The sequence below is a fragment of the Argopecten irradians genome, chromosome 15 (genome assembly GCF_041381155.1).
Source record: "Argopecten irradians isolate NY chromosome 15, Ai_NY, whole genome shotgun sequence".
Classification (NCBI taxonomy): Eukaryota; Metazoa; Mollusca; class Bivalvia; order Pectinida; family Pectinidae; genus Argopecten; species Argopecten irradians.
Window position 1 is genome coordinate 28,355,878 of NC_091148.1, and position 144,179 is coordinate 28,500,056.

At 35.5% G+C, this 144,179-nt stretch overlaps 4 protein-coding genes, 1 long non-coding RNA gene and 2 pseudogenes across 8 annotated transcripts in view; 3 read left to right on the plus strand and 4 right to left on the minus strand.

Annotated features, from left to right (window-relative positions):
• Nucleotides 1-1,791: 1,791 nt before the first annotated feature.
• LOC138309007 (uncharacterized) lies at nucleotides 1,792-111,283 on the minus strand. Of its 4 annotated transcripts, none has more exons than XR_011206180.1 (5): nucleotides 111,231-111,283; nucleotides 110,250-110,397; nucleotides 4,527-4,767; nucleotides 3,576-3,916; nucleotides 1,792-3,205 (listed from the first exon to the last, which is right to left on the minus strand). XR_011206180.1 is itself a non-coding variant. In XM_069250097.1 (4 exons), the coding sequence occupies exons 1-4, from the start codon at nucleotides 111,233-111,235 to the stop codon at nucleotides 3,825-3,827; spliced, it is 486 nt and encodes a 161-aa protein (XP_069106198.1). In that variant the 5' UTR covers nucleotides 111,236-111,283; the 3' UTR covers nucleotides 3,469-3,824. The 4 variants fall into 4 exon arrangements, 1 of the variants encoding a protein (XP_069106198.1); XR_011206182.1 differs by having other exon boundaries at nucleotides 110,250-110,352; nucleotides 111,231-111,250; XR_011206181.1 differs by lacking the exons at nucleotides 110,250-110,397; nucleotides 111,231-111,283 and adding exons at nucleotides 6,864-6,942; nucleotides 8,692-8,772.
• Nucleotides 13,940-21,476, minus strand: LOC138309569 (uncharacterized). Its single transcript, XM_069250799.1, has 6 exons — nucleotides 21,426-21,476; nucleotides 20,464-20,521; nucleotides 17,985-18,225; nucleotides 17,319-17,451; nucleotides 17,087-17,277; nucleotides 13,940-16,910 (listed from the first exon to the last, which is right to left on the minus strand). Exons 1-6 carry the CDS (start codon nucleotides 21,428-21,430, stop codon nucleotides 16,555-16,557), a joined length of 984 nt encoding a protein of 327 aa, XP_069106900.1. The 5' UTR covers nucleotides 21,431-21,476; the 3' UTR covers nucleotides 13,940-16,554.
• LOC138309795 (uncharacterized) lies at nucleotides 67,520-83,004 on the minus strand. The gene is made up of 8 exons (XM_069251007.1): nucleotides 82,824-83,004; nucleotides 81,879-82,111; nucleotides 79,794-79,903; nucleotides 77,938-77,994; nucleotides 75,907-76,017; nucleotides 73,825-73,850; nucleotides 73,389-73,536; nucleotides 67,520-67,682 (listed from the first exon to the last, which is right to left on the minus strand). The coding sequence occupies exons 2-8, from the start codon at nucleotides 82,078-82,080 to the stop codon at nucleotides 67,614-67,616; spliced, it is 723 nt and encodes a 240-aa protein (XP_069107108.1). The 5' UTR covers nucleotides 82,081-82,111; nucleotides 82,824-83,004; the 3' UTR covers nucleotides 67,520-67,613.
• Nucleotides 88,937-100,037, minus strand: LOC138309570 (uncharacterized; annotated as a pseudogene).
• Nucleotides 93,852-101,684, plus strand: LOC138309118 (uncharacterized). Its single transcript, XM_069250262.1, is given in 9 exon segments — nucleotides 93,852-94,392; nucleotides 94,749-94,845; nucleotides 95,227-95,407; nucleotides 96,091-96,176; nucleotides 96,978-97,768; nucleotides 98,021-98,160; nucleotides 98,456-98,661; nucleotides 98,926-99,489; nucleotides 99,492-101,684. Coding segments are annotated over 9 exon segments (2,676 nt in total). The 5' UTR covers nucleotides 93,852-94,026; the 3' UTR covers nucleotides 99,737-101,684.
• Nucleotides 111,284-130,386: 19,103 nt separating the features above from the next.
• LOC138308453 (cytochrome P450 2B1-like) lies at nucleotides 130,387-143,257 on the plus strand (annotated as a pseudogene).
• Nucleotides 143,258-143,314: 57 nt separating this feature from the next.
• LOC138308454 (uncharacterized) overlaps nucleotides 143,315-144,179 on the plus strand; it is a 3,917-nt gene continuing 3,052 nt past the window's right edge. The window contains exon 1 of the long non-coding RNA XR_011206133.1: nucleotides 143,315-143,785. This is a non-coding gene — a long non-coding RNA (uncharacterized lncRNA). The remainder of the gene's footprint in view (nucleotides 143,786-144,179) is intronic.

Here is a 144,179-nt window from a genome sequence, read left to right on the forward strand (position 1 = left end):
TAAACGACTTGTTGTGAATAACTAAGAGGCACATATGAATCTGATATTGGGACTGTAGAGTGATGGCTTAAACGACTACCGAGTTTGTTCAAATAAATGACCTTGGACTATCTTCATGGTCGCATGAGTCAAATAGACTAAAATCTTTAAACGACTTCTTGTGAATAACTAAGAGGACTAGAGACCTGATATTGTACATGTAGCATGTTTGGGTGGAGGGCAAATGTTCCTAAATCATCGTGCCCGATAGGCCAGGGTGACCTAAAGTGATCGTACTTCGGTGCGCTTTCGTTCATAAAATTTTCATTCAAACAACTTCTTCTCAATAATTGAAAGGCATTAAAACTTGATGTTATATATTTGTATTCTCAAATAAAGGGTTACACAGATGTTTGTCAAATGAATGACCTTGACGTTAATTGAAGGTCACAGGGCTCAAATTGGCAAACATAAACGACTTCTTGACAAAAACTAAGACGCCTTGCAGTATGCTGGAATAAAGGGCTTCAGACAGGTCAAATGTATGAAAAAGCTTTTCAATATGTGAAAGGCCTTAAGAAGTCAGATAGCGGGTCTGTAAAATTCCGCATGATTTGTTTACTTGACCTACTTTCATGGTAACCTTTTTTAACTATATCAGACACCAAGAGCGTCAATTGAAGAGTTCCTAGCGTGCAATATATTATTTGGTGCCCCAAAAAAGTTGAACAATTTCAGTCCACTGGATTCTTTTTCCATTACTGCATAGTTTGACCATGTTTTATTGTGTGAATAATAGTCAGACATCGGCTGTTTGACTTACGAAATAAATCCTAGTTATCCATGACATGTAATAGACATCAAAACAACAGTATATCCTTTTGAGAAATTTCTAAGGTCAACATATAAGTTACATCGAAATACATTTCGCTAAACGGAACATTTGCTTAGTAATAAAATAAATAAACCCATGAAACAGAAATAGGAAATACTTCTGACGATTGGTGTAGGAAATATAAGTCATATTGACCTTATTTTGCTTGATGATACAACATATTGTATAGTTCCATATATGACCCTAAAATTAACATTTTGTGATATATAGGCAAAACAAGTTTTTATTTAGATGTAGGTCAAATGTCAATATACATGTCAGTTTGACCGAACTTTGGTACACCAACTTACATGGGATACGTTTTATTCAACTATGTCGTCGCTAAAGCGGCTTTTGATACATGATAGAGCCGAGAGAAGGACAGCTTTCGTTTAACATTTTTAACTCTCAGTACTTTGATATTGGGTAAGAAATAAAGGGGGTAGACGTACAAAAGTGCCAAAAAGTCGGCATATCCAGTGATTCATCGGCACAATATTTTCATGAGTCAAGAAATGATATATGAAGATATTTTTGATTGCTAAAATTTTAGGGTACTCGGGGTTTGTCATTGTTATCTAAGGAATTAATTAAAAACTAATGAAATGAAATTGCTCTATTTTCATGAAAAATTAAGAGCAAAACTGGAATTTGCAAGAAAACCCCAACAGATCTGTTGAAGTATTGTATATCGTTAAAAAGATAATACGAAATGTTATGTTATTACACCAAAATAATTTATCTTTGGGTTTTGTATGCCTAAAATATGATACATTAAAGGCGCACAAGTAGGAATCGGACGTAAAACTTACAAAAGGTGGCGCTGTAGTCGCATGATTAATCTATTCATGGAATAAGTACTGTTCCGATACGTATTATGTGCCGATTGATGTATTCGCACAAAAAAAATCGATCGTGGGCGGCCATGCAACATCAAATTTCCATTAAGGGAGTATAATTTGTGATATGTTAATTTAACTGCTGTTTATGTCAGAGGCAGACAATTCACTTGGATATAACTTGTCGGATATATTCACAAGGTATGGAGGATTACCATGGAAACGTATTAATTTTGAATATACCGCTCTACGTTATGAAATGAAGCAATAACAACAGTTAAATAATATGATTGTTCCTTTTGAAAACCACAATATCAAGATTGAGTGAATTCTACAGGAAACTGCATTGGAATTAAGTGAAAACGGCAAAGTGATAAAAAGAAACCAAAGCTTAATTTTTCAAATTTGTTCAGTAGGCTTTTTGTGATTCTTGGATTAGATATCACACAATCAATCACCGAAAGTATTAATTCGGGAAACGTGGATTTATATGTCATGGGAATGTATTCAAAAAAAGAAGTAATTTAAAAACAGTGAAATTATTGGGACAAGAAATTTAATGAAAGCATTCAATCTTCAAAGAAAGAAAGTGCATGTTTCTACTAAAAATCAAAACATCATTTTAGGAATGTCTGTGCTGTCAAAATACATGTACTAAAGAGTTTGGATTTTCAACACAAGGAGTATTTTTTAGGTAGTGGTTGATATGATTGGATTTATGCCGATGTCCAGGAATCATTATATGAAACAGAATATATGTAATAATGTGTATTATTGAAGTTTTGTATTACATTTATATTTAATTTAATTTGATTTATTTGTTATTAATTTATCTCTCTTTTCACAATGCTGTGTGTAGTTTTGCTCTTTACCTTTCACTGTACATTAGTTTACCTGGACCTGTAGATTAGTTGAAACTAATCTACAGCTACCGGTAAACTAATGTACAGTGAAAGGTGTACTTATCTACAGACAGAACAAGTACTTGAACAATAGTCCAACTAAAGCACGGGTGACAACAAAAGATGACACCATAGCCATGTTTTAAAACAAAATAAATAAATCGAAATTGTTTGTCTTCGGGATATCTCGATAGTTCAATCTTTTGTTCAATGTTCTTGATAATGAACGAATCCACGTCAAGTACATTTGCCTAGTTGATTTAAATGCCTTTCGATCACGTTGCTTTCAGAATGTGTACCGTATCCGTATTTTAAATTCAATTGCCTTCTAAAGATATCTAAAGTAATATTTTGAGTTTGCAACTTTGGAATGCATTTGGAATATTGCCTTGACAAGTTCAATGTGTCGGAGATGTACATGCAGGTAATTATTTCTGATATTTGTTTCGAAACTTGATTCCTATAACTGCGTCTCAGGGGCGCATTTGGTACTGTCGGTAGTTCGATGTCCTCGATGAGACTCAGTGTATTATCTATGACATACCCTACCTTGTCTTCCCATTTGCGTATGAAATAATGACAGCGGGGAAATCGAGAATCACGGATCTTTTCTGAAAAAAAAACCCAACACAACTTGTATTTTTAACATTCTTATTACGTATCTCGTTATTTTCGGTACAAAGTAGTATGTTAAATCATACAAATTTAAATATTGCTTGACATTGAACGTGCTTTAATAATCAATAGAACTGTTGTAATTTTTTGTAAATGCAAAACGCGACCAAAATATGATGAACATAATACATGTATATAATATGTATACACTGAAGATACAGAACTCTTATCAAATACTATATAGTTTACGCTCGGAGCTGAATGTAAGATTAAAGGTAGTCATTGTTTGCATATAAATACTGGTCTAGCAAAAAACGTTTTTATCAGGTTTAATATAACTGAGTATTACCTATATTTGACACTCACGTTCAATATCAGATGGCGTTGACACAATAAATTCCTCCAGAAGATCTCTTTTGTCAGCGATCTCCATCTGTGTTTTGTGCCCAATATCATCATATTCCTGGACTTCTTTTAGATCGTCCCTTTTCTTACACGCTGCTAGCGTTATGATATCCGATCTAACTGTGTCAAGGTTGTATTTATCAACCAATTTCAGATATGTGACGACCCTAGCGGAATATAGCGAGTAGCTGGGCTGCTTGAACACAGGCTTTATGTAGTCTTTGAGGACATCTCTACTTTGAGATAGTAATGTTTCTGTTTGGATTCGTCAGCCAATGGTAGGACCGCCTCTGTTGTGTCTTCTGTACAAGAAACGTGTTATTTTTCGATTTAATCATGACTTTAACCACACAAATATGTTCTTTATTTGTGATCACATAAGCTTGTGATGAATAATTTACGTTATATTGTTAATGACGTCATTACAAGTTATTCTGTATTTGCATATTACAGAGTTATCTGCCCTTGCGGGTAGATAGTGATTGTGACGTCTTGTGTTTGCGAGCGAAATGTCGTAGTTTTCTGAGAAAACGACAACTGTGCTCACAGATTAATTACGTAACAATCAATACCTACCCGCAAGGGAGCTAACTCGGTAATATGCGGAATAACGTCAAAATAGTTTGATCACTCATTTGTGATGGGCCACACGGCATGGCTGAACTGGTATATTATGTGGTAAAAGCCATTGGCGTCGTATTAACATTAAAACACTGGTTGATTTAATTACTCTGACTAGTCGACCAGGAAGTTTCTGCGAAAAAAATAATGAATGATAGGTTTTTTTTTTTAATTTTCGATGTTAATATCCGTATCAATAAAACAGCTAGTTTAACGATTAGTTGGTAGTTTGGGAAAACGAAAAGGAGGCTCTGGCAAGGAAATAAAACTATGTAATAAATAGTGAAATACCTGAGACTTTGTCAGAGAAAAAAGGCAGCAGGCATCTTAAAAATTTTGTCATATCTTCCACTGACTTCCCCGGAAGCGACAACTCCACTTTCCCACTTTCTGTTTGTTGGTCACCCTGCCATTCCTTTTTAAGCATGGCCTCGAACACTGGTGACGCTGACACCAGTAAATCTCTGTTAACATAGAGTCTCTGGTCCTCCACTATCAGTATGACGTCGTTAGGCAGGAAGCCTGGATCTATCTGTATAATACAATACAATGATCAGATCTATAATAGCGACCATTACTAGGTGCCATTTAAGTGTCATGGTAACAAGGTGATTGTTTGGTCATAATTGCTATTTTTGTAGATGTTTTTACCGGGAATCAATACGCCAATTTCGAGAAACCAAAACGACGCGAGTGAAGTAAGATTGATCGTCGATTAGTCCTACCTTTCGGTAAATGTAACGTCATATTTTGTCGTGATGTTTTGTGACAACACAATCAACGAACGGTGACGATACATATACCAGCCCTCTCCTACTATAAAATTGTAACATCTCGGTTTTCATAAATCTCGCACCAAATTAAACATTATATTGTAAGATACTAAAGATATATTCTCTATATAAAATAATATTTATGTCTTATACGTGTAATAATATTAGATAAATAGTCAGTTACTAACCTTCTATAAAGGCATAAAGGGTCAATAAGATGTATAGGGGCAATAACGAGTTTATCGCATCTAGAATCATTGGCTGTTTCATTAGGTCATTGTTTCCAATTCATTTTGTCAAGAATCTGAAATCAAACTTGAATCATGCTGCCAAAGGATAATTAATTTCAAATGATTCAGAAATGAACCAGGTCTACATATTTATTTAAGTATTTCTTTCTGAAATCTGCAATATACTGTATAAGGAACCTGCAGAATAAGTACGAAATATTCTATAAACAAACAATAATTTTGCATTCCTATTGAAAACATCACAAACAACAGTGCCACAAACATCCATGCAACATTTAAAGCACAATCTCCTATATCATCTCTGCATTCTCGCTAAGATAATCACTTAAAGGTTATGCCAATAAATCAATTAAAGAGTGAGGATTAGTTACGAACCCCCACCATTTGTTTATAATCACAGTCGAGAAAACGCTTGAATTATTACGTTTGACTTTCATCGCGTCATCAACTTTAAAACTGGCGTAGGGGAAGCAACTTGCATTTTAAAAAACCCATTTAATTTAGTTTGAGGTATTAAAAATCACTAAAAACAATTAACAAGTAATATATAGTTTTACAGTAATGAAATGGTATATTAAGTTGAAGAGAATGTGTTTAAATTTTGAAGCAAGCGCGAGAGACGCCATATTGCTTCATACAATTTATAACCCCTATAAAATGTTAGGGGGTCACTACATATCGGCTCTTTTACAATCATTTGGTACATTTTTTGTCCGAGTTGCGATAATGATATGTTTGTACGATTCTAATTTGAGTGTGAAGGACAAAGCGTTATGTACATATTATTTACACCTGTAATTAGCGACAATGCCTGTGTATTTGTTAAGAGACCCGACAGACAACAGAATGATAGAGTGGTCTGGACTGGTCAATTACCTATGTATGTTATCCCAAATATGAGTACGTACTATCCATATAAGCAATGCTACCATGGACACTAAAAGTAGCAGAGCTAATAAATCAAAGAAGATTAAATTAAACTCTTTCCTATTTATGCAGGTTAAGTCATATATGTCTAGGCAGTGCTCATACGAATAGAAGAATGTCTTGCAATGTGATTTATTAATATATATATTAAACGTGTCAAAATGATCGTAGAACTCGCAAATTTGAACAAAATAATATTACTAGATTTTTGTTCTTATAAACCTTGAATGCTACTGATAGTTAAATAGTTATTCAAACTATATCTGGATTCATTGGTAAACATAGCGAGTAACCTTTTCCAATGTTATTTCAGTTATCAATGCTATATATGTAAATACAGCTGTATGTGATGTTGTCTTTGACGAGTTGTGTCCCTCGGTTAGATAGTGGGAATATTCAAAAATGTATATCTACAGTACGCGTCAGATTGATTTGTGCTAATCCACTCTCGGAGTTACGAGTGTCACACGAGTGTAGGGGATTAGAACAGCCAGTGTTTCAACACGGGTGTTTACACCGACCGCCACCCGGCGGGAGGCGATTAGTGTAGGGGGTTAAGCTAGTAAAATAGACCCCAACACTGTGGCGGTGTTTGGCTAACAAACCACCTCACGCGTACTGTATATACTTATTTTGGGCAACTCAATAAAGAAAGTAGAACATAAATGTGTCCTTACCTCAATATTGTCCACAACTTCATCATCATTTCCACTATCACTGTCTCCTGAGACTGCAAACGACCAATCTTCCTGTTCTCTATAGTAACGAACGGTAGATTATTGTCATTTTAGTCACTTTTATTCTAACCTTATCTCGCAAATACAGCAAACTGTGTCTTGTTCATCTCTATGTTTTTGTTTTTTGTTTTTTTTTCATTTCAGCAAATTTTATTAACATAATGTTTGCAGTCAAAAGGATTGAATAACAGGCAAAGCCTACACAAATTCTTTCCGTTCATGGATATTAGGTTACAATATTTTGAAATGAATAATTATGTAACAACAAGATATAGAAAAGTTAAGTAATTAGGATATATATACCTATTACATAAATACATACATTCACACGCACACCATTACACATACATAGATTACAAACTTAATATAGATGTTGTGGTTTTAAACGAAGGTATATAAAATAAATACATATTATGAAATATAACATTTTAATATGAATGAAAAACATTAACGTGGTTTGACCAAATGTCATTGTGCATTATTGATGCACAGGCCACAACCATCTTATCTGATAATGTCTGAGCTTAAATGTGTATAATTTTATCTTTATTTACTAATTACATGTTTAATTGAATATTGAGTAGTAAGCAATTATTATAATTAAGTTTAAAGAATCACAAACTAATTAAATGAAAATTGGTTTATTAACACACAAACACAGCATTATTGTTCAACTATGTTTCATCTAAATCAAGGATTATACTATATTCGTAGTAGTCATGACGGAAGAGTAGTCGTGATTGTGTCCATATTCTCCTTTAAGTCCAGATTTCCGAATATCTGGAGCTACTGACGAATACTTCAAGATGGTGTTGTGCTGTTCATGTGGAAATAATGTGTTTGCTGATATGCAAACAAACAATTTTTCCCGAATCACGACTACTGTTCCTTCACGTCTACTGGTAGGGTCCCAGTAAAGGTTTGATAATGAAGTACCTGCTCAATCTAAATTACTATTTTAAATAAACTGGTTATTGTTCGCACTAGATATCACGGCGCATTGGTATTCTGTCATTCGTTTCGCTTCAAATAGATTTATCATATTTATTTGGAATTTTCCATTTTTTTGCTCGTAACAGGCTCGCAAGAAATGTACAAAAATCAAACTTGTATCATAAATCTAATATGAAGGGCAACTCATGACAGATACTCTATTTATGTGCTATCTTCATTATCAAATTATTGTCTGTGCTGTGTGCTCTTGCATCTATGTAAACCACAGAGTCTATAAAATGGACAGTTTGATGCTTATATATCTTATTAACTCATTTTCACGTTTAGTTTCTATAGGGGAAGTGACTTGTGAGTTTAGATATAACATCAGTATGTGCCTATCCGGGCCAGTAGGAGCTAGCCATATTTGATTTCCAATCAACCGGAAATATTTGTATCGTGTATGAGTTGATGTTACTTTCGCTTTCGTTACTTAGATTCCCCGAATTTCGAAACCAAAACGTAAGTATTATTGATGGTTCAAAGATATGACATAATTCAGTAAGACCGTTTAGTTAATCTGATTACATAAGTGGACATCGCTCTGCGTTCTGTTCATAACAAATACGTTCTCATTTAGTCTTATAATACAACGGTCGCCAAAGTAAATATGCATTTGTACACAATATAGCCCCGTAATAGCCCATAATGTTGATGAAGTTGACCAAAAGGCCTGTTACATCTAGCTCACAACCGTGTATAGATATTAATGTATATTATTTTGTAATCTTTTGTAATTTGTATCTGTATGTATATATAAATACCGTATACTTACGCCATCTCATCACCTTTCGTTTTACTGAAACTGAGGTAGACATGCGCAGTGTGCATATGATGTACATACAGTACTTGTTGTATTAGCAACGATCACGTCATATGGTCTATTTTTAGTCTCCCATGAATACCCGAACTTGATATTATGAAATATTCGTTCGATTTAATATGCATAGATACATTGAAAGGAAATGTAAGCAAAGACATACATGTATTTCTGGAATCATTACGGGGACAGGGTTATGAGCAATACAAGGGAAGTAACTCCTGTGACGCTGTCGTAAATAACAGGTGTGATATTACGTTAATCTGATACACGTCTTTCTGAACAGGGTTATTATCATAATAGCATCCTGGCATTAACTTCTTATATCATAAGATGTATCTCTGTGAATTATTTGTATTTTGAATGAAAATCTCAAAACGAAATTGTTCAACTTGAGTGGTGATTTTTCGTTAGCTTTCTTTTTTTCGGATTTTGTGATACTGGAGACTCGGAAAGGAAAACCGTACTCTATAGTTATAAGGAAACCTGTATGTGTGTAATACTCTATAGTTAAATGAAAACAGTATGTGTTTAATACTCTATAGTTATAAGTAGACCTCTATATGTGTAATACTCTATAGTTATAAGGAAACCTGTATGTGTGTAATACTCTATAGTTATAAGGAAACCTGTATGTGTGTAATACTCTATAGAGATTGAACAGTGTTTTGATTGCGTTAAAGGTGGTATGAACGCAATGGGATACAGACATATTCAATGTAGCGCGTTAGCGCTACATGTAGAATATGTCTGTATCCCATTGCGTTCATACCACCTTTAACGCAATCAAAACACTGTTCAATCTATATATTTACATAAATAAATCTACTTTTACGTAAAAATTTAAAACGGTGATGGTTGCTAAGTTGGGTAACTACGGTAGTCAGGATGACCGAAGATATAGTTCCGATTGTTGAATGTTATAGCTGCAGTTTGGTTTGAAATACAATAATGACACTTTTCAATTATTTTCAACATATATTTTTTTTTTCAATTTGATGATATATCAATAATGTCCATTTCGAATAAAAATTGAGATAACCAAAGCGGAACGACTACCGGTATGTATCGTTGTCAGGGTAGGGATGCGGTCCGAAGTGGAGCGAGCCGCCATATTTGATTTTCAACCGAAGAAAGTGACTGTGATTTAGCCTTTTGATGGTATGACCGTTGAGCTGCTGAATGTTTGTCATGTATGTATCGGTCTAAGAACGCGATTTAGACTAAATTTTTCATAGTCATGACTTTTATTTTATTGTACGGAGGATAGACAAGTGTTTGCGTATGTGTAGGCCTATTTTGAATGCCAAGACGCCCCCATTAAGCTGATGATACTGTTTCGGATAGGCTACCTGTATAATGTTTTTTTTTCTGGAAACCTGTATATGATCTGTTAACCTATTGTTCGCTTAGACGCTCCCAGAATTGTTCACCGACAATAAGATGTTCTGTATATTTAGGTGAGATAAGTGACCGTACACACATGTACAACTGACGTAACTATGGGATTCCCCGAACATTCCCGAGGAAAGCCCCCGGTTGTAGCCCTGACCAGCGATTCATTTTGTAGTTTATTACCGTTACAATGCTTGAACACATGTTTTGTTTTGATGTCAAATACATATCTAATTGGATGTAATAAAAACTCTTTATTGTTATTTTAAAATCCGTCAACTTATGACGCAAAATCTTATCGAAGCGTGAACTAGAAATAGTCCGAACCTGCACTGCTTTTGTATTCATACGTCATTGCGTTTACGCTAATTTGAACGCAACTCCCCTCCCGTTGACTATATAGGGACATATGTAAATACTCTATAGTTATAAGTAGACCTCTATATGTGTAATACTCTATAGTTATAAGGAAACGTCTATATGTGTAATACTGCATAGTTACATGTATAAGGAAACCTGTATGTGTGTAATACTCTATAGTTATAAGGAAACCTATATTGGTGTAATACTCTATAGTTATAAGGAAACCTCTATATGAATTTTATAATACTCTTTAGTTATAAGGACATCTCTATATCTGTAATACTCTTTCACTTTAATGAAACCTCTATACATATTGTGTAATACTCTATAATAATAAATTAACGTCTATATGTGCAATACTCTATAGTTATAGGAAAACCTGTATGTATGTAATACTGCATAGTTATAAGGAAACCTGTATGTGTGTAATATTCTATAGTTATAAGGAAACCTCTATATGTGTAATACTCTATAGTTATAAGGAAACCTGTATGTGTGTAATATTCTATAGTTATAAGGAAACCTGTATGTGTGTGATATTCTATAGTTATAAGGAAACCTGTATGTGTGTAATACTCTATTGTTATAAGGAAACCTGTATGTGTGTAATACTCTATAGTTATAAGGAAACCTGTATGTGTGTAATACTCTATAGTTATAAGGAAACCTGTATGTGTGTAATACTCTATTGTTATAAGGAAACCTGTATGTGTGTAATACTCTATAGTTATAAGGAAACCTGTATGTGTGTAATACTCTATTGTTATAAGGAAACCTGTATGTGTGTAATACTCTATAGTTATAAGGAAACCTGTATGTGTGTAATACTCCATTGTTATAAGGAAACCTGTATGTGTGTGTAATATTCTATAGTTATAAGGAAACCTGTATGTGTGTAATATTCTATAGTTATAAGGAAACCTGTATGTGTAATATTCTATATATATAAGAAACCTATGTGTGTATATCTATGTTTAAGGAAACCTGTATGTGTGTAATACTATGTTATAAGGAAACCTGTATGTGTGTAATACTCTATAGTTATAAGGAAACCTGTATGTGTGTAATACTCTATTGTTATAAGGAAACCTGTATGTGTGTAATACTCTATTGTTATAAGGAAACCTGTATGTGTGTAATATTCTATAGTTATAAGGAAACCTGTATGTGTGTAATATTCTATTGTTATAAGGAAACCTGTATGTGTGTAATATTCTATAGTTATAAGGAAACCTGTATGTGTGTAATATTCTATAGTTATAAGGAAACTGTATGTGTGTAATACTCTATAGTTATAAGGAAACCTGTATGTGTGTACATTGTAATACTCTATAGTTATAAGGAAACCTGTATTGGTGTAATATTCTATAGTTATAAGGAAACCTGTATGTGTGTAATATTCTATAGTTATAAGGAAACCTGTATGTGTGTAATACTCTATAGTTATAAGGAACCTGTATGTGGTAATATTCTATAGTTATAAGGAAACCTGTATGTGTGTAATACTCTATTGTTATAAGGAAACCTGTATGTGTGTAATATTCTATAGTTATAAGGAAACCTGTATGTGTGTAATACTCTATTGTTATAAGGAAACCTGTATGTGTGTAATATTCTATAGTTATAAGGAAACCTGTATGTGTGTAATACTCTATTGTTATAAGGAAACCTGTATGTGTGTAATACTCTATAGTTATAAGGAAACCTGTATGTGTGTAATACTCTATTGTTATAAGGAAACCTGTATGTGTGTAATACTCTATAGTTATAAGGAAACCTGTATTGTGTAATACTCTATTGTTATAAGGAAACCTGTATGTGTGTAATACTCTATAGTTATAAGGAAACCTGTATGTGTGTAATACTAAAACCTATGTGTGAATTATAAGGAAACCTGTATGTGTGTAATACTCTATAGTTATAAGGAAACCTGTATGTGTGTAATACTCTATAGTTATAAGGAAACCTGTATGTGTGTAATACTCTATAGTTATAAGGAAACCTGTATGTGTGTAATACTCTATGTTATAAGGAAACCTGTATGTGTGTAATACTCTATTGTTATAAGGAAACCTGTATGTGTGTAATACTCTATTGTTATAAGGAAACCTGTATGTGTGTAATACTCTATTGTTATAAGGAAACCTGTATGTGTGTAATACTCTATAGTTATAAGGAAACCTGTATGTGTGTAATACTCTATTGTTATAAGGAAACCTGTATGTGTGTAATACTCTATAGTTGTTATAAGGAAACCTGTATGTGTGTAATACTCTATTGTTATAAGGAAACCTGTATGTGTGTAATACTCTATAGTTATAAGGAAACCTGTATGTGTGTAGATATTCTATCTTGTTTATAAGGATAAACCTGTATGTGTGTAATATTCTTTAGTTATAAGGTAAACCTGTATGTGTGTTCATTGTAATACTCTATAGTTATAAGGAAAACCTGTTATTGGGTGTAATACTCTATAGTTATAAAGGAAACATGTATGTGTGTAATACGTCTATAGTTATAAGGAAACCCTGTAGGTGTGTAATACTCTATAGTTATAAGAGAAACCCTGTATGTGTGTGTAATACTCTCTTCGCTATAATGAAACTACTATCTAATACTCTGTAGGTAATACTCCTATATGTAATACAAGTCTAAAGAAACGTCTATATGTGTAATACTCTAAAGTTATAAGGAAATCTGTCTATTGTGTGTATTTCTGCATAGTTACCATGAATATAAGGGAAACCTGTATAATGTGTAATACTCTATAGTTATAAGGAAACCTGCATGGTTTTATTACTGCATAGTTAACATATGTATATAAGGAAACCATCTATAGTGTGTGTATTACTCTATTGTTATAAGAAACCTGTATGTGTTTTATACTGCATAGTTTACATGTATAAGGAAACTGTATGTGTATTACTCCATTGTTATAAGGAAACCTGTATGTGTTTTATACTGCATATTTTACATGTATAAGGAAACCTGTATGTGTGTAATACTCTATTGTTATAGGAAACGTCTATATGTGTAATACTGCATAGTTACATGTATAAGGAAACCTGTATGTGTGTAATACTCTAATGTTTATAAGGAAACGTCTATATGTGTAATACTGCATAGGTTTACATGTATAAGGAAACCTGTATGTGTGTAATACTCCATTGTTATATAAGGAAACCTGTATGTGTGTATTACTCCATTGTTATTAGGAAACGTCTATATGTGTAATACTCTATAGTTATAAGGAAACGTCTATATGTGTAATACTCTATAGTTATAAGGAAAAACATACATGTGTAATTTGCTACAGATACAGTTGTATTTACATTTATTGGATATACAAAGATGTACAAAACCAATACGAAAATAAATATTAATTATGTTTATATGAGCCAAGCATATTATTATACATCAAAACGACAATAAACGAAATCATATATTCTTTTTATTTCCTCTAAAACTGAAGATTACATTAAAGAATAACATTTAACATGAAAGCAATAAACAAAACAGCAACAGATATTTGAAAAAATATGTATAAGTTCAATTCTTATAATTAGTAATTAGTTGAGATTAAATCGTAATAAAGGTAACCTGCTTTCAGTCTATACAAACAATTACATTGTTTAATCTGAACTCCTATAAATCACTATTTGAAAAAACAAAGGCTAATTCTTTACCAAACAAGATATTACTTATATCAAAATCTGTTAAATAATGAAGCGATTACATGAATTCTAATCCAAAATTGTTTACCAAAAACCACCAATACTCACGAATTTCACCACGAATCACGAATTTTATCACCATGCAAAATGATATGGGTAACATGATCATTAAAAAGCATTCCACAATATTGACATAATTCTATATTATATGATATTCGTGAGTCTACACACACATTCAAAATACAATGTACATGGCTATAATATTGTAGGAACTTAACACCGAGTTTTAACACTGATCTTTAATCAAATGTGTGTACATTTTTAAACAAGTTTTCGCCAATGTTTTTCAGCAGAAGTATCAGCTATAATCCAGTCAGTGGATGTATCATATAATGCGTGTTTTCGTACAAATATTCTAATGATGTCTGGTATAAAAGCTTGTTATTTTTCTGTATTCAAAACGTACGTTAAACTATAAGGAAACAAAAAATGGTTTATCACAAAACTACTAACCATGGCAATAATTCGTCTCACAAACGATAATTTTCTGTAGTCAATATACATGATTCAATGGTAACACAACCGAGGAACTGATACACAGGTGTCAGTCATGGTTCTTATTCAAAAGCCTTGAACAGATTTGACAATGAAATTCTGCGGTCGTTCTAAGATATTTATCTCTGAATTATTGAGGAGCCACAACTCGCATCCGAATAGAACAGATGGACAAACCTTAAAGGCTAATTTATCAATAGTTACAGGTTTAAGAGCATTAGGGTGAGCACCTGACCTTAGAAATGTCATAATATCATCTTTTAACTTGCAACATGTTATTAAGTTCTTTCGACACTATTTCTATTGTGATTTAACAATATACTTATGTGTTTTATTTCAGTAAATACTGGTAGGACACAATTGTAAAGTAAAAATATCAGACACATTAAAACGCATTAAACGCATTAAAACACCATACTATTACTTTTACGTGAAGAGAACGCCACCTCACATATGTTTACCATTTCTTGCAAACTGTGATGATTTGTACTTAAAAGACACAGGTCGTCCGCTTGAGTGGGTATATCAGCTTTTAAATCAACAATCCGCTGTGCCTTTGCCACATATTTCTATTTCATTTAATAATTCATTGATGAAAATCAGATACATTTTGGCAGAGAGTGACCCCCTTGTAAAATTCCTCTCTCCATTAAAACACGTTTGGACATCAAATTGTTATACGTAATACATTTTTTATCATTGCTATACATTTTAAGGATAACCCATAATTTGCCTATAAACCCAGTTCCATTACATTCATGTATATAAACTGATGTACCGAGAGTACATAAATTGTTTTGGTACGCGGACTTTTGTCTGATTGGAAAGGTATTCGAACATAAAAGTTTATTCTGTTTGAATCTATCACCATAAACAACTGGTCATGCATTACATTCCACAACGTAATACAAAGGTCTATAAACGTATATAACACATTTAGTACATATATATAAATTTGCAATAGCAGCCTCTAAATAACACAACAGTAAATTAACTATGTACAGTTTATCATTTATCAAAGTAAACACAACAAAAATCACCGTGGTCCACATTATGGGGTTCTTGCTTCTTGGAAGAAATACATATGTTTTAATATTCGTATTCGTGAAATCATTGTAAATTACCATATACATTTTTAAGCTTTATATTTATGAAGCACATAGCATATTTCAATATCGAGGAAAAGAAATCATGATATACATCAAGATGTAATTATAAGCACTGTGTGCCAGATGTGAACAGACATAAGCCTGTTGATTAATTGTAATCATAATATTGATGTTAATTCCGGCTCAATTGTATGGTATTTTCCTTTTTAAATATAGGTATATGTATGAAAACCTAATAATTCGGAAACATGCCTTTTCCGGCTTTCCGAGGGTTGTTTAGACAAGTCATTCTGTAATTCTTGATCACTTATTTCAAAATCGAGTCTCAGTAAAATAAATCAAAAATAAAATAAAATAAACACAAATACATCAACATCTGATAATCACCACTACTTGTTTGTTACAAATACAGATGTGATCACAACAGTCATCACCCGGATAAATATAAAACATAAATATGAACAAGTGCAATAAATTATGTTATCTAAGAAAATATGGTATCTGGTGTGTATTACAAAATGAGATATTTGGGATATACTATTGTTATTTATATTCTTGTTAATCTGACACTACTTAAGGGAGTTACATTTGTCCAGAGATGTGGAAATTATTTATTTAAAGAGATTACATACATCGTTTTAATTATTCAAACCAAAGAAGATGTAGTATAATGAACAACTCAATATTGAAAATATGTATAAAACTTTGATATAATTTATAGTTTACGACAACTTAAGTAAATGTTTATTGATGACTTCATTCTCAGCATTTCCACCGGTTCGGAAAAGTCTCTTCCAGCAGTTTCTGAATTGCTCATTAGTAACTTTATTGCTGGATAGTTTTGTTATGCATTTGTTATAAATTGTACTTATTTCTAAAGTATCGGAGAGAGAAAGACATAACAGAAGTTCTCCCATTGGTGTTGATGATGCATTATTATAAGAAACAGAATTCTCGAAATCCTTGATGTGATTCAATGTCTGTTCTAGAAGTAAATGTACACAATCTTTCCGTTTCCGCAGAAAATAGGCATCGACATGGTGTACGTTTCCAAATGGCCTTTCAGGATGTATTTTCTCTAGAAAACAAAAGAAAATTATTAAAATTGACGAAGAAAATATTAAACTCGAACTACTTTGTTGTATCTTCCATATGTTTTCAACATGTGTCATCAAAATAATCAACCACGAGCGTTTTTTCGGTTGGTAATGAAGATAGCAATTATTGTCCATAGAGAAGAAACAAAACACTTACGTTCAATATCAGATAGTGGGGACATAAATAAAGCCTCAAAAAGTTTGGAACTCTTGCTAGCAATACCCAGTCGCAAGGCTTCTCCAATGTCGTCGAACCCCTCTACTGCTTCAAGTGTCTCCATTTGTTCGCAGGCTGCTACACTAACAAGAACTGTTTTAATGACAGATTGTATGTGTCGATGTATTACACTGTTCGAACCATTGCAGATAATTGACAATTTGAGACACACTAACAAGAACTGTTTACAAGAACTGTTTTAATGACAGATTGTATGTGTCGATGTATCACATCAAAACATTCTGATAGCAAGGCCTCTGTTTGGTATTCATCTGCCAAAGGTAGGACGGTGTCAAGTGTTTCTACTGAAAACAACAATTGTTGGCATTGTAACACATCATGGGCAATATTTCTATCACAACAGTATGGATCTATTCCGTCTTTGCATATTACAGAGTTAGTCCCCTTGCGGGTATGTATCAATTGTGACGTCATTATTTTGTTAACTGAATTAAATTTCCTCCTTAAAACTACATCACTACGTCACAATCAATACCTACTCGCAAGGGCAGATAACTGTAATATGCAAATACAGAATATGAACATAGAAATTATAAAAAAAATATAAAAAAAAAATTATAAAAAAAACTTAACTATTATTTTCGATTTGAAATTATTGCATTCGTTTAATGGCTGAAAAGTGAAATGATTTGCTTTCTTTTATTAATGATTCAATAATACAAAACAGCTGTAATTATTCGCGAAAGATTTCATCTCTCATCTTCCAAAACAAAGGGGTTTGCAATGATCGAAATCAAAGTCAAAAGTTTCCATTCTTTGGAATTTGTGATACTCCCCGAATGTGCGAGCACACAGTCAATCTGAGTCTATAATGTACCTGATACTTTGTCAGAGAAAGAAGGTAGGAGACACCTCATGAATGTTGTCATTTCATTCATTGACTTCCCCGAGAACGATAACTCAACTTTCCCACTTTCTGTTTGTTGGTCACCCTGCCATTCCTTTTTAAGCCAGGCCTCGAACACTGGTGACAATGACACCAGTAATTCTCTGTTAACATAGAGCTCTTCGTCTTCCACTCTCAGTACCATGTCGGTACACAGAAAACCGGGATCTATCTGTAAGTGGTACACCATACAACAATTTGTCCTTAGGCATTATCTTTAACATTGGTATATATCTGTTATCGCAAGCTTAAAGGGACAAACTTATTGTAGGGTGTCTACATTTATGTATGTGGATGTAAGGCTGATTTTACATAGATCCGTTTTATTTTGGTCCTTAAGACAGGGACATAATTTATCAAGAGAAACATACCCTCGACATATACACACTCTGTATTTTAGATTTGGTAAATTAGGCCATAAACAAAGATAAACAAATAATGAACATATTCAGCATGTAAATAACCCATTGGCACGGGATAAAAAAGATTACGTCATTATGGAACCTCATTTTGATCTCCTGACGTTAATTAATATCAATACCTGTAAAATATCCATATTCAATTAGCTCCCGTGTTGTTCTAAGCATGCTTAAAACATAGTTTTGATTTCATCTATTGTTGTTTCTGTACTTTATCTCCCGAATTATTGGAACATTACTTGTAACTGTCCTAATTGTTACCTTTAACTATCTTATTAGTGACTCTAATATAAGACAATCATTTATAAGACAGTAAAAGGTAGCATATGTCAGAGTTACACAATACGGATGAGTATATGTCTCCGGGCATAATCCCATAATAATGTTAACACACAACACACAGCCTACATAACATAACACATAACATATAAATCAAATCAATTACAATTTATTCATTGTGATAACAAGTACTGTGATGAATAATCAATTCGAAATATAAATATAAAGAATAATTGGTATATATCAGACAGCGTATTAACCAGTGAACAACAGAAAATAACTCAATATTAAATTATTTCTTAAACACAAAAGGTGATTGTGTTTTTAAATAATATTCAATATTAACAATACAGGAGAGGTTACACGTGTGACGCTGTCGTACTAACTGAAAAAATACCACGTCACAGTCATTAATACAGCTGGTTGCAATTTAAATGGCGGAAAAAAATTCGCTTCAGGGAAATGTTTTGTCACTAATAAACCCAATCTAATTAACATAGTGAGAGTGCATCGTACCCCAGCTATTTCCATGTAACTGAAGAAAGTGCGTTTTATGTTATAAATCTCACCGTTTCTTCAATCACTCCAACACGATCTCAAAATAGTGCCTGATATCATCACGGTTTTTTGTAAACAGTTTGCATTGTGCAAATTTCCGAATGTAGCAGGTTGGATACTTGCTTCCTCTTTTTTGTAAAATGTGTTGCTTTGAGCCTGGAAATTGTAACTTATGACGTTCAGTATGGTCTGCTTACCCGATATTGTTGTAAATGCAATTGGTAGGTCAGACTTCCTGATGTCATATTTTTTAATTTTTTTTTTTTTTTTTTTTTTTTTTTGTGCATGCAAGTTTATTCTTACGTTATTATCTGGTACGAATAAATGAATATTGAGGATCTAATGTCGTTACAGTTGGTTGTGTATACATTTATATACTTGTGTAAATTGTCAGTCTATTGGATATAGACTGCTGAAATTTCTTAAGTTATTTTAATATAAACTGTATGTTGGATAAATTCATGAAATAATCCAGTACGTCATGTTTTTCATATGTGTTTTACCTAAAAAGCAGGTTTCTTTTTTTTACGTTATATGATCTTTACTGAGAAAATCAGAACAGTGTCAATTTATTACATAACAGGTTTTTTATGTCATATATTTTATCATATGAAGATGATGTTAAATCGTAATTCAATTTACAAAATTATTTCAGACAACAGCTGCCAACTATCTTCCTGTATATCTGATGAAGTCAAGTTGACTTGTCATCAACCTCTTGATACCGCCTATATTATTATCCATTAACTGCCACACATACTGACGGATAACATCTGCCAGATAAACTTGTGCTTTATCCGTCAATACCAAATGCTTTATCCGTCAATACCAAATGCTTTATCCGTCAATACGTTCACGTGAAATTGTTCCACATCCGGCAGTAGTTATCTGTCAGTATGTGCGGCTGTTTCAGGATAAATAAGGATATATCATTGAGATTAAACATTTTGTCAGAAATAAACACTTCTATATATAACTATATAGAATACAGTATATACTGTATATAGTTTCGGCATTTTATGGCACATCAAGAATATAAAGAACGGTCATCTTTTCACAAATAAGAAACCTTTACCTTTACTAAATACATGTCATTCAGTTTCCTTCCAACGTTCAGCCATTGTTATGGATAGACTTAACGATATCGTTCTTACCTTCACTTTTTTCGCTGCTGGGCCATTTTCATCAGAGGATTCGTCAGTTGATGGTTCTCTGTATAAGGTATGGACACAAAGGGAATGCAAATTTAATCTGGTCTTAGAAACATATGACAAAATAACATTTTGAGATTGATCACAAAATGAAAACAAAACGCAAAATACTTTTTTATGAGCACAAATATAATAAAAAAATAAATCTCGCATATGTTTATAGATTCAACATCTTATCATTACTATGAAACAGTTATGTAATAAACACTTGCTATTCTACAGGTGGATTTTGCTTGGCTGCACTCGTAGTTGAATAAGTGAATGTAAACTTGTAGTTGAATAAGTGAATGTAAACTTGTAGTTGAATAAGTGAATGTAAATGTATATCATAAATATATGCATATCCTAACCAGTAGGAGCTAACGTCGCTGTCCGTGTATTATGTGCACTCATCCGGAAATATTTTCGTGTAGGTATAAGGCTACTTTCACTTTTGTTACTTAGATTCCCAGAAGTCCGATATATGTATGTGTCTTATTGTTACATGGAAATGACGTGAATAAGTAAGGATCTTTCTGGAATGTATGGATCCATGTAAAACAAAAGTTGTCCAAGAAATACAATTAATATTCTTTTAATCTGACATTTTTCCTCACTAAAGTGAATAATTTATTTCACCTTATTACAAAAGTAGCTCACGATCGCTGTAGGTTATATTCATACAATATAATGCACCCCAGGATTAGGTGTATACATTTGTACAGAGTATAACACCTTACTAGTCCATATATTTAATGGCGATTATGTATAATAGCAGCGAACTTCTTTAAATGACGGACGATAGCCTTATCATAGTATATACATATATCTACATATATAAGAAATAAAAACAATAACGACTGACTAGTGAGCGCTTTCGCCCCATTCAAGGGAGCTCTTCAGACTGTTTATATATATATACTTACGCCATAGCTTATCGACGTTCGTCTTCCTCGGGTAAAAACGTAGATTAACTAGACATGCGTAGTGTGCACATTATGTACCTTAGTTTGTTGTATTAGCAACGGCCATGACAAAATAATTATATATAAGGTATATTAGCAACGGTCACTTGCTCTGTAGGGCGTAGGAATTGTACCTACTGCCTCAATTACATGATCGTAAAAGGCGACTAAATTTAGAATCTATTTTTTTATCGTCTTCCTAACTACCTTATTTTGTTCTTCCTAACGTCTCCCTTGACATCGCCTCACTTTTGACCTCCTGTTGAGCGCTCGTCCATGTCAGGTCGCATCATAACAAAGTCCCAGGCGTATAACGGCATATCCCTGTCACCTCTTAATATATAACGACATAATCATCCGGCCAAAATAATCACGATCAATTATCCGTGATAATTTAGTCGACTTGCAATAATGAAGGTGACTTTTCTTGATGTTGTAAGTCAACATTTGATAACTAATATAAGATAGCTAGATATAAAACTGTGAGGGAAATAAAAATGTAAACAAAGAAATATTATTGTGAATACTATGGATTCAGACAGGGTTCATGTACAACACTAAAAGTGATTGTGTTTTAAAATAATATTCAATATTAACAATACAGGAGAGGTTACACGTGTGACGCTGTCGTACTAACTGAAAAAATACCACGTCACAGTCATTAATACAGGTTGCAATTTAAATGGCGGGAAATAATTCGCTTCAGGAAAATGCTTTGTCACCAATAAACCTAATCTAATTAACGCAGTGAGAGTGCATCGTACCCCAGCTCTTTCCATGTAACTAAAGAAAGTGCGTGTTATGTTATAAATCTCACCGTTTCTTCACTCCAACACGATCTCAAAATAGTGCCTGATATCATCACGGTTTTTGGTAAACAGTTCGCATTGCCCAAATTTCCGAATGTATCATGTTGGATTCTTTTATAAAAGGGATCCTTTCACACTTAAAACTGTAAGAGATGTCGTCAATACTTTTATCGACGTTTAACTGATCGAATATGTCAACACCAAGAAGGGGCCTATTACATATAATACTGTAAGCTTACCATTCCAGCCCTGTACTTTATTTCGCAAAACTCGTACAATTCAGGGAAAGCCCCATAGCTAGGTAATCAATTGTCAAAATATGATGTCCTGTTCTTCTTGAACCCTAACAAATGATGATATACTCATGTAACGGTTATATCCAATAATTCCTGTGGTCAGATAATTTAGCTATAAACATGCATGTTTGTAAACATGTTGATTATAAGTAGGTATCCAGAATGATCTAAATGTATTTCCAGAAAGTTGTGTGTGTTTATTTGTTTATTGTTTTAGTTAGATATTTCTAGAAGTAGAAGGTTTTCCAATATTCTTGATTTAGGGTTTAGTTTTATATGCTCCAGTAGTGTAAGGCTAACCAGAACTATAAAGAGACCTGTAATTAGAGCTCTGAAGAACTAGTTTATGTATTATCAAGAACTGCACAGAGCCATATTACATGGAACTTTACAACACTATCTGTAGACATTCATAGTCCTTGTAGATTTGTGAACATTATTAATCCGGAACCTGGAAGGATAAAGTAATATACAAGGACATTCCCGTACATATACATTGTAAGTAACACTTTAAATTCCAGTATTACTCTTGTAACACCACCAATGATTTTAGATATTGTAAACTTTATCTGTATAATATTGTATATATCATTAAATTGTGTATAGCTGCTGGTTTCTTCTTTCTGTTATTTTTGGTCGTAACAATTCTCTTTGTAATGTTTTTCTTTCACAATATATACGGAAACCTCTGAACCCTTGTACTAAATATCGTGTTTTCTTAAAGATTGACCAGGAGTTGTGTCCCCTTCAATAGTGCTTGCAATGTTAATTCTATTCTATCAATATTATCACATATTGTTGTAACCCAATGATTGATGATCAGAACCATCATCCCATTTACCCATCCCAATTAACCTGACAGATCCACATTAACATTATCACATGCACCAGATAAATCTGATTTAATTTGGATATGTAGAGGAGCGTGATCTGAGATTTCTGTGAAACTAGACAATAAAATTATCAATAATAAGAATTAGCTGGGGATGCACGATAAGAAATTCAATTACACTCATACCGCTTCTAAAATGGAATGTACAATCACTGGAAAAAAAGGAAATGTATTAATTCCGTCCATTATTGTTAGACCAGATGTCTATAATAAATTTAACAGTTTTATGTCAGGGTTAATTCGATTATCAAGACCAACATCTGGTACATGTATCATATGTAAACATGTTGTTGTATATTCTAATTTATATAGTCTTGCTTAATAAAATCATCATCCATACGTTTCTGCTATTTAAGTGACCAAAAACTAAAACGTCACCTTAGTTGAGTAGTAATTAGGATGGACGGGAGGGATGTATATACACCTGCCAAGTATAAATTATTTGATATCCAATCTAATTGTATCTAGTGTATTTAAGAATATTTCATTAACTGTGACATTTTTGTTCAGAATTTCTTTTCCTCCTTGTGCATGTCTTATTATTAATTATCGAGGAATTAGATAATCATATCTGCAAATATAAAGAGAAAAATCATTTGATATCTAATATTCATTCAAAAATAATATATCATATATACTAATATAATTAGTAAACGTTTTTTACTCTAATTTGCTTTTGAGACCACCATTAATGTTACATGAGGCTATATTTAGCTGTCTCGCATTGTGTCCAATCTTTGTGTTTCGCTCTGAGGGCTTGTAATAAGTGAATTTTCCTTTCTTAATATTCTTGTTAATCGACAACCCAAATCTCCGTGACGGTGATCTCTATGCCGATAAATTTTCCTTTTATTGTTTTTTTTTATTTGTGCTTCTTTCTAATGTCTAACGAACAGATATTTTCAGTGATACACAGACAAAATGTCCTAAGCTCATATTGACTATAAATTGACCAGAAACTAGGGTTAAAGGTTAAAATGCTCATCTGAAATTGGCCTGAAATGAGCAGAATTTCACATGAAATGTGACCTGAAATTCGGGTCAAGAAATCTGAACCTGAACTTGACCAGGATTTATGTTGAAATTTGACCTGAAATTCAGGTCAAGAAACCTGATCCTGAAATTGACCAGAATTTTAGGGCATAAAATGTTGACCTGAAATTGATCAGAACTTCTGAATTTCTTGACCTAGTATTCCGTTTATGAAATATTACCTGCCAAATGCCTCTTCTTTGGGACAATCTACAACTTTTTATTTCTAAAGAAAACTATCAATGCCTCTTCAGAAGTGTTCCAGGCACGTTGCATACGTGGGAGGTCCTGCTTTCGAAAGAACGTTTGGTTAGCTTAGACATGGAAGTGGTTTTCTTTAAAAATACGTACAATGCATTTGTTTGGGGTTTTTTTCAATTTACAAATTCAAACGAGAGTTAAAGTTACATTTTGGTAATATTGCTTATCATAAAATAAGAAATTTCGGAAGCATTGAACACAAAACTACTTTCAAACTCTGACCATTTCAATGTGATTTAATTTCGAGATTTATAGTGGTTGAACTATGCTGGACATTTTTTTAGCGATATTTTTTGCCAAAAGTAATTCGTTAACTCTAATCCGTTCTTTATTTTGTCGACTTGACAAAATAATGAATTAATGTTAAATATCGCTTACTATATAAACACGTTCTACTAAGACAATATACGCTTTAAATAGAAAACATCCTCGTAATCTCAACAGCAGATCATTCTATCAGTATACTGCGTGTTCATTCGGAGTTTATAAGGAGCTTAAATAAACAAGAATATCGTTTAGTACTTTGGATATTAATAATGTAAACTTGGAGTTTAGGTATATATACAATGTAAGGTTCGGCATTAAATCCACACATATCATATAAAACATCGGTCTTGGTGGCGGCTAAAATCGGGAAATACCGAAAACTACAGTGTAATAATAGATACACGAATGTTTAAAGTAAAGTTTGTTGTTTTTTATTCCTAAATTTTAAAACAAGCAGCCACGAAAACAACGACAGTTGGTATTCAAAAGAAATGCCAAATTTATCCATCAAAGCGAATATTTTGACGACAGCCACTTATGTGAGTGTGTCACCTTTTATTCATACAGAATTTAAATAAAGTCAAAATACGTGCTGACTGAACTGTGACAACCATGTCACGTCTACCATGATATTATCTGGTGTTTGTATCTGATGAGAGGGAATAGAAACTCTCTGACAACTCATTCTGTCGACAGACTGCATTGTACACATTATACGTCACGACCCGGTGCCTTGTAAAGGTAATCGTGTACATACAGTGTACCACTATGCGAAAACAGAAAAACGAAAAAAATTCATAACAGGAAGAACATCTCGAGCTCAATAACAGCACATGCGTTACACATGAGCCTTTGCTCCTTACGCTGGAGAGAATAACATTCAGACATAGTATGCCCTACTTTCTTGCAGTAATTACAAACAGGACCAGAAGGAGACCCCACACCTGCCCTATGATCTGTTTTAGAATCAGACTTAGTCTTATCACCTAATTTAGGTTTGTCGTTAGAAGGGCCACTAAAGGTTGGGTTCCTAGGCTGACCAAATTTACTAGTACCTGTGGTACTGTTTTTGTCTTGAGAACTGTTTTTAACAAATGAGCCTTTGTGGGTGAGAGCGTAATCATCAGCCATTGTAGCTGCTTCACTAAGTGTTTCAACTTTTCTCTCATCTAAATGAGTTTTTATGTTTGTGTGGACACAACGTTTAAACTCCTCTATCAACAATAATTGCCTCAATTTACCGAAATCCTCATCAATTTCTTTAGAATCACACCACCTATTAAATAATTGTTCCTTTTCTCTGGCAAATTCTACATGAGTTTGTTCATCTCTCTTTCTTGAGTTTCGAAATTTCTGGCGGTAAGCCTCAGGAACTAACTCATAAGCTTTCAAAATAGCTTTCTTGACTACTTGGTAATTTGAAATATCATCAACAGATAAAGAAGAATAAATGTCTCTAGCTTTACCAATCAAGACACTCTGAAGAAGCATTGTAAGCTTATCTTCAGGCCATTTCATACTATCAGCTATTTTCTCAAAATGTAGAAAATACTTGTCAACTTCTTTCTCTTGAAAAGGAGGAACTAACCTAATATTTCTACTGACATCAAAACCTCTGTTTCCTTGTAAACCCCTAAAAGTTGGATTACTTGAACCGTCTTGAGAAGCTAGCTCTAATTCTTTAATTCTAAGTTCTGTTTCAGCTTGAATTTTCTGCTTCTCTAGTTCTAACATCTGATCTCTCTCGATCTCTTTTTCTTTTAATTTTCTTTCCATTTCTTTTTCTCTTAACTCTTTTTCTTTGTCTATTTCTTTTTCTCTTAACTCCTTTTCTATTTCTCTTTCTCTCATTTCTTTCTCTATTTGTTTCATTTTCATTTCATTCTCTATTTGTTTCATTTTCATTTCATGTTCAAGTTCCATTTGTCTAATTTGGATTTCTGAAGTGACTGTTTCCTCTATACTATCTAATGCACTAGAGTCAAATTTGCCATTGTCAACAAAATATCTTATAATTACATTCCTAATTTCAGCTTTCCTCAAATTAGTTTTGATAGTAAGGCCTAAATGTTTACCCAATAATAGTAAATCCTTCTTACTAACTTGCAAAAGAACTTCCAGGGATGGCGCTTTAACAAACTGTTCTACCTGCATAGTAGTCATATTTATCTAGCTGTTGGTTTCAAATGTAAACTCAAAGTTTGTACACAAATTTTGAAAATTTCTTAATTAATTTTTCAAAGTTAGATTTCACAAATTGAATATCGATCTCGGACACGAGCCCCCAATTCTGTTACATTAACGAATAACAGAAAGGAGAAACCAGCAGCTAAATTCAAAACACAATTTAATTATATATACAATATTATACAGAGATGGTTTACGATATCTAAAGTAATTGGTGGTGGTACAAGACTAGTACGATGATTTAAAGTGTTACTTATCTGTATGCGAATGTCCTGGTATAATCCTTGATCCTTCCAGGTTTCAAATTAACAATAATCACAAATCCACAAGGAAAATTGAATGTCCACAGATGATTTGTAAAGTTCCAGGCAATATGAATAAATCCACACAAAGTGTTGTAATAATCCACAGATAAAGTCACAATAGCTCTCCCAATAGAATCTTATATGGCGCTGTACAATTCTTGATATGTCTTATTACAGGTCTCATTACAGTTCTGATTATCCTTGGGCAGCTGGAGTATATATAGCTAAACCGTAATTCAAGAATATTGGAGAACCTCCTACTTCTAGAAATATCTAACTAAACACAGTAAACAAGTAAACACACATAACTTTCTGGAAATAGATCATTCTAGATCTCTACTTAAAATCAACATGTTTACAAACATATTTGTTTATACATGATTATATTCTAGAAAGTTCTATAACCTAAATCAATGATATGACCTTCATAGGATGTATTGATAAAAAAAACTATAGGAGTTATCTCCCTTATCTCATAACTACATGTATTTAGTGTCATACATAACAATATGGTAAATACTTTCATAAAGGTGTCCTAAGTTACCCAGTGCAATACATTTATAGCTGATCGGATATCTGTTAAGCATCAGATTGATGTGAAACAGTATTTTATTAGCGTCTGCAAAGACAAATCGTCACAATCTGGCACAAAAATTGTATGAAATTAGCTGATTTTTTTCAGCAAAAAACGTGGGGGCGCCCTTATTAGAGGAGGCGCTCTTAATAGGGAAAATACGGTAAGTCTCTAAAAGTGGTAGTTTCTGCTCCTGCTTAGCGCTCAGCACAACGGGAGTGGGACGACTGGTTTGCCCGTTGTCAGTATAATGTGACCGGGTGGATTGTGTTGCTTGGTGTCTTCGGCAACATGCTTCAGTGATATAGCACTATAAAAAGGGCAACAGTTCCACTATACAAGAAGACACAACATGAATATACTGCAGTGTTTGTCATTTTGTTTGTTTGTTTGTTTGATTTATTAACGTCCTATTAACAGCTATGGTCATGTAAGGACGGCCTCCCATGTATGCGTAGTGTTGCGTGTATGTTGTGCGAGGTGCGTGTTTTGGGAGACTGCGGTATATTCGTGTTGTGTCTTCTTGTATAGTGGAACTATTGCCCTTTTTATAGTGCTATATCACTGAAGCATGCCGCCGAAGACACCAAGCAACACACCCCACCCGGTCACATTATACTGACAACGGGCCAACCAGTCGTCCCACTCCCTGTATGCTGAGCGCTAAGCAGGAGCAGAAACTACCACTTTTATAGACTTTGGTGTGTCTCGGCCAGGGGACAGAACCCAGAGCCTTCCTCACAGGGGCGAACGCTCAACTCAAGGCCAAAAGTGAGGCGATGCCAAGGGAGGCATTAGTCTCCCAAAACATGCACCTCGCACAACATACACGCAACACACAGCATACATGGGAGGCCGTCCTTACATGACCATAGCTGTTAATAGGACGTTAATTAATCAAACAAACAAACAAACACATCACCTATTTGACCCCTGTGACCAAAATAAATACCCTGGGCCTTTCGGTTATTGAGAAGAAGTTATTTGAATGAAAAGTTTATGAATCGTGAACAACGCATGAGGCACGACAACTGACGATGCATTATGAGAATAGGTCAATTGGATCCTTTGAAACAGATGAATTTATATGAGATGGATACAAGTTGGATGCAGTTTGGATCAACATTAGACCTCCTTAATAAATAAATAACATAGTTTACTAGGTCATCTGACTCAAAGGGTCCTGATGATCTATAGTCATTGTGTTTCTCAATCGTTGTCCATCATGCATAAACTTTTATTAGAACGACTTCTTCTCAATAACCGAAAGGCCCGGGGTATTGTTATTTGGCATGTAGCATGCTGGAATGAAGGGCTACCAAGTTTGTTCAAATGAATGACCTTGATCTCAATTAAAGGTCGCAGGGATCAAAAAAGTTAAAATCTGGCCCTGCAGGTAGGGCGTTAGAATTGTACCTGCTGCCCCTATTGCATGATCGTAAAAGGCGACTAAATTTAGGATCTTATCTTTTCTCTTCTTCCTAACTGACTTTATCTTTCCTAATGCCTCCCGTGGCACCGCCTCACTTTTGGCCTTGAGTTGAGCGTTCGCCCCTGTGAGGAAGGCTCTGGGTTCTGTCCCCTGGCCGAGACACACCAAAGTCTATAAAAGTGGTAGTTTCTGCTCCTGCTTAGCGTTCAGCATACAGGGAGTGGGACGACTGGTTCGCCCGTTGTCAGTATAATGTGACCGGGTGGGGTGTGTTGCTTGGTGTCTTCGGCGGCATGCTTCAGTGATATAGAGATACTGAGATATATTACACACAATCCTGATAGTCAAATACCTACGGTAACCCTCATTATAAGTGTCCGGATTTAATCACATCTTTGATATTTTTGCATGTTATCCTACTTATGTTTTGCCTACCCCTTCCCCATACCAGATGTTAAATAACGTGCATACATACATTTATGATGCTATATTATACTGAGCTGAAATAATTTCAGTAAAATATTCATGTAGTCTGTACTTTTTGTTTGGTTTCTAACAAGTCATGTCTAAGTTAAGAAAAACTCACTACAAATTGCACCATATTTTCAAAAGATATGCATAATGAAAATAAAATAAAAAAATAATGATGTGGAAACCCGAGTATGGAGGATCTAAGATACTAGACTTCTGAAATTGACATTACATCTAGCCTTTAAGTGAAAGACAATGCTTTCAAATTTATTCTTTTGAATGTATTGACCTAAAGTACTTTTAATCTATTGCATGGACTGAAACTTATAGAAATAGAAAGAATGGAACCATTGAGGGCCCTCATATGTTTGTCTTGAGATGATGATAAAAACTTCCATGTTTTTTTAGCCAAGTTCTCAGTCTAGCCATTGAAGATTGTTTTCCCCAAAAATTCTCAGCAATATATGGCAGTCCTAGTGAAACTCAATTGACAGTTGTTTGACTTAAATTGACAATTCGCTAGCTGTGCCCCCACATTGCAAAAGATCAAATACATTGTATATGGTTTGAGTACTTATTGCCCTCCCAAAAAAGCTATTATTTTTTCATCTAAGTGGTATTAAAGTAATTAAACTGCTGTATTTGAAATATTTAACCCTGATACATGTATGGTGGTATTTTTCTATTATTAGAATTTTAGTTGCCATGGTAGCCATCTGAAATATGCATCAGGCATATTTGAAAAGATCATTTTTTCTAACTAAATAGGTAATACATGGTTGAAAGGATATGTATCATGTTCCAGTTCTCTTATGACACCATATCGGGACACTGGGCATTTGACACCTGTTGAAAAGAAATGCAACGCAAGACATTCTTCAACCCACAGGGAGTTTGATCGAATGTAGCTTTGGTCTGCTAAAGGAAAAATGGAGGAAACTCCAATACATGGATGTCCTAGGGATTCCTGATGCATGCAACCTTGTGTATGCTGCGTGTATCCTTCATAATTTTTTGCTGGCATCAGATGGTATTGAAGATGGTGCGCTGCTTCCACAAGACATTGATGACTGTGCTCCTGCCCTAGCGGAGGAAAGTGTTGGCAATGCTGCCCATGCAAAAAGAAATAGCATTGCAGCATTATTGTAAATAAATGAATTGTTATAGAATATTGATAACATCATTATCTTTAAATTTCATGTACATTTATTCAAATCGCATGTGTTCATATTTCTTTCATACACTCTCAATTTTTCTTTACACTTGCATCCTTTTCTCCCTTCTCTGCATCGCCTTTCACACTACTCTCAAATAAATCTAAAAACCTTCCCATAAGCTTGCACTTGTCATTATGCATTTCTTTCATCTCATTTTCTCCTGTCTTTCATCTCTTTCTTTCCTCTCCTCTTTCGTGTCCTTAAGTAACTCCACAATACTTTTACTCTTTCTTTTACCCTGTTCACTTTCTTTTTCATCACTCTCATCTTTCTTTCTTTTCCCAGATTCAACCACATGGTGTGGTTGAATGCTGGGACTCTCTCCCACACACTCTTCCATCTCCCTCTCGTACAAGAAATCTTTCCTCGCACTGCCAGATTGCTGATCAATTAATTTTGTTTCTTTGAATTTTCGCTCTAATTTCACAAACTTTCCTTTTGCCTGCTCCCATGTGATAACAATACCGGCTTCGGAGGAGAATTTTTTCGCAATGTCAGTCCAAATGGCCTTTTTAGTGTATCGCCCAGAGTTAAAGTCTTTTGTTTTGTCCTGTCGGAGGCTTATCAACAGTCTTGTCGTATCGGTATTCCAAATAAACTTGTCTGAAAATTGAAAGTTTAGTTATTGACATATTTCAATAATGCCCATAGTTTAAAAGATATTTTAAAATTTTATAGCATAACAAGAGGGCCATGGGCCTTAACCTTCATCTGACTATTGACAGAACTCTTTAAATAGAAGTTCAGCTTCTGATATATTTGATAAATTAGACCTTGAATGAAGGTCATTCATTTTAATAAATATGGTGTCGCATGATGCCCACCATGCTACAAGTCCAATACAAGTCTCTAGGCTTCTTAATTATTCACAAGAATTTGTTTAAAGATTTTATCTTTTTTGATCCCTGCGTTTGTTTGTTTGATTAATTTACGTCCTATTAACAGCTATGGTCATGTAAGGACGGTTGTGCGAGGGTGCGTGTTTTGGGATACTGCGGTATATTCATGTAGTGTCTTCTTGTATAGTGGAACTATTGCCCTTTTTATAGTGCTATATCACTGAAGCATGCCGCCGAAGACACCAAGCAACACACCCCACCCGGTCACATTATACTGACAACGGGCGAACCAGTCGTCCCATTCCCCGTTTGCTGAGCGCTAAGCAGGAGCAGAAACTACCATTTTTATAGACTTTGGTGTGTCTCGGCCAGGGGACAGAACCCAGAGCCTTCCTCACATAATTCACAATTTTGATTGGCCTATTGCCTTAGTGTTTGTGCTTAAAATTAAAATTTGCTTCAGCAGTTTTGGTGAATAAGTCGAAAATGTAAATTGTTTACTGACATATGACGGACGACGACGGACAAAGGATATTAGAAAAGGTCACTTGAGACTTCATCTCAGGTAACCTAAAAATACGGTTGGGAAGGGTGTTGTTATTTCTCAAAATATTGTGCTTTCAAAGTGTTGGCAATGGCATCAAATCACACCATTACAAGTTTTTGTTTTAAAAAAAAACATAGACAAATTGATATATGATTTTTTTTTCGTTCAAAATTGTATTAATTTTACTATATTAAGTATTTCTTAGCAGATTAATATTTAGATTGTTCAGAACATTTTGTGATCAATCAACTGAAGTTTGATTTCGAGTTTTTGAATTTTCTTCAGAATTTTCATGAATTCAATGAAGATTTTTTTTTGCAGTTAATAAAATAACAGCATCTTTTATGGTTATTGAAACAGTCAAACAGTTTTTGAGGTCCACAGTTTTATTTTTCATAATTAGCTTTGTGTATCGTAAACACATCATACTATCAATCAAAATGGCATAAGGTTTATCATTTCAGGTAATAAATTTTGATTTTATAAGAAATTTGGTTATCACAACATGAATTATACATGTCAGGGGCATCCAAATAAATTAATTTATACGTGACACAAAGCTAAGTAACATACAGTATATGTAATACACTGCATTTAAATGATTTCCAGTTTGATCAGACACTCTCATTTCCTGTTTGACTGTTTCTCCATTATCTCTGTACGATTAATACCATATCCGCCAATTAACATTTTTAGAGATGTTTTTGTCCATAAGGATTACTTCAGAATTACTAATAAAATTCATATAATTCTAAACTCAAAGTCAGTTTATATAGTATGGAATAAAACGGTTTCATCGCCACACACTCTTTACCACGGGGATATACACCATGTACATGTATTGTGATCGAATCCTTTCTTTTGTGTCTAATACTCTTTACTGTTTAATTTTCTAATTACATAATAATACTAACATGGAATTCAAATATGATTATTGACAATAAAGATACAATCAAGTTTTGATGATCTACTTACGGATAACTTCTATTTTCATTATTAAAACTGTTACATTCAGTTAGTTAGTCAGTCAAATATGATTATTGACAATAAAGATAAATCGAGTTTTGATGATCTACTTACAGATAACTTTTATTTTCATTATTAAAACTGTTACATTCAGTTAGTTATTTTGCAAGATTAAAGATCTGAAATGATACATAAATGAGTTTCACAACCAAATTAAACTTAAAATCTAAAACAATATGATATGTAAAAGTGATGAGATTTATATTTGTTAGCATGAATCAACATAAATGTTAATCAGAAGTGTTAGCCCTGCAAATGATTGAACTACTGTAGGTTTGTAACATGTCCCATGTAACCTGGTAACTCTTCCCTCTCAAACCACACAGTTACAGAATCCCATTTTAATCACTCTCTTCACTGTAAATATGCTCTATAATTACAAAATAAATCATTAGAACAGGACATATTAGTGAAGCTACTTCAAATGCAAAACAGCTTATTGTGGTCATAAAACACCCAAATGTTTTGTAATTTTGATTATGTAAAACTTAATTTTTTCTACAAAGCGTTCGCCCCTGTGAGGAAGGCTCTGGGTTCTGTCCCCTGGCCGAGACACACCAAAGTCTATAAAAGTGGTAGTTTCTGCTCCTGCTTAGCGCTCAGCATACAGGGAGTGGGACGACTGGTTCGCCCGTTGTCAGTATAATGTGACCGGGTGGGGTGTGTTGCTTGGTGTCTTCGGCGGCATGCTTCAGTGATATAGCACTATAAAAAGGGCAACAGTTCCACTATACAAGAAGACACAACACGAACATACCGCAGTCTCCCAGTACACTCACCTCGCACAACATACACACAACACACCGCATGCATGGGAGACCGTCCTTACATGACCATAGCTGTTAATAGGACGTTAATAAAACAAACAAACAAACAAACAAATCTACAAAGTATCACTAAATAAATCAATTTGAAATCATATCAAGCGTTTACAGATGAGTATTGGATTATACATTAATGTTGACACCGTTAGATTCGTGATTAATGATCCAAAATAAGCATATTCATAGTATTATGTAACGTTACTAAAAATAGACCTTGCTATATTATAACCTTTAAACGACACATTTACCGGTCCACAATTTTTCTAAAATTTTCACAATATTTACTTCAGGTAATGAGCCAACTTTTTAGAAAATATTTTTGGTGCACTCAAACTGGAAGTGGGCGAATCACCATTGTTAATAATTGACATTGCCGAAAATAACACCCAAAACCTTTTGAATTTTTTAAACGTATTTCAAGGGTTTGCATTAATGTTGCTACACGTAACATTTAGTTTTAATAAAATTGGTTCGTGGGCAAATTTCCATTGTTCGTGAAAGAGGTCCTTAGAACGTTTTCTCATCTTATCATATCAACGAAACACTCATCGTTTCATCAACATTGTGTATGAGTTTTTTCATGTGTATTAGCCAAAATTGTTTTATATCCTATGCAACTCTTTTTATTAAATCAACATTTATAATTTGTGTTTTAGATTTTACTTGCCTTTTTTCTTATCCTGATCTTTTAGATAAAGTCCTTGTTTATCGTCTAGCAGATGTAAAATGTTCGGAATATGAAACTGTTGCTTTGCTATCCACCAGACTGCAGTTGATAAAGTATCGAAGATCTTTGGACTAGACCTACTACCGAACACAAGTTTTGTAAAGAAATAGTATTTACAACCCAAAGTTATATCAGTTTAACACCTTTGGCTTCCTTTCCATGTTTGTTTAATGATATCGTTTGCATGATCTAAAGAAATGTATTGAAGTGAGAATTCTGTTTTGTCGATAAGCTCATTTAGATATGGGTGAGATTCGTCATGATGTGGAGACGATAAGTGTCTTCTTCCATGAATATTTCCCTTCTGCAATAACGATAGGGTTAAGATACAATACATGTCATATGGAATGTGATCAAAAGGACCCATTAGTTTGCTCAATCCTTCCTCTACCAGTTCCTTGGTGACTGCCGTCTTGAGTACAGCAGATTGTTGAGAGGAAGGAGTATCAAAGCCTGTGAAAACCCATGTTTAAATCCATCTACCAAATAGTTGACAAAACCACGATCGGGATGGTTTTTGACGAGACTTTCGAGAGTTTGAATATTCACTGGTGTGTATACAGTCTCAATATTAGTTCAATCTGATTAAAATACAGATCCTTATAACCACTCCGTTCAATTTAGGATCTGACAATAGCCCATATGAGGTCACGTTCGGATGACCTTTTACCACGTGTACTCCAGATCAAATACTTTTTCTACACATTTCTACGTCAATTGATAACGCTATTTCGTCCCAGTAAGCATGTACATTTAGCATTGTTATGCACTTGGGCGAGATGACTACGTGCACGAATATAATTCGGACAGCTTTTTCAAACTAGTTCGTCCCCAGTCAAGATTCTGGCAGTGCCAATTTGATTGGCCATTTCCAAAGGTCATCCTGACGTGACCCCTAATGGGATGATGTCAGATCCTCATATCAAACGTAGTGATAATAAGGATCTGTATTTTAATCAGATTGAATATTAGTTGGCACTAGGAATTTTTTAATGTGTTTTTGGTTTCCCAGTTTTTTTAGCTCACCTTCACGGCGCTGCGTCTGTCGTCTGTCCGTCCGTCAACATTTCCGTCAACATTTCCTTTAAATAGCTACTAGTCATAGAGTTCTGCATGGTAATGTAAACAAATTTGGCCAGAAACATCCTTGGGGGAAGGACCCACAGAGTTTGTATAAATTTTGGCTCTGACCCCCTGGGGGGAGCAGGGGCGGGGCCCAATAGGGGAATTAGAGATAAATCCTATAACTCGCTACTTACTCCTAGTGTTACTACATGGGAATGTGGCCAAATTTGGTTACAAACATGCCTGCGGGGAATTATTAAGGTGAAGCCGGTAAACTTTCTAACTATAAACAACATCATTATGGTATGTCATAAAATTCTGAATTACATCCTCAACACCCAATAGCTATTTGATATGTCGACGTTATCACGCTCATAGAGTGTCAAGTTGTATTTCTCACGTTCAGGAAAATGCATGAGCACATAAATGACTCGTAATAGATTGCTAAAAGCTTGTAATAAATTCCAGTTTTAGTATAAGAAGTTTTTGTGTTACGCTTCAGTGAATGTATAAGCACTATAAAAAGGGCATACATTTCCACCTTATACAAGAAGACACTACATGAATACACCACAAGTCACCAAAACACGACACCTCGCAAAACGATCACACGCAACACACGCCTTACTTGGGAGGTTCGTCATTACATGTACCATCAGCTGTTAATGTGGACGTTATATTAATCATAACAATACAACATCAAAATCGTTATGTATTTCGGGACATCGTTTTCAACATTTGGTCCCCAGGAAAATATTTGTGCCGTTGTATCAGAGGAATAGTGAAATAAGATGCCCGAGGTAGAAATCCTACACCTTCAATGATGCTCTTTCCTTAGATCGAGGCGAAATGGTGTCTACACCAAATGGGAGCGTTTCTGAATCAAACCATATCATTTCTCCGCACAAAACTAATCGTTGTCAACACTAATTAATGCGGCACATGTCTAGCCGTGGGCCTGTTTCTATTGATTGAATTTTGCTGAATGCTTCTGGTCGTTGGTAACGATGACTTTTTTCTTGCTGTACTGCTATAGGTTTGTTGTTCACTAGCTGCCTCTTTTGAGTCAGTCAGACCGGAATACCCTCCATAAACTGAGAGAGAGGTTCAGACCATTTGAGTCCACCTCTGCGTACTAGGAAAACAATTTCGGAATGCTCCCATCACAAATATATACTATACCGTGTTAGAAAGACACTGCTCCTGACAGGTTTTTGGATTTATATAAATTCAATTTCTTGTGTTGCCGCTTTAGTTTTTGATGTTACATTCGGAACCTATCTAAATGTCATAATATTCGATAGATAAATTCTCTCTGAAGTTTAGATTTACACAGTTCCGCAATATTTCTGGCAGAAAAATTCACATCATAAGGCGCTGTCCTATTTCTGTATGAGTTTGACCGATATATGAGCGCATGAGGGACCACCATGTTGTGTAAACCTTATTCTAATTTGTAGCGGTGCTATTATTCTCAATAAGCACAGTTTACTACAGTATATATACTGTAAATGTTGTGGTATTATTCATTGTGTAATATATCCACTTCGTAATTGTTTGCGACAATAACACCTAACTGACTGCCCATCAAATAACTTTGAAACTGACTTTAAAACCCTAGCTACCTAGGATTGCCTAGGTATTCCCTGTTCTGGTTAGGTTGCTCAATAACTAATTGGCAGCATTTTCCGTTTATGTGTTTGTCCGTTACCGTCTTGTATATGTTCCGTGTGGGATCGCTCGGTACTCAGGCTGTGTGACTGACGGTGTAGTTCATGACGGACATCAGTGACATTCGTGCAGAGTCCGTTTACGGGTGATTTAAGGAAAACTTATCACTAAATAGGGCCCTGGGGTACTTTTAAGCGTATGATGTTTTGCATAAGTGTTGACATACGTCCTGAGTTTTGTCTTCGAAAATGATAACTTACAACTTTTATTTGTGGTGTGAATTCCCTTGAACCCTAGTTCTTACTACTGGCATGACGAAAATGGATCTTGGATTGAATTTGCAATTCACCTTCATGTGTTCCATTTTTTCCCCAATGATATCAGGTGCAGTCCTCCTATTGGCTCGCTGGGGACAGAAACTCGCTCCATTAGGCCTTTACGGCTATGAAAGTCTTACTCACTATACCCCCATCTGATCTCTTCTGAATTATCGAGTTGTTATGTGTAAAGTTTCGATAACTTGTGTCTGGTAAAACCGTTGGTAGGTGTATACATGCTCAATAATATGTGAAATGCGTCTGATACATACTGTGTACATAGATGCTGTCTGTACTACGCGGCATTCGTTCATCGTCGTCCCCATGCTCACTTCTGGGATCTTTTTTGAGCGTCACGCATAAAAATCTTGAAGGTTCCCAGACACTATCCTTTTAGCAGCTGATAGCAATCGCCAAATTTATATTTAACTGATCCCCCAGAATTTTTCTGGCGTAAGCAGTAAAGGTCACATGTGCCGGCAGGTCCATCTTCCGCACTTGGATCACATTCATTAGGGTACCAAGGTGGCGGGACCCCGTGCCCGCGACCCCCATTAGTCGTGACTCCTACCCCTAATCTGATGACACTGCCGATCCCCAAAACATTGTTTAAATTGACAAACTCATACACCTGAAGAGTTATCGTGATATAAAAACATTCATACCCTGTGACGCTCATTCTTCATTCGACGATGTTCAACAACTTGGAGGTCTCTGGGGGACTGCCTTTGTGAGATTTTTTAGAACTTTTCTAGAATTATATCCTTGAACTGTTCTGGAAACAGTTAAGTCATGAACTGTTCAAGAAATAAACTTGAACAGTTCAATAACGTTTAAATGGCACCGTTCCAGAAAACTGTTCTAGAACATGAATTCCATAACTGTTCTACACCATTAAGTCTCCTTAAAAAGTTTCAAGAACATAAAAATTCCAAAAACAGTTTGGAAACCGGATGACTTCCATAGGACTGTTTCTACAACAATTCTCTGACCAGTCCCAGAATCTTTATAATTGTGGTTCAAAATACAAATATACACTAACAAAAAGCTATTTCGGTTGAATACACATAACTAGGTTTACTGCGGTCCCTGAACGTGAAAGTGTTGGGATAACTTGGGGAATCTAAATAAGTATGATTTTTTTTAAAGCGAAGAAGTATTGCAACAGACAGAAAATGGACTTCTAAAATGCTGAATTATAATTAACGCAGTCATCTATGTCACAAGACAGAGTCCAGCACTGGCCCACTTAAATAAGTCATTCACTGATTCTAGTTCTTTTGCTGCTTTCCTTCGTTACACCTTCAACAAGCATGTGTCAAACTTTTCACTTTTTTAAATGTTGCTGTCCGTCAGCATTGGGCATTTTTGTTTGGACTCAGGACCCTTTCTACAACTGCCATTTTTTCCCCATCCAAGGGGGGGGCTTTGGGGTTTCCCCACTATGCAGAGTTTTTTTTTTTCCAGTGCGGGAACAATTAATTCAGCCCTACTGAAAACAGCCAGAGAAATTACTCTCATACATTCTATTATTTCCTTTCTGTTTTTGGAAAGAGGTGGCTTACACCTTTTAGGAGAACATCCACCTCTGCTCCGGAGCGAGTTCTTCGCAAACTCCCATTATGAGTTGCAGCCTCACTGTCTTCACCTTTAGCCTTATGTTCTATCTTTCTTACACGTTTCCTTAGACTGCTCTAGTTCTTTTTAGGTCATCTGACCCAAAGGGTCAGGATGACCTATAGTCATCATGCACCGTCCGTCGTGCGTCACGTCCTCACGTGTTCGTTAAACTTTTCATTCAAACAACTTCTTCTCAATAACCATATGGCCCAAAGTACTTCGATATTTGGCACTGTAGCGACTTGCTGGGGAATGAAGGGCTACAATAGGTTGTGATACTTAATGACCTTACCGTATTGTCAAGGTCACCGGGGGTCAAATAGGCTAAAATCTTTGATCGACTATCGTTCTAACTAACCAAAAGGTCCAGGGTAGGCCTACTCACATTTTGGCCTGTAGCATGCTGGGATGAATGGGGCTACAAGGTTGTGAAACTTAATGACCTTGACAGTATTGTCAAGGTCACCGGGAGTCAAATAGGCTAAAATCTTTGAACGACTTCTTCTTAACTAACGAAAGGTCCAAGGGTTACATCATATTTGGCCTGTAGCATGCTGGGATGAAGGGCTACCAAAGTTGTGAAAATTAATGACCTTGAGGTTCTTTCAAGGTTATAGGGGTCAAATAGGCTAAATTCTTTGAACGAGTTTTGTTAACTAACCCAAAAAGTCCAGGATACTCTGCTGGTGGCATGCTGGGATGAAGGGTTACCATAGTTATAAAAATGAACGACCTTGATCTTCTTTCAAGGTCACAGGGGTCAATTAAGCTAAAATCTTTTAACTACACCTTTTAATTAGCTGAAAGGTCAAGGGTATTCATATTTTAGTGAGTAGCGTGCTGAGATAAAGGGCTATCAAAGTTGTGGAAATGCATGACCTTGTACGCTATCTTTCAAAGCGTCAAGAGAGCTCAAAATACTGTTTACCAAAATCATTGAATTTTCTGCAACTACCTTTCTCAAAGTTCTCCCCATTGGGGTTAAGCTTAAACCCTGCAGGATATTGATCCTGACATGTGGCGCGATAACAAGTGTTTGTTATTTATTTTGAGTCGTTCACCAAAAATTCTAACGATGGCTTGCACACAGATGATTCACATGAATGGCTGCCCACAGTTGCCATCTGGAAAAGCAAAATTTTTGGATTCTTTGCACTGTCTCAAGGACTCGACTCAATTGCAAATTAACTGATACTTCTGAAAATTGTAAATAATTGAGGCGTGTAAGATCTGGTTGTATCCCAGAAATGATGTTGGCTATCCATGGTGACACCTTTTATTATATTATTCCTTTACAGCTATTTGCCAAGTTAGACAGCTTGACACCTCGTTAAGGGCCCTTGGGCTCTCTTGTAATTCTTTTTAGGATTCGTCGCTCCGTGTCATCGCTAGATACAAAGAAATGCTGTCAGATAATAAACAAACAATCAGTTATCCAAGCCACAGATACCATATTACCAATTATACATGTACTAATAACAAATTTACAAAGAATTTTTAAAGAAGTGCGAGATTCAGAAGTTGCAAGTCTGAAGTACAAGTTTTAATTTCAGGTAAGCTGTAACAAATTGTGTCCAATTTGAACTAAATTAAATCATCTGGATGCAGCTACATGTAGACAGTAATGTTTCAGGGGGTAAAGGCACTCGCCCATGTCCACTAGACATGAAATACATCGGTGACCTCATACACAACCATAAAATTATACCAAAGTTTGAAGTTCATCCCTGCTGCTGTTCTGGAGAAGTTAAAAACACCACAGGTTCATCTAGCAATATTAATGTGATTATCTTTTCTTTCCTCTATATATTTTTAAAGATATGCTTATCACAGAATTGAATTTTTTACTGAGGCCAATGCAGTTTTCTTCTTTATGATTGATGAAACGATTTATTGGGACATTCTAACATAAGGGCTTGTATAGCTCACAAACTAATGCATTAATTTCAGAGATAAAATCTGACAATTTATTTTTCTGAGTCGGTGATCAGGGCAGTCATCTTGACATCAGGATTCGCTCAGAAAGAAACAATAATTGGTTGGGTCTGAACCTCACGAGCAATATTTGCGAAAAGTTTCAAGTCAATTACTGCAGTCTAAGTTCTAAAGAAGTGCCAATAGTGTTTGAGAACTTATAAATGTGAAATCGTTGATGTTGCACAAGATGGATGTGTGCAGAGCAAAAAATGGGTTCTCTGAAAAGAAATAAAACACATACTATATACACTAAGAGAATGAAATTTAACAAATGTTTATATACTAACCCTGAATGTGATGGCCGATAAGTGCTTCCTGCAGAGCTGGGTGATACTGAATTAGTGGCTCCTGAAATCGGATAAAAAAGGTTTATTGATAGGTAGATGCATGTGACAGAAATCCTCAGTTCATCATTAACAATAGTGCAGTATAGCATAAATTTACAGTGGTGGAAAAAGTATATATGTAAATTTATGTAAGCCCAAGTTTTTTGACACCTGACAGCCGTCTTTGCTATGGCTAGCATCAAGTTATTACATTTAATTAATTTAATGGGAATATGGTAAACCTGTTGCCCATTCCTCAAATTTACATCTACTAACCACAGGTTAACTGACTCAGGCTAATTTTTATTTCTAACATTGATTTAGAACATGTACACACCTGGTTAACACTTCAACCCTCAAGAAGTTTTATGGATGTCATCAAACAATAAGTCAGATAGAGTCAAGTTTGTTTTCATTGTCATTAATGATTACCCAAAATGCAAACAAACTGATCACAGCACACCATAAACCTTTAGTGCTGTTAATATATATATGTACCAGTATTAAATTTCTCATAAAATCTGCACAGAATTCGCAAAACACTGAACTCAAGTGAGCTACATGGGTAATTAGTATGTTAGGGCAAATAATGACATGTGTTCAAAAGATATCAGGCAAAAGGAAATCCGTCAATCAAAACACAAATTTTAGCAAACCACCTCTCTTAATTTATGTAACTGGTACATCAGGTATTGGGTTGCATCTAATTCTGATCAGAGTGAAAAAAAGACAGATGATATGGGCCTTAATGGTAACATGCATTCCAAATATCATAGGCAGTGGGGAAAAAACTTTCTGAATTTTTTCTTACCGTTCTGTTGCAGATTGCACAAACTTTCCAGACTTTTCTTTGGTTTAGTGACAGAAGTAGGCTCATCTTTCCTCACAGATGCGGAGGAATCAGACTCGTCCTTCCTAAGATATGTGGAGGGATCAGGCTTGTCCTTCTGCAGAGATGTGGAAGGATCAGGCTAGTCCTTCCTCGGCCCTGCAGGTAGGGCGTTAGAATTGTACCTGCTGCCCCTATTGCATGATCGTAAAAGGCGACTAAATTTAGGATCTTATCTTTTCTATTCTTCCTAACTGACCTTATCCTTCCTAATGCCTCCCTTGGCACCGCCTCACTTTTGGCCTTGAGTTGAGCGTTCGCCCCCTGTGAGGAAGGCTCTGGGTTCTGTCCCCTGGCCGAGACACACCAAAGTCTGTAAAAGTGGTAGTTTCTGCTCCTGCTTAGCGCTCAGCAAAAAAAGGAGTGGGACGACTGGTTCGCCCGTTGTCAGTATAATGTGACCGGGTGGGGTGTGTTGTTTGGTGTCTTCGGCGGCATGCTTCAGTGATATAGCACTATAAAAAGGGCAACAGTTCCACTATACAAGAAGACACAACATGAATATACCGCAGTCTCCCGAAACACGCACCTCGCACAACATACACACACCACACCGCATACACGGGAGGCCGTCCTTACATGACCATAGCTGTTAATAGGACGTTAATTAATCAAACAAACAAACAAACAAACCTTCCTCGGAGATGTGGATGGATCAGGCTCGTCCTTCCTCAGAGATGTGGAAGGATCAGGTTTGTCCTTCCTTAGTGTACATCTGATCACTGTTCCACTATCCGACTTCCAGATATTGCCTCCATTTTCTCTGCAGAATCTTGTGCTATCGGTCTGGCTCTTGAACACCGCATTGAAAAGGCAATCATCTGTTCAGACTCACTTTCGGTTCTTCAGGCTTTGAAATCAAGATGCCCTAGAAATACTCTAATTCAAAATCTTTTAATCCGAACATTTCGATTATCTTCTAAAACTAAAATTATTTATCTCTGGGTTCCCAGTCATATGGGTATAAAGAGGAATGAACAGGCTGATAAAGCAGCTAAGACTGCTCTTCGCCTAGCACAAACAGATTTGAAACTACCATACACCGACATCAAACCTTCAATTCAGTCAGCCATCAAACACCATTGGCAACAAAGGTGGTCTACCGAAACAAACAATAAACTGTTTAAAATTCAACCTACACTTAATCCTAAAATGTCCAGTCGGAGAGACCGCAGAGAGGAAGTTGTTCTCTCTCGGCTCCGAACTGGACACACATATTTTACACATTCCTATCTATTGAGAGGGGAGGATCCTCCCACATGCAATGCATGTGATTCTCCTCTCACAGTGGAGCATATTTTAGTGCACTGTATTGATTTCAAGCACATACGATATAATTACTACGATGTCTCTGGCCCTAAATGACCTTAGTTGTCGATGGGCCGTAAAACTCAAACAAACACTTTGTTCAATGTCGTGAGACATAATCGTATTTTTAATTATCTCAAAGAAATCGGTATTTTAGATAAAATATGAACGTTTTCTCATCATATCATCGTATCAACTAAACATGTCATCGTTTCATCAACATTGTGCATGAGTTATCTCGTGTGTTTTAGCCAAAACTATTTTATCCCATGCAAACCTTTTTTATCAAATAAAAGTTTACAATCTGTGTTTTAATCCTTACTTGCCTTTTCTTACCCTGATCCTTTATCCTGATATTAATGCCTGACTTGTAGTTTGGCCCTAAATGACCTTAGTTGGGCCGTAAAACTCAAACAAACAAACAAAAAAATGCTGTGTTTCCTTGAGAGCCTCAGCCAGTTCTGAAGTGCATATATATATTGATGTATGGTTAGTTTCTCCTGTTTGATTTGTCTTTTCTTTCGGATCTTTTTTTCCCTGTATTCTAATTTCATGACAGTCAAATGAAAAAAGCCTTAAAATATCTTAACTGTATATACTGTATCATTCCCTTACCATACATGAACTTATGTGGTAAGTATGAAGTTCCAATGTCAAGTAATGTTGACATAAAACAACTTTTTAACATTACAGTATGAAATCCTGTTAAATGCCAGACCAAGGATGATCATTATTTCTTTAATGTACAATTAAATGATTTTTATATTTTCTCTCTCTCTGATTTACCCATCATCAGTATTTCAATGGGGCGATAATATAATTGAAGATGCAACAAGAGATCCCAGAGGGATCTTGGCGCCCACCAAAGAATGATCTAGGTCTGACAATGGAAAGAGGGATCTTTTCCCTGCTTTTCAAACTTTTTTCAAACACACTATATATAAAATTTGAGACAGATCGCTATAGTACTTTCTAAGAAATAGCAATAACAAACTTTAAGTATCAAAACCCAAGATGGCCTTGTTCACCTATCGGTCCCAAAATGCAATATGCACAACTAGGGTCCTAGGGGAACCTGCATATGAAATTTGTGAAAGATCCCTTCTAAACTTTTTGAGAAATAGCAGTAACAAACTTCAACTATCAAAATCCCAGATGGCCGAATGTCGGCCATCTTGTTGAACGATCAGTCCCAAAATGCAATATGCAAAACAAGAATCCTAGGGGACCCTACATATGAAAGTTGAGACACATCCCTTCAGCACTTTTTGAGAAATAGCGGTAACAAACTTTAACTATCAAAATCCAAGATGGCCGCCTGTTGGCCATCTTGTTAACCGATCGGTCCCAAAATGCAATATGCAAAACTAGGACCCTAGGGGAACCTATATATGAAATTTGAGAAAGATCCCTTCTAAACTTTTTGATGAGGAAAAACGGTATAAAGCTAGTATATTAATAATCCGAAATAAAAGGCCAAAATAAATAAATTCAAAGTAAAATCAAAATCATTTCTATGGAATATATATTCAGCCACTATAGGGCCTTCTTCAGTCCGAAATAACACTAACACAACGTGTTCGTCTACATGTTTGTTTACATCTATTGTGTGCAGGTACGAAATGTCTCGGCCCGTTTGATGTATACGGCGAGTTATTTCGACCCAACATGCTATGTGCACTAAATCAACCCCAGTGTTTAAACAATGGTTTTGAGAAAATTTTTGAGAAATAGCGGTAACAAACTTTAACTATCAAAATCCAAGATGGCCGCCTGTCGGCCATCTTGTTGACCGATTGGTCCCAAAATGCAATATGCACAACTAGGGTCCTAGGGGAACCTACATATGAAATTTGAGACAGATCCCTTCAGTACTTTCTGAGAAATAGCGGTAACAAACTTTAACTATCAAAATCCAAGATGGCTGCCTGGCGGTCATCTTGTTGACCGATCAGTCCCGAAATGCAATATGCACAACTAGGGCCCTAGGGGAACCTACATATGAAATTTGAGAAAGATCCCTTCAGTACTTTCTGAGAATTAGCCGTAACAAACTTTAAATATCAAAATCCAAGATGGCGGCTGGTCGGCCATCTTGTTGACCGATCAGTCCCAAAATGCAATATGCACAACTAGGGTCCTAGGGGAACCTACATATGAAATTTGAGAAAGATCCCTTCAGTACTTTCTGAGAAATAGCGGTAACAAACTTTAACTATCAAAATCCAAGATGGCTGCCTGGCGGCCATCTTGTTGACCGATCAGTCCCAAAATGCAATATGCACAACTAGGGTCCTAGGGGAACCTACATATGAAATTTGAGAAAGATCCCTTCAGTACTTTTAGAGAAATAGCGGTAACAAGAATTGTTAACGGAAGGACGGACCACGGACGAAAGGCGATTTGAATAGCCCACCATCTGATGATGGTGGGCTAAAAATCTATGATAGCTTGCTGTAGTCTGTTGGCTATCCAATCATAAAACGGACAATGCAATCCCAGAGACCAAGGGAAATTTATCAACAAAATTTGAGAATGATCAATTCAAATTAACTCACTGCATTTCAGCACATCGACTTTCTTCACTTCTACCTTGTATTTATATTCTAACTTTTGTCATTTGCGACATTCTGTATCCACTGTGGGTACCCGTACACCGGATATTGGTATCGACGAGGCGAGGCCTGTCGCAACAAGGATAAGTTTTACAATATTTGCACAATTCTAATGTAATTAATGTATCTGTAACTATTGTCCACTTCAAGCTTATTATATATCGCGTCCGTATGCGATCTGTCAACCCCCAGCGTCATATATTTATTGAGGAATAGACAGGAATCCAGGGTCACCTGTAGGGGGGTACCGCAATGAACACGACTGTGAACTATTGTTCGTGATATTGAATAACTAGCTTGTTCCAGGTTACAATTTTTGGGTTGTATAGACGGGTTATGATGGGAAGTTCATGTTGAGGCCAATTTCGTACTGTCGTGGCCACGGATGTTTCAACAAGACGACTCAAAATTTAGCTTGTGTACGGGGGCTTGGTTTATGTGATAAAACTGGTGTACGGGGGCTTGGCATAACTAAAATGACAAACTTAACAATATGTTTAAAACAGATAGCGTCTAGTCGTGCAAAAGACAGATGTAAAGTTTTTCTCTGACGTCTATGTGTTCGTAGATCTCGTGTAATGATGCCAATGGAATAGTGTAATGGGATGAGCGATTGTCGGTTTCCAAAGAACAATAGACACAGGCTTTTACAATATATACAAATTTATATACAAAACCATTGAAATGAATATAGACGTAGTATACAGAAGTATATCGGTCTCACTCACTTGCACACCTTACAAAAATACATTGAAAGAAATAGTTTTTGTTTTTGGTTTGATTAGTTTAACGTCCCATTAACAGCCAGGGTCATTTAAGGACGTGTCAGGTTTGTTGGTGGAGGAAAGCCAGAGTACCCGGAGAAAAACCACCGACCAGCGGTCAGAACCTGACAACTGCCCCACATAGGATTCGAACTCGCGACCCAGAGGTGGAGGGCATGTGGTTATATGTCGGTACATCTTAACCACTCGGCCACCGCGGCATAGACATAATTTATACAATAATACAACTAAACATAGCAAGGATGGACTGTGTTCCCCAACTGTTCTATATTACAAAGACGTTTATAAGAGTAGGCTGTGTTTCCACTCAGTTCATATATACATGTACTCTGTACCACTAATCGCACGGCACAGTGAGCGGGCTGAAGTCCACCCAATAGGCATATTTCACAGTTCTGTACCACCATAATGCTCGTCGATAGCCAGCATCAGCATCCCGAACTGTCTCACATTGACCACTGCTGCATAGTATGGGTTGCTACAGTATCAGTCACCACATACAGGTCAAGGTGACCCGTCACTCTATAGGACGGCTTTCCTCATCACACGTACGTACCCGGATGAAGAACTACAATCACAGATATAACCATAATCAACGACGGTCAACTATCATTGTGTCTAATGACAACATCTAATTATGTTAATTATAACAACAATAACCAGGGTTCATGTATCAGCTACATCTATATATACAATAATCCATAACTATCATGATTGAACCCTATAAATATATACACAGAAATGTACGGAGCATGACTCCTTAATGGTTCCAAGCCTAGCTAATAATAGTCACAGGCAATACACGTGCCTATCCTTTATATAAAATAATATGAGTAAATAGCTACATGGGTATATAATACACACTTTATATTACATAGCATCATTATATTTCTATTTCTAAAGCATTTAAATAACATCCTATATCCTTACTAACGATATATACATGACCTTGTAATAACACACCACCGCGCACCTGTACGTGTGTACACATACCGCGGACAGGTAAACAATATCGCTGTTTATCGACACAGCGCTATATAAAATCATAATTACAACAATTATTGACTACAAATATCATAATAACATCTTTCATGGGTTTAGGTACTCACCGCAAGCTGTAGTCTGCGTATGCGCTACCATATATGTAACCCGAGATTATATATGTTGACACGTCTTAATGGCTGTCGTTCTGCATGCGCACACGTCCCTTACGGATGTCGGTTATAAGTTTAGTAAAGTTTAGCGCGCGAAATATAAATTGTCTTTAGTGATATGTAACACATCGATTTATAGTAGGCCTACCAGACGAAGATGATGAATGTTTGTTAGTCTGTAAATTTTGTATACAATATCAGTTTGTTTGTTTGCTGGCAATTTTGTTAAATTCTTTAACGGAGGGGATCATTTTGAGGGAGAAATGTACTCGTATTAACCATGTAGCGCTGATAACTCAATTTCAATAAGAAATACAACTTCACCTGGTGGAAATGTCATAAGATAATAGCAATAGTAAATTTTACTTTTAAATTGTAAACCATGGCTAAGAATACGTATTTCCATTTATCTATTTTTTTTCTTTTCGTTTACAGGTGCTGGCCGTTTACATTTGTTTTTACTGTCCGGAAAATTTCGATACGTTCCGTATGGCTACCTGCCACCTGATTGAATGTCATAGTGACTTGACATTAGAGCTACGTCGACGGGAAAATAATAAGAAGCGCGTGCATACTTTAACATCACACCCGAACTCTGTAGAGAGGAGGGCAAAACAATACCTTTTATTGACAAGGTCGAAAGAATACACATTTCTAGGAGAGATGTTGTACCGAAAGATAGCCCATTCAAGAAAGATATCTAAAGATAATTAGATGCTCCACCGCTGACAAATGGTATTTTTTCACTATGAAAATCGGGAGCAAACGATTTAGTATTTTTCTTCAGTTATAAAAGTTACTTACTTTACACCATTACCACCATTGAAAAGTTTGAGCTTTTAATTTTACTTCAAGTTAAAAATATGAAAAATAATTAATTGTTTCCCGAAAAAAAATCCGTGACACTATATTCTATATGGAATGAAGTACTGATTGCGTATGCACCAAAGGCGAAATAAATTATTTTATATTATTTTTTTGTGTTAATTAGACATATTGATGAATGTCATTTATGCTCTGTCGGCGGTGGAGCATATAAATACTTTAATACTTTTTGTTGCCCAGGCTTAAATTAATTGAAAAGAACAGTTTTTGCCTGAATTGATCAAAATCAAAATGAATAATCATTCTGCATTGCGTATCGTTTCAATCAGTAATTTGATAATCATATAGAACGCTATATATTGCTATTTAGAAAGAAATATTTGACTTAAAAAGCTGCGTTTCTCAACTCATCAACCAATTTTCCGTACAATCGTCAACCAAGCTGCCGTACAATCACCATCCAAGCCCCCGTACACTTGATTTTTAACAACAAGCAAGCCTCCGTACACAACGTGATTTTCACTTATTTATTTTCGTAATTTATTTTGAACCGTCTTTTTCACTGCGGTACCCCCCTACATGTGACCCTGGATTCCTGTCTATTCCTCAATAAATATATGACGCTGGGGGTTGACAGATCGTATACGGACGCGATATATAATAAGCTTGAACTGGACAATAGTTACAGATACATTCATTACATTAGAATTGTGCAAATATTGTAAAACTTATCCTTGTTGCGACAGGCCTCGCCTCGTCGATACCAATATCCGGTGTACGGATACCCACAGTGGTATCTGTAAAATGAAAATTACCATTATTGCCTGCCACACACAAGCATGAATCACTCACCTGGTATGCAATTTTCTTCAATAAAACAACAATATAATTGACACTCACAGCAAACATTTAGTATCATTTACAAGATCAAAATTACATAAATTTTACAGATGGATGTTGCTAGACAAATTTACAGATACTTTTCATGTAAGCATGTATGCATCATGTATATTCATAGCAGCAATTATAAAGTGAAATATTTGGTTATATAAAATCAACACCTAAAGCAATAAATTAATGAACCCAGCAAACATCAAATAAATGCACACCAGACACTTCACTATTAACCCATTAATAATTAGCATATGATCTGTACTCTATAGTTCCAATTTTATCCACTTTGACCAAATGGCATTGAATCTGATTAAAATACAGATCCTTATTATCACTACGTTTGATATGAGGATCTGAGAACATCCCATTAGGGGTCACGTCAGGATGACCTTTGGAAATGGCCAATCAAATTGGCACTGCCAGAATCTTGACTGGGGACGAACAAGTTTGAAAAAACTGTCCAAATAATTTTCGTGTACGTAGTCATCTCGCCCAACGTGCACAACAATTCTAAATGTATATGCTTACTGGGACGAAATGGCGTTAACAATTCACGTAGAAATGTGTAGTAAATGTATTTGATCTGGAATACACGTGGTAAAAGGTCATCCGAACGTGACCCCATATCGGGTATTGTCAGATCCTATATTGAACGGAGTGGTTATAAGGATCTGTATTTTAATTAGATTGCATGGCATTGAATATATAATTTCCTACTGTATTGCAGTCAACTCCCAACAAAGACTACAATCCACATTTTTCATTTGGCAGTATGGAGTCAGACTTGGAATTATCTCATCTTGATTCAAATCTAACTTTATTCAGTGGAAACAATGTCACTGAATGCAGCCCAAGGTCACATACCATGTATCAGGACATTGACACTCTAAGTGATAATGGGCAAACATTGAGTTCAAGTCCAATCATATGCGACAATCAAGACATTGGTGAACATGCAAGTATAAGTTTTGCGGCCTCTGACATGGAGACCACTTTGTCAGATTCAGACTTACGTTCTACGTTCAGCTCATCCTCCTGTGACTATCCTCATTCTGGTAATGATTTTCTTTCAAGTGATGATTCCTCAAGTGGAAAAAATAATTTTCTTGATGGGGGTTCAGTCTCGGATAATAGGAAAGAGTTTGACCTACCAGGAAGAGAATACCAAGCCCTTTCAATTCTTTCATGCTTTTTACGAAATAAATTGTCCGCTAGTACAAATAAAGATGTTCTGGAGACTCTCAAAAAGACTTTTCCAAGATAATTCAATTCTAGACCTTGGGCAGATGATGTCATATGTCGACACCAGACCTGTTAGAGAGGTTCACTACTGTATATCCTGTAATAAAGTCTTTCCAGAGGATCAGGAAAATTTCCACTGTAGTACTAGGAACTGTCAAGGACTTCGTTACAAAGGACCACTGTCACGCCAACAGATGAATGGCAGACAGCCACGGCAGTGCCTTTTAATGGCAGATGATGTAAAGAAGCAACTCACTGATCTACTCTAAACACCAGGTTAGTGATTTATAAGAGAAAACTAAATTTTAACATCATATCAGAATATAATTCATTATCTGCATGAAAATGTCATGAGTAGTTTAAATCGTATACCTGGTACTACATTTAATTTTTGGCTGAATTTTTTGTAGCTAATCAAAATACATTTTACTTAACTCTGGCGAGCCATAATATAGATGTGGTTATGTGTGAAGGTTGGAATTCTACACATTGTACTTTCAAAACATTTCAATTTTTAGCCAGTTGAGCAATTCAAATCGCCTGTCGTCCATGGTCCATCCGTCAGTCCATCCTTAAACAATTCTTATCACAATTTCTCAGAAAGTAACGAGGGGATCTTTCTCAAATTTCACATGTGAGTTCCCCTTGGTACTTAGTTGTGCATACTAATTGTTACATTAACGAATAATAGAAAGGAGAAACCAGCAGCTAAATTCAAAACACAATTTAATTATATATACAATATTATACAGAGATGGTTTACAATATCTAAAGTAATTGGTGGTGGTACAAGACTAGTACGATGATTTAAAGTGTTACTTATCTGTATGCGAATGTCCTGGTATAATCCTTGATCCTTCCAGGTTTCAAATTAACAATAATCACAAATCCACAAGGACATTGAATGTCCACCGATGATTTGTAAAGTTCCAGGCAATATGAATAAATCCACACAAAGTGTTGTAATAATCCACAGATAAAGTCACAATAGCTCTCCCAATAGAATCTAATATGGGCACTGTACAATTCTTGATATGTCTCATTACAGGTCTCATTACAGTTCTGATTAGCCTTGGACAGCTGGAGTATATATAGCTAAACCCTAATTCAAGAATATTGGAGAACCTTCTACTTCTAGAAATATCTAACTAAAAGCAGTAAACAAATAAACACACATAACTTTCTGGAAATAGATCATTCTAGATCTCTACTTAAAATCAACATGTTTACAAACATATTTGTTTATACATGATTATATTCTAGAAAGTTCTATAACCTAGATTAATGATATGACCTTTATAGGATGTATTGATAAAAAAAGCTATAGGAGTTATCTCCCTTATCTCATAACTACATGTATTTAGTGTCATACATAACACACCCCTCCTTAAAGAAAAGAAAGTTTTCTTGAAAAGGAAACTTTCTTGACATATCAAGTAATATTTAAATCCTTGATAAAGCATCTGCTAGAATATTGTCTTTCCCTTTGATATGTTTGATGTCAAGATTGTATTCTTGCAAAGTCAAACTCCACCTGAGAATTCTTTGATTTTTGTTTTTCATTTTCCCAATGAATATCAAAGGGTTGTGGTCGGTGAAGACCAACACAGGCACAACTGTAGTGCAGAGATACACATCAAATTGGTTCAAGGCCAAAATCAACGCTAAACATTCTTTCTCAATGGTGGAATAATTTCTCTGGTGTTTGTCAAACTTTTTCGAGAAATAACAAATTGGATGGTCAATTTGCTCAGTACCTTCTTGCATCAAAACAGCACCAACACCTACATCACTGGCGTCAACAAACAGTTTAAACTGTTTATTAAAATCTGGAACAGTCAGAACTGGTGAGTTTGATAGTATGGCTTTCAATTTCTCAAATGCAGACTTACATTCGTCTGACCAAACAAATTTGACATTTTTCTTTAACAAAGCAGTAAGTGGAGCTGCTATAACAGAGAAATTTTGACAAATTTTTCTGTAGTATCCAGCCATACCAAGAAACCTCATCAGCTCTCTCTTGCCTCCAGGAGATGGAAAATCTATAATTGATTCTACTTTGGCCTGAACAGGTTTAATCTGCCCCTGTCCTACAACATGGCCTAAAAATTCAACAGTTGCATGACAAAATTCGCATTTCAATAAGTTTACAGTCAATTTCATGGTAGTGAGTCTTTCGAAGAATTCGCGAATCCCGCGTAGATGGTCTTCCCACGTGTCGTGGTAGTTGATGACGTCATCAATGTATCCATCACAGCCTGCCAGGTCTGATATCACGCTGTTAAGAAGACGTTGAAATGTTGCCTGGGCATTCTTCATACCAAATGGCATAACTTTGTACTGGTACAAACCTTGCGAGGTTACAAATGCCGACACTTCTTTAGCTCTTTCTGTTAATGGCACCTGCCAATATCCTTTCAACAGGTCAAACTTGCTTACGTACTTGGCTTTGCCAACTTTGTCAATACACGAGTCAATCCTTGGAATTGGATAAGAGTCTGTTTTACTGACAGAGTTTACTTTTCTGAAGTCAGTACAGAACCGGTATGTCTTGTCTGGCTTTGGTACCAGAACACATGGAGAGCTCCATTCACTTTTGCTTGGTTCAATAATATCATTGTCCAACATGTATTGAATTTCTTTCTTTAAATGTTCTTCTTTTAAAGGATTGACACGGTAAGGATGTTGCTTGACAGGTGGCGCATCGCCTACATCCACGTCATGATAGATAGCATCTGTTTTGCCTGGTGTATCCGGAAACAAATGTTTATACTCAAGTATCAAATCTTTAAGTTCATTGCGTTCCTTTTCCGATAGATGACATAGTTCCTTGTCCAAGTTCGCGAGCACATCTGAGTTCCGTAACTTAAGACCACAGTCTAAACCTACATCTTGTACACCACCATCTAAGTCTAATTTACAAATATCAGCTGTACTTTCACTTTGTGATGGTACAGAGGCCAAAGTAGCAATATGTTGAGAGGTCTTGCTCTCTTCTCTATCTACATATTTCTTAAGCATATTAACATGACATAATTGAGTTTTCTTGCGCCTCCCTGGAGTTTGTACAATGTAGTTAACATCATCGACCTTTTTCTCAACAACATAAGGTCCAAAATATCTAGCTTGCAAAGGCTGACCCGGTATTGGTAATAGAGCCAAAATTTTGTCACCTGGATCAAAACTTCTTGCACGGGCATCTTTATCATACCATGTTTTCATTTTGGTTTGAGTAACGGCCAAATTTTCTTTTGCCAGTTCACATGCCCTTGTCAACCTTTGCTTAAAGTTAGACACATACTCTAAGAGATTCACTTTAGAATCTTCGTCCAAAATTTTGTCTTTCAAAATTTTCAAAGGACCACGTACAGTATGTCCAAACACAAGTTCAAAAAGGACTGAAGCCAAAGAGATTCTTGTATAGATTCTCTAACGCCAAACAACAACATGTGTATACCTTCGTCCCAATCTCTTTTGTTTTCAAAACAATAAGATCTCATCATATTCTTCAATGTCTGATGAAAACGTTCTAAAGCACCCTGAGACTCTGGATGATAAGCACTAGACTTATACTGCTTGATCTGGAGCTGGTACATGACTTGTTGAAAAATACCAGACATGAAATTCGAACCTTGGTCCGATTGGACAGCTTTTGGAAGACCAACAAATGTAAAGAATTTAACCAAAGCCTTGACTATGTTAGGGGCTTTAATATTCCTGAGTGGAATGGCTTCAGGAAAGCGTGTGGAAGCACACATAATAGTTAAAAGATACTCATTCCCAGACTTAGTTTTGGGTAGAGGACCTACACAGTCTATAATGACTCTACTAAATGGTTCCTCAAATGCTGGAATGGGGTGCAAAGGTGCAACAGGGATTTTCTGATTAGGTTTCCCTACCACCTGACAAGTATGACAAGACCTACAAAAATCAGCCACATCCCGTTTCAACTTGGGCCAAAAGAAGTGATCTAAGATCCTGTTATAAGTCTTGGTCACACCTAGATGCCCTGCCATAGGTACGTCATGAGACAAACTTAGAATATCTTGCCTATACCTCGGTGGGACAACTATTTGATTGACAACCTTCCGTCTTCCTCGGGAGACACATCAGGGGGACGGCACTTGCGCATCAACACACCTGACTGACGGAAGTAACAAACCGGGACTTTCTCAGCCTCTTGCTCACTCAAAGCCCGATTACACACAATCTAATTAAAATACAGATCCTCATAACCACTCCGTTCAACATAGGATCTGACAATACCCGATATGGGGTCACGTTCGGATGACCTTTTATCACGTGTATTCCAGATCAAATACATTTTCTACACATTTCTACGTGAATTGTTAACGCCATTTCGTCCCAGTAAGCATATACATTTAGAATTGTTGTGCACTTTGGGCGAGATGACTACGTACACGAAAATTATTCGGACAGTTTTTTCAAACTTGTTCGTCCCCAGTCAAGATTCTGGCAGTGCCAATTTGATTGGCCATTTCCAAAGGTCATCCTGACGTGACCCCTAATGGGATGTTCTCAGATCCTCATATCAAACGTAGTGATAATAAGGATCTGTATTTTAATCAGATTGGATTACACAATAAGGAGATTTCAGGATCTTTTTCCTGTTCTACTATAAGCTCCTTTCTAGACAAAGATGATTTACTCATCATGTCAGACAAAGAAGTACCCTTATTAGGAACAACTCTATCACTATCAAAGTCTACAGGATTGCTCAAAAGATCACACTTGCTCCCGACATCCTCTATATCATGTTCCAAGAAAGTGTCACCTAACCCTGGACTATAATGATCCTCAACTACTGCAACATCAGAAACCTTCTTACTCATCGAACGAGTTACAGCACAAGAAGGGAAAATACCAGGAAATTCCTTTTGAATAGTCTCAGCATCATCTGTTTTATCAGGGATACTGGACACTAAGGGATCTACCCTAACTTTCTCTCCAGCCAAGTCATTGCCTAAAATGAGCGACACGCCCTCTATCGGAAGTTCCGGTCTACACCAATGGTGACAGGCCCAGTAACCAAGTCTGACTTTAAATAAACACAAAGAAGAGGCACATTAACAAAACCTAACTCTACACCTTGAAGCAAAACACTACTACCACATGAGGTCTCCTCAGACAAAGGCACTACGCCATCTAATATCAAAGAATGAGAAGCCCCAGTATCTCGTAAAATCTTCACAGGTTTCAAGTTGTTAATATCACTAGTAAGTGAAACAAAACCTTCAGAAATGAAGGGAGAGTACTTCTCCAAGACACTATCAGACTCTGAGCTCTTAATTTCAACAGACACTTTAGAATCTTCCACAATATCACTAAGTTTCTGACTAGGCTTTGACATAGCTAACACAGAAGGAACTGACTGTTTACGCCTTTGCTCCTTACGCTGGAGAGAATAACATTCAGACATAATAATATGTCCTACTTTCTTGCAGTAATTACAAACAGGACCAGAAGGAGACCCCACACCTACCCTATCATCTGTTTTAGAAGCAGACTTAGTTTTATCACCTAATTTAGGTTTGTCGTTGGAAGGGCCACTAAAGGTTGGGTTCCTAGGCTGACCAAATTTACTAGTACCTGTGGTACTGTTTTTGTCTTGAGAACTGTTTTTAACAAATGAGCCTTTGTGGGTGAGAGCGTAATCATCAGCCATTGTAGCTGCTTCACTAAGTGTTTCAACTTTTCTCTCATCTAAATGAGTTTTTATGTTTGTGTGGACACAACGTTTAAACTCCTCTATCAACACTAATTGCCTCAATTTACCGAAATCCCCATCAATTTCTTTAGAATCACACCACCTATTAAATAATTGTTCCTTTTCTCTGGCAAATTCTACATGAGTTTGTTCATCTCTCTTTCTCGAGTTTCGAAATTTCTGGCGGTAAGCCTCAGGAACTAACTCATAAGCTTTCAAAATAGCTTTCTTGACTACTTGGTAATTTGAAATGTCATCTACAGATAAAGAAGAATAAATGTCTCTAGCTTTACCTATCAAGACACTTTGAAGAAGCACTGTAAGCTTATCTTCAGGCCATTTCATACTATCAGCTATTTTCTCAAAATGCAGAAAATACTTGTCAACTTCTTTCTCTTGAAAAGGAGGAACTAACCTAATGTTTCTACTGACATCAAAACCTCTGTTTCCTTGTAAACCCCTAAAAGTTGGATTACTTGAACTGTCTTGAGAAGCTAGTTCAAATTCTTTAATTCTAAGTTCTGTTTCAGCTTGAATTTTTTGCTTCTCTAGCTCTAACATCTGATCTCTCTCTTTTTCTTTTAATTCTTTCTCAATTTCTTTTTCTCTTAACTCTCTTTCTTTGTCTATTTCTTTTTCTCTTAACTCCTTTTCTATTTCTCTTTCTCTCATTTCTTTCTCTATTTGTTTCATTTTCATTTCATGTTCAAGTTCCATTTGTCTAATTTGGATTTCTGAAGTGACTGTTTCCTCTATACTATCTAATGCACTAGAGTCAAATTTGCCATTGTCAACAAAATATCTTATAATTACATTCCTAATTTCAGCTTTCCTCAAATTAGTTTTGATAGTAAGGCCTAAATGTTTACCCAATAACAGTAAATCCTTCTTACTAACTTGCAAAAGAACTTCCAGGGATGGCGCTTTAACAAACTGTTCTACCTGCATAGTAGTCATATTTATCTAGCTGTTGGTTTCAAATGTAAACTCAAAGTTTGTACACAAATTTTGAAAATTTCTTAATTAATTTTTCAAAGTTAGATTTCACAAATTGAATATCGATCCCGGACGAGCCCCCAAATTCTGTTACATTAACGAATAACAGAAAGGAGAAACCAGCAGCTAAATTCAAAACACAATTTAATTATATATACAATATTATACAGAGATGGTTTACAATATCTAAAGTAATTGGTGGTGGTACAAGACTAGTACGATGATTTAAAGTGTTACTTATCTGTATGCGAATGTCCTGGTATAATCCTTGATCCTTCCAGGTTTCAAATTAACAATAATCACAAATCCACAAGGAAATTGAATGTCCACCGATGATTTGTAAAGTTCCAGGCAATATGAATAAATCCACACAAAGTGTTGTAATAATCCACAGATAAAGTCACAATAGCTCTCCCAATAGAATCTAATATGGCACTGTACAATTCTTGATATGTCTCATTACAGGTCTCATTACAGTTCTGATTAGCCTTGGACAGCTGGAGTATATATAGCTAAACCCTAATTCAAGAATATTGGAGAACCTTCTACTTCTAGAAATATCTAACTAAAAGCAGTAAACAAATAAACACACATAACTTTCTGGAAATAGATCATTCTAGATCTCTACTTAAAATCAACATGTTTACAAACATATTTGTTTATACATGATTATATTCTAGAAAGTTCTATAACCTAGATTAATGATATGACCTTTATAGGATGTATTGATAAAAAAAGCTATAGGAGTTATCTCCCTTATCTCATAACTACATGTATTTAGTGTCATACATAACACTAATGAACATTAAGTCATAAGCATATGAAGTGAAAATTTGTCTCTTATTTTCCAGGGATTTTGGAGGATATCGAGAAAAGTAGAGAGCAAATGCACACACGTTCGAGATCTAACATCATCACTGACATAACAGATGGGTCATCTTACCAAGAGATGGTAACCAATGGTGGCTTTCTGGATAAGAAAATGCATAATTCGACTGCTATTTTTAACACAGATGGTGTAAATCTTTATACATCGTCCAAAGTAGAGCTTTGGCCAATATTTCTGGCCATAAATGAATTAAGTCCAACAAAGAGGTTTTCACGTGATAATATTCTTCTCGTTGGTATATGGCAGGGCAAGGGAAAGCCACCTTTTAAACAATTCTTGACTGTCTTAATGAGGATATTAATCACCTGTACACTGATGGTGTTGAAGTTAAGATAAAAGATGATGTATATAACGTGAAACTTTCTGTATTATGTGGAATAGTTGATCTTCCAACTAAGGCAGAAATGCTGAACATGTCCTATTTTTTTCTTGCCATTTTTGAAAAATTTCAGAACATTGAAAAAATGCAACACTATTGAGTTCTATAAAAGTTCCCGACAGGTTCTTAGAACTGTGTCTAAGAGAAGCAATCAAGAACATTAAGAGTTAACTATTATAGCTAGTGTAAAATATTAGTCCTAGAACAGTTCTTGATGAGTTCTCAGAACTTTTCTAGAACAGATCAGGAACATCTTTAAATATATTGGGTTCTAGAACAGTTCTTGATAAGTTCTAAGAACTTTTCTGGAACAGATGAAGAACATCTGTATATTTATTGGATTCTAGAACAGTAATGTTCTTATTTGTTCTTGAAACTGTTCTAGAACTGATCAAGAACCTGAGTTCTAGAACTTACAAATGAAGCAGTTCTAGAACTGTTATATAACTGTTCTTGATGTTCAAGAACAGTTCTTAATTTCAAGAATTTGATTTCGCAGGGGTAGAATGCCAATATCGCCAGTCGTAGTCTATGGTCACATGCGAGTACAGGTTTGTATAATTCATCCAAATACTGGCATGACCAGAAGTTACTGAACGTTGAAAAGTGAGGGGACGCAAATCCTACTGGCCGTTAGCATTGGCAACCACATCACCAATGACCTAGTTGAATCATCCCTTAACGCACCATGCCAACCCCCGAAACCCAATAATTAACTCAAGACTTGTCCCAACCACATGGACAGGATCCGGTACCACATAACTGCGAGACAGGAACTATGAACCTACGTATCCAGGAATCGCCTCCCTCCTTCAATGTCGGAAACCACAATGGAAGATTACAATGCTGCACAACGCAAGAAGCCAGCTGCAGGCAGTCCATGCAAGTCTGTACCTAACCTGAATCCCTCCACTCCTCCAGGATGCTCTCCCATAGTGTCACCTCTGGAACGTCAACGTCATCGCCATCACCTGCAGGATCCCCACCAACCGTTAACAATCCCGGTTGCCAAAGACTCCAACCGGCCAGAGCACCCCTCAACTTGAGACCCTCCACTGAATCTACATGCAAAGTAATGCTGTCGCACTGATCATCAGTTTAAAAAGGGGGCAGCCATGCTCAAAACCACCATAAAAAGGATAAAAGTTCCACTATACAAGAAAAACACAACACGTATATACTGCAGTCTCCCAAAACGTGCACCTCGCACTTCATACACGCAATACATTGCACATTGAAGAACATTCTCTAAATTTAGCGACCTCACCATGGGCCCCGAGTCGGGTGAGCAGTACATGTGTGCCACCTAGGCTTGACTCGGGTGAGTGATACATTTGTGTCACCTAGGCCTGAGTCAGGTGAGTGATACATGTGTGTCACCTAAACCTGAGTCGAGTGAGTGGTACATGTGTGTCACCTAGGCCCAAGTCCGGTGAGTGAAAACTGTGTGTCACCTAGGACTGAGTCGGGTGAAGGATACATGTAAGTCACCTATGCCACAGTTGGGTGAGTGATACCTGTGTGTCACCTAGGCATCAGTCAGGTGAGTGATACATGTGCGTCGCCTAGGCCTGAGTCAGGTGAGTGATACCTGTGTGTCACCAAGGCCTGATTCGGGTGAGTGATAAATGTGTGTCACCTAGGACTGAGTAGGTTGAGCGATACAGGTGTGTCACCTAGGCTTGACTTGATTGAGTGATACATGTGCATCACCTAGGCCTAAGTCGGGTGAGTGATACATGTGTGTCACCAAGGCCCGAGTCCGGTGAGTGATACATTTGTGTCACCTAGTCCTGAGTTAAGTGAGTGGTACATGTGTGTCACTTAGGCCTGAGTGGGGTGAGTGATGTTTGTTTGTTTGTTTATTAACGTCCTATTAACAGCTATGGTCATGTAAGGACGGCCTCCCATGTATGCGATGTGTTGCGTGTATGTTGTGGGAGGTGCGTTTTTTGGGAGACTGCGGTATAATCATGTCGTGTCCTCTTGTATAGTGGAACTATTGCCCTTTTATAGTGCTATAACACTGAAGCATGCCACCGAAGACACCAAGCAACACACCCCACCCGGTCACATTATACTGACAACGGGCGAACCAGTCGTCCCACTCCCTGTATGCTGAGCGCTAAGCAGGAGCAGAAACTACCACTTTTATAGACTTTGGTGTGTCTCGGCCAGGGGACAGAACCCAGAGCCTTCCTCACAGGGGCGAACGCTCAACTCAAGGCCAAAAGTGAGGCGGTGCCAAGGGAGGCATTAGGAAAGATAAAGTCAGTTAGGAAGAAGAGAAAAGATAAGATCCTAAATTTAGTCGCCTTTTACGATCATGCAATAGGGGCAGCTGGTACAATTCTAACGCCCTACCTGCAGGGCCGGGGGTGAGTGATACATGGGTGTCACCTAGACCTGAGTCAGGTGAGTGATACATGTATGTCACCTAGGCTTGACTCGATTGAGTGATACATGTGCGTCACCTAGGCCTGACTTGGGTGAGTGATAAATGTGCGTCACCTAGGACTGAGTCGGTTGAGCGATACATGTGTGTCACCTAGGCTTGACTCGATGGAGTGATACATGTGCATCACCTAGGCCTGAGTCGGGTGAGTGATACATGTGTGTCACCTTCGCTTGCCTTGGGTGAGTGATACTTTGTTTCATCTAGCCCGAGTTGGGCGAGTGATACATGTGTATCACCTAGGACTGAGTCGAGTATGTGACAATATGTGTGTCACCTGAGATTCTTGTTGTAACAAAGAGATAAATGTTGAGTCTACATGGCTGCCCACCAAGACATAAGCTTGTCTGTCTATTGCTTTGGCAGCATGATCCAGTGATATAGCACTATAGGAAGGGAAAGAATTACAAGGATAGTCACAAACATACTGCAGCCTCCCAAAACTCATGACTTACATGTACATGTTCATACAACTAACAAACAACATAACAATAGATTTAACTTATTACATCAGGTTGTATTTTTGTAATAGTTCATATAATCACACAGAGCTTTGGTGTGTACAATAAATCCATACTGGTACAAAAGCATTATCATGATCAATATAATTAGCACTTTAATGTGATCTATAAATAGGTGTGTCATTAGTCTGATCTATTCTGCCATTCTATCATACTTTATGAGCGTTAGAACTAGTCTGTTAATAAAAATCAATTTCATACATATAATGCATTTTCAATGAAAGATTAAAAGTAATCAGAAATCCAATGTTATTCATGGCTAACTCAATTCTTGCAAACACATCACGATAACTGCCATCTATACCTCTCCATCCATTTGCAATTTATCCAGGAAGATGTCAAGACTGTATAAATACTCATCTGTGTGCTGACCACATTTTTCCAACAGTTTAGATGGGACTGAGTTCCAACATTCATCTGCCCAAGGCCTATACATGTATAAAATGATGCTAGAACGGCAGAACAATTCAGACTAGTATGCTATATGCATCAGTGAGGCAGACTACATTCTTTTCAGACAATCCCAAATCACAATAGTTCTGAATAATTTACTTTTAGGTCCAACTTCTGATAAAAATCTCGCAATCATCTCTTCATTACGACAGGCATTGATACAAAAGACTTGCTTCTAATGCAGGCATATGAAATGAGTATGGAAAGCATTCATTAGAAAGAAAATCAGTTATTAGAAAAGGAATAAGATCTTATAAGCTTTATGTTATAATATAGATAATTTGATAATCTTGCTCCGATTTCTCGAAACATAAGTGCAGACTAAAGTCAAAACTTCTCCTTATGCAACTTTGTAAAACAATTTTGACTATACAAATGTAGTCAGTTTCCTAAGGTTTGTTTTGAGAAATTGGAACCAGGACAGCTTGAATTTTTTGTTTTCAGAAGATGAGAATTTCATCTTTTTTAACAGAGGAGAGAGCAATGGTTATAACAAAACTACAACCGAAGCTGAAATACTGTAAAATGTTATTTGTTCCTGACAATTTATGTATATTGCACAGGGGCTTGACGTAATTTCCAACAAATGTATAGTATTCTGCATTTGCATATTACAAGAGTTATCTACCCTATTTATTATGATGTTATTTGTTCGTTAGCATAACTTCATACAGAGAAAATGCTCGCTCACTAAATAATTATGTCATAATGGATACTTAATTAAAAGGGAGTTAACTCTATAACATGCAGACACAATTGTGGATGAACCTGCTTATTATACGAGTTTTGTCAAGTCCCTGAGCTACAATTTGATAATGGTGTTTTACTGGCTCTATACAACTTAAAGCATATTGTGGTGAGTTATGTGTACAATTCATACTTAGCATTATCAATTCTTATCTTTTTACATAGCAAAATGAAAATAAAAAATGATGCACTAAAATGATTTCAATCATATATCAACTCAAAAACATATAAGACAATACATGTATCAACATTTCTTCTCTCTCACCACCATTCTCTCTCAACCATATGTCACAATTGTGTAAATTGTAAGACTGAGTGACTATACATACATGTACATTGTAAAGTGAGCATTGTGTCAATCATGTCAATTTGTTTCGCAAATTATATTTCCTTCTCAACCAACTTACGATAACAGCAAGATAAAATACACCATTTTAGTACAAGATTCTATGGTAGTTCCAGGAAATTACCAGTTGCTGTGTAATAACATCAAATTGTACATGCATCAATAGTATCCGTGTCCTGTGATACATTATCAGTTTGGTAAAATTATTATCAACATCATGATCCATATTGCATAGTGCATGACATCAAGGTGTCGGCACAAAAATAGGTGACCAAAAAATAATAATATTAATGTTTTAATGCAATTAACAGCAACAATTTTGAAAGTCACAATTTTTGTATATTAATGATTTCAATATATTGCTACATGTAGTCAAAGAGTTCCCAGTCATTGTTATTTTACATTATATAACAGAGTTATCTGCCCTTCCATCTAAGTATGGTCATATTTTTTCATAATAGTGAGCATAGCTTCATATATTTCACAGAAATTAATGTTATTTCACTCACACACTAAATAATAACATAAGAATCAGTACCCAATCACAAGGGGAGGTAACACTGTAGTATACAAAGACGGCATCATGATACCCACATACGTAGCAGATATAGCTTGAACATAGTAAAAATCTGTCAAAGCTTGTTTGTTTTTAAGTTTTGAAATTATGGTGATCACAAATACTTCAGATTCGTCATACGATACTAACAGATATATAAACTTAACACCTCACATTTCTTTTTCATGGCTGACAGGGAATTGACAAATTATTTGTGATATTGTTTGTTTGATTAATTAACGTCCTATTAACAGCTATGGTCATGTAAAAAAGGACGGCCTCTCATGTAGGATGTGGTGTGCTGCGTATATGTTGTGCATGGTGCGTGTTTTGGGAGTCTGTGGTATATTCATGTTGTGTCTTTTTGTATAGTGGAACTGTTGCCCTTTTTATAGTGCTATTTCACTGAAGTATGCCGCTGAAGACACCAAGCAACACACCCCACCCGTATTTGTGATAGCACAGAAATAGAACTGTTTATGTTGTAACCAAAGATGCTAAATTTATTTTACAATTGAAGTGTTTGTTGCAAGTAATTTTATATTAAATTCCAGTGTTTTCCTCTAAATTTTTAAAGCAATCAGGAAAAGGCAGTAAATGCTATTTTCATATATCTGTTAACTATTCAGAATAATACAAATGGACAAAAAGATAATTCATTATCTTCTCTCTTTCCTCTTTCCCTCTGATTCTCTCAATAACTTAACATAGCCAGGATCAATGAACATTGGAATGAGTTATGAATACAAAAATAATCTCAAAACAAAAATGAATTGCCATGGTAACATGTCCATTCTCAGATTCTAAAAGACGATCTAATACAATCATGTATATATCATGAAGATATATATATACATATATATGCAGACAATTCTTTACAATCGATCACTATCTGTTTGTTTTTCCTAGTAGAAACTTTACCTATTGACATAATGTTTTAATATCATAATTGTTACACCAGTAATATAATGGTGATAACTTGTCATAACAGTGACATCTTCAGCTTTACTTTTATCTGAACTCTAGAGATTCCAATTGATCATGTACAAACAAGAAATGGTTCGTTCAGTCAGGTCATCAATATTGCAAGACACGTAATATACTTGTGACATCACAGGTAAGACACACAATATACTTGTGACATCACAGGTAAGACATGTAACATACTTGTGACATCACAGGTAAGACATGTAACATACTTGTGACATCACAGGTAAGACATGTAACATACTTGTGACATCACAGGTAAGACACACAATATACTTGTGACATCACAGGTAAGACATGTAACATACTTGTGACATCACAGGTAAGACACACAATATACTTGTGACATCACAGGTAAGACACACAATATACTTGTGACATCACAGGTAAGACACACAATATACTTGTGATGTCACAGGTAAGACACACAATATACTTGTGATGTCACAGGTAAGACACACAATATACTTGTGACGTCACAGGTAAGACACACAATATACTTGTGACGTCACAGGTTAGACACACAATATACTTGTGACGTCACAGGTAAGAGATACAATATACTTGTGTGACGTTACAGGTAAGACACACAATATACTTGTGATGTCACAGGTAAGACACACAATATACTTGTGACGTCACAGGTAAGACACACAATATACTTATGACATCACAGGTAAGACACACAATATACTTGTGACATCACAGGTAAGACACACAATATACTTGTGACATCACAGGTAAGACACACAATATACTTGTGACATCACAGGTAAGACACACAATATACTTGTGACGTCACAGGTAAGAAACGCAATATAATTGTGACATCACAGATAACACATGTAATTATATACTTGTGACGTCAAAGGTAACACATGTAATTATATACTTGTGACGTCAAAGGTAATATAATATGACATCATACAATTATCTCCTTTGACAGAATGTCACATTCATGCCTTTAAATTTATGAGAAACTTGAGTAGTGTTGTAGTGTTCTATTTCACTACTGCCATAAAACGGTGATTTTCAAACAAAATATTTCCAACTTTACAATCAGAATATCTATCATTACTTACATGACCTACTTAATATTAACATAAAATAGTTGCTGTAACACAAAATAAGAACTCTACACGAAACCTCTAAATGTCTGAGTGTTTGATTTCACGTACATTACAGTTTACATTGTCTTCATTTATTTAAGTTTGATCTAGTACACTGATTAAAGTTATATGTGCCGTATTTTTCATACTCACGAATCAAGATGAGTACTGCCAAAAATCATTTATTTACATCAATAGTGAAGTGAAATGAGTACATACGGTGAGACCATGAAGCCAAATTGTGGTCTACAATTTCATTACACATTTTTACAATGTTTTTAGTAATTATAAAGTGACTTACGCAGGTATGTTTTCATTTAAACATATTTAAGGCATAAAAACAACAATTTTTCAGTACAAAATGTCTGTGTTATAACTAACGTTTATAAGTCATCTGAAGCCATTTGATTGGTTTTTACAGCTTTATTCATCAAACCTTATGGATTTTATTAAATTAATGATGAAAAAATAGCATGTCAAAATTATCGCTTTGATCTAGTACACTAATTAAGTTTCTGTTTTCTTTCTTCTTTCATACATTTCTCTGTGTAAACTTGTCCTTTCTTCAGTCTTTCACTCCTACGATCACTCAGACAGGCATACTGGAGTTATTGTCAATAAGTCCCTCCTGGGATGGACTACGATATCTAGCTGGCACCTACAACACAACATTTCACATCTCAGGGTATTTATAAATAAAATCTACAACACAACATTTCACATCTCAGGGTATTTATATATCAAACCTACAATCAAAGTACTGAAAGTACTGAGAGCTTAAGGCTGGTTATAAAGTTTAATTTGCAGGTATTCAGACAATAAGACCAATGAAAACAACGAAAATCACTACAACCTACACCTTCAAAAATGTTTTCTTTTGAAAAAAGTCCCTCAGACGTTTTTTTTTTTTAATAGTCATAGTTTCATGCAGTAAACCTCTTGGATATTGAAGTAATTTATCTTGATAACTTATAGAAATGGTTTATTAATATTGTACAATCTGAAGTTCAGTGAAGCATAGTAATTCTATTTGTTTTGGTACATGATCATGTGAACATGACCATCAAAATGAACTTCATATTTTGTAAAATATAAGAAGACAGCTGTGTAAAATTATAGGTAGACAGTATTTTATGGCTCAGGAAAAATCAGAAAGTCTAAGTAAATCTCTAAGAACTAAAGTCAATGCATTATCAAAGAAAATGTCATATTTTGTGAATCTGGATATGTTTTCTATTTCATATGTATTTGATGTTATAAGTCAGCTTTGATATCGGGTATTACATCACTGTAAGCATCTCCATAAAAATTATTTGATACTGAAAATGTGAGTAATAAGTTAATTCATATCTTGTTAAAATTTGCAGCAGCTGTCTGATCTATTAATGCATGACTTGTAGTTTGGCCCTAAATGACCTTAGTTGTCGATGGGCCGTAAAACTCAAACAAACAAACAAACAAAGCTGTTTGATCAGTTACCATTAAGTACTATTAGAAATAATATCTCTTTCTACAGAGTACAGAATGTTCATAATTCTGTAATAGTCTAACAGCTCTTAATCAGCAAACTTTAACTACATTTTGTTTAATACATCCAAAATATTTTGGTCTAAACATTCTATAGACCCTTGATCTTAGTTTGTTTTTTAAATATGCTTACAATAATTCCCAAACTGAAAGGTACATTTTTGATAATATCATAAAACAATGAAGTACTGGTACTTTGGATCATCTGATCATTTCTCGTTTAGCTCAATCATTTTTTATATTGAATACTGATACATTGTTCATTTCTAATCAAACCCACAATATCCATTTGAAACATTTTCAATTGTAAAAAGATATTGAAATTCGCCAAATGATAAAGTTTCCAACCTCATAATAATATTTGTAATATTTGATGAAATTAGTAACGAATCAGGTTTGTAACAAAAGGAGTATCTTCTAATATTAGACAAATTTGTTGTTAGCTTAAAGTACAGAAAACTTCTCCACGGACAGCTCTGTATATATATATGTAAAGTCCCATCTCCTCTTTCACTATGAACAATAGGTCCAGAGGGACTGTATCACTCACCTGTTTTTTTATGACAAGTAATGTTCGGAATACAAGATCATTCATCTTGGTTCTTTTCTGAAGGAATTCAAATATTTTTAAAGATTTCTAATTTCCCTATTTGGTCCCACTTTTTCTGCTCCAAGGGGTCGGATCAAAAATTTATGTAAATTCTGTTTCCATTCACCCTAGAAGGTTTCTGGCCAAATTTGGTTACAATTTATGTAAAGCTATATAACTAGTAGAAATTTAAAGAAAATGTTAATGGAAGGACAGCTGCTGCGTCATGACATAAGCTCACTGGCCCTTTGGGCCACGTGAGCGAAAAATCAGAACAAGGAAAAGTGCTGACGCAGTAATTCTCATTTTACATGTGACCTAAGCAGACTTTCAATTCTGTCCTGTTTTTCATAGTTATATAAGACAATCTGACATAAGGGGTCACATCCAGATGACGTTTATAAATACCACGTGTACTAAATATCACATGCATTTTCTACACCTTGCTACATCAATTGAAAACGACACTTCATCCCAATTCAATATACTATTTATACAATTAGCTTTGTTGTGCTCTTGGGGCGAAATGACTATGTGGACGAAAATAACTCGTAATGAAATGAGATTTTTTCAAAATATTTCGTCCCCTGAAATTCACAGTCAAGATTTTGCAGGCAGCAATTTCTTTGGCCATTTCCAAAGGTCACATGGACATAACCCCTAATGGGATTTTCTCTGATTCTCTTATCAAACCTAGTGATAATAAGGATCTGTATTTTAATCAGATTGTTGGATAAGAATACGGTAAATTTAACACAACCTTAATTTGTTTGGCCTGATACACAGTGCTGAAGGAATGAGTGGCAGTTTCTGATAAATAATCTAGGTTAGCTTGAAGCAAGTGAAGTAAAGCAGTATATAGTATATAGCAGTACTGACTCGGTGTGCTGGACCTTAAAGCATCTGACAAGGATTGTTAAAAAAAAATCTTTACCAAAAGGCCAATGGTGACTATCTGAATCTGAATCTGAATTATCATCATATTTCTGCAAAGAAAACATAATGAGTTGTTCTTACATATTAGTGATAATATAAACTGATTTTGTATCAAAAATAAAAGTGGCGAAAGTGAAATCTTTGTGATATTGCAAACTTTGAAACAATAGTCTGAGAACATTTATGAGTTTATATAGGTATGTTGTCTGTATGGAGCAAATGTAGATAGAAAACACTATATATATTTATCACATAATCTGCCTGATATCCAGTTGATTTTGTCTATGGATATAGTATGTCATTAGTGTAATATAACCTGGAATGATTTTCATTGGCTGGAACTTTATTGCGACGTCAAGACAGAAACACTAACACAACTTCCAGAAAAATGACGTCATGTCAGGATTTCAAGGACGGCGAGACAAAATGGCAGCCTCTGGATTTTTGTAATATATTTTGATGCGAGATTTTTTGAAATGTATGTTTTTGTAGTTATGTAATAAAAAGTATCTTAAAATTGTGTTCATTTAATATGAAATTTTTATGAAACCTTTTTCCTTTTTAAGGCTCGCAAAAATGAAATTTTTTAAGACTTGTTTCATAAATCTCATATGAAATAAACACTCAGTTAAGATCTTATATACTATACACACAGATTAAGTGAGCTCTAATTATAGTAACTCACAACTATATTACAGAGTGCTCACAGATAATCAAGCCCAACCATGTTAACATTACAGAGTGCTCCCAGATAATCAAGCCCAGCAATGTTAACATTACAGAGTGCTCACAGATAATAAAGCCCAGCCATGTTAACATTACAGAGTGCTCACAGATAATAAAGCCCAGCCATGTTAACATTACATTACAGAGTGCTCACAGATAATAAAGCCCAGCCATGTTAACATTACAGAGTGCTCACAGATAATAAAGCCCAGCCATGTTAACATTACAGAGTGCTCACAGATAATAAAGCCCAGCCATGTTAACATTACAGAGTGCTCACAGATAATCAAGCCCAGCCATGTTAACATTACAGAGTGCTCACAGATAATAAAGCCCAGCAATGTTAACATTACAGAGTGCTCACAGATAATAAAGCCCAGCCATGTTAACATTACAGAGTGCTCACAGATAATAAAGCCCAGCCATGTTAACATTACAGAGTGCTCACAGATAATAAAGCCCAGCCATGTTAACATTACAGAGTGCTCACAGATAATAAAGCCCAGCCATGTTAACATTACAGAGTGCTCACAGATAATAAAGCCCAGCCATGTTAACATTACAGAGTGCTCACAGATAATCAAGCCCAGCCATGTTAACATTACAGAGTGCTCACAGATAATCAAGCCCAGCCATGTTAACATTACTGAGTGCTCACAGACAATAAAGCCCAGCCATGTTAACATTACTGGGTGCTCACAGACAATAAAGCCCAGCCATGTTAACATTACTGGGTGCTCACAGACAATAAAGCCCAGCCATGTTAACATTACTGAGTGCTCACAGATAATAAAGCCCAGCCATGTTAACATTACAGAGTGCTCACAGACAATAAAGCCCAGCAATGTTAACATTACTGGGTGCTCACAGATAATAAATCCCAGCCATGTTAACATTACAGAGTGCTCACAGATAATAAAGCCCAGCAATGTTAACATTACATTACAGAATGCTCACAGACAATAAAGCCCAGCCATGTTAACATTGCAGAGTGCTCACAGACAATAAAGCCAAGCCATATTAACATTACAGAGTGCTCACAGACAATAAAGTCCAGCCATGTTAACATTACAGTGCTGACAGACAATAAAGCCCAGCCATGTTAACATTACAGAGAGCTCACAGATAATAAAGCCCAGCCATGTTAACATTACAGAGTGCTCACAGATAATAAAGCCCAGCCATGTTAACATTACAGAGTGCTCACAGACAATAAAGCCCAGCCATGTTAACATTACAGAGTGCTCACAGACAATAAAGCCCAGCCATGTTAACATTACAGAGTGCTCACAGACAATAAAGCCCAGCCATGTTAACATTACTGAGTGCTCACAGACAATAAAGCCCAGCCATGTTAACATTACTGAGTGCTCACAGACAATAAAGCCCAGACATGTTAACATTACAGAGTGCTCATGGATAATCAAGCCCAGCCATGTTAACATTACAGAGTGCTCACAGATAATAAAGCCCAGCCATGTTAACATTACAGAGTGCTCACAGATAATAAAGCCCAGCAATGTTAACATTACAGAGTGCTCACAGATAATAAAGCCCAGCCATGTTAACATTACAGAGTGCTCACAGATAATCAAGCCCAGCCATGTTAACATTACAGAGTGCTCACAGATAATAAAGCCCAGCCATGTTAACATTACAGAGTGCTCACAAATAATCAAGCTCAGCAATGTTAACATTACAGAGTGCTCACATATAATCAAGCCCAGCCATGTTAACATTATAGAGTGCTCACAGATAATAAAGCCCAGTCATGTTTACATTACAGAGTGCTCACGGAAAATCAAGCCCAGCCATGTTAACATTACAGAGTGCTCACAGAAAATCAAGCCCAATCATATTAACATTACAGAGTGCTCACAGAAAATCAAGCCCAATCATATTAACACACTCAGTGGCCAGCTTCACATACATTCCTCAACTTTAAGTAATTCCTTAACTTTTAAATTCCCCATAGAAAACCATTACGCAAGTTAAGAGTAATAATTTAATACTTAAGACTTTTTCCTTGTTATGCTTTCTTATATTGAAAATTTTAAGTTAAGGAATTTCTTTAAATTCAGGAGTGTTCATGAAATTGGACCCAGATTTTGCTGCATAAGTTAGTGAACATCAAACTGAACACACAAATCTATTAAATAGACTGGTTCCCTTTATTTCTCAACTCTCCGCTGGGCTGTGCTCCGCTTACTAAGGACCAGTAGCAGGTTAAAATGAGAATTTTCTGATTGGTCAATTTCTATACCAGGTTTGGCATGCGCCACTTATTTTAGACATGTAAAACACTTTTACCTACCAAGCGACGAATCTAAAGGTAAAGAATAGATATTCTTTTTAAATGGATAGCTGAACATAAGTTTTGAAATTTCTTTCTTACAGAGTTCAATATGCATATCAGAATAATGTTATTTTCCTCAATGGATGCGCAGAGGCACACTCAGGAGTAGAAATTCCTACTCATGTTGGCTGCCCGCTACCCGTCCTCTGTATAGCTTTACAAAGGGAGGAAACTGAGGCTGGAACCTGTCTAATTTACTGAATATCAGGTGTTGATAGATATAAACTCACCTCTGCCAGACTAGGACATAAACATAAAAACCAGCGACGACATAACTGGAAGTGACCGAAGAAAACAATCTCGTAGTATTGTATAAAGGTGGCTATACAGAACAGGAAGCCCAGGACTGTGCTGATGGTCACAAATATGTACAGGGAACTGAAAATGGACCTCATACAGGGAACTGTTAGTCTGAAAATAAACAACATACAGTGAACTGTCAGTCTGAAGATGTACAACATACAGTGAACTGTCAGTCTGAAAATATACAACTTACAGGGAACTGTCCGTCTGAAGATGTACAACATACAGTGAACTGTCAGTCTGAAGATATACAACATACAGTGAACTGTCAGTCTGTTAATATATACAACATACTGCAGGGAACTGTCAGTCTGAAAATATACAACATATAGGAAAATGTCAGTCAGAATAAACAACTCATACTGGACCTCATAAACAGAACTAGCTGTCTGAAATAAACAAATCATAGTTGACCTCATACAGGGAGTGTGTCAGTCTGATAATATACAACATAAAGGGAACTGTCAGTCTGATAATATACAACATACAGGGAACTGTCAGTCTGATTATATACAACATACAGGGAACTGTCAGTCTGATAATATACAACATACAGGGAACTGTCTTTCTGGATATATACAACATACTGCAGGGAACTGTCAGTCTGAAAATATACAACATACAGGGAACTGTCAGTCTGATAATATACAACATACAGGGAACTGTCTTTCTGGATATATACAACATACATGAAACTGTCCGTCTGATGATATATACAACATACAGGGAACTGTCAGTCTGATAATATATACAACATACAGGGAACTGTCAGTCTCATAATATATACAACATATAGGGAACTGTCTTTCTGGATATATACAACATACTGCAGGGAACTGTCAGTCTGAAAATATACAACATACAGGGAACTGTCAGTCTGATAATATACAACATACAGGGAACTGTCAGTCTGATAATATACAACATACAGGGAACTGTCAGTCTGATAATATACAACATACAGGGAACTGTCAGTCTGATAATATACAACATACAGGGAACTGTCAGTCTGAAAATATACAACATGCAGGGAACTGTCAGTCTGATAATATACAACATACAGGGAAATGTCAGTCTGATAATATACAACATACAGGGAACTGCCAGTCTGATAATATACAACATACATGGAACTGTCAGTCTGATAATATACAACATACAGGGAACTGTCAGTCTGATAATATACAACATACAGGGAACTGTCAGTCTGATAATATACAACATACAGGGAACTGTCAGTCTGATTATATACAACATACAGGGAAATGTCAGTCTGATAATATACAACATACAGGGAACTGTCTTTCTGGATATATACAACATACAGGAAACTGTCCATCTGATAATATATACAACATACAGGGAAATGTCAGTCTGAAAATATACAACATACCGGGAACTGTCAGTCTGAAAATATACAAATCATAGTGGACTTCATAAAGGGAGCTGCCAGTCGAGGCTAGGGCTGCCGCGATACGGCAGAAGCGTACCACGATATATTGTGATACACAACAGCTGTATTGTAATATGTATTGCAATAATTTGACCTTAACATATGTGGTGTCTATTTTGTATATATTCCATAATAAAACCACTGGTTCCTTTACACTATACAAACAAACAATGCTATGTAATGTAGTGTTACATCGTTTTTAATCGTGTTGTTGAGTAATAAAAATGCTCCAATGTGAGGTTCTTGTTTACAAATCGGTTGGAGAAAAAGCTAGGCTGCAGACAATCGCAAACTAATAATGCAATTTAACTAAACATGAGAGTGTCTGCAAATATTTACATATCAATTTTGAACCTAAATTATGAACAAATTTACATAAATTTGTCCTGGAAAAATTAGCTTATGATCGTGATTTAACTTCAAAGGGCTGATCGGTTTAATTTGCAGTGTTGTTTTGAATCCTGTAGGAATTCGAAAATGGCAGTGGACGATGAAGCCTGAAATAGCTGGCAAAATCCCTGCACCCATGTAATAACTGGGCCTTAAATGTGTTTAGAGAATTATTCCAGTATTGTTGATTGATGGAGGCTGAGCGAATCAGCTTGATAATATTTCAGAAACTAGCCTAAAACCATATTGTTTATATTCAACATCGTGCAAATGTTTGAATCATTTGAACCTTATACAAGTTACAAACATTTGACCGACATCAGAATGGAATGAAAACAAAAGGGATACCTACATGGCTAAATATCAACAGAAAGGAAAATAAATACAACTTGCTGGTTTAGTTTTAATGACAGGACATTTTAATTATATCAAATCAATGAAATTATTATACTTAGAAAAAATATCGTAAAAATCCGGTATAGGTAGACTGAATCGTGGTATAATATTTTTTGGCAATGCATTACAATACCCCAATTTACCGGTTAACCAAGGGAGCTGCCAGTCGAGGCCGTAGCCGAGAATGAGTCAGGTCGTGATCTTACCTTATATTGGTCGTGTTTCGTCCAGTCGAGGGCGTAGCCAAGAATCAACAGGACAGTGATAGCCATATATAGCACTAGTGTAAATAGGGTCAGGTTAAAAAACTTTCTCACCTGTTAAAAATAAATACATTAATCATTTAGCAACATAGTATATCTAATGTAAAAGCTGGCCTTCCTCCACCCTCATAGCCAGATGTAGAACTATAAACTATAGCTAAGGTACATGTACTAAGAAGGTATGTCTCAAGAAGTTCTTAACACAGCTAAGGTACATGTAATAAGAAGGTATGTCTCAAGAAGTTCTTAACACGGCTAAGGTACATGTAATAAGAAGGTACAGTTGGGAGCAAGCTAAACTTGGTAGTGAAGTGCACTTGAGTGCACAAGTAAAGTTAACTCCGGTTCACTAGCTAGTGCACTAGAGTTAACATCGTAGTGCACTAGAGTTAACATCGTAGTGCACTAGAGTTCACATTGTAGTGCACTAGAGTTAACAACGTAGTGCACTAGAGTTAACACTGTAGTGCACTAGAGTTCACATCGTAGTGCACAAGATAAATGAGCCTGATACTCCTACTTATTGCATAAATTGTACATGTACAATCTGTTCATGTATATATTTCATTGAATGGTTTTAAATATCTTTTAATTATTTCAGATGAATTACCAAATGTACTCTGTATTTAAAAAGTAGCATAACTAAGTGAGTATATATATGTAAATAATTAATTTATTAAATAAAATGGTTACTTTTATTGGTGTGCATTATTATATATAGGTTTCATCTGAGTAATTTAGCCTAATATCTCAAGAGGTTCTTAACATAGAGATTAACGACCATGTATGTTTGGTTCAAATTGATAGGCTTTTTTATCAGTCTTTACAGATAACAGATTGATAAGTAAGAAAAATCTGTGTTGGAACATTTGTATCAGAGCCTGGATTATCTCCAGCCTGCATCTGAACATTTCTATCAGTGCCTGGATTATCTCCAGCCTACATCTGAACATTTCTATCAGAGCCTGGATTATCTCCAGCCTACATCTGAACATTTCTATCAGTGCCTGGATTATCTCCAGCCTACATCTGAACAATACTATCAGAGCCTGGACTATATCCAGCCTACACATGATCATTTCTATCAGAGCCTGGATTATCTCCAGCCTACATCTGAACATTTCTATCAGAGCCTGGATTATCTCCAGCCTACATCTGAACATTTCTATCAGAGCCTGGATTATCTCCAGCCTACACCTGAACATTTCTATCAGAGCCTGGATTATCTCCAGCCTACATCTGAACTTTTCTATCAGAGCCTGGATTATCTCCAGCCTACATCTAAACATTTCTATCAGAGCCTGGATTATCTCCAGCCTACATCTAAACATTTCTATCAGAGCCTGGATTATCTCCAGCCTACATCTGAACATTTCTATCAGAGCCTGGATTATCTCCAGCCTACATCTGAACATTTCTATCAGAGCCTGGATTATCTCCAGCCTACATCTGAACATTTCTATCAGAGCCTGGATTATCTCCAGCCTACATCTAAACATTTCTATCAGAGCCTGGATTATCTCCAGCCTACATCTGAACATTTCTATCAGAGCCTGGATTATCTCCAGCCTACACAGGAACATTTCTATCAGAGCCTGGATTATCTCCAGCCTACATCTGAACATTTCTATCAGAGCCTGGATTATCTCCAGCCTACATCTTAACAACACTATCAGTGCCTGGATTATCTCCAGCCTACACCTGAACATTTCTATCAGAGCCTGGATTATCTCCAGCCTACACCTGAACATTTCTATCAGAGCCTGGATTATCTCCAGCCTACACCTGAACATTTCTATCAGAGCCTGGATTATCTCCAGCCTACACCTGAACATTTCTATCAGAGCCTGGATTATCTCCAGCCTACACCTGAACATTTCTATCAGAGCCTGAATTATCTCTGACCTACATCTGAACTTCCTCTACTATTGCTGTTTAGGTCTAAGATGATAAGTGTATTTGCTATATACTTACAGAAGTGGGACGTCGACTGATGGAGGATCTTATAGCAGCACTTCCTGTCAATATCATCTGAAACAAATCAAAGTGCCAAGGCCACTCATAGATGCTGTGAATTATTTTATGATATATGAAGTTTTTCAAGAACAATAAGTTGAATAACTTATTATCCTGAAAAAAACTGTAATATTTTATTTCTAAATTATTTTTGAAATAACGATTTCAACAGCAATGAAACCAGAAACACAAAAACATATATGTATATATGTTTCTAATAAAACCGTTCAGAATCTGAGTATCATTTTTTTTATAATTCTTTATTAATTACTAAATTATCAATTTCATCAATGTCTCTTCAAAGACAAAAAAATAATAAGTGAACATTTTCGTATCTTGATATCCACTTAACATTGAAGAATATTTTCGGAAAAATATAACATTAGAAATATCACCATTTCCGGATATGTTTTGGTTTCCTTTTTAGAAAACTAACATGGGTTGCTTTGACGACTTTTGACTAATAAATCATAGCCAGATACTTTTGCCAAATAAAAGGTACACTATTTCATTACGTATATCACTCAGATTTCTTTTTAAATTCACAAGAACGCTAGCCGTTAACATCAAGAAAACTTCATGTAATGTATCGGACTTTAGCAAGTCTTCGTAAGCCAAACAGTAACTGGTTGGCGAGATATTATCGTGCAGAACATTTATTGTGTGTCAAGTAAAGGGTACATTATTTGGTTACTTATAACAGTCAAATTTCTTTTGAATTCATAAGAATGCTAACATCAAGAAAACTCCCTGCAATACATCGGACTTTAGAAAGTCTTCATAAGGCTACCGTACATTACACGGCAATATAAGTTTATTTGTCACTTTAAGTTGCCCGTACATAAATAGATCTATATTATCATTATATTTTGTAATTTTATGTTGATAGATTTGGTACTTTTCCCCTTTCAATATACCGCAGTTGTCGATAAACAAAAGACAGAACTCCCAGTGACAGATCAAGGGAGGAAAACGTACGTACTCAAAACTATTAACTTTTACTGCGCAATAATATCTCAGATATAGTTCGTCAATACAACCAACACAAAAAACTTTATAAGCGTTATAAGAACTTTCTTTTGCAGTTACCTTCCTAACATTTGATTACAATAATCGATCATTAGCATGAATTACGTAAAATTTAAATAAACATACACAATCCAAAATCCATCGAAAGTCTGTCGCGGAGGAAGACAGCGAAGAAGGTGTTGTTCGTGATTTTCGGGAGACCAGTGTTCTTGGAGTAATACAAATATCATAGAGTCCCAACTGAACACTTAAAACACTTCATCCATGATGTATACGTATGTACAAATTCTATGTCTGTTGTTTTGAATATTGGGGGTTTTATTTTTTCATACTATCAAGTATTACGTGAAATGAACAAAACAACTTTTAAATTTCATCGCAGAGTGGTTTCATTGTTTTGATGTGCACAGGCTCGCCGAGCGTACCTAAGAATGCTGTTTCACAGCATCAAAAAAACTCAAGTCTAGAGCAAGGCAATTAAAGACCCCTTTAGGCCCTGTCCCTCAGGCACCCAGTGGGTCAGCCCCTACTATTTTCAGTCCAAACCCCATAAGGATATGCTACCAGGCAAATTTTGTTAAATTCCAACCAGCAGTTATGAAAATTTGATTGTTGATGGATGGACGGATGCCACGGTATCGCATAAGCTCAACTTAGTCCATATATATATAAAATTAACATATACCTACATGTAATTACTGTATTCACAAAAAAATGCATGAATATGTCTTATTACTGTACAAACAAAATTTTTTTATGAATATATAACTTATAACTGTACTAACAAAAAATCCTGCTAGCAGTCCAGCTCCATAACAGTTGTCTTTACCCAAGTGTAGATTTGCTGGAGAATCGGGATACTCCACAAGAGGGATAACAAATAACTCTAATGTACCTGTAATAAACAAGTTGAACAACATCTATCAGTGAATGTTATCAAACATTAATTTAAAGGGACCTGGACCTAAATAAACCATGTAAATTTGAGTAAAATGCACATCTAAGACGTATCAGATACCTTACTAAAACACATCTAAGACGTATCAGATACCTTACTAAGTAATATAAATCACGTGTGCAAATGTTTCAAATAAAATAATTATAGTGGAAATTCCATCTTTCTGTAATTTGAACCGGCCCGATCGTATTTTGTAGACTGAGTGTGATAAAAAAGTAGTGTTGAACTTTAGTGACCTCCCACAATGCACTGCACAAATTAAATGAATTCAAACAAAATGGTGTGTCAAAAATGTGGCTGAAGCGAACACAAACGAATTGCGATAGAAAACAGAGTATATGTCAAGAGTCAGTAAAGTGCGCAACTAGGAAAGTAGGAATATATAAATGGATCGCTGAAATGCAAGAGACGGGAGCAACTTCCTACTTTATACTTGCGTGATGTACATGTTTGGAATAAGTCAAGAACCTCTCTTCGCGGTGCCCCGTCGAATGAAGTCTCATTTGACTTTTGACTTATCATTCTTACGCTAAATACAATTTTTTTTAATGTAAATATTAATGAATATGGCTTAAACTTCATTTGTCAACCATCGTAAATTAGAAAATAAATGTGGAAAACTAATATTCCTTGTTATGTCACGAAGTTTGTTGTTCATTATAACCCGTTTTTCGGTCAGCTTTTGTTTTGTGTTCAAAAAATAGAATATGACGGTCTATTTTTATCATTTTTGGGATAGGTATTCCGAATGTTTTCCTGTCATTTTAAATAACCAATTATTGTAATAACATATTCAATATACATCTGAACACCATATCTTAGCATACAGAACAACTTATTTAAGGTTCATGTCCCTTTAAATGATTGCACTTAGCTGAATATAATCTACAGTGGAACTCGGTTAATACAAACTCCAAGGGACCAGGATAAAAGTTCGAGTTATCCGAGTGTTCGAATTAAGTGAGTTCTCATGTCTACTGACTATCTCTTTACTTGGTATATAAAGACCAGTTCCATGTCGTAAAACGATCTGAAAAAGTCAAAATTGCCGATAGTAATTGCAAAATTATAACAAGAAAACCTAGATATATATTTTGAAATATTGTTCAACGGCTGATTTATGAAAAATAAATTAGCATTTTCGGCGACCTTGTTGTCCAAAAAATCTCATTTCGAGTTATAAGAACATTTTATGTATGGTTTTTTGTCATTCAAACCCAAAATTTACTTTGTATTATCCGAGTTCTTCGAGTTTTCCGAATTCGAATTATCCGAGTTCTTAAAACATTTGGTTTGATTAGTTTAATGTCCTATTAACAGCCATGGTAATTTAAGGACGTACCAGTTTTGTTGGTGGAGGAAAGCCGGAGTACCCAGAGAAAAACCACCGACCACAGTCAGTACCTGGCAACTGCCCCACATGGGATTCGAACTCGCGACCCAGAGGTGGAGGGCATGTGGTAATATGTCGGTACATATTAACCACTCGGCCACCGCGGCCCCCGTTCTTAAAACAAAGATAAAGAGGGAATTCAGTCTGGACCGTTGAAGTACTTTGTATTAAGCTGGGTTGTCAAATTATCCGCATTCGTATCAACCAAGTTCCACTGTATTTAAAGTAACTCAATTAGCTATCAAAGTTTTGGGATCTTGAAACCTCTGTATTACTATTGCATACAGTCACTTTCTAGCTTTGCGTGCTCTTGAATGAATTTCTCTTGAGCTCAATCTGTAAAGTGATAGACCAAAGTCTGGGTTAATGGGGTTAAGCCCAGCTGGCGGTGGCACACTTTTCTTGCCCAGCTAAACTCAAGATCTGTATATAGTGTGATATTTATTATTTTATTTTTTTTTATTACAAAAGATATTATCATAAGGAATCTGCATTTGAACTTATTATGATGTATTTTACCCAGTATAGCGGTAATGAAGCCGTTACATAGCTGTACCACCCCGATAATGGTCGGCCATGTTTTCAGATGCAAATCTCCAGCGTGTGTAGAATCAGAATTCAGAGAAACTTCGTCCAATTCTCCGTCGTCATCATGATCTTCTTCCTCTAGTGTTTCGATCAAGTCCGAGTTTACTGCTGGTGCAAGGTTGTGTCTCACCATGACTGCTCGCTCCAATGAGACGCGCTACTCGCTGAAAACATATGTATAACTATTTATTCCTAGTATTAATCTTTTGATAAGAATGTAATTTTGTGTTCCAATTTAAAATATACAGTCCTCTAAAACACTACTCGACCCCCTGAAACATCACAGTACTCTCATAACATGGGAGGTCACTGGTTAATTTATTAATTTCTTAATTATCAGACTAGGCTCCAAGCTCATGAAACAGTCTTATATATAAGTTTAGAATTAGCCAATCACAAATGACGCTACAAAAAGTTACATACATTGTATGTCCTTTTGTATTGGCTAATAAGGAAGGTTTCTCATTGTGCTAAACATCAAACATTATTTGTTTGAATGCTCTGCAATTTATGTAAGCAGGAGTCCAGGACTTGTCGATAGGCGAGTCCTGTAAATCACTGGCGAACTGATCTTAATCAAAATTGATAAATATAAATGCTTACATCTGCATATACAATTGTTGATTTTTTTCCCAATGCTAACCTTAACTTTAATTTTGTAGTTATATGCCGTAATTAATCTATCTACCAGTGAAGTTGTGACTTAAAATCTAAGTTATCAATGCTTAACTGTTCGTCATTGTCATACAAACTGAAAACACGAATATGAACTCTATTTTAAATTGTAATCAGATTTAGAACATTCCAGTTCTATCGAGACCATTGTAACAAAATAACTCCATTGCAACCCTAGATACTGATTAAAGCACATCTTACCTCAGAACACCATCAAAATATGCGTGAGTCGGCCTCAAGTGGACGTTCTGTCACCAGTCACATGCGTTTCCTGTTTTCATTTTTTGAACGCGGTTGACACCCTAACTTCCGCTTCCGGTCGCAAAATACTTTTAAGCTTTCTAGTTTTTTAACTAATTCTGAACGATTTCTGAAAATTGTCTCTTTTGAGTGAAAACATAAGTATCAAACAAACCAAGATGTCTTATCTAAGCTACCGAGATTTGTCTATAAACCTTATTTTTAGAAAAATTTCAAATTTGGTTTTGAGATTTCCCCAACTTCCGGCGTCAATGGTTACCCTAATATTTATGTTCCGGTTTTAGTTTCGTCTGTATGAATTTTTGTGTGTGTGTGCAAGGGACCGTGTATTCCATTACCACTTCATGCCAAAACAGTGATTGGACTCGGATGCGTAAGTATACTGATTGAAGAATTTATTTAGATAATCAGATCAGTAAACCTAGCTATCTACATGACAAATGTAAATTTTCCTGAAAATAAAAACAACACTGACAGCTGAACATCGAACAGTCGAAGCAAGTGCTCTTAGACAGGTAAAATAATGATATCAATATGATCATCACCTCAGTTATTTAGTAAGCGACACATTGGCTGAGTTTATGACAAGTGTGCATGGGACCACATGAGTTTGACGTTCTGTCAATGATATATAGTATACATATATAAAAAACATAGGGGTATTTATTTTATATACATGTATTTATACTATATATCATTGACAGAACGTCAAACTCCTGTAATGGGACATATTATATGGTTTGCAAAGTTAATGAATTTTAGTTCTGACTGTCCGTGTAAACAACAAATAAGCAGGACGATTGAAAACTATTGAATGTACAGCATGGCATATATTTACAAGTATCTCTCACGATAAGTTAATCAAGAGGATGATGGTTATTATAAAAGTTGATTTATTTCTATCAACTTTGGAGAATATCGACTTTCTTATATATGTTTAGGTATTAACGATTGAACAATTTCCCGGAATATATTGAAGTTAATTACAGTTATATTATACCCATGATGTCGGGTCTGGTTAATTGTGCGCATTATAGTATTGTGGTTCATCTGACATCATGTTATAGGTGATTTAAGTGGACAGCAAACAATGATGGAATCATTGAATGAAAGTCTATTATTTATCAACAAATAAAATATTTCGAAAGGATTCAAAAAGGCCATTTGTATTGTTTTTTTTTTTTGCAAAATATTTATTTTCAAATTTCTCATGTGAGCTTTTCTATTGCTCATATGCTTTGTAAAGCTCATATGCTTTTGGTAGCTCACATGGTACTACCTAAAAGCTCATGTGAGCCATGTGAGCTTTTTACCTCATTTGCATGTTAAAATTCATGTAAGAAGCTCATGTGCAAAATCATGTTAGTTTTCATGGTAGTTTCTCACATGAAGCTCATGAGCTCTTGGGTAGCAGAATTCTGTATGGGTAGGTATACCTTTGATTTTTCTAAGTTTAGATATTGCTCACATGGTCAGCTAGCTTTCCAAAAATCATGTGAGCTTTTGTTAGTTTTCAGACAGCTCATGTGCAAATCAGATAAGCTTTTTAAGAGCTAATCTCAGCTCACATGGCTCACCTAATTTGCATAGGATTCTAACATCATTCTTATGTGAAGCTCATGTGCTGCTCATGAGCTTCTCATGAGCTTTGTTTGGCTTTTTCTGTACGGGATAATCCAAGATCAAAGTTTGAACTAACTATATATTAGAATTTAAGGCATAAATTTGAAGAATTGAAAGAAAATAAAATTTAAGAATTGTTCTCAATCATCTGGGTTTATGAAGTCATGGACAAAAAGTAGAACTACATTCAATCATCTGGGTTTATGAAGTCATGGACAAAAAGTAGAGCTACATTCTCCATAGATGTGAAGCATCTCTGAATAGGAATGCATATATTTCCATATGTTTTTTATCTACGTATATGAACTTCATAAACCCAAAAGATATTGAAAATAATGTGTTATCATTCAATTTGTATAATTCAGTTAGGTACTAACTAGGCATTATTTTTTATGTTTTTATTTTTTTTTTTGTAAATTAAATTCAGTTATGACATTGACACATTGATAATTTAGTCAATAGTTTAGTTTGGCAACTTCTTGTAAAAATGTTCTGTGTGTATGATCAGAGTATGCGTTTATACCGTCTCTATATTATTTTTGAGCGCAGAAAATGAAAAAGGACCCCATTTTTAACTGAACTCCATTTAAATTATATTTAAAAGGACCCCATTTTATCTGAAGATGGTTCCATTTATGTTACACCCAGCACAAACCCTAATGACGTCAAAATACTCAATGTACAATGTTTCCAGACTGAGACTACGAAAAAATAACCTCTAACTTCTAACTGATACAAATGGGGGAAACCTATCAAATTAAATTGTAATTAAAATAATTGTAGTATTATATAAGGTCTTATTTAAGATCTGAAAATACATGAAATATTACAATAATCTGCAATTAGGAATTTAATCTAATCAACAAAAAATGTATCTATACTCATAAACAAATTTGTTTATATAATATTATCAGCATTATTCCCATTAAACTTTACATGTGTCTCTTTCTAGTAAAAAAATTTGTAATATGATATACTAATGTATCCAAAAGAATAGCTAGCATACATCAGTATATATATATAATTTATATATTAAATGTAATATGACATACTAATGACTATGTATCCAATAAAATAGCTAGCATACATCAGTATATATATAATGTATATACCCTACTATTAAATGTAATATGATATACTAATATATCCAATAGAATAGCTAGCATACATCAGTATATATATATATAATTTATATATTAAATGTAATATGATATACTAATATATCCAATATAATAGCTAGCATATTTCAGTATATATATAATATACCCTACTCCCAATAGCCAGTATGTTATACACAGTCAATTAAAACAGTTTGCTAGGTTATTTTGATGTAGGAGAATATTGTGTATATAGTGAATATTGAAGCAGTGGAGGTACAGGTGAAGCTTAAAATTTAGTTTATTTTCACCAGACCATTTAAAGATCAGCTGCAAAATGATATAACATGATTCCATTCCGGCCTTGAAATGACATGAGTTACATATTTTAACTTTAAATACTACAGGGATGTAATTATCTAAAATGTCAATTAGTCTTACTAAAGCTGGATACTTGGTAAATAACTGGATTTGAGTGTCACGTGTGTATTGGGCTGATCACAGGTAAATAGATAAGATCAGATAATTTGTGTCTCTATAGAATTGACTGGTGCCAATGATCTACACTTCCTGAAATAGAGCCGTGATATTCTAACTCCTTAATTACAACACAGGCAAAGTCTATGACGAAAAAGATATGTTAGAATTAGAAATGAATGATATACAAGTCAGATTTAAGACACCTGGTAAATGAAAGGTGTTTTGAGAGAGTATTATATAATTTGCTTACCAAAAACTGGGTTAGATTTTAAATAGTTAGTGTTTTACTAAATTCTAAAAAAAAAACAGCCATTGAAATTAGCTATGAAACTTAAACAAATGGTTTACAAAATCTTCCATATAGTTCATTGTTATAACCATGATATGTGAATATGCTATGGGGCTGTGCATGTGTGGTTAATTTAATATATATACCCTACACCATAGAACATGTAGTCACACCTGTATATAGAGGTCACCCTACACTCTAGAACATATTTAAGGTGTCCAGTACTGACCATATGTTGATGACTTTTCTTTGGGTACTCTGCACTTCATCCACCTGCTAAATCTGGCACATCCTTAAATGACACTGTCTGTTTTGGGATAAATAATGAAAAAAAAATGTGTCAAAAAATTAATTACCAGACATAAAATTGTGATAATGGTGAATGGTCAAGGCTTGACCAGTGTATGTCTGGATACAGTTCTGTCTGAGTTTGGCCTGTCCATGCTCATATCACCTTAATTTAGGACCTGTCAATCATATAGAGTTATGTTTGAGCTCAGCCTTGTAAATACTTTGTGTATCATCAGTTGTCTGATATCTTTAAATTGACAATATGATCCCAGCATGCTTTATTTATCTGTCTTTATGAGGCCTTTAACATTTACCCCTATAAGTAACATACACTACCCACTACCAGGGTTAGTTTCTACCCTATATTAATTTGTGTACACAAGTGTCAGCCTGAAGGTTACTGATACTTACAAAGTTTATTTACTTTGGCTGGTGACTTGTAAGGATTTTAACTACACACTACTGTATATAACAAAGTTAGTAGGTTTTCTCACGTACATAAGTTAAATGTGTGTTTATGCAGGTTTACAGCCAGTTTGGAATTATGTCTTAACTGACAGAAGAGACTTGTAGATGCGGCAGTTGAAGCATTTATTCCTTTTTGTCATTTAGCATTAAGTTTTTATATCTTACTGGTATATTTTGTCTTTTTAAAAGTTTTTTTTTTTCTGCTGAAAAGTAAAACAAAACAGTTTAATATTTGTATGACCTGAAGAAGAATTCAGTGTTAAAACCCTAGTTGGAGCTTCTACATTCAATCAGTTACAGATATTATGGAAGCGTTAAAGATACAGTATCAAATTCTGTCAAATTTCTGATGATTGAGTTAAAAATTTAAAAAGATAAAGTTTAAAAAAAAAATTCAAAATTGCAGGATTTTTTTTTTATTATAATGGTTGTTGACAGGAATGAAAATGATTTGGCCAAAAACAATGAAGTACGGTTTGTGTCATCTGTATATTTCCAGAGGAGCAGAATGCCTCAGCCTGCTCTACAGGATCCGCGGTCGTACATCAAGGCCCAGCGACTACCACTGCCTTCTCATGTCGGGTCGAAGATCGAGACGCGAGGCACCAGCGACTACCGGGCTGCCTCGCCCATGCGGATCGAAGTTAGAAATGAGAACTACTTCCGGCGACTCCAACAGATGCGAACCATGGGATTTAATGCTGTGAAGCATGAGGCCTACATTGGAATCGGTGATCCTTTCTACCTGGATGAGAAAAAACTGATTCTAAATGCGCTGGGACAGTTGGAGGAGGTAACTTAACAAAGTGTAATCTGGGTTCTTACAATGTTTTTTAAATTTAGTATTATCTAAAATTATATTTGTTACACAAAGAGACATATTTTTTTTTATTTCAGACCCAGTTTACAAGAGTTATATACGTACTCACTTTCCAGAAAGAATCTGCATTGCTATATGTATTCTAAACTTTCTCCCACCAAAATATTTGAAACATTATAATAGTAATTCAGGCAATTATAAAGAAGATTGTGAGAACAATGAACTGGGTGTTATGTTCTCACTTGAGGTACTATAGCTAATAACTTACTGCCAAATTTCTCACATTGACAGTGACTATAGAATTACAAAAAAAGAAAACAACTCTAAGGAGAAAAAGTAACAGCAGTGATTTAGATTTGGTGAGAGGTGCAAAAACTGATTGAGGTTTAGATTTGGTGATCATGTACATCAGTCTCTGTCTTCCTTACATGAACAGTAAAGAATTCAAAAACACATCAACATTTACTTATAGGAGGGGCTGGGTTAAGGGTCTGGTGAATTTGGTGAGGAGGGGCTGGGTAGGGGTCTAGTGAATTTGGTGAGGAGGGTGGTGGGTCTGGAATTGTGAAGAGGGGCTGGGTAGGGGTCTGGTGAATTTGGTGAGAGGGGCTGGGTAGGGGTCTGGTGAATTTGGTGAGGAGGGGCTGGGTAGGGTTTGGTGAATTTGGTGAGGAGGGGCTGGGTAGGGGTCTGGTGAATTTGGTGAGGAGGGGCTGGGTAGGGGTCTGGTGAATTTGGTGAGGAGGGGCTGGGTAGGGGTCTGGTGTGGTGAGGGGGGCTGGATACGGGTCTGGTGAATTTGGTGAAGGAGGGCTGGGGGGGTCTGGTGATTGTGAAGGCGGGTAGGGGGTGAATTTGGTGAGGAGGGGCTGGGTAGGGTCTGGTGAATTTGGTGAAGAGGGGCTGGGTAGGGGTCTGGTGAATTTGGTGAGGAGGGGCTGGGTAGGGGTCTGGTGAATTTGGTGAGGAGGGGCTGGGTAGGGGTCTAGTGAATTTGGTGAAGAGGGGCTGGGAAGGGGTCTGGTGAATTTGGTGAGGAGGGGCTGGGTAGGGGTTTGGTGAATTTGGTGAAGAGGGGCTGGGTAGGGGTCTGGTGAATTTGGTGAGGAGGGGCTGGGTAGGGGTCTGGTGAATATGGTGAGGGGGGCTGGGATACGGGTCTGGTGAATTTGGTGAAGAGAGGCTGGGTAGGGGTCTGGTGAATTTGGTGAGGAGGGGCTGGGTAGGGGTCTGGTGAATTTGGTGAGGAGGGGCTGGGTAGGGGTCTGGTGAATTTGGTGAAGAGGGGCTGGGTAGGGTTCTGGTGAATTTGGTGAGGAGGGGCTGGGTAGGGGTCTGGTGAATTTGGTGAAGAGGGGCTGGGTAGGGGTCTGGTGAATTTGGTGAAGAGGGGCTGGGAAGGGGTCTGGTGAATTTGGTGAGGAGGGGCTGGGTAGGGGTCTGGTGAATATGGTGAGGGGGCTGGATACGGGTCTGGTGAATTTGGTGAGGAGGGGCTGGGTAGGGGTTTGGTGAATTTGGTGAAGAGGGGCTGGGTAGGGGTCTGGTGAATTTGGTGAGGAGGGGCTGGGTAGGGGTCTGGTGAATATGGTGAGGAGGGGCTGGGTAGGGGTCTGGTGAATTTGGTGAGGAGGGGCTGGGTAGGGGTCTGGTGAATTTGGTGAGGAGGGGCTGGGTAGGGGTCAGTGAATTGGTGAAGAGGGCTGGGTAGGGGTCTGATGAATTTGATGAGGAGGGGCTGGGTAGGGGTCTGGTGAATTTGGTGAGGAGGGGCTGGGTAGGGGTCTGGTGAATTTGGTGAGGAGGGGCTGGATACGGGTCTGGTGAATTTGGTGAGGAGGGGCTGGGTAGGGGTTTGGGGAATTTGGTGAGGAGGGGCTGGACACAGGTCTGGTGAATTTGGTGAGGAGGGGCTGGATACGGGTCTGGTGAATATGTTGAGAAGGGCTGGATGCAGGTCTGGTGAATTCGGTAAGGAGGGGCTGGGTAGGGGGTTTGGTGAATTTGGTGAAGAGGGCTGGGTAGGGGTCTGGTGAATTTGGTGAGGAGGGGCTGGATACGGGTCTGGTGAATTTGGTGAGGAGGGGCTGGATATGGGTTTGGTGAATTTGGTGAGGAGGGGCTGGGTAGGGGTTTGGTGAATCTAGTGGATTGTTCAAGACAGATGTGGAGTCAGTATTCTGTGTCAAAATTCTACTCCAATTGAAAAAAATGCAAATTGTTTTAGGATAGAGATCTCTCCCTTCGTTTATTAGAGGATCCTGTCAACATATTCCCACAAGGGGTCATGTTCGGATGACCCTTTTATACTACTTCAGCATTTAGGTGCATTTTCTACACATTAATAGCTACTGCCATTTTTGTCCCATTAAACCGTACATGCTTAGCTTTGTTGTGCTCTTTGATAAGATGACTAAGGTTATATGGGAAATTTTTCTTGACAGTTTTTCAAATTAAATTTTTAAGAAATTCACTTTAACTTTTCTGGAAACCGTAATTTGATTTGCATGCATAGCCGAATTTGAAAGGTCACCAGAACATGACTCCTAATGTTTATTTTATTAAAGGGCGTAACATAAGGATCTGTATTTTAATCAGAAAAAGAATAACAAGTAACGTTATGCAATGCTTAATTTAGTAACACTGTATGTTAGTTTTCTTTTTTCACTATCTTGCAAAATGGTTTTTTGAAAATCAAATGAAATACAAAAAAAAAAAAAAAAAAAAAAAACTGTGAACACATACTTGGAAGATTTTAGTGGTAGATGTTTTAAGAATATGGTTTCACTAGAGAAAGTGGTTGTTATGCAGTGGTACAGTGATGTAGACATGTACTTGTGTTGGCTGCCAATACGCCCAGGTACTTTAATCTGTCTGACCATGTGTTTTATATACATATACAGGTAGGATTTAGATAACACAGGTGAAATGTCTCCTTAGTCGTGTCAATTTTCACACCTGTATTACAACGAAATCAATAACACATACTTAAATCTTTAAACCTACTGATAATGATATTGGGATCTTTAAATGAAAATCTATTTTCCCCTGATATTTGAATAGTCATTGAAAAAACGGTTTTAACCAGCATTCAATAGAGATCTTGGCCTTACATAGGATTGTAATGCTGGAATTAAAAAATGAATAAAAAATCAAATACATGTGAAATGAGATTTGAAAGTAGCAATTCAGCTTTATTACAATTGAAATTTTATGGTCATTTTAACTTTGAATAATTTTATATGAATCTATGGTAAGTCTGGATTGTACATCAAACATTTCAATTTAATGGTGAGAAAGCGTCAGAATCTCCTCAATCCGACCTATGTTTTCCGAACTCAGGGCTTTTTTCTAATATGATTTGTGGCCGAAAATCGGCCCCATTTCCCATGGCAAAACCTCTAAATTTTTTCCCAATTTAAGCCTTAAATTTCCCAAAATCAAAATATCTTGAAAACTATCCAAAAAAAGTGCATAACCTTAGTTGGTTAAAACTTAAAATATTTGTGAATTGGCTTCAGAAAATACATAAACTAAAAAAAATCTTGTTTGTTATGCTTTATTTCATATTTCATAATAATTTTTCCCAAATCCTGATTTTGTCGCACATTTTCCAAGTTCAAAGCCACAGGCCCCATTCCCAAAGCAGTGAGAAAAAGCCCTGGAACTACACTTACATATATAATATATATATATAAAAGTAACTATCAATTTAATCTGACGTTGAGTTAAAACTTGACTGACAGTATACCATGTATTACTTGAGAATTTCAATATAGCTATATGGCTATTAGTCTGAATTGATATGCTGAACAATTCTCTGTAAATTGATTAGCTACCAATTTATTATTATTTTTTCGATGATTAAGGCCTCGATCTATAGACATTTATGAAGCATTGATGACCGAGTCCCGGTCAATATCCCGACTATTGATAAACGGAGTGGTCAATGATGTCCCGACAGTGTGGTTACCGAGTCGTCAAGATGTCCTGACATATTACCAACATGATAAACGAGTGGTCTCCCGACATATTAAACAGTGTGATTACCGAGTCGTCAAGATGTCCCGACATATTACCAACATTTGATTGTTCAAGATGTCCTGACATATTACCAACAGTTGATAAACGCTGACGGTAATGTCCGACATATACCAACAGTTTTGATAAAACGAGTCTGTAGTATAGTCAAGATGTCCCTGACATATTAACCAACAGTGTGATAAACGAGTCGTCGAAGATGTCCCGACATATTACCGACCAGTGTGTGTAATGAGTGGTCAAGATGTCCGGACATATTACCAACAGTTTGATAAACGAGTGGTCAATGATTCCTGACGTATATCCAACAGTGGTTACCGAGTCGTCAAGATGTCCTACATATTACCAACAGTTTGATAAACGAGTGGTCAAGATGTCCCGACATATTACCAACAGTTTTAACGATGGTCAAGATGTCCCGACAGTGTGATTACCGAGTCGTCAAGATGTCCTGACATAATTAACCAACAGTTTGATAAACGAGTGGTCAAGATGTCCACGACTATTACCAACAGTTTTGATAAACGAGATGGACATATTACCAACAGTGTGATAAACGAGTCGTCAAGATGTCCTGACATATTACCAACAGTTTGATAAACGAGTGGTCAAGATGTCTCGACATATTACCAACAGTGTGATTACCGAGTCGTCAAGATGTCCTGACATATTACCAACAGTTTGATAAACGAGTCAAGATGTCCGGACAAGATCAAGATGTCCCGACATATTACCAACAGTGTGATTACCGAGTTATCAAGATGTCCTGACATATTACCAACAGTTTGATAAACGAGTGGTCAAGATGTCCCGTCATATTACCGACAGTGTGGTTACCGAGTGGCCAAGATGTCCTGACATATTACCGACAAGCTGTTATTTTAAGTCATTCCTGCGTCTTGAGTTCAAATGTCATGTGGGGTAGTTGCTAGGTATACTGACCGCAGGTTATGGTTTTTCTCTGGGTCCTCTGACCTTACTCCAATCACACCAAATTGAAGACTTTATTTATACAAGACACCAAAAGCGAAACAAAAACTGATTACAATATCATGGTTACCATAAAATTATATTAAATAAAATTATATTTCTGATATCTTGGTCTCTGGAACATATACATGTAGCGATCTATTTATTAGATACCATATTCACAGTAATTAGCGCCCAGGAAGCTTAAATTGATATAACAAAGGGGGGCAACTTATCAATAAAGCAAAATGCAAGTTTTGGACGAAAAAAAAGTCAGCAATATTTAAAAATCTTTCTGTACCCATGGTACATGAATCTGTTACAGTATACATTATCCTTTGATATGTATTATAATGGCGTGATTCCCATGTAAAAGACTTGCAAGTTCATGTAATATGGGATACAATGCTGATGTTAGTGGCATCACATGTCGTAAAACAGGGTTAAATTCCAAGGGGATGGGGCATTTTTTATAACTTCAACTTTTCTCCAGAAAAAGGGAGAGGCGCTTATAAGGGGAGGTGCTCTAATTACGGCGAATTTGGTATTATTAATTGAACTGGCATTAGTTGAGGTTGATAGTGTGTTCTATTAACCTGGTAAAATAAAATGTTTTTCAAAGGATCTTGCCCTTAAAGACTTTTCTGAAACTTTCTGTATATGTCAGTAGACAATGAAAGCAAATTTTTAAAACCCAATCGTATATACATACTGCTTGAATGAAAATAGTTTTGATTTTAAAAGAGTTCTTAAAACAGAATTAAGACTAAGTTTAACACCGTATGTTAGCGAGGAGACAATCATAGTAATTATAGTTTACATAGGTTTTTTAGGATTATAGTTTACAGAGGTTTTTAGGAAGGTGTGACAATTGTATTGAAATCACAATAATTATCTTATTATAGTAAACCACAAAAATCATGAAAAAATAAATGAAAATTAAAAAGTAAATTACGACATACATCGGTCGTAAATAAGTCCGCTTGCAATGTAAACAACAACTGTTGCTGATGTGCAGACGCTGGCCATGGTCCAAGAGTGCTCACAATTTTATTATTTGGACTGATGGGGAAAGCAAATCTCAGGTACGGTTTCAAAACAAAAAAACGATTGAACCATCTAAAAAACGTCTCAAACACGCAAACAAATCGTCATGAACGTAGTAGGGGGATATCACTGCACCCGGAAAATGGAAGAAGTACTAGTGTGAATCATGATCATCAGTATACAGCACCTTTTAACGTTACAACGGACATAATAACTGATGCTAACAATGGGGTTCAACCTCAGCAAAAGTGGAGAGATGGCAGACGAATAGTTGAGCTCGGAGTTTTGGCAGACGCTCTTTCTGCATGCGGGAAGTGTGGTCTGCCTCTACAGTTATCGCACGCCCAGGACATCAATACCAATGGTCTGGCGGCCATCATAAAGGTAAATAAATTCTAAAACGCTTTTGTAATACAACCATAGAATAAATAGACAAACTATATGTCCAGAATTACATGCTGTTCACATTCTTTCTCGTATGCTGGCTACTGTACCAGTAGCCCATCTAAGTAGGTCAAGTTACGTAACAGTAAGGGAATTCCCAAAATCGTATTGATTCTATATATAGATACGTCGACAGGTTTATAAGATCTAGTAAAGTATTATTGGAAATGCTATACTGGATATATAAAATGTTAACAAAATAAGTACAATCATATATCAGTATTAATTATTTAATAAGGCTGTAATGATCCATTCTTTATATGAAAACAAAACAATGTTAATATTTTTTGTTTCAGATACCCTGTTCCAATACTAAATGCCAAATGGTGAATAATGTCCCTACTGGGAAAAGGCATGACAAGATCTGGGATGCTAACACAAAACTTGCCACAGGTTAGAATGTCAGTACTCAATTTCAACAATATTTTAATGTACAAAGAACAGGTACTGTACATTATGTTCTGACTTTAAATAATAATAAAAAAAACCCATTGATTTAAATATTAATTTTTATGGTAGGATACTGCATTTTTTGTTTTGGTTTATAATGGATGTGTATAATATAGTCAAAAAATTCATCTCCAGGTGCATGTAAATGAAAACAATTAAATGAAACAAAAGCTAAATAATTTAAAATTTAAAAGAGATAAATAATTGTGAAACCCTGATTATCTAATGAAGAATAATTACATATTGATAAAATAATTTACAGCAATGTGTCATGAGCTGGTTTACCAATGTACATGTTCTTTGAAATTGTTTTTATTTTTTTAGCAATATTGCATACTGGAATTGGATGGAGACAGACTAACGCCCTTTTGGCATCTTTAAATATACCCCCTGTAAGCACCTCAGTCCTCCAGTCCAGACAAAGGGAGGCAGGACCAGCAATAGAGGACATAGCAGCAGAATCTGTCAATGATTGTGTATCAGAGGAAATGAGATTGACAATAGAGTATGTATAAACTAACCATTAATACATTAAATTTAACTTAAAATATTCCTTTATCATTACTAAAATCACACAGCTTTTGAAATTGATATAAATTATTCAGATCAGTTTAAAATGTGCACTGGAAGTAAGAATGAAATAAAGTGAAATATACATAATATGCATTTAACTAAATAGAAATAACAATATTTTTTATAATTTAATTTTGCTTGTAACAAGCATTTTCATTGGCTTAGAATTTACTTTATCAGCTCATAAAGGAAAAAATGGCATTGCCATTTGTAATGCAGCTTCTGATTTGATGAGATAACGGCGTAATGATTTCAAAGACAAAAGAGTTTCCAATTGATTTTGAATATTGAATAGACTACCTTTAATTAGTAAATTGAATTTTAAGGATTAATTTGAATAATTTTAATATGTTATTGAGATATAATACAAAACTCTTGAGTGTACTCTCATCATAAACCGCTTCGCGGTTTATTTAGAGTACACTCAAGAGTTTTGTGTTATATCTCCGCAACAAAAAATATCATTATTGAAATCACATTGTTTTGGTCTTGATGAAAATTATTCAGATCAGTTCAAAATATGCACTGATAGGTGACTTGTATATATCTTTATATTGTTGTCAAATTATTTTTTGAAAACAAAGAAATATAATACGTGTACACCTATTCTTATAGGAAATATGGTAAATCAGACTTAACAGTATCTGTGGATGGGGCATGGCAGAAGAGGGGAAGTGGCAGATCTTATGACAGTTTATCAGGTAAAACACATGTGTAACCACATTTGTAAGATTGATCATAAGGTCACCATAATATTACAGTATATCTTTTTTAGAAATTAATCTATAATCATCCTCGATACTCCAGGGGTTCCGATCACTTAATGATCTCTACACCTCTGGATTATCTCATTGTAGTTCAAAACTGAAGGCAGCTCAGGAGAAAAAATCTGATCTTATCACAGGATTGCAAATATTTCCTATGAAGACTACAGAGAGAGCAATGCCCTAATTCAAAGCCACACAGTCAACCACAGTGCACCATTATACAGCTCTTTTGATGCACATCAAAAAACTAAATTACCTGTTCTGTTGCCTTCAGTTTTATTATGAGATAGTCCAGGGGTGTAGAGATCATAAGTGATTGGAACCCCTGGAATATCGAGGATGGTCCATAATAGACCTGCCCTTATGTCAGTCTATTTCTCAATAAGAACCATAGATTGTATGTAATGATCATACGTTTTTCAAATTCTAAAAGGCAGGTTTCTACTGTGGGACCAATACAAAACATTGCTCTCAAGCTGCCATATTGGATATTGACAATGGATCCTTGATTCTTTCTCTTATAAATATGACTTATATTAGGTCCTACATATCCATTATCCCTGTTTGCATAGGTGTATTTTTATAATACATGTACAGAAATGTATTGATTGAACAACAACATGTGACCATCTTGGACTTTGACAATTGACCTTTGTTACCGCTAGTCTATGTACATGTATTTCAGTTTTAAATAATTACTTGTCTAATATGAAAAACAATTTTCTTCATTAACAGGTCATTGTTCTATGATTGGACATGAAACTGGGAAAATTCTTGGTTATGGTGTTCGTGTGAAATCATGTAAAACATGTGATAGCTATAATTTGAAAGGACTTGTACCTTCATCTCATGACTGTCGCAAAAACTGGGATGGGAGCTCAAAGGGAATGGAACAAGATTTAATTGTTGAGTTGGTAGCTCAGAAAGAACAGCAGGGAATAAATATAGGGACGATTATTGCAGATGATGACACCACCACCATTTCAAGGCTCAGGAAAAGGGTAAACCCCAACATAAAGAAGAGGTCAGATCGCAACCATGTACGTAAAAACATCACAAATAATTCGTATGCCTTGCAGAAAAAGCACAAGTCTCTGTCTTCAAGAGTCATTAAATACATACAAAAATGTTTAAACTATGTCCTCAGCCAAAACCAAGGAAATCCTCAGGGAATTTGCAATGGACTTGATGCTTTGGCTAGGCATCCTTTTGGAGACCATTCTCTATGTGACAATTCATGGTGTACTCACATTTTGGACCCTAAAAAGAAGTTCACATCACTGCCCTATGGACGACCATTAAATGATTCCACTTTGCAGGCCTCTTTGGAAGAGCTATTTCAAAACTACAAATCAAAGTGTGAAAAGCTGGCACACCTTGGGAGCACACAGGCAAATGAGAGTTTGAACAAGATGTTAGCTACTAAGGCCCCCAAATCAAATTTTTACAGTGGCTCTGCCAGTCTTCACCACAGAGTAGCAGCTAGTGTGGCACAAAAGAACATTGGAAACAGCTATATTGTTCAGGTATTTATTTGTTGTCAATGTGAACTAATGAGCATTACTTTTGCAATGAATTGATGTAATTGAAATGAAGGCTTTCATAGTCTTACAAAAAGTGTAGATAAGAATGCAATTGACTAGATTTTTTTTTATGTTATGGTGGTATATAATCAGAGTAAAATTCAATCTTCTTCCTTTGCTAAGGTTAAGGTATGGTTATACAAGTATAATGAATGTACAATAGTGCTACATAACTGTTTTATAATTGATATACAGGTGAACAAAAAGATAGGTCTGTCACCTGGAACCTACACCATCAAGCAGGCAGTGCTGCGGGACCTACAAGTCAGGAAACAAAGGGCAATAACTACAACCAGAAAAGCAAAGAAACGGAGACTCGAATTAAGATCTCGAAGGTATTTATTTCAAAGATTTCACAGATATTGCAAGCATATATTTTACTTGCCAATGGGTTGATTTGCATTGACCATTTACAGTTCAGAAAGTAACACTAATTAAGGTTATTGATATCCCAGTACAATGTACTACCACCATAAAAGGTAAATGGGACAATACTATCAAACAAAGTAAACATGTTACAGGGTGTCAGTCTGTGAATATTTGTTCTTCAATAATTAATGAATGTGTTTTATATAATCTTAATTGTATAGGACTATATCATGCAGCTATTTTCTTTTATAAAATCTTCAGAACACAAGTAAATACTACCACCGAAATACGAGAAGGACCAACATATGCCACTGGGGTAGATTTGGAAACTAGTAATGCTGTTGAAAGTACTTGTGACATACTAGAAATCCCACCTCCAAAACTGCCCCCTGATGTCTCTTCTTCCATACCAGCTCCATTGTCATCAATCAAACCTGTATACTTTGAAATTGAAAGTACAGGATTAGGTAAACATTGTCAATGTATTTGTTCATGTACCCTAACTTTTTGCATTGTAAATATGCATGTCAGTCCCTTACCTATAGTTTTCAAATCTTCAATTGGAAACATTTATTCCTTTTTTCAACACAATACAAACACTGAAGTTTGAAAAGTAAGAAATTATAACATTCTTAACAGATAAAAGTTACAGTTATAGTATAAAGTTTCATAGGTAATTTTTCTACCCCCTTTTTATACAATTACTTAGCAGTGAAGTTTATATTTTTCAGCTCGGACATCCCACATTACTCAAGTGGCTGCCATTTGTGGCACAGAAGAATGTGCCATGTATGTGATGCCAAAGATTCCTATCAGCAACAAAGCATCTGATATTACAGGCATTACCTTGACCAATGGTCAGTTATTTCATCACGGAAAGCTTGTAGAGGCATCCAAAATCTCCAATGCTATTGATGAATTCTTTAAATTCCTACAAAAGCAGCAATCACCTGTGTATCTTGCTGGGCATAACATCCGTACATTTGACATTCCTGTTCTACTTCATGCTATAACTGCTTGTGATAAATTGTCAACTTTCAAACAATGTAATATCGCTGGAATTTTAGATACTATGCTACTCTTTCGCATTTCAAATCCAGGTCTGTCATCTTATTCACAGCAAAACCTTGTAAAGCAGCTAGTAGGTGAAATGTATGATGCCCATGATGTCTTAGCCGATGTAAAGGCGCTGCAGCATCTTGTTGAAGTTAGTTCTATAGATATAGGAGACTCAAAATATCAGAAGTCACTGTTTTCTTTAGACTATGCAATTCAATCATATCAATATGCAAAAACAGTTCAAAAAACATGCCATCACTGCAGCGCTTAGTGAATGAAAAAGTTTTGAGCACAGGAATGGCGCGTAAAGTAGCTGGAAGTGACCTTAACTTAAAATGTATTACTCTAGCCTACAGTAGAGGAGGAGTTGAAGGTGTAAGGCAGGTGTTTTCAGAAGCATGTGGCAAGGGAGTGCGTGTTACAAAATCTGCAAAAGTGATAGAGTCAGTCTGTAAATTTATTGCAAATTTAAATGAAACATAAATACAAAACACAGGGGGCCAATATATGCATAGATAGGCTATAGCTATATAGTCCGACTGATTAAAACCTAATTTTGCATTGCTAAAATCAAACATTTTCATGTATTGTTAATCTGAAATGTCAATGTTCATGGTCCTTTGACTACTTCTCAAAAGGGTCACAGTGACCTAATTTTGTGAAATTCAATTTCATTTTGTAATGGTTTTTCCATATGTCATAGATTGTCTTCTAATATTTCTTGAAAACTAGCTGGCCAAAGTGACCTATTTTTGTAATTTGATAAACAAACATTAATATTCATGTTTAAGTTATTTTAAATTTTTTTTTTTGTACATTGTTTATCCTAGATTTCATATTCAATAGTCCTCTGCAGGATTTTCTAGAAAATTGGTCACTAAAAGTGACAAGACTTTTTTGTACATTGTTTATCCTAGATTTCATATACAATAGTTCTGTGCAGGAGTTTCTAGAAAATTGGGCACTAAAAGTGACAAGACTGTATGTTCATTTCATTTACTTTTCTTTAGATAATGTGTGACAAATGGACAATATGTTGATCGATTCTTATCTATCTAGTATATGATACTGAATACTTAGTATGGGAATACCTTATACATCTATATGAGATAAAATGTTTTATAACATTATCTGTAAGAAGGAATTTGAAGTAACAACATATTTTGCAACATTTTGGTTGCTATTGTCGACTACGTACGGAGATGTCACCAGTCATGGCTTTGTGATAAATTTTACAATTACAAGACCTACTGATTTTATTTTCTAAAAAACGTAATACTATCAACTGACCAAATGTAAAAATACACAAATGTCATTAAATGTTCACTGTTATTGGAAGGTCGCATTATGTTGTATACATCTGAAGTGATAAGGTAGTTCCCGTTCCTCGAGTATTTCAAGGTGGGATTTTTTTGGTGATTTTTGTTGTGTGGGTATAATAAATAATTAATTCCCATTTAGAATTGTCCAAACATGTAGTTCAATATATAAATTAGTTTCATAATGAATTTTATAATGTTATTATGGATGCAGACTGAAATCCAAGTCAACAATATACATCTGGTATAAAAATAGTCATGTATACAATGCAACTGCTATCACATGCATTCAAAAGTATTTTCCTAAATGTTTATGTTGAAGTAAATTATGTAGAGATTGGAAGAAAAACAAAATTTCTTTTCAATGTTCTGCTAGTGTACATAATGTCAAATCAATATATTTTTTTACACAAGAAAGAAAATTCAAACAGAGATTTAATTGTTGTTTGTTATATTTATCCTCTACATTATTGCTGCCCACCCATCTGGAGAAAATATAAATAGGCCTACTGTGCAGATTATTCAGTTGAAAATGGCTGAATGTATTTGCCCTTTAAAAGGCTTTTGGTGGCCAATCATAATCTGTAGGCCTACGACAGTCCACATTAGCTACATGTATATAGTCATACAACGTACACATAAACCATTCTTTAGAGTCATGATCAGTGTGACTTACATGTACGTGTACATTATATGTAGTGCCTTATTTCAGCGACTTTCTGTGACATGCGAAACTATATCGTATAATATGATCTAAATCATATCAAATCAGCAGAGAGGTGGCTTGATTTTATATTACGCACACAGTAATAGCGGTACTACACGTAATCCGTCTACAATATACGAAGTGTATTGACGTTCAATGTAATTAGCGTACAGTACTCTTAGTAAACAGTTAGATACTCTGGCAGTTGGATGTTCATCATAAGCATACGGAATACGAGGATCACCGATTAAAACAAACATAATTACCACTGGCAATGATTTACTCACATACATATGATCTTGATGCGGGCCATCTTACAGAAAATGCCCACACAACATCTCTAAGCCAACTGTAAGTTTTGTCTACCAGATCGTCTTCCCATGACAAGACCGCCATCTTGGGAGATTCTAATAGCGGAAACCGGAAAACTGAAAAACAAGGGTTTCACAATTTTCAGGCCCAAAACTCCATTAAAAAGTAATATATGAACATATATATGTTAAACTGTAAAGGGACGTAACTCTTATTTACATTGTTTCACCATTTTTCCATTAAAATGAAGAAATTTCAACACCAACCTATATTTTTTCTTTTCGAATATAATTTCATAAGATTTACTCTATCAACTGACAAAGTTTGGTGAAAACGTATTTACATTAACTATGTTAAATTTTAGTTTAAATGTCAAAAGTTTTCCATTATAGTTTAATAATTCTTGAATATCAGAAATTATTTAATATTATGGCATTTATGGTAGAGTAGACAATTTTTTTTGACATATATTAATCAAAGACATGTGATTGGGTGAGTATAAAGTATAAGAGTCAGTGTCAATTTTTTTATGATTTTATTTTATATATTTGAAATTAATAACTGATTTTCTTTATGCAAAATTTACAAAAACAATTACATTGAATAGGGATCTTCAAGGTTCCATAGAAAAAAACAAGAACACCAACCTATATATTTTATTGCATTTTTCTATCTGCCATGTGTCCCTCTTTGAAAAAAAAAACATTAAAGAAAAATATGTATTTACAACAAATTTTTGAGCTTCTCACCAGAATACATCCTTCACCATATGTTTAACCATTTCCTTGCAAATTTTAATGACTTAAAAGACACCAGGGTGGTCGTACGTGCCGGCTGGAGTAGTAATATTTAACTTTTAATTCATGAAATACATCCTGCAGAGAGCGACACCCTTTTAAAATTTCCCGCTCTCCATTATAATCAACTTATTGCACAGCAAATTTATATCAAATAACACCAAAATCAACCCACTAATTTTGTCTAAAATCCCAATTTCCCAATCATGCATGGAAATGAAGAGTAATGTACAAAAACTGTTTTGGTACGCGGGGACTGTTGTCTTGTTTTGGAAAGCTCTTCGATCGTAAAACAGAGTTTAGTGTGTTTTGAATCTATAGATACATAAACAACTGTTTATTCCATTCCATTCCACAATGTAATACAAAGGTCTATGAATGTATAAAACATCATTGAGGACATATATATAAACTTGCAATAGCAGCCCCTTAAATAACAAAACAGTAAAATTTGATCTATCTACCGTTTATCATATATCAAAGTAAACACAAAACGAAAAATCGCCGTGGTCCACATTATGACGGTCTTAAATGACTTCTTGGAAGAAAGGGTTTGAATTTTCGTATTCGATAAAATCCATTTATTCAAATTACCATATACATTTTTTTGCCCACCCAATCATCAAATGGTGGGCTATTCAAATCGCCCTGCGTCCGTCGTCCGTCGGCGTCGGTCCGTCGTCCGGGTCCCGTAAAACAATTGCTTGTTATCACTATTCCTTAAAAACTACTGCAGGGATTTTGTTAAAACTTCACATGGAGGGTACCCTGGGTCCAGTACTTTGTGCCAAACAGATTTTGTGAGGCTGATCGGAAAAAAAAACAGGATGGCCGCCACGCAGCCCATCTTTAATTTTGGCAGTTTGAAGTTTGTTATCGATATTTCTTGAGAACTACTGAAGGGATTTTGTTCAAACTTCCATCATGGAGGGTAATCCTTGGTCCCTTGTTGTGCCATACAGATTTTGGGGCTGATCGGAAAAACAAGATGGCCGCCAGGCAGCCATTCTTTGATTTTGGCAGTTGAAATTTGTTAGCACTAGGGGTCTTGAGAACTAATGAAGGGATTTTGTTCAAAAACTTCACATGGAGGGTACCCTTGGTCCCTTGTTGTGCCATAAACAGATTGATAGGCTGATCGGGAAAAAACAAGATGGCCGCCAGGCAGCCATCTTTTGATTTGTTGCATTTTAAAAGTTTTGTTATCACTATTTCTTGAGAACTGATGATGGGATTTTGTTCAAACTTCACATGGAGGTTACCCTTGGTCCCTAGTTGTGCCATACAGATTTTGAGGCTGATTGGAAAAAACAAGATAGACTGCCATGGTGGCCATCTTGGATTTTGATAGTTAAGGTTTGATATCGCCTATTTCTCAGATAGCACTAAAGGGATCTGTCTCAAAACTATTCATATGTAGGTTCCCCTAGTGGACCTAATTGTGTGCATATGGCATTTTGGGACCGATCGGTCACCAACAAGATGGCCGCCAGTCAGTCCATCTTGGATTTTGTTTTTTCAAAGTTTGTTATCGCTATTTCTCAGAAAATACTCTGAAGGGATCTTATCTCTAAATTCATATGTAGGTTCCCCTAGGGCCCTAGTTGTGCATATTTGTGATTTGGGACCGATCGTCAACAAGATTGCTGCCAGGCAGCCCATCGTTGGATTTGTTTTTCAAAGTTTGTTATCGCTATTCTCTCTGCAAAAAAAGGAGTGGACTACGGGTCGCCCCGTTGTCAGTATATTGGACCGGGGTGGTGTGTTGCTTGTGTCGTCCTTCGGCGGCATGCTACCAGTGATAAGCTCTAAAAAAGGCATAATTCCACTAGTACAAGAAGACCCAACATGATTAATACCGCAGTCTCCCGAAACAACGCACACTCGCACAACAACACCAACGCACCGCATATCATGGGAGGCCGTCCTTACATGACCATAGCTGTTAAAAGGGAACGTAATTAATGCAAACAAACAAACAAAACTCAGGAAAGTACGAAGGGGAATCTTTCTCTAAATTCATATTAGGTACCCCGTAGGGCCCTAGTTGTGCATATTGTTATTTGGTACCGATCAGGTCTAACAAGATTGCTGCCAAGGACAGCCATCTTGGATTTTGATATCCAAAAGTTTGGTTATCGCTATTTCTCAGAAAGTAATTGTGAATGGATCTTTCTCAAATTTCACGATGTAGGTTTCCCCTAGGGCCCTAGTTTGTGCCATATTGTGAATTTGGGGGTTGATCACAAGACGGCCGCCAAGGAGTCATCTTGAGGTTTTTGGAATAGTTGAAAGTGGTCGGTTGTCCGCTATTTCTCAAAAAGGTACTGGAGCGATCCTGTCTCATATTTTATTATGTAGTATGTTTGAAAAAGTTTAAAAAGTAGAGAAAAAGATCCATCTTTCCTTTGTCAGATATAGATCATTCTTTGGTGGGCGCCAAGATCCCTCTGGGATCTCTTGTTAAGTTTTACATTTATTAAGCACAAAACATATTTCAATATCGAGTTAAAGAAATCATGATATACATAAAGATGCAGTTATCAACAAACAGACATAAGCCTGTTGATTATTCCGGCTCACAATTATATGGTATTTTCCTTCATAAATCTACGGTAATCAAAAACCTTATAACTCAGGGAAACCTGCCTATACCGGCTCGTCCCCATGATATTCGGTTTAACGACAAGTTTTACTGTACATATAGTTCCTTGATCACACTTATTTCAAAATCGGGTCTCAGTAAAAATAAATCAACACAAATACATCAACATCTGATAATCACCACTACTTGTTTGTTACAAATACGGATGTGTTCACAACAATCATCACCCGGATAAATATAAAACATAAATATGACCTAATACGATAAATTATGATCATTAAGAAAATATGGTATTTGCTGTATTACAAAATGAGATATTTTGGATATATTATTGGTATTTTTATTCTTGTTAATCTGACACTACTTAAGGGAGTTCAATTTGTCCAGATATATAGAAATTATTTATTTGATGGGATAACTTGTTTGTTATTATTCAAAACAAAGGAAAAATATCATTATGGACAGGTGAACAACTCAACATTGAAATATTATGTACAAAAACTTTGGTATATATTTTATATTTTACGACAACTTACTTAAATGTTTTTGGATGACTTCATTGTGATTTCTACCGGTTGGGAACACATTCTTCCACCATCTTCTGAATTGTTCACAAGTAACTTTATTGTGGCATAATTTTGCTATGCATGTGTTATAAATTGAGCGTATGTCTAAAGTGTCGGAGACAGAAAGGCATAACAGAAGTTCTTCCATTGGTGATGAACAAAAATAAGAAGAATTAATGTCGAGATCCTTGATGCGATTCAGTGTCTGCTCTAGGAGTAACTGTACACTATCTTTCCGTTTCCGCAAAAAATAGGCATTGACATGGTATACGTTTCCAAATTTCTTTTGACGATGTATTTTTTCTACAAAAACGAAAGAAATTATTACAAATGACGATTGTTAAAAAAGGGTCATGTAATCGACGAGTCCTTTCTTAGAAGCATTTTTGAGATGTGATATCTGAAAGTTTCACATTAAAATTTGTTACCTGACGAAACAAGTAATGGTCATTATTGAGCTCTCTATTACAGACACACCATGATAGTCTGTAAGTGTGCCCATTATAAGTATAATGTAATTGGTTGGAGTAGACTGTTTAGTGTCGTTTCAATCGTCAACCTTTGTATATTTTGTCATTTAAGCGAAACCCCAAGTTCGGAAGTATTATTTCGAAAATTAGTAAGTATTTTACAGAAAAAATAAGCTCCTCTTTTTTAGCTACCAAATGTTATTAACGCGATCATCCATATGGCTTTCGGCATTTTTTTTCAATTTGTAGTGACTAAAGTAATTACTGTCATATGAAAAAGAGTGGGACACTTACTTTCGATATCGCATAGCCTGGACATAAATAAAGCCTCCAGTAGTTTGGACCTTTTGTTAGCAACATCCAGTCGCAAGGTTTCATCAATGTCATTAAACGCCTGTATTGTTTCAAGTTTCTCCATTGTTTCGCATGCTGCTACATTAACAAGATCTGTTTTGATGGCGTCGTTGTCGGGTTTACACTGTTCGAACCATTGCAGATAATTGACAATTTGAGACAGACTTATGTCTCTCACCCTCGTGTAAACAGATTTTTTATATGGTGCTGTATCACATTGAAAACATTCTGATAGCAAGGGCACCTGTTGTCGTACATCATCCTGCCAAAAGGGTAGGACGGTGTCAGAGTGTTTCGAAACTGTGTGAACAACAACCATTGTTAGTCGGATTGTAAACGCTTACATTGGCAATAATTACCTAAATCACAACGGTATTGACATCTATTCGTCAGTCGTTTGGGCATATTACAAGAGTCTATAGTTCCCTTGCGGGTAATGTAATCAATTGTCGGAAGTCATGTTTCCTTGAAGCCTTGAAAATTAAATTTCCATCCTGAATAACACGTATCGATGACCGTCCACAATCCCCCAATGACCTACTTCGCAAGGGTCAGAAATAACTGTAATATGGCAAGTACGGAGAAATAAGTGAACAAATACAAATTACATAAAACACAAAAACAAAATTTGAAAAACTTAACTATCATTTTCGATTTGAATTTATTGCATTCGTTTAATGGCTGAAAATTGAAATGATTTTTTTTTCCTTTTATTGATGATTTAACAATACAAAACAGCTGTAATTATTCGCGAAAGATTTCATCTCTTCATCTTTCAAAACAAAGGGGGCTTACAATGATCGAAATTAAAGTGAAAAGTTTCCATTCTTTGACATTTTTGATACTTCTCGAGTGTATGAACGCACAGTCAATCTGGGTCCATAATTTACCCTGATACGTTGTCAGAGAAAGAAGGCAGAAGACATCTCATGAATGTTGTCATCTCATTTACTGACTTCCCCGGAAACGATAACTCCACTTTTCCCCGCCACGTTTCAGTTTGTTTGGTTCACTCACTAGCCATTCCTTTTGTCTAAGGCATGGCCTCGCACAATGGTGACGCTGACAAAAACCCATAATCGCTGGATAAAATAGAGTCCTCCTGCGGTCCTCCACTCATCCATTATGAAGGAGGGGGCGAGCGGCGCGCGTCGTGGGAGCGCGTGGGGTCGCTTATTCAAGAAGCCAGGACTCTCATCTAGATAAAATACCAAGTACACTAGATCATATCTATATATAACGCATCCAAATACTTAGTTAGTACATTTAATGATTAGTCCATTGTAACAAAGGTGATTGTGATAGAACATAATTGGCTATCATTTTCTGTAGTTGTTTATTGACTCGGGATAACAATGACTTCACAATGAGCACAGCTGTAAGTCTCTGTTTAACATAGACGCATCTTCGTCACTCCACTAATTATCATGTACAATGTTCGTACACCATGAAAGCGCTTAGATGAATTATGTTCAATCTGCGGTACAACACCATTCAACAAATTGTCCTTAGGCAAATATCTTTCAACATTGGTATAATAATCTATTATCAGCGCAAGCCTTAATAAGGGCCAACTAACTTATTGTAGGAGTAGCGTTCTAAACATATAAAACTTGTATCTGATTGAACTGTTAGGCTGATTTTACATAACATAGAATCCGATTGGATTTGTCGATACCAATAAAGCACAGAGGACACACACACACAATAGTACTAAGCAGGAAGCAATCGACCCTCTACAGATACACACTCTGACAATTATTAGATTATGCGCTGGTAATTAAGCCATAGAACCACAAGAGATAAAAAAATTAATGCAACATGTTCAGATCAATGATGAAACATGTCCTCAATTTGCAACGGGATAAAAAAGAATTAACGTCCTCATTAATGTAACAACTTGCGATTGTGGATCTCCAGTACTCGTTAATCTAATATCAATTACCTGTACATTAGTCTTATATTTCAGTTTAGTTTCCCCGTGATGTACAAAAGGTTCTTAATAAACAAAACTTTTTAGAATCCACATCTATTGTTTTTTTAACGGTACAACACTTAACTCCCCGTGATATATCGACCATACATCCAGTTAAAGCACAGATACAATTGATACCATATATAACTATCGTGAATAAGACTCTAGTCAGATAATAAGTCCAAAACAATTTATAAAGACAGTGAAAACAGAGTGCAATCATATGATCACGAGTTACACACTACTGGTAGAGTATCTGTCTTATCCGGGGCATAAATGCAAAAAGACTATGTGAACCCTACCTCACACACCAGCATCATCAAAAAACAATAAACAACATCACACATTAGCAAAGTCATAATACAATTAAGCAAATTTATTCATATGTGGATAACAAGTACTGTGATTATAAACAATAATATCCTCGAATCAGATAAAAAATAAAGAAATAATTGGGAAAATATCAAGCACAGCGTATTAACCACGTGAACAACAGAAAATAACTCAATATATTAATATATTCTTAAACACAAAAGGTGATTGTGTTTTAAAATAATATTCCAAATATTAACAATACAGGAGAGGTTACACGTGTGAACGGCTGTCGTACTAACTGACCACGTCACAGTCATTAATACAGCTGGTTGCATTTTAAATGGCGGAAAAAAAAAATCGCTTCAGGGAAATGTTTTGTCACTAATAAACCCAATCTAATTAACATAGTGAGAGTGCATCGTACCCCAGCTATTTCCATGTAACTGAAGAAAGTGCGTTTTATGTTATAAATCTCACCGTTTCTTCAATCACTCCAACACGATCTCAAAATAGTGCCTGATATCATCACGGTTTTTTGTAAACAGTTTGCATTGTGCAAATTTCCGAATGTAGCAGGTTGGATACTTGCTTCCTCTTTTTTGTAAAATGTGTTGCTTTGAGCCTGGAAATTGTAACTTATGACGTTCAGTATGGTCTGATCATTACTGCAAATGCAATTGGTAGGTCAGACTGCCTGATGTCATATTTTTTTTTTTTTTTTTTTTTGTGCATGCAAGTTTATTCTTACGTTATTATCTGGTACGAATAAATGAATATTGAGGATCTAATGTCGTTACAGTTGGTTGTGTATACATTTATATACTTGTGTAAATTGTCAGTCTATTGGATATAGACTGCTGAAATTTCTTAAGTTATTTTAATATAAACTGTATGTTGGATAAATTCATGAAATAATCCAGTACGTCATGTTTTTCATATGTGTTTTACCTAAAAAGCAGGTTTTCTTTTTTTTACGTTATATGATCTTTACTGAGAAAATCAGAACAGTGTCAATTTATTACATAACAGGTTTTTTATGTCATATATTTTATCATATGAAGATGATGTGTTAATTTTAATTCAATACACGTATAATCGTAATTCAATTTACAACATTATTTCAGACAACAGCTGCCAACTATCTTCCTGTATCATTCAACCTTTTAATACCGCCTATATTATTATCCATTAACTGCCACACATACTGACGGATAATATCTGCCGGATAAACTTGTGCTTTATCCGTCAATACGAAATGATTTATCTGTCAATACGTTCACGTGAAATTGTTCCACATGCGGCAGTAGTTATCTGTCAGTATGTGCAGCTGTTTCAGGAAAAATAAGGATATCTCATTGAGATTAAACATTTTGTCAGAAATAAACACTTCTATATATAACTATATAGAATACAGTATATACTGTATATTGTTTCGGCATTTTATGGCACATCAAGAATATAAAGCACGGTCATCTTTTCACAAATAAGAAACCTTTACCTTTACTAAATACATGTCATTCAGTTTCCTTCCAACGTTCAGCCATTGTTATGGATAGACTTAACGATATCGTTCTTACCTTCACTTTTTTCGCTGCTGGGCCATTTTCATCAGAGGATTCGTCACTTGATGGTTCCTTGTATAAAATATGAACATCAGAGGATTCGTCACTTGATGGTTCCCTGTATAAAGTATGAACATCAGAGGATTCGTCACTTGATGGTTTCCTGTATAAAGTATGAACACAAAGTGAATGCAAATTTAATCGGATCTTAGAAACATATGACAACATAACATTTTTAGATTGATCACAAAATGAAAACAAACCGCAAAATACTTTTTATGAGCACAAATATAATAAAAAATAAATCTCGCATATGTTTATAAATTCAACATCTAATCATTACTATGAAACAGTTATGTAATAAACACTTGCTATTCTACAGGTGGATTTTGCTTGGTTGCACTCGTAGTTGAATAAGTGAGTGTAAACTTGTAGTTGAATAAGTGAATGTAAATGTATATCATAAATATATGCCTATCCTAACCAGTAGGAGCTAACTTTGCTGGCCGAGTATAATGTGCACTCATCCGGAAATATTTTCATTGTGTATTTATAAGGCTACTTTCACTTTCGTTACTTAGATTCCCAGAATTCCGATATATGTATGTGTCTTATTGTTACATGGAAATGACGTGGATAAGTAAGGTCCTTTCTGGAATGTATGGATTCATGTAAAACTAAATTTGTCTATAAAATACCATTAATATTCTTTTAATCTGACATATTTAGTCACTAAAGTGAATAATTTATTTCGCCTTATTACAAAAGTACCTCACGATCGCTGTAGGTTATATTCATACGATATAATACACCCTAGGGTAAGGTCTAGACATGTGTACAGAGTATAACACCTTACTAGTCCATATATCTATTAGTAATGGAGATTATGTACAATAGCAGCGAACTTCTTTAAAGGACGGACGATAGCCTTACCATAGTATATACATATATATATTTGTTTTCAAAATGTTTGTATCTTCATGTATATGTACTTACGCCATAGCTTATCGACGTTCGTCTTCCTCGGGTAGAAACGTAGATTAACTGGACATGCGCAGTGTGCACATTATGTACCTTGGTTTGTTGTATTAGCAACGGCCATGACAAAATAATTATATATAAGGTATATTAGCAACAGTCACTTGCTCTGTAGGGCGTAAGAATTGTACCTACTGCCTCAATTACATGATCGTAAAAGGCGACTAAATTTAGAATCTATATTTTATCTTCTTCTTAACTATCTAACTTTGTTCTTCCTAACGTCTCCCTTGACATCGCCTCACTTTTGACCTCCTGTTGAGCGCTCGTCCATGTCAGGTCGCATCATAACAGTCCCAGGCGTATAACGGCATATTCCTGACAGGGATCGGACAGGGTTTATGTACAACACTAAAGGTGATTGTGTTTTAAAATAATATTCAATATTAACAATACAGGAGAGGTTACACGTGTGACGCTGTCGTAATAACTGAAAAAATACACGATGTGGATACCATGTCAAGAACTTACTAGATTGGGTTTATTGTTGACAAAACATTTCCCTGAAGCGAATTTTTTTCCGCCATTTAAAATGCAACCAGCTGTATAAATGACTGTGACGTGGTATGTTTTCAGTTATTACGACAGCGTCACACGTGTAACCTCTCCTGTATTGTTAATATTGAATATTATTTTAAAACACAATCACTTTTAGTGTTGTACACGAACCCTGTCTTAACCCTGTCAGGAATATGCCTAAAGCGAGATTATATAGTAGAAGTGACAAGTGAATGTGAATATATAGGAACTCTGAACATGACAAGAAGACGTTTCACGAAAAAAATAGTTCAACCGATATGTTTGGGGCGAAAAATGCAAATTTCCGGAAAGAGCCTCAAAGTCCACATTTTAACAATTTTTTTCGTAAATAGTCTTCTTGTCATATTCTGAGTACCTTATAGTGTATATAAGAGCACTTGTATCAATTAAAATGTCTTCTTATATGCTATATTTGTGATCCGCCATTTAAAGCAGCCATTTGCATTTACTACAATGACTCCTGCGCTATTTGCAGGTCCGATTTTGCCAAACAAACTGTTGGAGTACCTGGCATATTCACTACTGAACACGATCGCATGATTATTTGGTTCCATCAATGCAATTCACACGAGTTCTATTTCTTCTCCAGAAATATACATTTTTCTCATATTTTACTGAATTTTACAAGCAGCTTCACAAATTACATAACAACAGTAAGACTGACAGTTAGCCAGGGTATATACCAACAATTAATGAAATAATTTCTTTTCAATTGCAGCACAGTAATGAGTTTTAGGCTTGCAAAATATCAATGTTTAAAGCCTTAACATGAACCTTAAGTATTGTGTTGACAGCTCGCGCCGTCGCTCAGGTGATCCCTCACCTGTGTAGCCGGTTTTTGAGTGTCTGTGGAAGTGGCCGAAATGTCGTGATAATAAGTCTCTCTGGCGGAGCTAGGGTCAATTCGTCCAAAGGTTTTTTTCGTGACCTTGACGCCCTTTGGCCAGACAGACTTAGCCTGACTCTCAACATTGTATGGTATATCGGCTATGTGTTACATTAAATATATGTCTATAAATACAAATTTTAAACTCATACGACTGAGTTGTAGTTATATTTTGCGTGAATGAGAACACTAAACGAGTTATAACAAATATGTTGACACTCGATATTTGGCTCGATATAGATTGCATAACTCTTTGACTATGATTATTGTTCTTAACCAATAACATGCTTTTACTAAAGATTATTATGTTCTACGCTCATTTGGACACCTTTACAATACACAATTGTAGATTAATAAATCAAATTGCATGAGCACTGCCTAGACATATATACTTACCCTGCATATTTTGAGAAGACTTAAACTAATCCGCTTTGAGTTAGATTTGTAAATTTAGCTCTTCTACCTTCAGTGTCCATGGCAACACTACTTGTCTGGATAGTACGGACTCACATTGAAGATAACATAATAGAATATCTTGTTGTCTATCGGGTCTCTTACAAAATACACATGCATTATCACAAGCTACAGGTGTGATTAAAGCCACACTATACGTAACTATCAACAAAATTTCAAGTTAAATTCGACTCCGATATTGTTAGTATTTGTAGATGTAGTTGAAATTAAGATATATTAAAGAATATTTGTAATGATTTTTTTAATAACTTTAGTACAGCAGTTGCTGAAAGTCGATACATGTAAACATGCCTTCATTTTAAACTGGTCGCCATAGAAGTTACGATTATTACCGAACGGAAGTCGGAAAGTTCATGACCCGTTTTCGGAAGAGTTCGGACAGACGTTACGTAGTAACGGTAGTCACATGACGTTCTCGGCAACGACGTTACAATGTCGGCTAACTTCGGCTTGTTTGACTAAGTGGGACCCACCTAGCGATGTTTAAGATTTTTATCAAAGTATTCCGAATCATAATCGCTCATCTTGACTTTGATTTAGTCCTCTCTCTGCATGATTTACAACAGGATTTTTTTTCAACATTCTCCTAAATCATGAAAAAAATAAGAAAGATGCGGATATTGGGCCTTTAATATGCACATGACGCTTTGCCCTTAACACCCAAATCAGAGTCGCACCAACATACGAAACAGTATACCTATGTCGATATATATGTTAGAATATTTCACTCTTGTACAATTATGTAGCGGTAGAAGAGGGCTGATGTCGACATATGTTGCCAAAATCCATTTCTACTACTATCTTACAATAAAATGTTCTGAAATTAAATGGGAGAGAATTACAGCGGTCAGCATAGGTTCAAATCTGGGATCCCCAAAAGTTAGGCGGATGTTTTACGATTGAAGACTTCGGTGAATACTGATAGTTATAGTTATATTCCAGTTATAATAATATTATGGATTATCCTTAAAATGTATATCAATGGTAAAATTTGTGTTATAACTATTTGATATCCAAACGTGTTTTAATGGAGAGAGGAATTTTACAAGGGGGTCACTCTCTGCCAAAAATTATATGGGTTTCATCAATGAAATATTACCATCAAAGAGTTACTCTACAATACATACCTTCACAATGAGCCAAGGTAAAGACGACGCCGCTTTACTAGATTTTCGATATCGTGAAAATGACGCCATTCCGGTTAATGTGACGTCACTTTCTAGCATGCCTGAATGACGTTTCATTCACCAGAGGGTTAAAGTTCTGTCCCAATTAAGAAAAAAGTTCCGTCAGATGTGGAACAAATTTACGGAATTGTATAGAAGGATAAAGCATTTTGTATTGACGGATAAATCACAAGTTTATCCGGCAGTAGTTATCAAGAACTGTACAGAGCCATATTGGCCGGAACATTACAAAACAATCTGTAGACATTCATATTCCTTGTAGATTTGTGAACATTATTAATCCGGAACCTGGAAGGATAAAGTAATATACAAGAACATTGCCGTACATATAAGTAACAATTTAAATTCCCGTATTACTCTTGTACCACCACCAATGACTTAAGATATCGTAAACTATATCTGTATAATATTGTGTATATCATTAAATTGTGTATAGCTGCTGGTTTCTTCTTTCTGTTATTTTTGGTCGTAACAATTCTCTTTGTAATGTTTTTCCTTCACAATATATACGGGAACCTCTGAACCCTTGTACTAAATATCGGGTTTTCTTATAGATTGACCAGGAGTTGTGTCCCCTTTAACAGTGCTTGCAATGTTAATTATATCAATATTATCACATACATCGTGTATTGTTGTATCCCAATGATTGATAATTAGAACCATCATCCCATTTACCCATCCCAATTAACCTGACAGATCCACATTCTCATTATCACATGTACCAGGTAAATCTGATTTAATTTAGATATGTAGTGGAGTGTGATCTGAGATTTTCTATGAAACTAGACAATAAAAATATCAATAATAAGAATTAGCTGGGGATGCACAATAAGATATTCAATTACACTCATACCGCTTCTAACATGGAATTTACAATCACTGGGGAAAAAGTAATTGTATTCATTCCGTTCATTATTCTTAGACCAGATGTCTATAATAAATTTAACAGTTTTGTGTCAGGGTTAATTCGATTATCAAGACCAACATCTGGTATCATATGTAAACACGTTGCTGTATATTCTTATTTATATAGTCTTGTTTAATAAACTCATCATCCAAACGTTTCTGCTATTCAAATAACCAAAACCTAAAACGCCACCTTAGTGGAGTAGTAATAAGAATTGACCAGAGGGTTGATATACACCTGTCAAATGTAAATCATTTGATATCCAATCCAATTGTATCAAGTGTATTTAAGAATATTTCATTAACTGTGACATTTTTGTTAAGATTTTGATTTCCTCCTTGTGTATGTCTTGTCAATTATCGAGGAATTAGATAATCATATCCGCAAATATAAAGAGAAAAATCATTTGATATCTAATATTCATTCAAAAATAATATATCATATATACTAATATAATTAGTAAACGCTTTTTACTCTAATTTGCTATTGAGACCACCATTAATGTTCCATGAGGCTGTATTTAGCTGTTTCGCATTGTGTACAATTTGTGTGTTTTGCTCTGAGGGCTTGTAATGAGTGAATTTTCCCTTCTTAATATTCTTGTTATTCGACAACCCAAATCTCCGTGACGGTGTTCTCTATGCCGATAAACTTTTCATTTATAGGTTTTTAATTTGTACTTCTTTTTAATGTCAAACGAACTAATATTTTCAGTGATAGGTTTCTGCTCGCACACACACACAAAATGTCCTAAGCTGATATTGACTAGAAATTTACCAGAAATTCAGGTTAAAAGTCTGACCTGAAATTGGCCTGAAATGAGTAAAATTTCATATGAAATGTGACCTGAAATTAAGATCAAGAAATCTGAACCTGAAATTGACCAGAATTTCTGTTGAAATTTGACCTGAAATTCAGGTCAAGAAATCTGATCCTGAAATTGACCAGAATTTTAGGGCAAGATCTGTTGACATGAAATTCAGTTTAAGAAATATTACCTGTGAAATGCATCTTCTTTGGGAAAATCTACAACTTTCTATTTCTAAAGAAAACTATCAATGCTTCTTCAGTCGTGTTCCACGCACGTTGCATACATGGGAGGTTCTACGTCCTAAAGAAAGTTAGGTTAGCTTAGACATGGAAGTGGTTTACTTTATTAATACTTACAATTCATATCTTGTTTTTTTCTGGTCTGTATCTGGTAGGTGAAAGTAATTTCCTCATGGCTGCTGCATTCTCATTTCATTATTATTATACTTTTTGAAAAACAAAATTACTATCTATAATCTCATTAATAATATATGATATATTATGAAACATATACTTTCAAATGTTTTCAAATACTCTTTCGTGTCATTTGTATATATACATTTTGTTACCAGGAAGAGAACTTATATAGGCACTGCCTGTTGTTCGATCCTATTTCAACTTGTTTTTTGAAATAAAATTTTGTTGAAATGAAATATCTTGGTTTTTTTCAATTTACAAATTCAAACAAGAGTTAAAATTACATTTTGGTAATATTGCTTATTATAAAATAGGAATTTCGGAAGCATTGAGCACAAAACTACTTTCAAACCCTGATCATTTCAATGTGATTTAATTTCGAGATTTATAGTGGTTGAACTATGCTGGACATTTTTTTAGCGATATTTTTTGCCAAAAGTAATTCGTTAACTCTAATCCGTTCTTTATTTCGTCGACTTGACAAAATAATGAATTAATGTTAAATATCGCTTACTATATAAACACGTTCTACTAAGACAATATACGCTTTAAATAGAAAACATCCTCGTAATCTCAACAGCAGATCATTCTATCAGTATACTGCGTGTTCATTCGGAGCTTAAATAAACAGGAATATCGTGTAGTACTTCGGATATAAAAAATGTAAACTTGGAGTTTAGTTATATATACAATGTAAGGTTCGGCATCACATATAAAACATCTGTCTTGGTGGCGGCTAAAATCGGGAAATACCGAAAGCTACAGTGTAGTAATAGATACGCGAATGTTTAAAGTAAAGTTTGTTGCTTTTTGTTCCTAAATTTTAAAACAAGCATCCACGAAAATAACGACAGTTGTTATTCAAAAGAAATGCCAAATTTATCCATCAAAGCGAATATTTTGACGACAGCCACTTGTGTGAGTGTGTCACCTTTTATTCATACAGAATTTAAATAAAGTCAAAATTCGTGCTGAATGAACTGTGAAAACCATGTCAAGTCTAACCTGATATTATCTGATTAGAGGGAATATAAACTCTCTGACAGCTCATTCTGTCGACAGACTGTATTGTACACATTATACGTCACGACCAGGTGCCTGTTAAACGCAGCCATTTACATACAGTGTACTACTATTCGAAAAAAGGAAAACGAAAAATTTTCATAACAGGACTAATATCTCGGGCGCAATAACAGCACATGCTTTAACACATGAGTCTTATAATCCCATTTCCATCTGTAAATCAGTAATATGTCTGTCAAATTATGTAAAACTAGCTCAGTCGATTCCTGAAGGTAATTAGCCCATCGTAATAGTTTATTTATTCATTTATTGAGAAGTGGTCAATGTAGTTCCCTGGTGTGTATACCTTCACACTCTGCATTCTTCAGTAGACATCGTGTCTTACTAGTCATTGTAATATATAAATGTACAGTGTAGGGAGTTAGTATTTATTGGTACTGACCATGATAAATGGAGAGTACTTTAATTCTTCATAAGTGCACTTGATAAAAGTGGATTGAAAACAAAGGTGAATATGTTTCTTGTTTTGTTTTTGATATTGTTTCATTTCTCTCTTTTAATTGTTTAAAATAAAAATTTAAAACAAATTTGTTTGATCTCAAAATGTTTTTCTTCTGTTGATTATTATATATGTTGTTTTTTAGTTGTTGTTTTTTTGTGCATTTTATGTATTGTATTGGGTTCTAAAGGACAAGCTTAATCTTCTAAGAGTTTTTTCTCTATTTTAGATTATAATTATTTATTTATTTATCTAATATGTTTTTCGGCCCCTATGTAATTTATTCGATTCTGAAACAGATTTGCTTAATCTTAGCTAAGATAACCGTAGTAATTCGACATGAACAAGACATGACACTAATCATTTCAGACAGTCAGCTAAAAAGGAAGAAAAGTGTCGAAAACATCCGAGTGTCCCAATAGTTGTTATTTAGGCATTGGTTGTCATATTCTTGACATGCATTACAGTATAACATACATGATGTTCTAGCATAGCCATTGGTGCTCGAGCGTTAGTGCACCATGATAGATATGCTAGAACACCCAATGTATGTTACACACCAAGGCATGTCAAAAATATGACAACCAATATGCTTATATATTTGCATTTACAATGTATCCAGCAACTGTTCCACATACTGACCGATAACTACTGCCGGATAAACTTGTCCTTTATCCGTCATTATTTTTACAAAGTGCTTTATACGTCAATACAAAATGATTTATCCGTCCATATAATCACATGAATTTGTTCCACATTGATGGAACTTTTTTTTATAATTTGAGACAGAACTTTACCCCTCTGGTGAATGAAACGTCATTCAGGCCTGTTATAAAGTGACGTCACATTAACCGAAATGACATTCTCACGATATCGAAAATCTAATATGGCGTCGTCGTCTTTTCCTTGGGTCATGGTGAAGCTATGTATTGCAGTGTAATTCTTCGATGGGTAACTATTATATTTTTTAGTTTTTCCATATTGTTTCGGTGATCTTACACACTGAATAGAATTACTGGCACTGCTTAAAAATGCGCTTATATATTTCCCACGATAGCAAAAACGAGTACACTTTTTTCAGTTTAGTGAATTAATCTTTTCCTCTGCATCAAAGAAGCGTCTCGCTTCCAGCGAAACCAAGTAAATAACTGGCAATTTGCTTTCTATTTGAATGTCATAGTGGTTGCAGGATGAACAAAATACACGGTTAGTATCTTACAATACAAGGTTTATTTTGGTGCTCGCCGCGGTAAGCTAAGTCTTAAGTCTCTCACCAAAAAAACCTTCTATTGTAAGATTTTAACATGTATTCTCTATTTATACAGTCATTCCCGTTATAAAAAGAGAAGGGGTAAAAATATAAAGTATGAAAATAGAATTTATACGTTTGTATAGTGATAATATCATTTTATGGGACAGCCAAAGATTTGGCTTGAAAGAGTTGAGTTATTGTAACTTCCGGTGATAACAATAGATGAAATGGGGTATACAACGATAAGTCCAACATTTCAATCCATTTCAAATAGTTTCATAAGAATATAATTCCATATTGATCAATTTTCAGAATATGTTATATTTTCAGTACACCAATTCCTGGATACAAGGAACTCTTCTGGGTAGGAGGTAGAAGACGTTGATTTGGTCATGTGACCGCGAATATTTTAGGGCACATTTTTCCGTCATGGCGGTGACACATAAAGGCGGAGAATACCAATGTTCGAGTAAAGGACATCGTCGGTAATAATTGCTCCATAACGCAAGTAACATAATTAGTTATGTTTTGTGTTTCTTATTTGTTATTGATTTTTGGGAAAAAAAATACCCAGGTAAGATATGAAGTATTCGTGAGATAGACGCCAGATATTATTGATTTCCAACTGCTAGACCCCATCTGATGCCGTGTAATTTCCTTATGAAGTGTCTAAATTTAATTTTACTGCATATTTAGATTATATTTGATAGTTAATTTTAAGTGTTCCGTCATATTATGTAATTTTCTACCCGTGTACAATCATTACATATGCCGCCATTTTTTTCAAGTGTGCCATAAAAGAAGTTACGTGGTGATGAAAGTCACATGACTAAACTAACTGAATGTTGTGTTCCGGAAATGGCGTATTATCATACCTAAAACCCAGTGATTTCTTGACCTTTTGATTTCTGATTGTGGTATTAGTACACCAGACCCTAACTCTCAATGTAAATACTGGAAAATATCATACATGGGGCTTAGTAGCAACATATAGGTACTGAGCAGTAGAAATATAAATCAATGACACATTGATACCGTAACGAAAGGCCATACGCGAGTGGTTTAATACGTTGGCACTTATTCGGTTTACTGTAAATACTGGCACACGGTATATGTTGTTTGATAACCTCTGTGGTCCTGACATGGAATGCTGTTCAATGTAACGCCTGAAAATACTGGCACACGGTATATATTTTGTGATGACATCGCTAGTCCTGACATGGTAAAGCTGTTAAATGTAATTGTTCCATGTAACGTTTGTACATAAAACATATTAGCGAAGTTCGAAAGTGTACACCTAGTCAAAACGGTTACGAGGGATCACATTATAGCGTCCAGATACCCCAACGGACCACCATGGGTCCACTTCTCGTGCTCACCGGCATTTGTATTCAGTTGCTGGTCATTCTGACCACAGGGGTCAAGGGTCAGACTACTAGTATAAAACACCAAATTAAAATCTTAAACTTTGAAATAGAAATGTTAAAAGACGCCAGATCCGCCAAGAGGTCAGTCATGCAGGATTTCAAAGCTTGTACCGAAAGAACATTAAGGATATCACGTGACACAGACGGGATAAGTACATATCCGGTTTCGAGGCTTCTAAGGGAGGTAATCCAACTCACGGAACTGGAGAGTACGATGTACCATAAAATCAAGCTTCATATCCAGGAGCTCTTTCCGGAATACCTTATCGTCGGTGGTTCGGGCCAGTCCACGGAAATGATCGCTACTCTCCGGACTTTTCTACGGGAAATCTCGAATGTGACGACCAGTGCGCAGGACCGGAAGCATAACGTGTCATGTGAGGATAGCGACATTTTGAGTAAGTCAAAAGATCATTATTATCAGGCGATTGTTTAGTTTAGGAAATAACAATAACGATTGTTATTATAGAGATGACTTTTCAACGGGGAATCGACGAATTCGAACAAATTATTGACTTTTGTAATCGGGATGTTGTTATATATGTAATTGCGAAAATTCAATATGATTGGATAACGTTTTCTATTTAAGAGGGGCCTCTAGAGTAATAGTTTGATTTAAATATTTTATTTTGTACAACTCAAATATCCTTGTCTTATTGTGCTTGTTATCAGTGTAACAACATTCGCTTATACTCTACTGATGTTTTTTTTTCATGTTCGTATATAAGTTGGATATATTTAAGCAATAAACTGTTACCAGATTGGACATACAGTTGATATGAAGCCCATCCGGAGGAAGATAAATAGAATGGCGCCCGTTAGGGCGCCATGAATATTTATCTTTCGGACGGATGGGCTTCATATCAACTGTATGTCCAATCTGGTAACAGTTTATTGCTTATATTTCCATTACGATTATCAAAATTCAACACTTTACACGTATATCCTTTGAATTTTCCCGCTTGCGCTAGTGTTGACGTCACCAAGTTTAATAGACAGAACAGCAATAGCATCAACTTCTGAATATAGTTCAACACAAAACGGTTTGCAACAAGCGAACAAATGAAAATCATGCCATGACGTTTTTTAATACAAATGATTTTGTCTACACGATAATACTATTAGATTTCATAGACTGCACAACTTTAAAATTATTTGACCGTTATGTATAGGCGTAAGTATACATTGAATACATTGTTAGTGACGCGGCGGAAACGTTAAATATTCATACGCTTGACCAGATTGGAGTTCATAGCCAGATATTGCCCATCTGGTTTAACATAGATTAAGCGGGAAACTGAAAGTAGGATGGAAATATTCTGTTATGTTGCTATGAAATAAGAATAAAGACAAAATCATATTACGATGCTGTCAATATTTTGTTTATTTAAACATGTATAATTGAATGAATGTGTGGTTTCAAGAAAGAAAAACAAAACCTATAGTTGATATCATCTCTACCAGTTTACATAAACTGTAAAGTGATACATAACTTAATACATGTGTAAATACATTGCTGTGTTATTTTTTTGAGAGATTATTATCAAAATACTCTTTTACTGCACAGGCAATAATTCACCACATTCACGTGAATTTCGCAAGAATATGAATTTCAAATGAAACATTTCTTATGGAATTCACGTAAAGTACATATTTTACCATACACGGTTACAAATGATTATCAATCAATATATATATATATATTATATTTTTGACATTTTTAATGGTATCCTAATTTTGTTCATCGTTTTCATTCCAGTTTGTGGTCTGACCGTTGTTTTATCTTTTGTATGACAATTGTTTGTCAATGACCACACAAACACGTCCACAGCCCTCTTTTGTTTATAGAGATTTACCTATAAATGATATGTTAGCGTTTGTTACTGTCCAGGTTTAATGGTGTTTTCAAGTCTGATCACCTGTCACTAATTTTGAAAAATGGTATTTCGCATACCTGTGAATAAAAATAAATTAGTTTCTACCATATTGCTAAACTTTTATGTGGGGTGCCATCTTATGTTGAATTTCGTACCAAAAACTGACCAATATATTCACGAAGTTCCAATATTGATTACCTCCCCCTGTCAGAAGCACACTCGACAGAATTTTAAAACTTCTTTACATATTTTACATCTACATATATTGCCCAACCAACACATTAAATATTTGAACTGATACGCCCTGTCCAAAGGGGGATTTACAGGAATCTATTTTTGGTTTGATTCTGTGGTCCCTCTAGTAGTAATTCGTATTCAACTTGAAGCTATATATTATTCATGTAAACTCTACTATAAAAACACATACAAATACATTTGAAACAAGGCTTGGAAAAATTGTTAAAAATTCCTCTTACATTATTTATTGACCCTATGACACGTTTGATGCAAAATTTATCGTTTTCATTCCATTTTGTGCTTTGACCGTAATTTTATCTTTCGTATGACAGTTGTTTGTCTATGACACGTTGACATTACAATTGCTCTTTTTCCGCCTTCTTTCGTTCAAGATTGTAGTGCCTGGATAATAGTTTTATTTAGCATTGTCTTCATTATCATTTTTCTCAATTCAACAAATCATTTCAGATTATATAGAAAAGGGAATCAAATTGTATGCAGGACTACATAAATTATTCCCAATACTATTTGTATTATTTAAGTATTAAACTGTATGAAGAACGCAAAGGAAATTTATTAATATTTTTTAATAATGTATTTAAGGATAATCAGCCAATATAACGGTATAGGGACATAAGTTACAGATTAGGATGGACACCTTAGTATCTAGTATCTAAATCATTATACAACTTCAGAATAGATATTTTATTCATTAAAGTCGTATGAGATATAATTACATAGAGAATAATTTGAAAGCTAGACATTGAAAACATATATTAAACATATATTAACGTGGTACATTATATATTTGACCTTATGTAAACAGTTTGATATACACAGCTTTATTTTTTTTATTGTATTGATTTAATTTTTTTAGGCCCATCGCCAACAACTATGTAATGCAACACTTAGATTCTATTACTTGTCCAAAACAACATACCTGATCAGGTTCAGGGACAAGCCTTATGGTTATTATTAGATAACTGCGGGGGTGAATTCATAGTACTACCGCTACGGGATCACCTCGAGTTCTGTGGACCAAAACAACACACTGTATAGGAACAAGCGACTGAGGCGAGACCCTGAAAAATAGTGTATTATAAACACAGATTCATTCTTGTGGAATCTTTCTCGGATACAGTTTTAAGTTGATTAAGAGAATCAGCCAATATGGCGGCAGGGATCTTCGGTTTTGAACGATATGACGGCGGCATTGGAAAGCTCCGGACTGGCGGTATACGGTGAAAACGAGGTTTGTAATATCTAAGCAATACTACATTACTGGTGTACTCTGCTTGGAAGGACGACCCGAATAACGCTGCGGCATGGTCGGCATCACTGAGGCAAACATAGAACTGAAGAATTCTGAGCCTGGCTGCCGGATTACGGTTAGATTATTCAGGAGGAATAGTGGGAAGACAACAGAGCAGCTACGGTTCTGATAACGGAGTTTCCGGTAAGAAGGAGTTTGTGCGAATGTAACTCAATTCAGAGATAATCCACGAAATAGCCATATGATCACAGATAGGTGGGGGATAGTTTTAGACATTGCCGGCTGTCCTGACAGAGAAGCACGAAGTTCTGATTTTTGGACAAAGGAAATGAGCCATCCATCTGAACGGACTATAGTTCAACTCTTCTTGCGAGGACATTGACGTCCGGAGGGATATCGTGGGCCACGATGACAGTCCATACTTTATAACGGTTTTTCGATGCGAGACACAAGCGAAAGATATGTCGCGATTATACGTTCAAGGGAAGTAGCGAGACGTACGCCATTTATCATTTAACTGGGATTAAACAAAACAGACATTTTTCTAGTGTGTGTACTGTGCAGTGTAAACTCTAGACTTTTGGCTGACCAACGCGCGATCAAAAATGCTATTGTTTTGGATTCGGAAATATATTTTTGTGTAATACTGAATAATCGAGGTTCCTATACTTAGACACCGGGTACATATTTAACCGTATTGTACTAGTTTACCAAAATATGGCCCGGTTTATGAGACAACAAGTAACACGTGTTAGTTCATAATAATGGGACGAATAATTAAGATCACTTTGACCACTACATGGACAATACTGATATCAGATCAACTTGAATCGTAATTAACAATTTTTAGCGAGTGTATCATGATCTACAAAGAGAATATCATTTATGTACGTTAACCATATTTTATATTTGTTTTCATATATACAATGTGTTATCGACTTGTATGTACGCAGCTTCTTGACATTGTAAGTCTGAAAAGGACATGTGGTATGGTGTTCCTACATAACATTTCAGCAAAAGGCAGTTGGTATAATGTTCTTAAATAACAAGGCAGAAAAAGGCAGGTGGTATGATGTTCCTACATAACAAGTCAGTAAAAGACAGGTGGTATGATTAGCTTACATTACAAGTCAGCAAAAAGCAGTTGGTATGATGTTCCTACATAACATTTCAGCAAAAGGCAGTTGGTATAATGTTCTTAAATAACAAGGCAACAAAAGCAGGTGGTATAAAGGTCTTACATAACAAGCCAGCAAAAGACAAGTGGTATAATAATTCTTATATAACAAGTCAGCACAAGCAGGTGGTATGATGTTCCTACATAACAAGTCAGCAAAAGGCAGTTGGTATGATGTTCCTACATAAACATATTCAGCAAAAGGTGCAGTTGGTAAAAATGTTCTTAAATAAACAAGGCAGCAAAAGGCAGGTGGTATAAAATGTCCTTACATAACAAGCCAGCAAAAGACAAGTGGTATAATGTTCTTATATAACAATCAGAACAAGGCAGGTGGTATGATGTTCCTACATAACAAGTCAGCAAAAGGTAGTTGGTATGATGTTCCTACATAACAATCAGCAAAAAGCAGTAGGCATGATGTTCCTACATAACAAGTCAGTCAAAAAGCAGGTGGTATGATGTTCCTACATAACAAGTCAGCAAAAAGCAGGTGGTATGATGATCCTACCATGTACATAACAAGTCAGCAAAAGGCAGGTGGTATGATGTTTCCTACATAACAAGTCAGCAAAAGGCAGTTGGTATGAATGTTCCTACATAACAAGTCAGCAAAAGCAGGTGGTATGATGTTTCCTACATGTACATAACAAGTCAGCAAAAGGCAGGTGGTATGATGTTCCTACATAACAAGTCAGCAAAAGGCAGTTAGTATGATGTTCCTACATAACAAGTCAGCAAAAAGCAGGTGGTATGATGTTCCTACGATGTACATAACAAGTCAGCAAAAGGCAGGTGGTATGATGTTCTACATAACAAGTCAGCAAAAGGCAGTTGGTATGATGTTCCTACATAACAAGTCAGCAAAAGGCAGGTGGTATGATGTTCCTACATAACAAGTCAGCAAAAGGCATTTGTATGATTGTTCCTACATAACAAGTCAGCAAAAGGCAGGTGGTATGATGTTCTATACATAACAAGTCAGAAAAAAGCAGGTGGTATGATGTTCCTACATAACAAGTCTCTGGTGTTAGTTTCCATAAAAAGTGCATACTGATAATAAAATAAATCACATATTTGTAATATGTAATAAGACCTTGTTAGTGGCTATGTCGGGCTGGAAATCAATTCTGACGTCTTACACTGTAATATAATCAATGATGTGTCATCAGGATACAAAAACCAAGTACTTAAAAACACAACCAAAAATCATAATTAGTAACGGTTCTTTGCCTTCAATAACAGCAGAAGGGAAAAATTTCAAACAAATATATATATCAATTAAGGATCTTTGTTTCGGTCAATATGGTGTTATTTCGCCCGAGTAGAATAAATATAATGACCGAAGGTAGACCGAGTTCAGTATTTTAAAATCTACACGGGCGATTTAATACCAAATAATACCAATGGACCGAAGCAAAGGTTTTTAAATTTTTGTATTAGAATATGTTATTTCTTCAAAAATCCCCAAAACAATATTTAGTATGCATATAAATCACAGTCAAACAACGGCACCCTGAAGAATGCAGCGTTTGTGCAATGAAATTCGCTATATATTGCACGTCAGGTGACCATGTACACGTATTGTTCAATGGGAAATTGTGGAAAATTAGAGCGATATCTAATATATGATTTTATTAACAGTAGGAGATTATACTTACCGAACATTGTGAAAACACAAGCAAATTTAACCCCAATTAACCACACAGAAAACACATTAGTATATTTTTCATGAGTAAAAGAAAGAATGAAATAACAACGTCTCCATATCGTTATAAGAATGTATAGCGACAAAGATAAATTAATAACAGGCCAAAGACGTGATGAGTATCGCTCCAAAACAGTAGAAATCAAATTCACTCACCATTCATCATTCATTACAAATGGATGATATTACTAATTTAATTATGGGAATAAAACATCGCTACCACAAAAATATAGGTGTAGTAAGCGGAAATTGTAAATGTGTATTGTACAATATTTAACAAGCCTGTTCAGTGCGTTACTATTGTAGAAGAAAGATATATTATTGAGTTTTTTCGGAATAAACATCTAATATGTGGACATTTCCATTCTCTCTTTAGCCTATATAACCTAATATACCACATGTTAGAATTCGTTTAACGCTTGCGTAAAAAGCAGTGGTTGTCGCGCAAGAATACAAACCCTGATTACTTGACTTGGGCCGCAAGGTAAGAGTGAATGCGCATCCACCGATTAGGCCTTATTTGTATGATAACAAAGTTATCAATATACAGCAATGTATGAATATAAAAGTAAAATCGTTCAATTATATATCAGAGCAAATAAAAATACTGTTAACAAAATGATCTATATAAATGGGATGAAAAAAGATAAAGTTAATGTGAACTTTATTTTGTGTACTCTCTGAATTTGACAACATTTCCCTGCCTAAATTGAAGCCAGCTATTCCGTGATTCCATCAATTGACCGGGTGTTCCTACAAACGTGTAACATTAAAAACAGAGTTTTATTTTATTTGAAAGCTTAATTTTCAATGAAATGGTCGGTCGAAATTAAATATAAGGAATGGTTGTTATGTTTGTTGTTTTTTACTGGTCTGTAAACTGCGTTTTTGTACAGATATCGTAACATGACGCGCTATTTTTTAACGCGCGTCATTTTAAAATATTTGTACAAAAAAATGCAGTAGTTTACGAAACACCAGTAAACAACAAAAAAATAAAAAATGATTCCTCAAAAAAAATACAGTACAAATAAATATAACAATTGTCCAAATAAACATTAGTAAAATACAAACATCAGTACAGTACAAAAAGTGATAATGTTTTAAACGTGATTTAATCTAGAAACGTTGACCAATCCATATATAAACGTATGTAACGCATATCAGTTCTCATAAGTAATGAATAAGGAAGAATAATAAATAACAACGTAAAGAAAACATTAACACGAAATCAACTTGAAATGTGTGTTATGGGTTAATAACGTTCTGTTTCATAACTCGGACCGAAGAAAAAAAAACCTGCGTAAATAATTAAAAATAAAGAAAGTACAGATTCAGCTCGACAACGTACACCTGTACTCTGAATATGTAAATATGACATGGCCCAGGAGCCATGATGTATACATGTATCGGTCGTGACATTTTCTAGGTGAAATGTTATCATTTGAAATGTGGCCTATAGGGACAACAGAATTAAACCAGAAATAAATCTCTAAAAAATTCCCTTTACATAGAAAGGTCAATACATCGGAAAATGAAGATGTAGGTAACATCAGTTTCAATGTGTGGGTTGCGCCAATATATATAAATGTAAAGTGTGTAAAGAAAGGTATACATGTATGTGTCGTATTGTTCATACTCATAAACCAAGAAAAGTATTTAATTTTAATTTAACACCAAAAGTTAGTAACATTTTGATAATCACATGTAATGCATCAGTTTTATTTTTACAAGTACCAGTAGGAACTAAGAGCTGAATACGATTTTGCCAGTGCTGCAAAAAGCCGTTATATTTACGTACAGTGCAATGAAAATAAGGACAAGACCTTGAAGCCATGAAGACCTTCACATTTATAGCGTTATTTATAGTAATTGTAAAAGTATTCCTGCATTTTTTTATCTAAACATGCAAAGGCAATAAAAAAATAACAGCGCATAAATTATGTGTCGTAACTAACGTTAATAAATGATAAGGTACCATACATGCATGCATGTATTTTTTCCCTCTTAAACATGCATAGGCAATAAAAAAACTTTTACAGTGCATAAATTCTGTGTTGTAACTAACGTTACTGCATGGTAAGGCACCATACATGGTATACCATGCATGTATTTTTTTCCATCTAAACATGCATAGGCAATAAACAAAGAATTTTACAGTGCATAAATTATGTGTTGTAACTAACGTTAATACATGATAAGGCACCATACATGGTCTATCCATTTGAAGGATTTCCATAGCTTAGTTCACCACACCTTATACTTCTCAATAGATTACTGAAGAAAAAAGAGCATGGCAACTTTTTTCCCGGTTTTGGGCACATATAACTGTAAGAACACTTTCAAGTATGTTTTGCAAATGCCAGATAATCAAGAGTGTAATCTGCTGTTTTTGTCAACTTTTGTACGAAGTTCAGTGGAATATGACAGATCCAACGTAAAAGGTTTAGCAAGATGGTAGATCATTAAGGTTATTATTAAGGTTATTATTTACTTGTGTTTGGGATTAGCTAGGACCAGAAAACTTATTTAAAGCTTGACAACGGCAAACGTCAACAAAGAGTTATATATAAACTCTTACACACGAGTTGGTATGCTGACTATGTGTAGTAAATGTACTGTGATGTGTACAGGTAATCAGGTTACATCATGAATCGCCCATATGTGTTGTGAAGTTTACGTGCCTCCATGTAGTGGGTTTTGTTAGACAATGTGTTGATCTTTGCTTTCTTGTTTTAGGGTCTCGTTATAACAACTAAATATTTCGATTTAACGACTTATTATATCGTTATAATGAATTAGTATATCTTCATAAAGACTTTTACATGTACCCTGTTTAAGAACCTAGAATTTTGACTGATATTTTCTCATTATTTATTTATTTCCAGTCAACGTCACATGAGCGTGCGTGTAAAACTGTTGAATGAGGTAATGGAATGTAAGGAATGTGACGATTGAGATGTCAGACGATTTAATTTGTACCACAAACCTTAAACTTGAATTGATTTTCATGTTAACTACGTTTTCTCCTTTAACTGACGGTCACGGTCCGGTGATTTCCATTGATTAAATCAGTGCCTCTGGCTATAACACACAGCGACAGGTAACAAATATACATGTACATATTAAAGGTAAATCACACACGGGGATGTCATAACAAAGACACGTGAATTAGCTGTCAGTGTAAACACGGACACACATATGGTCTGAAGACATTCGTATCGTCCACAAAACGGACTTCCGAATAAAAAGCAATGAGTGTAAAGCATCCACCTGCTCGCCACATCTGAGTGCACACCTTCCATATAACAGGAGTCGGTGATCCGTAACACTTTAAATTCTATATCCTGTTTTTACAGCTTCTGTTGTGTACAACCGCCCAAATCGTGACAGGCGTCAACAGTAGTACTAACAGCGCGCAAACAGACTGTGCTGGATAGATGCAACACCCGCGACATTTTGTATTTCGTTTTTAAGTTATCAAGGTTTTATCATAATCATACGCATTCATATATATGAGTACGATTTAGAGTGTGACGGTTTACCTAGCTGTGGTCCGTGTTTGGTTTTTAAGTCATCAGTGTATATTATCCTAAACCACTACGCGATAACGAGTCGGAGTGTGACGGTCAGCCTGTGGCCCGTTGTTTTTATTTACCATGGTTGTGTAATACACATCAGTGAGACAGAACACATTTGTAATATTACGAATTAGAGTGTGACGGTACAATTATTATACATATAGACGACGCCGGATATGGCTCCTCACATTGGACTTAATGACGTCCCCGGTTACATCCTCCCGGCACTAGTTATCACTGTATCGCTTTATTGGCTGTGGAGGAGGGAGATGGCACGAGTTCCCGGTCCCCGCGGTCTACCGATCATCGGAAATATCCCCCAGGTGGCGGGCGGAGGGTTCGATCAGAAACTACAAAAGTTCAGAGACCGCTATGGTAATATCTTCAGGCTAAAGTTAGGAGAAATGACCACTGTGTTCGTATTTGGACTGAAGAATATCGAGGAGGTTTTACTCGGACGAGATGAAAACTTCGCTATGAGACCTAACTGGTTATATATCCCTGATAAAGTCATTCAAAAGAAAGGTAAGATTGTATCTGCTTTACCTAAATGATTACAGCAATATTAATTTACAATGAAACTTGTTAAAAAGATTATCCAGGTAATGAACAAAAGGTTTTTGCCCAACGTTATACGTATGTTAAATTGGTCATATTAAACAGGTGGTCTCTTTACAGATGTAGTCGGTCATGCAATGAGTCCATATACGTAATTACATGTATATAAAGCGATTAGCTTTAGGTAGTTTTGTGCGAAACGATATGTTCAGCTATTGGATGTTGTACCGTTAACCCACATAGTACATTTAATTGACAATAGCTATAACGGCGGTGTGTGTGTGTGTTCAAGAATCCTGATTTTTCTCTATCGCCAATAGCCGTTAAAATTACTATACTTTATATCGTGTTGATATATATATGTAATATATGACGCCATTGAGTTATAACCGACGGATGTACTTTTCGATCATAGTCGGTTAATGTATTTGCGTTCAAGTCCCAACTCCCGACAAACGAGAAGTCATCATACAAGTATCACGAGATACACGCGCATACCATCATTACTACAACATCAGAAGTATACGTGGAAATTGCTTAACGAAACCACGTTACTTCCTACTTAAGCTAGAATATGTGTAGGATATGTATAGATTGATGAGGAAATGAAGCCTGGTATGATCAAGGATATACGTCCTTGGTATGATAAATTATACAAACATATCATCATACATCATCATCTACTCATAGAAAGGAATTTACACCAACTGTGAGTTTACGATGTTACTTAATCATGTATTTTATTACGTTATTAGCTACATATATATATATATATCAAATTTAACATGCTTCTGAATCACAACTACAAAATAGTGTTTACACTAAATTAACGGATACATGTATGTCTGTAACTGAGGAAAACTTCATAGCTTTATGAAAAATGTGACCTACAATGTGCGCGAGTCAGAAAGTCGTCCGTTTTTTCCATTAAGTTATGACGGCATCTCAGCAGGAATCCGCAGCTCTGAGTGTCTAGTGATAGCCAATGTAATATAAAATAGTTTTAAATCACCACACTTCTTCTGTGTATGTCTAATTTACCAGAGGTGTAATGTTCTGTACTGGTCTAGCCTACAGAGATCAAACAGACCATACAATCGGTCAGGTAAAAACCAATCTGTTATATTCTTCAGGTCGGGCATTGTCCAGCTACAAAAATATAACACAAGTCATGAAAGAAGGCTTCCCGAAACAAACATTATATCCTACAATGTAAGACACTATATTCGATTTATTTTATCCAACTAGTTTGTAGCAACTAAAGTCAGAAAGAAGGCTTGCGATAATTCATAGCAGAACATGAAACGTACTCGAAATCTAAGTCTATCGAATTAACATTATATACCCTACAACGTATAACACTGTAGCCATGTATTGTTATACATATCCATCTAGGTTCAATAGTTTAACATGTAATCTTAGAAGTCTGGTTTGTAATATATTGTATAGCTAGAGAAATATTTATCATAATGCTTCTAACAACCTTCACATTTCTTTATTCAATTCCATTAAAGTGCAATGTATAGAGAAACATATTTACGACATTCAACAAATACAATTTACAAGGAGGAAACATTGCAGAACATTTTTTATTTAGAACCTTGATTAATTTACATACATTTCGTATTGTTGTGATATTTGACTTCATTAGCTGTAGAGAATAAGTAATGTTCACATATGTTGACCATGTCTTGTAAACAATAATCAGTTAAGGATTATTTTACTAGAAACGAATTCAACATCAACTGCACAGAGAGGAACTCCATCCATCACCCCCATTAAATCGACCAAAGCAAGATTTAATCTTAAAATGACTCAAGTCTGCACGACATGTTCAACATATGTGAAATTATAGTTGGCAAGTGGCAGTTTACGATCTCTTTAACTAAGGTAATGATATGGTGTTTTCCAATAAACACACGCAGTATACTGTATCTGATATTTACAGTTGTGTTCTACTAGTAGTTACTGAAATACAACACGTTGGTGCACCATTAAAACATTATGTAAATAGCTTACAGTCGAAATCTAAAACCATTCCAACAAAAATCATTTCTGTTACAATTAGTTTGACGTTGACACCTAGTTTGACTTGACTATAGTTTTCGAACGATCTAAAAGGGCGTGTTTGTAAGTTAAAAAAACTGGTATGATGTTACTCCTAAAGTCATGTTACATGTATTAGCCTTGCAACCATTGCCAAATTAGCCAAAATTAAAGATTATCCAACTACTTTATTCGGATGTGAGATGTCGCTCCTGGATATTTAGAGATAACGAGCTCAGATTATATTGTTTAATCTGGTCATTGCTTAAAGATGCTCCACCACCAACAGAGCATAAATGATATTCGTCACTTGAACAATAATTGTTGTTTAATCGTGTATGTATATGTCTGATTAACAGAAAAACAATACATGAAATAATTTGTTTTGCCTTTGGTGCATGCGCAATCAGTACTTCATTTCATATAGGATAGAGTGCCACGGATTTTTTTCGGGATGCAATTAATTTTTTTTTTTGTAATATGATTTTGAAGTAAAATTAGAAGCTCAAACTTTCCAATGGTGGTAATGTTGTAAAGTAAGTAACTTTTTTAACTGAAGAAAAATACTAAATCTTCTGCTCCTGTTTTTGATAGTGAAAAAATACCATTTGTCAGCGGTGGAGCATCTTTAAGTAAGAGAACCAAGACTGACATGTGTGTATCATTGCTTGGTTGGTTTACCATTGAATCATATATTATTATATTGACATCAGAAATGTATTGTTTGTAAGACGAATTGTTGCCATGGATGGTAGTTTGTAATACATAAAAAAATTCATTAGATTTGTTATGTATACTTTGAATGCAAAACAAAAAAGGTTTTACACCAGTCGTCACTGAATATTACAACAAAAACGTGTTATATGATATCTTTTTTGATTGTATTTAATCTTGTACTTCTCATGGGACAAATAATGGCGAATACATGTTTATAAAAAATGTATACAGACAACTATCACGATTTAAACAATGTCAAATGATTTATACTTAATTAGATTAAAAAAGTATTCATCTTAAAAGCAGTTTGCACTTTTGAAACTCGCTGTAAGGTTCCCACATTTTGAATGTTTATGTAAACTCTTGAATATCAAATTGAATTGAATTATGTTAATATTGTAAAATACGTTTTAATGATAATGTAACCTGTATAATTTTACATTGTGATAAAAATAGCGAAATTTGCGACGAATACTGGCGTTTATTTGTCAATAGAACTGAGTTCTAATTCATGCCATCGCTCCATAATTTATCAGGTTTTGATTTATTATACATTGTTATGTCCCTATGCAATCGTTTCTATATAAACTCTATTGACAAAAAAGCCACTAAATGAACTGTTCCGTCGAGCGGTCCGAAGAACTGTTAAAGACCGGAGTGACGTCACAATGGGGTATTACAAAACAGTTATCGACAATGTTATCGGGCAGCAGATGATTTGTTGGACCCTCAAACAAATCATTTGTTGCCCTCAACCCCAATCAACAACTGTATACTGTTGGGTAAAGACTAAGCATTTGATTATTCAAATGAAGACAAACAGTGATTTATATTTGTAGTCCAATTTGGATGTTTCTGTACAAATAGATAACTATTATTTGTCCGTATAGATAAGAGGGGTGATATCCCATGTTTCCTTATTTTTGTATAAAGCAAAATCATTCCGACATGATACAGTGTCAAATAATTCATCAGTTACCAGTGGGCGTAGTCAGTTTCAACAAAATATAATAAGATAGTCATGTCAGCGAAAATATTACTTATAAGAAATTACAATTTCACTACAATTTAATGTATATTATTATATTCACGTGGACTATGCGGATACACATGTGTACCAGATCAAATGCCATTTCATTTCCTTAACCGAGATAAAATCTCTATTAGAGATAAAATCTCGATTACAATGAGTCTGTGGATATCTTCCTCATTTACCAGTCACTTCAGACTCTTCACCCACTTACTCCACTTCACTTTATAAACCACATTGGCCATGTCATTCGTATCCACGTTCACATATCAAGTCCTTATACCATGCATGCTATTCATTTGCTCTCGTGGGGAGGTGTATATATCATTACTTTGTGTGTGAAATTAACGCCGTTTTATATGATGTTAACATCAAAAACAACTGACGTGGAAAATCGTACGTACCTAAAAAGACGGATATGCGAAAAGGTTTATCCGGTTAAATGATTTACACAAAAGTGCCAATTAGACATGTAATTAAGCATCTAAGTGCATTCGGTTGGCAATTATTGGAGAATTGATGCAAAATGAAGTCCTTTAATTCGATAACAAATTTCTGACAAAATCCCAATTTGATTTGCATTTATAAAGAATAAACAATTTATTACCGTCAAGGACGGAACAGCCATTTCCGTTGGTGGCTGGTACAATTGTGACGTCACAATAATAAAGTCAAAATTAGCAGATGGCAGTTCATGCACTAATGAACGCCAAGTGCGTTTGGTAATTTGGCATGAGTGTGTGCGGTGAAAATGTAAATATTTCCCGTTGCACGCCTGTAATCATTTGTCTGTTTGATTCAGCAAGACAACACTTTATATTAATCAAAATTGGCTTTCTGCTAAGACTTAAAAAACAATTTCATAGGGTTCTCGTTATGATTAACATTCTGTCGGGAGAGGTTGTCCGTGTACGGTACGAGAATGTTGTTATAATGTAGTTTAGTAAGCACTTAATTTCAGCTAAAGTGACATTTTGTGTGTACTTCTAGACTTAGCATACAAATTATGCAATAATGCTTTAATTTTTTACACATGTATACTAGTTATCAGACTAAAGCATATATACAGTTACAATTTTTTTTCCACTTTTAGGTCTTATTTGGACGAATGGCGATATGTGGCAGAAAATGAGAAATATAATGACCACTACACACAGACTTCTCCGGACAGTGGTCAGCACACAGAAAAACAAATATTGGCTGAAGTGGAGCATGTGTTCAATATCTTGTCTACCGGAAGTGACCCCGAAAGAAACGGAATTGACCCGAATGAACTGTTCGGTGCTTCCACTTTTAACATCTTGTCATCGTTTATATTCGGCCAAAGGTGAGTCTGGTAACAATTTTAGAACTACTTAAACTATCCCGATTAAAATCAATTAAAAGTGTAATAGAATCGTTAAAGTTTGCTGGTAACGTTGTTATACGGTAATTATAACCTTACCAAATTGATAATTTCTTCTAGAGGATAATTTTGCTATTTTTAGTTTCTATAATTGATAAAAAATAAACTTGGAAAAACAATAACCCCGTGAATGAACGATGCATGTTGTTACAGATCAAATTTCTACTGGAACGAAACTCTATCCAAGTGATGGACATGTTCATTGCCATGTATCACTAGAAAGAATACCAGCCCACAGATTTACGAACATTCCCTAACTTAAGGAATCCCTAACTTAAGGAATCCCCTAAGTTAAAATTCCAATTACCAAAAGTTAAGCAGAAATCTTAAGAAAAAAAATCTGAAGGATACTTTCGTAAAATCTGTTTGAGAACTTTAAATTAAGGAATTCTTTAATAGACGTTGATGAAACTAGCCCAAAAGGCCACCAGTATGTAAACAGATAAATATATTAATAAATGGGACTAACTGGTATTCTTAATGGTCAGCTCTAAAAACAGAATCTGTCATGATAGAGGTTCTAGCAATACTATCCTCAACATCGCCTGGTAAGTTTCAGTATCATGTACAATGACACTGTTTATACTTGATATGTCCCAGGTTTGACGTGACAGAGAGTGACTACAGTCTGCTGAGGGACGGGATAGCTGATATCACAGAGCGAAATAAATCACAGAACCCAGTCAACATGTTTCCTAGTCTCGGGGCCTGTATGAGGCGTAAGGTACGGTCTATATAATATGGCGTTAGAATTGTACCTGCTGCCCCTGATCGTAAAGGCGACTAAATTTAGTATTTATCTTTTATCATTCCTAACTGACTTTATGTTTCCTTGTGCCTACCTTTAGCGCCGCCTGATCACTTGGCCTTGAGTTTAGCGTTCGCCCCTGTGAGGAAGGCTCTAGGTTCTGTCCCCTGGCCGAGACATACCAAAGTCTATAAAAGTGGTAGTTTCTGCTCCTCCTTAGCGCTCAGCAAACAGGGAGTGGGACGACTGGTTCGCTTCTTGTCAGTATAATGTGACCGGGTGGTGTGTGTTGCTTGGTGTCTCCTGAGGCATGCTTCAGTGATATGGCACTATAAAAAGGGCAACAGTTTTACTTTGCAAGAAGACACAACACGAACATACTATAGTCTCCAAAAACACGCATCTCGCACTTCATACACGCAACACACTGCATTCATGGGAGGCCGTCCTTACATGACCTTGGTTGTTAATAGGACGTTAAATTAATAAAACAAACAAACATCTGTGAGGCGTAAAGTAGGCTCTATATCATAGATCGGCCCTCGTGTCAACATGATTACTAGTCTCGGGCCTGTATGAGGCGTAAGGTAGGGTATATATCAAATATTAGTCCTCATGTCAACAATTTTCCTAGTCTTGGGGCCTGTATGAGACGTACGGTACGGTCTATGTCATAGATGGGCCCTCGTGTTAACAGTTTTCCTAGTCTCAGGGCCTCTATGAGGCGTAAGAGTGGCTCTATATGTTTCCTAGTCTCGGAGGCATAATTATATGAAGCGTAAGGTAGGGTCTATATCATAGATGGGTTCTTCGTGTCAACATGATTCCTAGTCTCGGGGCCTCTATGAGGAGTAAGATAAGGTCTATATCGTAGATGGGTTCCTCATGTCATTTTTCGTTCTTGACTATATCATCGTTGCATATGTTAAAGTATACAGTGTTTATTACTGAAACAACCTAGGAAAACACGATATAATAAACCTGATTATGACTGCAGAGAACCAAAAACTGATCTCAAATACAAAGATCGTATGTTCAGTTTCCCATTTATTATATTCCCTATATTAAAATGCGTGACATTTTTGTAGCATGATTGATGTGAATATCTATGAAAAATTTCTATAAAATTTAGCACTTTCTAATACGGTATGTTGGATACATATACTGCAATCTGTTAGTGTGATGGTAGTAATGCAGATCTCGTGACGTTTGTATCTTACACTCCAGGGGAATGGCACACTTAAGCCATGTATAAGCTTGACACTAACCTAAAGCCATATTAGCTGTTGGTATTCACTGTATCACTTATTTCAGAGAGATGCCGCCATCGACAAAGAAAACGAACTGTTCGCAATTCTTAAGAAATATTTGACTTCACATGAAAACAGTAGTAACAGAGAGTCCCCACGTGACGTCATGGATACCTATATCCAACAGACAGAACAGGAAAAGGACACGGACAAACCCAATACAGGTAAATAGGATAACATGATGGTTCCCAAGTGTCCCCATACTTTATTGCACAACAATATACTGTTACACGCGCTTTAAAAAAATTGTTATACCCCTATAAATAGTGTCTATATAAACTCTACTGGCAAAAATGCCAAAGAACTGTTAAAATCGACTGTTAAAATGCGTTGTTGGACCGGAGTGACGTCACACCTATAATTCGTGACGTCAATGCATTGTTTTGAGTCAAAGGGTATAACAATACAGTTATCGTCTCTATTCGACTGGGCAACATATGATTCGCTGGACCCTCACACAAACTGCTGTCCTCGGCCTTCGTTCTCGGGCTTCAGTTTATCTTCGGGTCCAACCAATCATTCGTTGCTTTCAACCCAAGTCAACAACTGTATACTATGATAGTGTGTAATAAAAATGTTGCGTATTTAACGGGGAAATTAAATACTCGAAAAGGTATCGTTCTGATACTACTTTAGTGTTTATTAACCTTATGAGGATATATCATCGGGAACTTAGATTGCCGTGAAAAGTCAATCTTTTTCAAAACGGGAAGTGAAATAAACGAAAATTATTTGATTTACATTTTCCAATTGTCAAGTATGTACGGTGTTTTGCAATTAAGTATCAGAAAACATCATCAGTATCTTGATCGTTAGTGTGCCTGTCTAGTGGACGTCCAGGTACATTTTGTAAATGGTACATATATGTATATCAACATAGCTCACTCCTCATTTTTGCCTTACCCTCTTGTCCAGCAGACATCAATCATATCTAATCTAGGAAATCCTATAAGAACTTTGAAAACTAAAAAAACGAGCAATAAAAATTTAAAAAAAATGTGTTTTATAAGTACATTGAACGATCCTCTGTAATGATAACTGTTTAAAACGTCTTTTCAAAATAGAAGAGGGTAAAACTGCATACTTATCTGCAAAGACAAATCTCCAGATGTAGCTATATTTGTCACATGAATGAGTCTTTGAAACAGTGGTGACGCGGTCCAAGCTCACATAATCTTCCGCATACTTGATGCCTGAACAGCATTGATATGCTTATCATCAAGTATTTACATTAACTTCGTATTTCTTTACAGAAAACATTTCCTTTACCATAAAGTATTTGCATTAAATCCATCTCTATTTACAGAGAATAATTTCCTCAGGTCCATCATCGACATGTATATATACGGGTCCGAGATGACGTCATCGTTACTGCTTTGGACTGTGGTATACCTTGTCAGGTACCCGGATGTGCAACAAAGATGTCAACAGGAAATTGATTCAGTACGTGCAGTTACTTTTAGTTTTATGTGGTTTTATTTTTTGACAATTATTTCCACACTTCTTTTAATTTGAGGAGAAATACGTAATCTAAATCAAATGAAAATACTACAATATTTTCAAAGAAAGCATTGGCATTACGTATACGAAAACTATCGAAAATATGAAATTTTCTTATCAGTAACTGACGCCGTACAAAACTTCTTACTACTGGAAAGTGAAATGGACAGATATCTATTGTTATGTCACGACCATATACGGACGGTTGGTTTGTAGATGTCATTTTACTGGGTTGGTGTACTGTTTCTAGTGTTTTGCTGAAGATCTAATAAAAGTGTCAGGATGGCAGTAATAATAGCTTTACTCGTTTTGTGAGTTCGAGGTATTATAACACAACAAAACTAGCTTTACAAACGTCATCATGTACCACTGCATAAGTCCGGCTTCCACTTATAATTTCTAAATTTTAAATCCGGTATTCATTTTAAGTGTAATTTGTAATATTGTAAGATGTCCTATCTGTCTAAATTACTTTGCACACTTTTAGCTCTCCAACATTACAATCATGCGGTCTGTCGTATTACGGCATTACGGACGTTAAAATTAATGGAAATATGTCTTTTAAACAATATACATTCAATTGTCTCCTTTATAAACTCTACAAATGTCTTTTTTGTTATTTGTATGAAAAAGTGGATGTTTTGTAGTAATATTTTGTTTGTAGATTGTTGGAACAGTAACGACGAAGTATTGTAGTTATATCTTGTGTTTTGTAGGTTGATGGGACAGTAAAGACGATGTATTGTAGTTATATCTGGTGTTTTGTAGGTTGTTGGGACCGTAACGACGATGTATTGTAGTTATATCTTGTGTTTTGTAGGTTGTTGGGACAGTAACGACGATGTATTGTAGTTATATCTTGTGATTTGTAGGTTGATTGGACAGTAACGACGATGTATTGTAGTTATATCTTGTGTTTTGTAGGTTGTTGGGACAGTAACGACGATGTATTGTAGTTATATCTTGTGTTTTGTAGGTTGTTGGGACAGTAACGACGATGTATTGTAGTTATATCTTGTGATTTGTAGGTTGTTGGGACCATTACGACGATGTATTGTAGTAATCTTGTGTTTTGTAGGTTGTTGGGACAGTAACGACGATGTATTGTAGTTATATCTTGTGTTTTGTAGGTTGTTGGGACAGTAACGACGATGTATTGTAGTTATATCTTGTGTTTTGTAGGTTGTTGGGACAGTAACGACGATGTATTGTAGTTATATCTTGTGGTTTGTAGGTTGTTGGGACAGTAACGACGATGTATTGTAGTTATATCTTGTGTTTTGTAGGTTGTTGGGACAGTAACGACGATGTATTGTAGTTATATCTTGTGTTTTGTAGGTTGTTGGGACAGTAACGACGATGTATTGTAGTTATATCTTGTGTTTTGTAGGTTGTTGGGACAGTAACGACGATGTATTGTAGTTATATCTGGTGTTTTGTAGGTTGTTGGTGACCGGGCCGTAACGACAGCAGATAATAGTGATAGTTTACCGTACTGTAGGGCAGTATTGAGGGAAATACTACGTATATCTAGTCCAGGTAAGTAACATATTATGTCATATAGTCTACAAATATATCTAATGTGAACCCTAAAGTGGGAAAGGTTTCATCTTACTATCTCTTACTAGAAAACTACCCTGATCAAAGTAGATAGTCAAGCATTTTATTGCGTTTTAAAGATTAGGTTACTCGTTTTCTTTTTCATTTGTAATGCCACGGTTTTTTTTCAAAAACAGTTACTAGCTATATATTTTTTACTAATAAGGTCGGTCTCTAGAATCTCAGTGAATAACGGTTTTAGTTGGTATCAATAGATGTAACCCATTACATAACAAGTAATGGATGGAAGAAAAAAAACACAATGAAAAGTTTCCAAAAAAATTATATTTCATGTTTATACATTCTGTTTCGGACGGAATGCGCTATCTCACTTCATACAAGTCGGTCTTATTGTGATCATAGTCTTGTGTGATGTGGATATATGTGAACTGTATCTACAAAATGTCACGTTAGTACGATTCATAGATAAATAGTTTTAACGTATTTCTGCGAAACCATTTTTTTTAATTAGAACATAACGGATTTTGAAGAAATAAGCGCAAAGATGAATAAACGCAGTTCTTACTGTATAAAAACATTTAGTGCAATCATATATAACTTTATAGGAGAAATAGCACTAAAATATTTTACCGCTAAACTATGTATGTCTACAGTAACAATTCAATGTTCTGTTTCCTTTGGCAGCCATCATGACAACACTTCACACCAATACAAAGAGCTCTGTTGTCGGAGGTCACGCGATTCCGGAACGTTCATTAGTCGTCTGTGACCTTCACAACCCCAGAATTGACGACACAATTTGGGACAATCCATTGGAATTTCAACCAGAGAGATTTCTCACTAAGTTGAATGAAGAGCAAGAACGAGTTGCCTCCCTTTCGTTTGGTTTAGGTACGTACTGTGAGATTGAGTTAGGTCATTTAATTCAAAGTAAAATGTAGCATACGCTAGGGATGTAAACAAATAGAATTGATTGTCTCTCAGCAAATCCTCAAATGTTAACGTTATTTGATTCCTGTGTCCCCAGTGACATTTGACAATAAACTCTTGCCCATGACAACAATATTCCATTGTTTCCTGTCTCGTCTGGTCGCGTACAGTCACATGTTAAGTTTTGTTTTCAATCATTTCAAACTATTTACCGAGTATAGATCGAACAGAATGTTTATACATTGCTTTATTTGTAGGTATCTTTATGTAAAATAGTTTAAAATTCAATAGAATGTAAAAAGATAGTGGAACTGATTTTTTGCAGTCATCTTGAAATTCAAATGGCAATCCATGTACATGAGTTTTGTAACTGTCATAGTGGTTCAAAATCAAACATAGAGTGAACTTTTTATCCATAGCTACAGAACGTGACCTATGGCGGTCGACAGACGCCGTGATTGTTTTAGGTTCATTTTGTCTTAAATCTTATATCATAAAGACACCATATGCAAATTTTATGTTTTCCCCTTAATTTAACGATTTTGCCAAAGCAGTCGACCATTCTCTGTCATATATTCTGTACCAGAAAACACCAATTGTTTTTTTTAGGTCCGAGATGTTGTCCTGCTAGGAAATTAGTGGATACAGCACACTTCCTGTACACTATGAACCTCATACGTCACTTCCGCATCAGCCATCATGATGAACGTGCACAGATACCTCTGACGTCGAATTATAAAGGGGTGTCCTTGAAACCAACACCGTTCAGGGTAGTGTTTACACCACGGCAGCCACAAGGGAGTGTAAGCTGAGTGTATGGGACGGACTGAAAAACATCTGAGATTAGAACATTTGATTAAATCATAATAGCGTCCATAGATTTTTATAAACATGACTATTACAACATGTACAGAAAAGGTTTTTGTTTTGAAAGACGTAAATATCAAATCATACTTTAAGGTAGTTGGCTCGGCCGATTTTGAATGCGCGCGCGCATCGTAAACCAGCACGATTGTCGTATATTTTTTTCGCAAAATAAATCCAAAAAAACACGTTATAATTTATCTGATTTGATCAGTAAACTATACTATTGATAAGTCAGTCAAATTACATGCAGGAAACGTGAATTTAAGAAAATATATTCCGTTTTACGACAATGATACGTACTTCCGGTTATGGCGGTCACTATCGACGCCAAGACCAGACGAGTGTGTGGTATGTTATTATCATGCTGAGTAGAGGCATTTGATAATAATTTAGGTCGTTTAAACCAAAAAGGTAGATTATTGAGACACACAGGAAGATGAGAGAATGATTTATTGCATAGAAAACGGGGATTGGAAGTTTTATTGAAGGCCAAATCGCTACCGATGGCCGAGCAACAATCACAACAAATCCACTGACATGCATTAGGAAGACCACAAAGCGGACACGGTAAGATATATTGATTATCTTTAAGCTTTAATCAAATTAAGCGAATAAATAATCCATATCTGGACCTAATTATTTTCGATCCTTCTCTAATATTTCAAGAAATTCAGTAGATCAACAGTCTGTTTATAACTTGCAGTCAGACAGTGTCGATTTCAGATATTTCTCTGCGTGTACTAGATCTATATGTGCACTGCTTAGGGGGAAACAAGATATATTTGACAAAACTATGCAAATGACATAAACAGATAAAAATACATGAGTCACATCAACATATTATCTACATTATATCCAGGTTAGATGTTGTTACATTTATGTATAGTACATACATGTATTTGTTATGTGTACATGTAAGCCTACATAAAGGGTATTCATGAGTGACACTTCGGGGCCAGCT

Excerpts from the sequence above, each read along its gene's own strand:
- LOC138309795 (XM_069251007.1), bottom strand. The coding sequence starts at position 82,080 with ATGGTGAGACACAACCTTGCACCAGCAGTAAACTCGGACTTGATCGAA. Across the intron at positions 73,851-75,906 it reads CGAAACACGACCAATATAAG|ACAGCTAGTTCTGTTTATGA; the intron begins GTAAGATCACGA and ends TGTTTATTTCAG. Across the intron at positions 73,537-73,824 it reads AGTTCTGTTTATGAGGTCCA|TTCCCTGTACATATTTGTGA; the intron begins GTATGAGTTGTT and ends GTCCATTTTCAG.
- LOC138309007 (XM_069250097.1), bottom strand. Across the intron at positions 4,768-110,249 it reads CAGCAGCGAAAAAAGTGAAG|ATAGATCCAGGCTTCCTGCC; the intron begins GTAAGAACGATA and ends TGTATTATACAG. Across the intron at positions 3,917-4,526 it reads TTTCTCTGACAAAGTCTCAG|AAGACACAACAGAGGCGGTC; the intron begins GTATTTCACTAT and ends TTTCTTGTACAG.
- LOC138309569 (XM_069250799.1), bottom strand. Across the intron at positions 18,226-20,463 it reads CAGCAGCGAAAAAAGTGAAG|ATAGATCCCGGTTTTCTGTG; the intron begins GTAAGAACGATA and ends TACCACTTACAG. Across the intron at positions 17,452-17,984 it reads TTTCTCTGACAAAGTATCAG|TAGAAACACTTGACACCGTC; the intron begins GTACATTATAGA and ends TGTTGTTTTCAG.